The sequence below is a fragment of the Jatropha curcas genome, chromosome 7 (genome assembly GCF_041381405.1).
Source record: "Jatropha curcas cultivar XTBG-Jc1 chromosome 7, XTBG_Jcur_1.0, whole genome shotgun sequence".
Classification (NCBI taxonomy): Eukaryota; Viridiplantae; Streptophyta; class Magnoliopsida; order Malpighiales; family Euphorbiaceae; genus Jatropha; species Jatropha curcas.
The window spans coordinates 7023185-7167363 of record NC_143157.1 but is presented as its reverse complement, the minus strand read 5'-3'; the positions used below and the strand labels follow the sequence as shown (position 1 = coordinate 7167363).

The following is a 144179-nucleotide window of genomic DNA, read 5'->3' as shown; positions in this document are numbered from 1 at the left end:
TAGTCTCCCGTCAATCAACATGCTTCAACAAACTAACAACCTCCACATCTCAATGAGATTTAGACTCCCATCAACCAATGGGCTTCAACAAACTGACAGCCTCCAACATCTCAACGAGATTTAGTCTCTCATCAATCAACAGGCTTTAATGAACTGACAGTCTCAATAGCTTAGCAGCCTCAACATCTCAACAGGATTCAGTGTTCCATCAACCAATGGGCTTCAAGAAACTGATGGCCTCTAACATCTTAATGAGATTTAGTCTCCCGTCAATCAACATGCTTCAATAAACTAACAACCTCCACATCTCAACGAGATTTAGACTCCCATCAACCAATGGGCTTCAACAAACTGACGGCCTCCAACATCTTCACGGGATTTAGTCTCCCATCACATAAACAGCCAAAGGCTCTCATACCTTTGTTAATCAGCTTATAATCAGCAATAGCCGAAGGCTCTCATGCCCTTATCAATCAGCTTGCACCAATCAACAGCTTAAGGCCCTCACGCTCTTGTCAATCAACTTACACAATCAACAGTTGAAGGCTCTCATGCCCTTGTCAATCAGCTTACAACCATCAACAGCTATAGGTTCTCACGCCCTGGTCAATTAGCTCACCAATACCAATAATCAAAGACTCATATGCCCTTATCAATCATCTCACCAACACCAACAACTGAAGGCTATCATGCCCTTGTCAATCAGCTTACATCAATCAACAATTGAAGGCTCTCGTGCCCTTGTTAATTAGTTTGTGATCAACTCATCAACATCAATTAGCCACTAGGGCCCTCATCCATATCCTTCCAACATTCAATAAGGTATGCGCCTAGATTTCACCACACTGTCAGATTTTAAGTAACAATATTAAAAAATAATTAGTTCACTACCATCACTCATGCCATATCATCTTTGGCACTCTTGATGGGGGGCAGCTATGAACACTGATTTTTCACACTAGTCAAGCAAATAAAGGTGACCTTCACTCACTCTATTGGCCATAACTTTATTCAAAAAATTAATTTTAGCATATACTTTATACCAATGGAAACTGGACAGAAACATCTTTCTAATGATATATTATGAGCCAAATTTTGATTTAATTTGTACCCTGAAACATGAGCATAAAATCAACGCACACCAAAAGCACTTAAAAAAATGACCTTTCGCCATTCTTTTAATCTTATCTCGGGCTAAAGATTGAAATTTTGAGTTTATTTGTACCCTCAAACATGAGCATTAAATCAACGCACACCAAAAGCACTTAAAAAATGACCTTTCGCCATTCTTTTGATCTTATCACGAGCTAAAGATTGAAATTTTGAGTGATTCAATTTACATTAGAAACAGACATCTAATATTTCCAACAACATGTCACAAGTCAAAATCAGAGTTGAAATATGCCTCAAACTAGTCAAATCAATTATAAAGGGTCATATCGAACAGAAATCGTAGTGTAAGAGGAGCAGGCCAGGCTTGGCCAACGGCCAGCCGAACCTGGCCCCCCGGTGAGCTGACCCCAACCGTTGACCGGCCAACCCTGGCGACCGTTTACCCTTGCCAGTGCACCAATCTTGCAACATTTACTCCCCAATCTCACATTGCTAAAAATTGGACGCCCCCACTACCTCCTAAGCCTATAAATACCCCTCGAAAAATCTCTTTCAACACACAATAACTTGCGAAAATGACTTAGAGCAATATAAGCACCCTATTTAAAGGTCTTTGCTCCTACAAGTCTTTTAACCAAGTGTGGGTTTTCACTTAAGCGAAAAACCACAACATCTTAAGGGTTTTCATATCCATTTTTTTGGAGTCCATCAAGGAGTCCCCCAAGTTAAAGATTTTAGACGCATGCCACCTCCGAGACACCGTTAAAGCACACTACAAGAGATAGGTCCCACATTCCTTTTAATTTTAATGCTTTAATTTAATTATGTTAGATTTAATTTTCAATTAGGTTAGTTTAATTGAATGCCTAGTTTAGTTTAATTAAATACCTAGTTAGAATTAATTAAATTTAATGTTTCATTAGCATAGATTTAAATGCATATTTTATTTTAGTTTGGAATTAAATTAAATAAATTGCATGATCACTTAGAATTAATTAATTAGGCTAGAATTAATTAATCAAGTACATAGCTAATTTTAATCAATTGCATAAGATTAGTTAGATTAACTGAGCACCTAATTTATATAATTGCATGATCACTTAGAATTAGTCAATTAGCATAGAATTAATTAATTAGACTTAATTAAATTCTTAATTAGCTTAGAATTAATTAGATGCATGATTAGGGTTAAGTTAAAGCATGATTAGTCTAGGACTCAATTAACTACATGATTATCTTAGATTAATTAAATTGCATGTCCCCTTAGATTAGGATTAATTAATTACTTTCTTAACTTAGAAAATAAATAGTGGCATGATTAATTAGGTCTTTTTGAATTAAATTAAATTAAATGCATGTTTAGCTTAATTTAAATAAACGCTTTAATACTTAGAATGCTTAAATTAGTCTTTCAATCACATACTTTAGGTTAGAGACTTTCAATTATTTTCTTGAAATTAAACATAATTTCTTTACACTTAGCAAAATAAACTATGAACAACACTTGTGCCCTAACACTTTCTTGAGTGTGACTCTAAGCAAATTGCCTTCAATGTGAGACTCTAAGCTTTTGAATGACATGAATATAACTTAAATGAATGGATAGGATTGCTTGTTTCCTTTGCTTCGTTATGCGCACCGCTTTATCACTTTCTTCTTGAAACTTTTGGCAACAAAAGCCGAATGAACCATTTTCACACTAAATGAAGCGACTAAAGCCTTTTTTCAAAACATTTTACGACTAAAGCCACTTTTTCACATTCATGGTGACTAAAAGCCAAATGAATCCTTTTCAATCAAATTGGTGACTAAAAACACTTTTTCAAATCAAATTGGAGACTAAAGCCATATTTCCTCAAACTTGAAGACTAAAGCCACTTTTTAAAATCAACCTGCGGCTAAAGCCTCTTTTTCAAAATCTTTGGCGACAAAAGCCACTTTTTCGCATTCACGGCGACTTAAATTCACTTTTTTAAATTCATGGCGACTTAAGCCAAAAACTTCCACTATTTAATCACTTGGTGACTAAAGCCACATTTTCTTAAACTTGGCGACAGAAGCCACTTTTTCAATCAAATGCACTTTTCTAATCAAATGAAGACTAAAGCTAACTTTCAATCAAAACACACACACAAACACACTTTTCCTAATTAAAATCCTCATTTCATGATGGGAAGAACTGCTTGATTCTGATTCCTATTCAATGGGATAAGCAGGCAAACTCAACTACTAAAACTCGAGTTGCGAACCAAAAATCCACAAAATCTTTTTTTCCCCTTTCACTTTCCTGCTTCATTCGGATTTATTTATTTCTTTTGACTAAGAGACATGTGATTGTCCTAGAATCTCCGTAAGGGGCTAGAGGAAATATTCCTATCAATGCTTTGCTTTTGCGAATGTTCGCTTTATTTTTAAACTTGGAGAAATGTGTGTTCATCCTAGAATCTCCTTCAAAGGGCTAGAGAGGACATTCCGTTTTAATTAGCTTTGTTCATTTAAATGTTGCATTTTGATCTTTTATTACGAGATGTGTGGCCATTCTAGAATCCTCCAAATGAGGCTAGAAATGACACTCCCTTTTTATTCTTGCACTACTTTATTTATCAGTTTGTTTACTACTCACTTTAAATCATTTTCTCATTATTGCCATGTATATCCATCTTTAAATTATTTTCCACTCGACGAAGCATTAACATTTAGGTCAATTTATCAATTGTTTAAAAACTGAAAACCTAGTACCCAAATCCTCGGTTTCGATGATTAGTGCAACTTATCCATTTGGACCAATATCGGGAGTTAAACTTAGGATTTTCCATAGATTTTTTTCTCAAAATGAAAAATGTAACTCCTTTTCAAAGAAAGCAATCAAATTAAATAGGCTTTCACATCGTGAACCCAACTCAATATGAGTGTTCCGATTCCTTTTTAGCAGATTAGACTAGGCGCTTGGATCCAGGTCTCACAACCATTAATTAAATTTGAATATCCTAAAATAACCTTAATAATGACCAATTAGAAAATTATATTTTATTAGTTGATTGGATATAGTTTATAAACATTATTTTAAAATAAATACATATAAATAATTAAGAATTTCAAAATTTTAAGTGTTCTCTTTTGTAAATTTATTCTTTAATAAAATTATAGTATGACGAGAGATTTAAAATTTTTTATATTTTATTTTTCAAATATTTAATTTTATTTTGAGTATAATTTAAAATATTTTATTTAGAAGGGAAATAAAAAAGTATATTCTTCTTATTAATATTCTTTTTTCTTTATGTTTGTATGATTTGACTGGATATATTTTTTAAAAATAAATTTTTAAATAGAATATACGTAATATTTTATTTAGGAGAGAGATAAAAAAAGAAAAAATATATTCTTTAATTTTTATATTGTTGTAGGAAAAATTGAGGGTCTATTTGGAGAGAATAGAACGTTTCTTTTGTGTAATTTTTTATTAATTAATCAACTTATTTATTTATTTTAAATTTGCAACTTAGAACAATAGAAAAATAAAATATTTAAATGAACTCATTAACTAACTAATGTTAGATAATAGCATGATTTGCTTTTGTAATTTTTATTTATTCACTTGGCTTTAATATTTCTTTTTTTTGTTCATTAACATCAAGTTTCATTAAATTATGGCATCTTTGGTTGAAATATTAGTTGATTTTTGAAATACAAATTCGTAATTTATTTAATATAATTTATTTCTTGTTATATGTTGAGTTTTGAAAAGAGTTTTATTCTTAATAATTATTTTTTATTTTCTTTTTCATTATTAAATTAATTTGTAACCACTATCAGTTTAATTTTATAAAAGATTTATATATCTATCACAATAAATATGTGGACTCTTGATTATTATGCATCTTTAATTTTCTTGATATTTTTTTCTCTTATATCCTAAATTTATTTGACTTGAAAGAAAATAGTATTTATGAAATTGGAAAAAAAAAACTGTATATTTCTCTTTTGGGTCACTTTTTGGGCTTAAAAAATTTGTGTGTATATTCATATATTCCTTTCTCTAATGTACTAGGTTGAACTTTATTTCAAGACTACTTTATTATATAAAAATAGAATTAAGCACATAATAAATAGTATTACAAGTAGCTTGTACTACAAAGTTTAATACAAAGTAACAAATTGTATTTGTTTTAATCTAACCAAAAACTTATGATTTAATATTATATAGATAAAAAAAATTAAAAGAGTACAAAAAATGAGAACAAGCATAGTCAACGTGCAATGCACATCATAAAAAAGACTAATATAATTAAAAACAGTAATGACCTTAAATATTTTTGTAGTTTCTAAATTAATTACTTAAGTGAACAAAGCTTTTTAAACCAATTAAAGATAACTGTTATGATGAATGTTACTACTTATTTTTTATATATATGAAATTATGGTGAAATCTGAGTGTATTTATTTATATGAAATTTATTATTTATATTTTATTAAGAAAACAACAAATGTTATTATAGTGTATATAATAAATATAGTTGGTCGTGTTTATTATTTATTTTTATTAAATTATTATGTTAAGGGTATTTTATGAAATAATGACAAATGACTTTTTATTTGAGAATTTATTCCAAACATAATTTTATAGAATTCAATTGAATTATATATTTTAAACTATAGCATACGAAATATGAAAATTTTATTTATAAATAAATTCTATATTCATGATTCATTTATTTCAAACATAGTGTTAATCATAAATATAGATTTTTGTTTTTTAAATCTTATACCAAATATTGTTTTTTTTTTATATATTGGAAGTTATCAAACATTGTTGAAATAGAATTTTGTCAAACGGCTTCCTGCCAAAGTTTTTCCATATTTGCCTAATTATATAATCTAGTCAACGATTAGCTATTGAAGCTTGTCCTTAGACTTGTATCGTGCGACCCCTATCAGTAAGAGCGCGTCAATATCATGTGGCGAGGATCACACCTTACAGTCACGACAAGCATCTTTACTCTTCACCACCGTTGAGTCATTGACCCCTAGTAGTATAGTATAGGCTTATTTTCACAAATAGTATTGAACAATATAGCCTTTATTTTTTAATTATCCCTGTACTTTAATTCATCACTAAAAATACATAATTTTTTTTAATTGAAGTAAAACAAAATATCAATTTATATTAAATTTTCAGAACAAAGGCCAATTTAGTTCTTAAATTTGTTTAACAGAATGAAAAATATCAGATTTGCTATTTTGAGCCAATTTAGCTGTCACGACCTGTTTCTATGGGTCAGACCAGCACTAGGGCCCAGATAAGCTTAAGGCCTCCGAGACCCGTTGTAAGCCTAATCCATAAAATACATACTCATCAAAAGGATTTCTAGGAATAATAAGCCCATATTACTAGCCCAACTTCAATATCTCAAATCAGTTTATGATTCGGGCCTATGTATAATACACCTTATTTATAAAATGGGCTACTGATCCATACACGTATTAAAATAAATAATTAAAACTTTCACAAGTTACTATATCCATATTAATACATGATTAGAGGCATATAAGTTCTACAACTGCAGAGTTCAAAAATTGCTAGAAGTAGTAAAGTTCTTATATATAACAATTAATTAAAATCAGAAACTAGATATTTACTTTTGTAGTTAGCGGAGAAGGATGCAAAGGTTTAGGCAACTTAACCGGAATCCTATTTCCTGAAAAGTTAAACAAGAGAGGAATAAGTTTTGCAACTCAGTGAATAATAATAAATAATGCATACACAGGCATTCACGTGAAATGCAACCTAAAACACTAAAATGAACACGCAACTAATCAAGCATATAGCACAATATCAGCACCCACAAGTAATTACACCTTCAAGTAATCAAACAAGTGGAAGTTAGTCAGTGGTGTCATCGAAAGCCCCGATGAGCTGTGCTCCCACATGGACCGCCCTCTCAAACTTATGCACCAAGGATCCGATCCCTATACATGGCCACCAGTCTAATCCTCACTTGACCATCCCTCTCTTTTTTTTTATACTCTCTTTTCTTTTCCATACCAACAGGCGGTCACCCTGTGGTTTTCCATATAATATATCATCAGATGCACATGGGGGCACCGATCTCCCCATACATGACCGACGGTATCGAAGACTGCCCTCACAAACTCATGTTGACCCACTTCATCCCAATTCCACACAAACAAGGCACAACAATTTCACAGCACAAGTAATCAAACAATTCACCCAGTATAATGCACTAAATCAATAATTAATATGCAACATAAAAGAATATAATTACGATGTAAGTTAATGCATATAAACATAATCATATAGTTATAATAACACAGTAATATAATTAAATAAATGCTAAGTTATCTTTTAATTATTCCTTTATAAAGTAAATAATGAATGCATGCAAATGATTGTATTTACTATTTATTATTACTCACAGTGACAAAAGAAGGAGCAAGCCTTCATTTGGATTTTGACTAGCAAGAGCGGTAGATAAACTCGAACGATCTAGATAAAACACAACTATAAAGAAAAGACTTCATTAAATAGATGACTTTTCTTAAATAATATCTACTTAAATATTGGATTGCTTTAATTAATCTAAATTTTATCGATATTTCTGATATTATTAACCCTCAAATAGAACTTTCTATTTGCTCAAGTATTAACTATTTAATACACTTATCGATTTTCACTCATATAGCTCATCCATCGGGCAATCAATAATCCAATCATCACAAGAATTAATTTTACTTTCAACTCATGCCTTATAAATTAAAATAACCTTCGATCTAATCCTAATACATCCTCAAATATTTTTACTTCATCTCGATGTAATTTACTTCCTTTAGCTTATCAATTTAATTCATATAATATAATTCTAATTTCAAAATAATTGATACTCATCCAACAATTAGTTTCTTTCTATCTTAAACCACTTTCTGTCCTCAAGATGATTTGTATAACACTTAAGTATCTAATATGTGAAACACCATGTAATTTTATTTTCGAAACTTTGAATTTTTATTAAATCAAAAATAAAAAATTCTGACTCTATGGGCTGCAAGTATTGTGTAATCCCTGTCTGCGTTCAAATTCGCTAGTTCGGCTCACGCCCAAAGTATAGTATCGTAACCCTTAACCAAGAATTTTCTAAACTCCATAAAAATTATTTTAGGCATTAAATACTAAATAAATTAAAATAAATTAATCGGACCTGTAAAAGTAGTTAGGATTTTTTGAAAACCAAGCGAAAAAACTCGAAAACCAAACCAAACTCTAAACCATTGAATCAGACCAAATCGGTTCGAACCGAACCATGGCTTAGAGAATTCTGGAAAATCTTCTCTTTTTTTTCCTTCTTCTTCTTCTTTCCTTGTTCGCCAGTGAACCAGCACACGCAATCCCCCAGTCCCGTTTTCGGCCACAGTTCGACACAAAGGAATCGGCGATCGACTCCCCTAGTACTGCCGGTCTCTCTCGCTCGACAGTCCTCTTCAACTTCCGGTGATCCACACAGTTATTAGTGATTCCAGGCCACGAACCAGGTGCGATCGACCTCCTCTCCTCCCCTGCTTCCATTTCATGGCTTCAATCTCGAGTGAGGTCAAAGGTATAGGGGCAATTTACAACCAAACAAGGCACACTCAGCTCAAATTGGTTATATATTTGATGTCCTTGCACGATTTTGAGCATTTCAGTGTTTAGGTTGCTCAATTCTAGGCTGTTTGGATTTCTCCGGCCACCGTGCACGGCGGCGGTCTGGTGACCGGCTGACGAGGTTGCAAGAGGCAAAATAACCTCCTCTTCGGGCGGATTGTGGAATTGTAGTTCGATTCTCAAGCGGTACGCCCTAAGACCTATTCTCCTATTTTTAATATAAATTCCAAATTTAAAAGTTATAGGTGAATAAATTGAATTCTAACAAATAATTAATTAGATATAATTCATGCTAGGAATTAGTTAGGGGCATATAGTAAGAAGCAATTAATTTTGAATATTGCTAAATATATATTTCATGAATATTAGTTATAATTAGAAGATTTGATGTTGAAATGGGAATTCTTAGCTAATGCTTATGTTAGTTAACTTAGGAATTGTATTGAAATATTGTTAGGGGGAAATTAAAATCTAAGGCTTAGACGAGTAAGTATAATATAGAAACTATCAATGAGAGTTGCTGTATTTAACTTGGTGAATCAAGTTTTATTATAAATGTTTAGTTATTTGGTAATTAGGTATAGAACACTTAATAAAATCATTGCAACATGCTCAAAGGTTAATATGACTTATTGATTAGTTGGTTTGGAGTTATTAAGTGCATATGTGTGTGTGTGTGTGTGTGTGTGTGTTGGATGATATATGTAGCCTAAAGCGGATAGGTTGGTTGAATTGACTGCCCGATGGATGGGCTAAGTGAATGGAGTGAACGAATTTTTGATGAATAGGGTCATGGCGGACGAGATGAGTTGATGTGAATTACCCGATGGATGGGCTTTGAGGATTTATTAGTAAATTATGGTTTAATCAAATTTTAGGGAAGGTTTCGCCGAAATTTCGATAGAACCTAGGCTAGTCTTAATTAATAATTTAATTAATAGGTTTATGTAGATTAATTCTTTAAACTTGATATATTAAAAATAAAGTTATTTGTTTAATATTATTATTATTATTATTATTATTATTATTATTTATTTTTATCATTGTTGTTTATCGTTAATATTATTTAATTATTTATTTGCATATGAATATGGATGTCTAATTGTGCATTGCATTACGATATTTAATTTGATTAATATGTCTGCATTTAATTGCAATGCTTGATTAGTTGTGATGTGATAATGTTATGCTCTGTTTGTGTGGAGTTGGGATGAAGTGGGTCACCATGGGTTTATGGTAATTAGTTAGTTAAGTGGTTAAAACTCATTTTTAACAACAACTAATTATAACTTCTACTTATTTAGATTCGATAATCTAATTATCTAACTAATGAATTCCAGTTCATCCTTCACATTTCGATTTATGACAATTATTCCAAAATGACTTATGTTCTAGATTTTCAACATTAAGTGTATATAATTAGGTCGAATAGTGATTTTTAATTACCTACTCAACCTAATATAATCAAAATTTCTAACAATTGAATCCTAAGTTCGAATTCTCCTAAAAATTCCCCAATTCAATTCACAAGCTTCCAACCTAATATTTCAAAGTTCTTCGATTATATATCTATTCGAAATTAACTAAATTAACCAATAAATTTAAATTTGAAATTTATACCCAAAATGGGAAAAGAGGTCTTAGGGCATACCGGTCGAAAATCGGGCAATGATTCCACGAGCAGTGCGAGAAAAGGAGCATTCTGCCTCTAGGGGTCTCGCCGGCCGATCGCCGGAAAACTGTCGCCGCCATCGTACACGGTGGTCGGAATGTCGAACTTCACCGGAATCGGGCGATTTGACACCATCAGGCTTGAAACTCTTTAAAAACGCTAAAATACGGCGTCAATTCATGGAGTTATGGTCGAAAATAGCTCCGAAAGCCATTCTTCCTCCCCCGCACACGATTGCTCTCTTAACCTTGGTGAAATCGCAAAATTATGGAGGGGATTTACTCACAGTGCCGCGGAGAGTCGATTGGCACTTGTCTCTTCCACTAGGACCGCCGAAAATGCCGTGGGTCGCCGAAATCGAAGAAGAGAACTGTTGAGAGGGAGATAGCTTGGTGTCGCACCCCAGCAGCCCCGTTCGGCATGAATGATGGCTGATGTGATCAACGGCATGAAGGAATCTCGACTGCCACTTGCTTTCATCGTGTGGTGGCTGGAAAACGAGGAAGGGAGAGCGAGAGTGGCGCTCACACCCCCGCGAAGAAGAAGAGAAAAAAAAAAAGAAAAGAGAAGGCAGTTCTAGAGAATTCTGGGCCATTCCAGTTCGATTCGAATCGATTTTGCTCAATTCAAAGATTTGGCCCAGTTTTAGTTGGTTTTCGAGTTTTTCGCTTAGTTTGTGAAAAATTCAGGCTGGTTTACGGGTCCGATTTAGTAATAATAAAATATTTTTCCATTGATTTCATTGGTTAGGTTTTATGATTATATTTTTAAATGAAAAATTTTTGAAAAGGATTTTCCGGGTCGTTTCACTTATCTATTATGATCTTGATTCTTTCTCATTGGTTGAATTCCATTGTTGTAAATGCTGTCTTTCTTGTTAGTCTATTGGGTCTTTGCAACACTTCTTAATTATATGGTGCCTTACAGACAATCAGGGCAAGGATCAATGTTGAAAAACTCCGTGCTCATGCAACAAAAGATGAAGCTATAGAAATTCGTACACCAGTTACAGTGGATGATATTGTGAAGTAGGTATCAAAGTTCTCATTCTTGATAGTTACTTAGCCGAAAAGACTTTTTAAATTTATTATGCGTGGGAAATGGAAAATAGAAGTTTCAAAGAGCTTTATCTGAGAAAGCTTTTGCCATTGCTTGGTTAGAGTATACATATGTAGAATCTTGTTTATCCAATTTTCTTTCACACATTGGAAATTTGTGCAGGCCATACCTTTTGCATTCCATAGCTTCAAGTGGGGGTAGAAAATAGTAAGTTAGGGATGGCTTGTAGATGCTTAATACACTGGAAACATGGATTTTAAATAAACATCTTTGACTAGAAAAATACACATCATTAAGTTTTTCTTTGGGCTTTGATTATTGGGTGTGTGTTGAATCAGTTGGATTTAGTGGTAGAATCTGGTTGTTTTGGATGAATTTGATTGGAAAGTTGATGGTGTTGCACTCCAACCCCTAGTTTGTTAGTTCTTTGGTTACAGATAGCTTGAACCGATGATGGATATACACGACGATGTGCGCATCACCATCGGAACGAAATGTTATGTTGGAACGAGTAGCTAATTTTGGGGCCAATGTTCATTTGTCGTGGCTTCTATCTGGAGACTTTTTGGTTCCTATTGTTACCATATCATGCATAATTTGATGTATTGAATGTCTTGAAAGGCAAACCAATCAGAATGTTTTTCTTCTGCTCTTGTTTTGGTTTTTTCAAAAACCAAAGAATTTACGGCTTTTTTTCATGCATCTTTTTATGATTTGTTTCTTATTAATTGATGAGGTTCGCATCTTAGCACTAGCTCGCTGATAACGTGCATAGTTTGACTCCATTTTACAATAGAAAGCAGTTTTTGTTATAGTAAAACTTATAATGCAACCCATAATCAACAAGAAGAAAAAACTAATAAACAGAGGCTAGAAACAAGATATGAAGCTGATTTCTAATGGAGAAATTAAAAAATGGATTCTGAAGTGCTAATTAAAATGACTAATTTCCTACAGAAGTAAGATTATAATATCAAATTTAGAAAGAAGGAAGTAAGAATCAAAAGTTTAATGATTAAAGGAAAAAAAAATACTACCAGTTGAAATTGATGCCTGCAGCCTCCTCTCCTCGATGTTTTGATTGAGAATTTGCAAAAGAATGTGTTGTGGTGTGCCCACTTAAGTGGGATCCACAATATTATGAAAAAATGGTGTATCCACATGAATGGAAGTGGTGTGCCAACTCAAAGTGGTGTGTCCACTTGAGTGCAAGTGGTGTGCCAACTCAATTGGGACCCTAACTTCTCCTATAAATAGAGGAGAAGTTTGCTTCATCAACACACACAACAAGAAGTAGAGAACTCATACTTATAAAGAGTTCTTTAATTTTAGGAAGGGTTTTCTAAAACTAGGGGAGAGAAAAATAGTGAGAAAATTATTTTGGGGTGTTTGTGGAAACACTTTGAGTGCCATTATTTTTATATTACTCTCTTTGTAAGCCTACTATTTTAATAGTGGAGGAAAAATTTGGAATGATGAAGAGAAAATTACACAGAATCAGTTGGTGCAGTCCGTTTGAAAAACTGTTGCGGAATTATTTTAAAGGTGATGGTAATACTCATCACTATTCATTACTGTTGCTGGTCCATTATAAGTAAGCCCACTACTATTTGTGTATAGTACTATTCACTTATATGGTTACTGTTCATCGAATTTTTGAGAATAAGTTATGGAGGCTAGGAAAAGCAAAATGATCAGTCTAAATGGCGCAAATTACCATATACGGAGAAATAAAATGAGAGATCTCCTTATGGTAACCAAAATGCATCTGCCCGTGTTTAGTTCAAGTAAATCAGAAGACAAGACTGATGAAGAATGGGCTTTCGAGCATGAGCAAGTTTGCGGCTATATTTGATAGTTTGTTGATGACAATGTGTACAACCACATATGTAACAAGACTCATGCCAGGACATTATGGGACAAACTTGAAGAGCTATATGCCTCAAAATTCGGCAACAACCAATTGTTCTATTTAACAAAGCTGATGAATTTCAAATGCCAAGAAGGTACTTCTGTAGTAGATCACTTGAGTAAAATGCAGGCAACTATTCATCAGCTATCAATAGTGGGCATAAAATTTGATGATAAAATCCTCGGCCTTATGGTGCTTGCCTCCTTACCAAAGTCGTGTGAGACTTTAAAGATATCAATAACAAACTCTACAACACATAGTCGGGTTAGCTGGAAATTTGTTAAAAATGCTATTCTGAATGAAGAAATGAGACGTAAAGCATAGAATCCTTCTTCATTTCAGTCAGACATTCTTTTAGCAGACGCTAAAAGAAATAACCAGTCCAGAGGGAGGAGCCAATCTAGAAGTTCAAATAAAAGAGATAAGAGCAGGGGTAAATCAAATAGATTTGCCAATATTGTGTGCCATCATTGTGGGAAGAAGAAGCACATTAAAAGGTATTGCCGGAAGTTCAAAAGTGATAAGGAGAATATCAAAGGCGAAGCAAAGAAAGAAGAAAGCAGTGATGATGAAGGTAATGTTATTGCTGAGTTCCAACTGTTGATTGAAGACACTATCAATCTTGCAACCTAGGAAACCAATTGGGTAATTGATAGTGGGGCTACACTTCATGCAACATCCCGGAGAGAAAATTTTTCATCTTACACACTAGACAATCTGGGTGTGGTCAAGATAGCAGACGGCAAACTGTTGAAAGTCGTCGGTAAGGGAGATATTTTCTTGGAGATAGAAAATGGTTCGAGATTAATTCAAAAGATGTCGTGCATGTACCAGACATGCATTCTAATTTAATCTCGGCTGGCAGACTTGATGCTGAAAATTTCTGTAGCACTTTCATAAATGGTCAGTGGAAACTCACGAAAGGTTCCATGGTGGTAGCCAATGGAAGGAAAGACCCAAAGTTGTACTTGATGCATGCGAAGCTCTCCCAAGATACTTTAAATGTAGCGGAGGATGACAGTACGGTTGAATTGTGGCATAAACGACTAGGTTACATAAGTGAGAAAGGAATGAAAACTCTGGTCAGAAACAACATGCTATTTGGATTGGATAAAGTCCATTTAGAGAAGTGTTCTGATTGTATGGCAGGAAAACAAAATAGAGTAGCTTTCAAGATTTCTCAATCTTCTAGAATGAAGAATGTGTTAGATCTAGTTCATTCAGATCTGTGTGGACCACTACCGATGTCATATAGTGGAAATCGATACTTCGTAACATTTATTGATGACCATTCTAGGAGGGCCTGGGTATACACTCTGAAGGCTAACACTATAAAAAAAAACGCTAATTTGCGACCGATATTTGCGACCGACAAATATCGGTCGCACTTTTGCGACCAATTTGCTACACAAGAACAAACAGTCGCAAATTTTAGCACTAAAAATTCCCGCGATTTTGTTTCTCAGTTTGTGACTACTATGCGACCGATTTGCGACCGATTTTGTGACCGATTTGCGACTAAGGGTTATTCCGTCACAAAATTGCGCGATTCAAAATTAGGAATAAAATTTGCGACCGATGTGCGACAGATTTGAGACCGAATTATTGCGACCGACTAGTTTAGTCGCAAATCGGTTGCAAATTTACTGCGAAGTAAAACGACGTCGCAGGGTTAAAAATTGCGACCGATAGTAATGTAATTTGCGACCGACTGGTCGGTCGTAATTTTTAGGGCTTTAAACACCAGACGCCCTCCTTCTTCTTTCTTTCTTCTCCTCCTCCTCTCCTCTCCTCTGTTCGCAGGCCGCTGCAGCCCTCCTGACGCCGCTGCAGCCCGCCTGACGCCGCTGCAGCCCCTCCTGACGCCGCTCCAGCCCCTTCGGTCACTCCACCCGTCTTCTTGGACAAAAGTTTAAGGTATTTTGCGATTTGTGTTTCGAAATTTTTTTTTTTTCGTTTTTTTTTTTTTTTTTTTTTTTTTTTTTTTTTTTTTGCAATTTATGTGTATTTGGACATAATTTTTTGTATATTTGTTTGCTGGGTATATTTTCTTTTTTGTTATTAGGTCTATCTTTTTTGCATACAATTTATTTGATTATTTATATGAAAGGAAAATAGAATAAAAGTGAATTTAAAAGTATTAATCACATACATTATATAACTGAATCGAAAACTGAAATTATCTAAGCTTTAAAACCAAATTTTGGAGGTACGAGTTTTTTAAACTTAATTTATGATTTTTTTAAAAGTATTTTTGGCTACTGTGAATTTGTGATTAGTTATATAATTTTTAAATTTGGAGATTTTGGATTTTTTTGGCCGCTATTTATTGAATGGGTTGTGATTTTTTTTACTTTTATGGAGCTGTAATTAGTTGTAGAATTTTTAAATTTGGAGAATTAGGGTTTTGTTGCTGCTATTTATGAATGGGATAATGTGAAAAAGGAAAGAGAGGAGGAGAAAAGCAAAGCCAAAAAAAAAAAAAAAAGAAAAGAAAGAAAGAAGAGAGATTAACAAAAGGAAAAAGAAAGCAGAAAACAAATCTTATAGCATAATATTTACTTAATATTTGATTAGTATAATATTTGAAATTTATTGAATAAATGTTTAATAAATCTAATTTTATAAATTTGAATATTTAATAAATCAAAATAAAAACATGGTTAAAAATGGCTGAAAGCACGGTACCATCAGTTCAAACTAAGTAAACAAATATATATGAGGTATAGCAAACCATCAGCCTATACTGCCATTTCATTACAATAAAAATTTACTTGTTTTAAAATTAAGATGCATAATATGGAAATGATCCCTAGTTCAGTGGCAAGGGTGATGCTATGGGGTCAATTAGTATTATTTCTCTTAGTGGATTCTACTGGCCCTTTATGGGCTTGTAACTGTTGTAAGTGCATAGCTCAAAAAAAAAAAAAAATGCATAATATGGTATTAGGTGGTAGACTTGCTAGTTGCTAACAATGCACAGATCAGTTTCCCTTGGGTTGGCATATTCTTCACCGACCACTTAGCTCTATAAGTCGATGGTTTTTATATGATTCGAGTGGGTTCGTATACCTCAGAAATTGTACCAAAAAAATTAAGATGCATTTATGGTAAAATCAATTCACTAGATTGATTTGGTTGAATTTGGCTTTAACCAATTTAAATATAGTTTTAATTTTAATCAAAAAACATAAAAATTATTTAGTTTAGTTCACTTTCTATTGCATAAAATCGAAAAATTCAAAATTTTAATTAAATCATTTAGCCAAAAATTAAAAAAAATTTAATCAAACCGATTTAATTTGATCCAAGTAAATTTAATTTATAAAAAATTCAATTTATTCAGTTTGTATTAATTCTATTCGGTTTGAAACAAACGGATAAATGTTCCTCTAGATAAAGTTGTATTTGTCTATCAAGTTTTTTCCAAATGCGATATATATATATATATATATATATATATATATATATATATATATATATATATATATATATATATATATATATATATATGTATATATATATATATATATATGTATATATATATATATATACCTTTGAATTTTCTATAATTAAATTTTTAATACATGATTTAGGTATTACAAACATTAATTTATTTTTAACATGTATATTTCACAAATATATATATATTTTTTGAGAAAAAATCTACAAATATATTTAGTAACCATCCGAAGATCAACCTAAAAGAGAGGAGGAGAAAAGCAAAGCCAAAAAAAAAAAAAAAAAAAAAAAAAAAAAAAAAAAAAAAAAGAAAAGAAAGAAAGAAGAGAGATTAAGAAAAGGAAAAAGAAAGCAGAAAACAGGTACGAAGAATAAGAAAGAAAGGAGATGAACTCCTTTGACACGAAGAAGAGGATCGTGTCTTGGACAACTTACTAACAAAAATTAATTTTAGATAATTTTAAATATACTTGTAGAAACTTCGCAAAATTATTTTATAAAAAACTAATAAAAACCATTAATATCATTATTAGTGTTAATAAATTAACATATATATATATATATATGATAACTAAATATTATAACTACATAGTAATAAATAAAAAAATGATAATATTAAAAAATATGTAATTTTAATTTTCAAATAAGACATAAACATGATAGTTTGAATTTTTTTTAATAATAATTATGTTATGATACATGTAATTGAAATTACTCTTTTTTTATAATTATGAAATAATGCATTTTTTTATTATTGTTGTTATTATTGTTAAATTTTTTTTTTTTTTAAATGAATGATGCGTTTGGTTTGGTTGGAGGCTTAGTAGTGGCCATTTTGCTTTTGGAGAATGTTGGTCTTATATAGGAGTATTTATTGAAGTGTTTTTATATTTGAGATTTGATTGAGTTGTGCCGAAGTGCTACCGAATTTTTTTCAAAAAAATTCAATATGTGGAATCGTACGCTTACCTTTATTAGGGTAAAGGTAATAAATGAACTTAGTGAATAAATGGACATAGTGATTTTACATTTATACATAGGTACCTTATTATAGGAATAACCTTAGTTAGTTATAAGCGTAAACTGAACATTACATTAGTGGCATGTTTTAAGGATGGTTTAGACTAATGCAATTACATATAATTTACCCTTCATAAACACATTGTTAATTAGGTAAAAAAAATGCGAAATAATCGAGATTGGATGTATTGGAGGTTCGAGGTCAATGGGATATTAAGACAAGAGTTCCTGCAAGGATTGGAGGCGTTTATACAGTTTGCAGTTGGTAATCCCAGTTTTATGGATGGTAATAAGTTGAGGTGTCCATGTAATCACAAGAAGTGTCGAAATCGAGCCTTGTTAGACATCGATACAGTGAAACTTCATTTGTGCAAAAATGGGTTCGTGGAAAATTATTACGAATGGATACATCATGGTGAAGCTCGAGTTGCCAGTGGCTCAGGCCACTCCATTCCGGTAAGTTTAGAAGTTCAGCCTTATCAATTTCTGTATGGTAATCAATGCAATGATATGGTAATCGATGCGAGTAGAGTACAATGTGATTGGGATAATATGGAGGAATCACCAAACGTAGCAGCACAACAATTGTTTGACATGCTAAGTGCAGCTAACAGTGAACTATGGCCTGGATGCAAGAATCATTCAGTTCTGTCTGTTGTTGCATGATTACTACACGTGAAAGCGGAGCACCATTTTTCAGAAAAGTGTTACTATGATTTTGTGCAGTTAGCAAAAGAAATGTTGCCTGAAGGCCGTTCAATGGTTGATAATTTTTATCGGACAAAAAAATTAGTTCGGGGATTGGGACTACCGGTAGAAAAGATTGATTGTTGTCGTAATAATTGTATGATATTCTGGGGTGTTGACTCGGAATTCAGAGAATGCAAGTTTTGTAATCTTCCAAGATAACAACGGCACGGTCAAGGGACTGGTAGAGTACAAAGAGAGAAGGATTTCAAGAAGATGTATTATTTCCCTCTTGTTCCTCGCCTTCAAAGGTTATATGCATCTAAGGCGACAGCTGAACACATGACATGGCATACTTTGCATGAATATGAGGATGGTATAATGAGTCATCCGTCAAACTCTGAAGCGTGGAAACATTTTGATAACATTCATCCTGTGTTTGCTGCTAATATGAGAAACGTGAGATTGGGGCTTTGTACTGATGGGTTTCAGCCGTTTGGCCAATCAGGACAACAATATTCATCATGGCCTGTCATTGTGACACCATATAATCTACCACCGTCAATGTGTATGAAAGATGAATATATGTTTTTGTGTGTTATTGTTCCTGGGCCTACTAATCCAAAACATAAAATTGATGTGTTTCTGCAGCCTTTGATTGCTGAACTTAATTATTTATGGGAATATGGGGTTGAAACATTCGATATTTCGACCAATCAGAATTTCATAATTCGAGCTGCTTTGCTTTGGACCATCAGTGATTTTCCAGCATTTGGAATGTTATTTGGGTGGAGTACGGCTGGCAAATTGGCTTGTCCTCATTGCATGGAAAACACTAATGCATTTACACTAAAGAATGGAGGTAAACAATGTTGGTTTAATTGTCATTGCAAATTCTTACCAGAATCTCACCCTTGGAGGAGAAATCAACAATGCTTTAGAAAGAACACAACTATTGTTGAACCCCCTCCACCTGTGAAGTCTGGAGCAGAAATATTACAAGAAATTGAAGATCTGGGGCTTATGAAAGTTACAGAGTTAGGTGCAGATGAGGTAAATACAAGAACTGGCAGGAATAGCGGGTGGAAAAAGCGAAGCATCTTCTGGGATTTGTCATACTGGAGTTCACTTCTTATCCGTCATAACCTTGATGTCATGCACATAGAAAAAAATGTGTTTGAAAATCTGTTCAACACTGTCATGAACATTGAAGGCAAAACCAAGGATAATGCAAAAGCGAGAGCAGACATGAAGGAAATTTGTCGTCGACCAGAACTCGAGCAATCTGTACTTACTGGTAAGTTTCCGAAGGCATATTATTTGTTGGCTCAAGGGTCAATTTTATCTTGAGATTTTGATGATTATACAAAACAAATAAATTTAATATTCTTGTATGTGCTAATATTATTTTATGCAGAAATTATTGTTGAAAATTATTGAAGAAATGAAGTTCCTACATCCCAAGATTTTTATTTGAAGACCATGAAGATTAATGAAGATATTTTCTATTGGCTAGTATTATAACAAGTCTTAGGAAATTATTGTAGGATAGAGAGTAAATGATATTATAAGCACAAATCTATTTTATCTCTCTCAAAATTGTTTTGAAATGTTTTTGAATAAATTTATTAAGAGAATATAGCCAAAATCTTTACTCTTCACATTTTTCCATCTAAAATATTTTTGGAGTAAATATTCTTGGTAGCTATTAAATGAAATTCTGCAAAAAGTATTTTCTGATCTAAAAAGCAGTTTCTGATTTAATACAACTATCTGTTTTTGATACAGCTGGCTGTTTCTGATATAAATGTTACACTGTTTTCTAAACTGATTTAATACAGCTATCTGTTTCTGATATAAATGCTACACTGTTTTCTAAACTTAACCTTTCATCTTCAAACCTTGCATGTGTGAATATTAAATGTGGTCAAACAACCCTTTTAATTGCAACCCATGCATTGCCTCGTTAGTTTAAAAAAAAAACATCAGAAACTTTATTGCTCATTAAAAATCTCAACGTTAACTTCTAAGAGAAAATCATCTTTTCATATAAAAACTATTTTCTCTTTTAAAAAGAATGGGTTTTGCAAAAGAGTATGAGTTCATTGTTCATAGTTCAAATCTCTCAAAACTCTCTCTTTAATCCCCCTATTTCTTTTCGTCACTTTGCTTTAAGAAAAATTTTTAAGAGAAAAGAAAATTTATTAACAACATTTTCTAAAGAACAGTTCTAATCTTTAAATCTGTTTTCTAAATTCGTTTTATGTTCTTCCTGTGCTTATATTTACATTTCTCTCTGTCTATATAGATTCTGTAATCTGTTGTAGACAGGCTCTTTATTTGAAAAACCTTTGTGTAATAGCTTAGGTGAAAAGCTATGGTGTTATAGGTTATCAAGCGACCTTCTCCTTGTGTGAGATTCTAATGTCTTGATTTGAGTTTCTGTTCTCTGCAAAAACAGAAGGGGTTGAGGTTAACTAGAACCTTTGGAAAATCTAGTGGGATAAAGGTTAGATCTAGGTGTTGATCTATTTCCTTGTATTGTTGGTTTGTCTCTTACCCTTGAAAAGAGATAACATAGTGGAGGATCTCAAGATGCGTCTTGGGGAGTGGATGTAGGCGAGTTAGTGCCGAACCACTATAAATCTCTGTGTTTATCTTCTTTTACTTTCTGAAGTTCTGCTTGATTATATTCTATTTACGCAACTGTTAATCTGTTTAGAAATGCGATGTTGTTAATGAGTTTCTGATTCTAATCGTGAATAAGTTTTATCTCTGTGGAACATTAGAACTCTGGATTTCTGTATTGTGATTTTACCAAGTTCTAATCTGTCCTTCTATATTAAGTGTAATTCACAATATGAATTATAATCAGTTTTCTAATCTTGCTTAAATCTTTGTGAACCAGTTCTAAAATGCAATAACTGTTGTTTACAGAGTCTTTCTAAAATTGCTTAAGCTCTGTGAAGCTGTTCTAATCGCAATAGTTGTTCTTCACAGAGTCTTTCTAAAATAGCAATAAACTTTGTGAAGCTGTTCTAATCGCAATAACTGTTCTTCACAGAGTCTTTCTAAAATTGCTTAAGCTTTGTGAAGCTGTTCTAATCGCAATAGCTGTCCTTCACAGAGTTATTCTAAAATTGCTTGAGCTTTGTGAAGCAGTTCTAAATGCAATAATTGTTCTTCACAGAGTCTTTCTAATCGTGCAATAAGCTTTGTGAGGAAGTTCTAAACTTGATAACTAACTCTCACAAATGCTTTCTAATTCCGCTGCAATAGAATTCTGATTTTTGTTTTTGAAAGTTAAATTTTTAGAAAACCCAATTCACCCACCCTCTTGGGTTGTGCCATATATAAACGGGACCCACAATCTGGTATTAGAGCTTTTGGCTCTTGACTTACCAAAGCTTAACCGCTTGAGAGAAAAGATCCCATGGCAGCCCCACTTCCTCTTACATCTTTAGAAGGTCAATCTGTTTCTAGACCACCTCTGTTCAATGGCTCTAATTACTCTTATTGGAAAACCAGAATGGAAAACTTTATAAAATCAGTTGATATAAATTGCTGGAGGAATGTTATAACTGGTCCTCGTATTCCTATGAAAACTGTTGACAATGAAAGAGTTCCAAAAACAGAAGAAGAATATAATGATGCTGATTGGAATGACATATCTATAAATGCAAAAGCCATTAATATTCTTCATTGTGCATTAGATCCAACAGAATATAACAAAGTGTCTAGATGTAAGTCTGCAACGGAAGTATGGAAAAAACTTAGAGTTACTTATGAGGGTACTGACCGAGTGAAGGAATCCAGAATCAATATCCTTTGGAGAGAATATGAAATGTTTAGTATGAAAGAGGGAGAGACTATAGCTGAACTAAATTCCAGATTTACAAATATAGTTAACCCTTTGAGAACTCTTGGAAAGGAAATTTTAGAAGATGAGCTTGTTAAGAAAATCCTTAGAATTCTACCTAAAAAATGGGATTCTATAGGAATTGTAATGAACTATAAAGAAACTCCTGTAACGTATGATTATTTGATAGGAGCTCTTGTTTCAGAAGAGATGAAATGCTCTTTGACTGTAGAAGACAAGAAAAAGAAAGGATTGGCTTTGAAAGTAGTTTCTAGAGAAGAAAGTTCTTCTGATCTTGATAGTGATGATTTAGCACTTGTTGCTAAGAGATTTAAGAAGTTCTATAAAAAAGGTGGAAGGCCACAGAAAAAGTTTATCAAAAAGAACTTTTCACCTAAAAATAGCAACTTGCCTAAGAAAGAACCTTCTGAAGTGGTTTGTTATGAGTGCAACAAGCCCGGCCATATCAAGCCTAATTGTCCTAAGCTGAAAAAGAAATCAAAGAAAGAAAAGCTGAAGCAAGCATTTGTAGCTACTTGGAGTGACTCAGACGATTCTAATTCTGAAAATCAAAGTGACCAGGAGGAAACTGCGAATATTTGTCTAATGGCCACTATCGATTCTGACTCCAAGGAAATCAGAACTCCGACTTCAACACAGAAAGCTGAAAGTAGTGAAGCAAATGCAATATGCCAAAAACGTGATGAAAGCAATGTAAGTATCTCTGAACTTGAATCAGAAAGTGATCTTATAGATACTTATATAACCTTTGCACTGAATTTGAAAAGCTTGTTAGAAAGCATAAAGTTCTAAAGAAAGACTTCAGAAAATTGAAAACTGAATGTAATCATTTGAAAGATGCTTTTTATCAAGAAGTTACATGCAATGTTCTTATCGTTGAAATCAAAGATCTTAAAGATTGCAATGACAAATTTTCAGAAAATCTGAAACACTTTGAAGAAAAATGTAAAAATCTGAATTCTGAAAATGAATCTTTGAAAACTGAGATTAGAATTCTAAAGTCAATTTCAGAATCGTTTTCTAAAGAAAAGACAAGTTCTAACTGTGATAGCATTTCAAAACAGAATCGTGTTTCTAATATGAAAAATGCTATTTCTAATGTTGCGACTTTAGAACATCAGAAGCAATTTGAAAAATCTGTCAGTCTCAACAAAAAGAAAAATCATAGTAAGTTGAATACACCTGTTACCACTAACCCTCCAGGACCCAATACGAGTTGGGTACCTAAATCTGTTGATTTTTTCAGGTGTGCCTAAGGAGTGAGCTGAAAACAGAAATGTGGTACATGGACAGCGCTTGCTCTAGGCATATGACTGGTGATAGAAAGAAATTCACCAGATTAGAAAAGAAAAAGGGAGGTACAGTGAGCTTTGGAGATAAAGCTAAAGGTAAAATCGTTGGTATTGGTGTGGTAGGTTCTAATCCTGCAATAAAAGATGTATGCTTAGTAGAAGGATTACATTATAACTTGTTAAGTGTAAGTCAGATTTGTGATAAAAATAGAAGAGTGATCTTTGAACCCTCTTATTGTGAAGTTCAGAACATGCATGATAACAAAACTTTATTTGTTGGAAAAAGGTTTGGGAACATATACCTAGTTGATCTTTCTGTTATGCATAACCTAGACATTTGCTTAGTTTCTGTTGACAATTCTAGTTGGTTATGGCATAGAAGACTTGGACATGCAAGCATGCACCTTATTTCTAAACTGTCTAAGAAAGACTTGGTTCGTGGTTTGCCAAAGCTAAAGTTTGAAAAAGATCACATTTGTGATGCTTGTCAATTGGGTAAACAAATTAGAACATCTTTCAAATCTAAGGGCATGGTTTCTACTTCTAGACCTTTAGAATTGCTACACCTTGATTTATTTGGACCTGTTACTCCTTCTAGTCTTAGAGGTAAATCTTATGCATTTGTTATTATTGATGATTACTCTAGATTCACTTGGACACTCTTCCTTAGAAATAAGGATGAGTCATATGACATGTTTGTTCATCTTTGCAAGAGAATACAGAATGAGAAAGGTTACAACATCTCTGCGATTAGAAGTGACCATGGAAGAGAATTTGAAAATCAGAAATTCGATGCTTTTTGCAAAGAATCAGGAATCTTCCATAACTTCTCTGCACCCAGAACACCCCTAGCAGAATGGAGTTGTAGAACGCAAGAATAGAACACTCCAGGAAATGGCCAGAACAATGCTGAGTTATTCTAATTTACCAAAGTATTTCTGGGCAGAAGCAGTTAACACTGCCTGTTATATTCTAAACAGGGCATTGGTAAGATGTAAACTGAAAAAGACTCCATATGAGCTATACAAAGGTAGAAAACCAAATATTGGTTACTTTCACATCTTTGGGTGTAAATGTTTTATTCTAGATAATAAGAAAAATCATCTTGCTAAATTTGATGCTAAATCTTATGAAGGAATTTTTCTAGGATATTCTAGTAATAGTAAAGCATATAGGGTGTTTAATAAGAAAACTCTAGTTGTAGAAGAATCTATCCATGTTGTGTTTGATGAATCTGATTCTACTTCTAGAATATTAGAAAATGATGATGATGTTGTAGTTTTCAATCAAGAAAAGCAGAATGAACAATCAGAACAACTAGAACATCCAGAAAGTGAGTTGAATGCTGAAAATCAGGCTGAACCAGAAACTGAACATGAAGATCAGAACGCAACAGAAAGTCAAATGCCAGAAACAGAAAATGAGAATTCTGAATTACCAAAAGAGTGGCGATTCCACAAGTATCATCCTCAAGTGAATATCATTGACAACCCTTCAGAAAAGATGATAACTAGAGCTCAACTTAGAAGATATTTTGGTAATGTTGCTTTCGTTTCTCAATTAGAACCTAAAAATTTAGAAGATGCTCAAAATGATGAAAATTGGATTCTTGCCATGCAAGAAGAACTAAATCAGTTTGAAATAAACCAAGTTTGGAAACTTGTTTCTAGACCTAAAAATCATTCTGTTATTGGTACTAAATGGGTGTTTAGAAATAAGCTTGATGAACAAGGTAACGTTGTGAGAAACAAAGCAAGGTTAGTGGCTCAAGGTTACAACCAAGAAGAGGGCATCGATTTTGATGAGACTTTTGCTCCGGTTGCTAGACTTGAGGCCATTAGAATGCTTTGTGCATTTGCATGTTTTAAAAACTTCATGTTATATCAAATGGATGTGAAAAGTGCTTTTCTAAATGGTGTTCTAAATGAAGAAGTGTATATAGAACAACCACCCGGTTTTGAAGTTTATAATAAACCAAACCATGTTTATAAACTTACTAAAGCTCTTTATGGTTTAAAACAAGCTCCTAGAGCTTGGTATGAAAGATTAAGTAAGTTCTTATTAGAAAATGGTTTTTCTAGAGGTAAGGTTGATACTACACTATTTATTAAGAATAAAGCATCTGATATTCTAGGTGTGCAAATCTATGTTGATGACATAATCTTTGGTTCTACTAACGACCTTCTTTGTAAGGAATTTTCTAAGATTATGCAGGGTGAGTTTGAAATGAGTATGATGGGAGAATTAAACTTCTTCCTTGGGCTTCAAATCAAACAATGTGACAATGGAATCTTCATAAACCAAGGCAAGTACACTCGAGAATTGTTAAAAAGGTTCAAAATGGAGAATGCCAAGGTATGTAGTACACCAATGTGTCCATCCTCAAAATTAGAAAAAGATGAAAATGGAAAGGATGTGGATATTAAGATGTTTATAAGTATGATTGGTTTTTTACTATATCTAACTGCAAGCAGACCTGACATTCACTTTAGTGTTTGTTTATATGTTAGATTTAAATCATGTCCTAAAGAATCTCATTTAATTGCTGTAAAAAAAATTCTAATATATCTTTGTGGAACTTCTAATTTAGGTCTGTGGTATTCTAAAGATGATACATTTGATCTTGTTGGGTATAGTGATTCTGATTTTGCAGGAAGCAGAATAGATAGAAAAAGCACGTCTGAAACTTGCCAGTTTCTAGGTAGCGCCCTTGTATCGTGGTTTAGCAAGAAACAGACTTCTGTTGCTCTTTCTACTGCAGAAGCAGAATATATTGCTGCTGGAAGCTGTGTTGCACAAGTTCTGTGGATCAAACAACAATTGGCAGACTATGGTCTGAAATTAGAACTGTTCCAATCAAATGTGACAACATAAGTGCTATCAACTTATCTAAGAATCCTGTCCAGCACTCTAGAACCAAGCATATAGAACTCAGACATCACTTCATACGTGATCATGTTCAAAAAGGTGATATAGTGATCGAGTTCATTCCTACAGAAAAGCAATTGGCTGACATTTTTACTAAACCTTTAAATGAAAGTCAATTCTACTTGATTAGAAGAGAACTGGGTATGTTAGTTCTAAACTCTTAATTTTAGAACTCTGTGAGTATGTTCTAAAAATGCTTTCTATATTTGATATTGAAAAACCTGTTCTGTGTTATGTTCTAAAATTCTATCATGTGTGACTTAGAAAAACGTTTTTTGTGTTTAGAAGAGCTATGTAAGGTTCTGATGTGGATTTCTAATGTCACTGATTTCTAATATCTTCATCCACATCAGATTTTTTCTTAAAAAAAAAAAAAATTATTTTTTTTAATTATTTTATTTTTATTTATTCCATCTTATTTTGTTTTTTTTTTTTGTTGTTTTTGTGTGTTATTTTTTTTATTTAAATTCTTGCTTAATTTTTTTTTGGGAAATGGAATCAAGTTTAGAAAAAGAAAAAGAAGATTCTTCAGAAAAAGAAAAAGCTGAGAAAGACAAAACAGAAAAGAAAACATTAAGTTTAGAAGAAGAAGAAGCTGATAGTAAGAAGAAGAAAAGGGAAAATAGAGTTCATGGAAGAAAAACTCCACTGCATCCCTTTTCTAAACAATCTGGTATCTAAACAATCTGAGAATCCAACTGAAACTTCACCTGTTCAAAATCTCAGGACTTCAAAAAGACTCAGAACTGATTCTAAACCTATTTGATTTCATTCTAATCTACTCTCTGATTGTGTTTCTATTTTGTTTTGTGCACAATTTTCTGTTATTTGCTCTAATTTTAATTTGTGTCTGTCGTTTGCTTAAAATTTTTTTTACTTTGTTTATTTTTTTATTTCTATTTTGCTTTGATTTACTAACCCTTTTCTCTGATGACAAAAAGGGGGAGAACACAGTACACTTGATGCTTGAGTACTTGGAGGAGAACATAATATATTTATTTAAGTACTTAATCTCTTTGCTTGTCATGTTCTAATCTGTGATATTTTTATTATAATGTAGGAGAACACAGTACACTTGATGCTTGAGTACTTGGAGGAGCACATAGTATATTTATTTAAGTACTTAATCACTTTGCTTATAATGTTCTAATCTGTGATATCTTTGTTCTAATGTTTTGTTTCTATGTGAACAGAATATGCTTTACATGCTCTGATTGTTAGATCTTAAAACTTAGTTTCAATTCTATGTATGCTCTGATTAAAAGACTTAGAACTCAGTTTTAATTCTAATGTCAGTTTCTAAATCTGTATTCTGTTCTAATCTCCACAGATATTATATTGCACTTATTCAGGGGGAGTTTTATATAAGTTCTAATCCTGCTTCATGATAAATCTGTTATGTTTAGAACTTGTATTTTGTTGACATGCATAAATTTAGGGGGAGCACATAATTTTATGTTTGATAAATTTATTGGTTTTGTCATCATCAAAAAGGGGGAGATTGTTGGCTCAAGGGTCAATTTTATCTTGAGATTTTGATGATTATACAAAACAAATAAATTTAACATTCTTGTATGTGCTAATATTATTTTATGCAGAAATTATTGTTGAAAATTATTGAAGAAATGAAGTTCCTACATCCCAAGATTTTTATTTGAAGACCATGAAGATTAATGAAGACATTTTCTATTGGTTAGTATTATAATAAGTCTTAGGAAATTATTGTAGGATAGAGAGTAAATGATATTATAAGCACAAATCTATTTTATCTCTCTCAAAATTGTTTTGAAATGTTTTTGAATAAATTTATTAAGAGAATATAGCCAAAATCTTTACTCTTCACGTTTTTCCATCTAAAATATTTTTGGAGTAAATATTCTTGGTAGCTATTAAATGAAATTCTGCAAAAAGTATTTTCTGATCTAAAAAGCAGTTTCTGATTTAATACAGCTATCTGTTTCTGATACAGCTGGCTGTTTCTGATATAAATGTTACACTGTTTTCTAAACTGATTTAATACAGCTATCTGTTTCTGATATAAATGCTACACTATTTTCTAAACTGAACCTTTCATCTTCAAACCTTGCATGTGTGAATATTAAATGTGGTCAAACAGCCCTTTTAATTGCAACCCATGCATTGCCTCGTTAGTTTAAAAAAAAACATCAGAAACTTTATTGCTCAATAAAAATCTCAACGTTAACTTCTAAGAGAAAATCATCTTTTCATATAAAAACTCTTTCCTCTTTTAAAAAGAATGGGTTTTGCAAAAGAGTATGAGTTCATTGTTCATAGTTCAAATCTCTCAAAACTCTCTCTTTAATCCCCCTATTTCTTTTCGTCACTTTGCTTCAAGAAAAATTTTTAAGAGAAAAGAAAATTTATTAACAACATTTTCTAAAGAACAGTTCTAATCTTTAAATCTGTTTTCTAAATTCGTTTTCTGTTCTTCCTGTGCTTATATTTGCATTTCTCTCTGTCTATATAGATTCTGTAATCTGTTGTAGACAGGCTCTTTATTTGAAAAACCTTTATGTAATAGCTTAGGTGAAAAGCTATGGTGTTATAGGTTATCAAGCGACCTTCTCCTTGTGTGAGATTCTAATGTCTTGATTTGAGTTTCTGTTCTCTGCAAAAACAGAAGGGGTTGAGGTTAACTAGAACCTTTGGAAAATCTAGTGGGATAAAGGTTAGATCTAGGTGTTGATCTATTTCCTTGTATTGTTGGTTTGTCTCTTACCCTTGAAAAGAGATAACATAGTGGAGGATCTCAAGATGCGTCTTGGGGAGTGGATGTAGGCGAGTTAGTGCCGAACCACTATAAATCTCTGTGTTTATCTTCTTTTACTTTCTGAAGTTCTGCTTGATTATATTCTATTTACGCAACTGTTAATCTGTTTAGAAATGCGATGTTGTTAATGAGTTTCTGATTCTAATCGTGAATAAGTTTTATCTCTGTGGAACATTAGAACTCTGGATTTCTGTATTGTGATTTTACCAAGTTCTAATCTGTCCTTCTATATTCAGTGTAATTCACAATATGAATTATAATCAGTTTTCTAATCTTGCTTAAATCTTTGTGAACCAGTTCTAAAATGCAATAACTGTTGTTTACAGAGTCTTTCTAAAATTGCTTAAGCTCTGTGAAGCTGTTCTAATCGCAATAGCTGTTCTTCACAGAGTCTTTCTAAAATAGCAATAAACTTTGTGAAGCTGTTCTAATCGCAATAGCTGTTCTTCACAGAGTCTTTCTAAAATAGCAATAAACTTTGTGAAGCTGTTCTAATCGCAATAGTTGTTCTTCACAGAGTCTTTCTAAAATTGCTTAAGCTTTGTGAAGCTGTTCTAATCGCAATAGCTGTCCTTCACAGAGTTATTCTAAAATTGCTTGAGCTTTGTGAAGCAGTTCTAAATGCAATAATTGTTCTTCACAGAGTCTTTCTAATTGTGCAATAAGCTTTGTGAGGAAGTTCTAAACTTGATAACTAACTCTCACAAATGCTTTCTAATTCCGCTGCAATAGAATTCTGATTTTTGTTTTTGAAAGTTAAATTTTTATAAAACTCAATTCACCCCCCCTCTTGGGTTGTGCCATATATAAACGGGACCCACAATCGTTTAGATAAACCCTAAAGGCAATTATTGTGCGAATGGTTACGATCATTAAGGTTTCCAGATGGCTACTGTTCAAATATGGGTAGATGTGTGGACATGAGGAAGTACAGATTGTTTGGCATGAAAAGCCATGACTGCCATGTTTTCATGCAAAGATTGATCCCTGTGGCATTCCGGGAATTATTACAAGGAAAAATTTGGGAAGCAATGACAGAATTGAGTCTCTTTTTCAAGGAATTGACGATGACTGTTATCCGATGCAATGATATGGACCAATTAGCGCGAGAAATCCCAATAGTGATGTGCAAGTTGGAGCGAATTTTTCCACCCGGCTTCTTTGATTCTATGGAACATTTGCTGGTTCATTTGCCCTATGAATGTCATTTAGCAGGACCGGTACAATATCGATGGATGTATCCATTTGAGAGGTGAGTCACTAACATCTCATTGTAATGATTACATCATTTATTTGAACTTATACTTACATATTGGCATTGTACAATCACAGACACCTGCAGAAAATTAAAAAGAATGTGCGCAATAAGGCAAAGGTCGAGGGATCCATTTGCAATGCATATTTGGTGGAAGAAGCTTCCACATTTTGTCCACACTACTTTGACCAACATGTTTTCACCAAGCATCGGAGAGTGCCACGTAACGATGATGGAGGAGAGCGCGCACAATCTGAGTTTGAAGGAAATCTAAAAATTTTCACCTATCCTGGGCGTACGATTGGTAAATCAAAAAAAAGACGATTGACTGATGCAGAGATACAAGCGGCTCAAACCTATATTTTATTGAATTGCGAAGAGATCACACCATATGTACAGTAAGTATAAATACTGTAAATAGTCTAAACTTGACGTGGGCTGTTGTTAAATCATACTTATGCTAATTTGGTTCGTTGATAAATAGGAAATATATCAATCTTTTGCGGCTTCAAAATCCCAATTTGACTGATACTGCAGTTGATGCAAAGCTGGACACCGAATTTGCAGAATGGTTCAAATATTATGTAAGTTACTTTCAATGTACACAACATGGAATGTACATTTATTAAATCTCACTCATGTCATTACTATTTCCCATAGGCTCGAAGCTTGGGAATCGATATCCATAACAGATTTATTACGGATCTGGCAAAGGGGCCATTACCGGTTGCTAATGCCTACTCTGGCTACTTTGTAAACGGTTACAAGTTTCACACTGAGGGTTATGGGAGAAGCAGAAAGACAATGAATAGCGGTGTGTGCATAAAGGGATCAAACTATAATGACGTGTCAAACGATTTTTATGGGAAATTGGTTGAGGTTTTGGAGTTAGAATATCCAGGCCTACCAATGAAGTGCACGATCTTATTCAAATGTGAATGGTTTGATCTACGCCAAACATTGGCACGAAGGTTCATCCTAAGTATAATTTGGTAGATATTAAATCAAAGGAGAAGATATACAAAGTATGAACCTTTTGTGTTGGCAATGCAAGCGGCACAGGTGTACTATGTCCCATATCCATCGTTTAAACGAGATCGATGTGATTGGATGGCAGTGTGTAAAATCAAGGCTAGATCAGTTGTTCATGCACTTGAAACCAAACAATCTGCTTCACTCGCAGTATTGGAGCCATTTCAAGAAGTTAGGGTTGAAACGCAACCGATGTAAGTTGTTGAAGATTTAACAGATAGATTGGATGATGAAAGCCGATCTTATGTTGAAATAGGAGCATCAGATGATGAAGAGGAAGAAGATCAAATCATCATGGGCACCTCAGAAGACGAATATGAAGAAGAGGAAGCTAATGAAGAGGAGGAGGAAGCAGATGATATTGAAGACACTTAAAACTTAGAGCAGTTTGACTATTATAAATTGATAAATGTATATCTAATTAATATTATTAATGAAGAATTTCAATGCTATTAACTTTCTTTACTCATATTTACCACACGTTCTATAATTCATATAATTGTATAAATTCATTTTATCTAGGTTCTGATATCTGCAGTACAGATGGCTAGAGGCAGAGCGTTTGATTCTGACGCGTCCAGCAGTGGTTCACGTGGAGGTCGTGGCCCTGGACGCAGTGCTCGTGGACGAGGAGGGTCGATCCCTCATCCTTCTTCAGGTACGTCTAGGGCTTCGTCATCTGCTCAGCGACCAGTACTGCCGCCATCACATCCTTCTTCAGGTACGTCTGGGGCTTCCTCCTCTGCTCAGCGTCCAGTACTGCCGCCATCACAGCCTTCTGCTCCTTCCTCTTCTACCCCCGTTTCTGGACCAGTACAGACTCCACCAGCTGCACAATCACCTATTGTGCAAGGTAATCATAAATGTCATAACTGTCATTTTAATTATATATTAATTATCTAAAAATTTATAACATTTGTCACTTCTTTTGTAGCTTCATCAGATCCATGTATCACCCTCAGTTTGGTAGCGGGACAGTAAGTACTTATTCAATTTTTTCGCAGGCATATTATGTTCAGATTGTGATGCTTTCGTGTAATTATATTTCATTTCTGTTTTTTTTTTAGCATATATCCATCTTCTCGAGCAGCGAGGCAAATTTTGAGGATAATCAAGCTCTAGCTGCATAAAGAAGGATACACATGGGATGCCGTACCACAAGAGGCGAGAGACTTTTATTGGGAGGAGTTTCAGGTACTCTTTGGTTTAAGTTCTATCATCATTCAATGTTTACAATTCAAGATACATCCTTAGTGTTGAAACGTTATATTTCATTTTTTGCAGAAACATTTCATATGGGACGAGGCCATTACGGCTATGCTGAAAGTAGCCTGGGAGAAGATATGCGCCGATCGATATGCTGACTTCACCTATAGGATGAGAAGAAGCGGTAAGAAGCAGCAGTGCGTGTCTCAGGAGATATGGGAGAGCTGGCAAAAGGCTTGGGAGGATCCTGCATTCAAGAGAAAGCGGGAGATATTTGCACAAAACAGGCGCAATGAGACTGGTGGTGATGGAGCAAGACCTTCTCGACACACAGGCGGATCTATATCTGTTATAGAGACAGCTTGATTATTAGTAAGTGAACTAGTCCCTTTACATGAAACTGATGTTTAATGAAAGGACACTATATATATTAATATATCATGCATAAAAATTCATTACAGGCTGGAAAATTAGGTCGTGAGCCCACACCGATTGAGGTGTTTACATACACTCACACTAAGGACCACGATCTGAATACGTTTGTCGATAGACGTGCGGTGAGCATCAATGTAAGTAACAATGAATAATATTTACATTTACCCTCTACTCGTTGCGAAGATGTACAAAGTTCAATATAATAAAGCTTGCAATTGCATTGATTAATTAATTTTTTGTTTTCAGGAGAACTATACTACAGCTCGGGAGCGTATTGTTACTTCTCAGATCGATGAATCTGAAGCTGAGTCAAGAATTGACGAGGTAGCGCTTTATCTCGAGGCTATAGGGGGCGAGAAGAAGAGGAAGGTATACGGCATCGGGTCTCAGGCATCACAGTTTTACTGCGGCTCAGCAGCTCACGCTTCTACAGCCAGCGCAGCACCAGAGCCCGAGCACACTGACGAGCACTATACTGATGATATACGGGCTCAGCTTGCTGATCAGCAGAGACAGATTGCAGAGCTTAGAGCGCATGTGATGCGGCTGTCCGGTGAGCCCCGTGCTGGTACTTCTTCCTCTGATCCTGCGCCTGCTACAGACCGACATGTTTCGACGTCTCAGCAGCAGCCACTACCGGCTCCTGATCCCGATGTTGTAGACGATACCTTGGTCACCCCTCCTAGCGCTACATCACATCCAGTAGGTACTCCTCCCGGTGATCCGACATCCGGAGATCCGACATCGGATCCTGCAGATGAGCAGCAGCATAGATTTGATTTTGGACCTTTTTAGTTTTTCATTCTTTATTTTGATATTTTTAATTTGTTCAGTACAATAAAAATTACATTTTTATATTGTTCTTCAATTGCGTGTGTGATATATATGTATATATGTCAATTTTCACAGGTGCGGAAAAATTTTGGTTTCATAATAATATTAATTTTTTTTATTTTTTTTCATTTTTGCGACCGATTTGCGACCGATTTGATACCGAAAATTAAATTTTTAAATTGACATTTTGCGACCGATTTTAAAAAATTGCAACAATTTTTTCTGCGACTGAATTTCCAATTAAACCACGACCAAAAATTGCGACCGATTATATCGGTCGCTAATTTGCGGCCGATGAAATAATCGGTCGCAAAGCTTTTTTGCGACCAGGTATTTTGCGACCGATAACTGTCGATCGCTAAGTAAAATTAGCGACCGATTTGAGCCATTTTGCAACCGATTCGTCGGTCGCAAAATGGCATTTTTTTTGTAGTGTAAAGATTAAGTTTTAGATGTTTTTAGACAATTTCTAAACTTGGTTGAGAGACAGACAGGCAAAAAGCTGAAGTGCATCAAAATAGATAATTGTGGAGAATACACTAGGCCATTTGATGTTTTCTGCAAAGAGCATGGTATTCGACATCAAACAACACCTCCCAAGACACCGGAACTGAATGGTTTGGCTGAGAGGATGAATACAACTTTGATGGAGAGAATCAAATGTTTACTCTCACATGCAAAGTTGTCTAAAAGATTTTGGGGTGAAGCTCTTCTTATAGCAGTTCATCTTATAAATCGTTCATCTTGTGTTCCTCTATAGTATGATACTCCAAAAAGAGTATGGTCAGGAAAGGATGTTTCCTATGATCATTTGCAAGTGTTTGGCTGCAAAGCCTTTGTGCATATTCCTAAGGATGAGAGGTCTAAACTTGATGTCAAGACTCAACAATTTATATTCATTGGCTATGGCCAAGATCAATTTGGCTATAGATTTTTTGATCCAATCCAGAAAAAGATGATAAGAAGTAGAGATGCTGTATTTGTTGAAAATCAGACTATTGAAGATGTTGAAAAAACTAAGAAGCAAGTTGCCGATAGATTTGATGATGATTCAACAGATGCGCAAATAGTTCCTCCAGCAACAGAACAAAGACAAGTTGGAGATGAAGAAAATGTTCCACAAGAACAAATGCCAGAGTTAGAAAATCCATAAGTTCCTTATCAGAATGAACCGGAAGATGATTTTGATGGTGTTCATGTTCAGCCACCAGCACCAGAAGGATCTCAAACATTAAGAAGGTCTAGTAGAGTCAGACAACCATCTACTAGATATCCAGCAAATGAATATGTATTAATGACTGACGGGGGAGAATCTGAATGATTTAAAGAAGCAATGGAAAGTGAACACAAAAGGAACTGGATTGAAGCCATGCAAGATCAAATGAAGTCATTGCATGAGAATAAAACATTTGAGGTGGTGAAGTTGCCCAAAGGCAAGAAACCTTTGAAGAACAAGTGGGTGTTCAGGATCAAGCAGGAAGAACACAGCTCCCAACCACGATTCAAAGCTAGACTGGTTGTGAAAGAATTCAATCAAAGAAAGGGCATTGATTTTGACGAGATTTTTTCACCAGTTGTGAAAATGACATCCACTCGGACAGTGCTCGAAATGACTGCCAATTCTAATATGGAAATCGAGTAAATGGATGTGAAGTCTGCCTTCCTACATGGTGATTTGGAAGAAGAGATATACATGGAGCAACCAGAGGGTTTCATCGAAAAAGGAAAAGAGGACTATGTATGTAAGTTGAAGAAAAGCTTGTATGGTTTAAAACAGGCTCCAAGACAGTGGTATAAAAAGTTTGAATCTGCTATGGGGGAGCAAGGCTACAAAAAGACTACTTCAGATCATTGTGTTTTCATAAAGAAATTCTCTGATGATGACGACATTATTCTTTTGCTTTATGTGGATGATATGTTGATTGTTGGTTAGAATTCTGTCAGAATTAATAGCTTGAAAGAACAGCTAACTAAGTCTTTTGCTATGAAAGACTTGGGACTAGCAAAGTAGATTCTTAGCATGAAGATTACAAGGAATCGAAGAGCCAAGAAATTATGGTTGTCACAGGAGTAGTACATTGAGAAAGTACTTCAAAGTTTTAAAATGGAGAATTCTAAAGCGATTAGTTATCCTCTTACTATTCAATTTAAATTAAGTTCTCAATAGTGCCCTTCTACCGATGGAGAGAAGGAAGAAATGGAAAAGATTCCATATGCTTCAGCATTTGGAAGCTTGATGTATGCCATAGTTTGTACACGTCCAGATATTGGGCTGCAGTTTAGGTATCTTCGAGGTACAACCAAAATATGTTTATGTTTTGGAGATGTAAGCCAGTATTAGTCGGTTATACAGATGCAGATATGGCTAGGGATGTTGACTCAAGAAAGTCTACCTCAGGATATCTAATCACATTTGCAGGGAGCCCTGTCGTGGCAATCAAGATTACAGAAGTGTGTTGCTTTGTCAACAACTGAGGTAGAATTTATAGTACTAATAGAAGCATGCAAGGAGTTGCTGTGGATGAAGAAATTCTTGAATGAACTCGGAATTCATCAAGAACGATATCAGATATTTTACGACAGTCAAAGTGCAATTCACCTTGGAAAGAATTCTTCCTTCCATTCAAAATCAAAACACATTGATGTTAGATATCACTGGATGAGGGATGTGTTAAAGATGAAGCAATTACAGCTTGAGAAGATCCATACAGAAGAAAATGGATCAAACATGTTGACGAAGATTCTTTCAAAGGAGAAGTTCAAATACTGTCGGTTAGCTGCGCGGATGATAGTGGGTAATGTTTCCACTTAAGTGTGCAGGGGGAGAATTGTTGTGGTGTGCCCACTTAAGTGGGATCCACAACATTATGGTGGAAATCGATGAGCACAACATTATGGTGGATCCCAATTAAGTGAGCACACCATAACAATTCTCCCACTGCACACTTAAGTGGAAACATTAGCCACTATCATCCATGCAGCTAACCGACAGTATTCGAACTTTTCCCTTGAAAGAATCTTCGTCAACATGTTTGATCCATTTTCTTCTGTATGGATTTTCTCAAGCTGTAATTGCTTCATCTCTAACACATCCCTCATCCAGTGATATCTAACATCAATGTGTTTTGATTTTGAATGGAAGGAGGAATTCTTTCCAAGGTGAATTGCACTTTGACTGTCGCAAAATATCTGATATCGTTCTTTATGAATTCCGAGTTCATTCAAGAATTTCTTCATCCACAGCAACTCCTTGCATGCTTCTGTTAGTACTATAAATTCTACCTCAGTTGTTGACAGAGCAACACACTTCTGTAATCTTAATTGCCATGACACGGCTCCCCCTGCAAATGTAATTAGATATCCTGATGTAGACTTTCTTAAGTCAACATCCCCAGCCATATCTACATCCGTATAACCGACTAATATTGGCTTATCATCTCCAAAACATAAACATATTTTGGTTGTACCTCAAAGATACCTGAACTGCAGCCCATTATTTGGACGTGTACAAAATATGGCATACATCAAGCTTCCAACTACTGAAGCGTATGGAATCTTTTCCATTTCTTCCTTCTCTCCATCGGTAGAAGGGCACTATTGAGAATTTAATTTAAAGTGATTAGCAAGAGGATAACTAACCGCTTTAGAATTCTCCATTTTAAAACTTTGAACTACTTTCTCAATGCACTTCTCCTGTGACGACCATAATTTCTTGGCTCTTCAATTCCTTGTAATCTTCATGCTAAGAATCTGCTTTGCTAGTCCCAAGTCTTTCATAGCAAAAGACTTACTTAGCTGTTCTTTCAAGCTATTAATTCTGACAAACAATCAACATATCATCCACATAGAGCAAAAGGATAATGTAGTCATCATCAGAGAATTTCTTTGTGAAAACACAATGATCTGAAGTAGTCTTTTTGTAGCCTTTTTGTAGCCTTACTCCCCCATAACAGATTCAAACTTTTTATACCACTGTCTTGGAGCCTGTTTTAAACCATACAAGCTTTTCTTCAACTTACAAACATAGTCCTCTTTTCCTTTTTCGATGAAACCCTCTGGTTGCTCCATGTATATCTCTTCTTCCAAATCACCATGTAGGAAGGCAGTCTTCACATCCATTTACTCCATTTCTAGATTAGAACTAGCGGCCATTTGGAGCACTGTCAGAATGGATGTCATTTTCACAACTGGTGAAAAAATCTCGTCAAAATCAATGCCCTTTCTTTGATTGAATCCTTTCACAATCAGTCTAGCTTTGAATCGTGGTTGGGAGCTGTGTTCTTCCTGCTTGATCCTGAACACCCACTTGTTCTTCAAAGTTTTCTTGCCTTTGGGCAACTTCATCACCTCAAATGTTTTATTCTCATGCAATGACTTCATTTCATCTTACATGGCTTCAATCCAGTTCCTTTTGTGTTCACTTTCCATTACTTCTTCAAAGCATTCAGATTCTCCCCCGTCAGTCATCAATACATATTCATTTACTGGATATCTAGCAGATGGTTGTCTAACTCTACTAGACCTTGTTAATGTTCGAGATCCTTCTGGTGCTGGTGGCTAAACATGAACACCATCAAAATTATCTTTCGATTCATTCTGATAAGGAACTTCTGGATTTTTTAACTCTGGCATTTGTTCTTGTGGAACATTTTCTTCATCTCCAACTTGTCTTTGTTCTGTTGTTGGAGGAACTATTTGCACATCTGTTGAATCATCATCAAATCTATTGGCAGCTTGCTTCTGAGTTTTTCAACATCTTCAATAGTCTGATTTTCAACAAATACAACATCTCTACTTCTTATCATCTTTTTCTGGATTGGATCAAAAAATCTATAGCCAAATTGATCTTGGCCATAGCCAATGAATATATATTGTCGAGTCTTGACATCAAGTTTAGACCTATCATCCTTAGGAATATGCACGAAGGCTTTGCAGCCAAACACCCGCACATGATCATAGGAAACATCCTTTCCTGACCATACTCTTTCAGGAGTATCATACTGTAGAGGAACACAAGGTGAACGATTTATAAGATGAACTGCTCTAAGAAGAGCTTCACCCCAAAATCTTTTAGACAACTTTGCATGTGAAAGTAAACATCTGACTCTCCCCATCAAAGTTCTATTCATCCTCTCAGCCAAACCATTCAGTTGCGGTGTCTTAGGAGGTGTTGTTTGATGTGGAATACCATGCTCTTTGCAGAAAGCATCAAATGGCCTAGTGTATTCTCCACCATTATCTATTCTGATGCACTTCAGCTTTTTGCCTGTCTATCTCTCAACCAAGTTTAGAGATTATCTAAAAACATCTAAAACTTGATCTTTAGACTTTAGAGTGTATACCCAGGTCTTCCCAGAATGGTCATCGATAAATGTTACAAAGTATCGATTTCCTCCATATGACATCATTAGTGGTCCACACAGATCTGAATGCACTAGATCTAACACATTCTTCATTCTAGAAGACTGAGAAATCTTGAAAGCTACTCTATTTTGTTTTCCTGCCATGGAATCAGAACACTTCTCTAAATGGACTTTATCCAATCCAGATAGCATGTTGTTTCTGACCAGAGTTGTCATTCCTTTCTCACTCATATGGCCTAGTCGTTTATGCCACAATTCAACCATACTATCATCCTCCGCTACATTGAAAGTATCTTAGGAGAGCTTTGCATGCATCACGTACAACTTTGGGTCTTTCCTTCCATTGGCTACCACCATGGAACCTTTTGTGAGTTTTCACTGACCATTTCTGAAGGTGCTACAAAAATTTTCAGCATCAAGTCTGCCAACCAAGATTAAATTAGAATGCATGTCTGGTACATGCATGACATCTTTTGAATTAATCTAGAACCATTTTCTATCTCCCTTACCGACGACTTTCAATAGTTTGCCGTCTGCTATCTTGACCACACCCAAATTGTCTGGTGTGTAAGATGAAAAATTTTCTCTCCGGGATGTTGCATGAAGTGTAGCCCCACTATTAATTACCCAACTGGTTTCCTAGGTTGCAAGATTGATAGTGTCTTCAATCAACAGTTGGAACTCAGCAATAACATTAGCTTCATCATCACTGCTTTCTTCTTTATTTGCTTTGCCTTTGATCTTGTCCTTATCACTTTTGAACTTCCGGCAATACTTTTTAATGTGCCCCTTCTTCCCATAATGATGGCACACAATATTGGCAAATCTGTTTGATTTACCCCTACTCTTATCTCTTTTATTTGAACTTCTAGATTGGCTCCTCCCTCTTGACTGGTTATTTCTTTTAGCGTCTGCTAAAAGAATGTCTGACTGAAATGAAGAAGGATTATGTATCTCATTTCTTCATTCAGAATAGCATTTTTAATAAATTCTCAGCTAACCCCACTATGTAGTGTAGAGTTTGTTATTCATATCTTCAAAGTCTCCCATAACTCTGGTAAGGAGGCAAGCACCATAAGGCCGAGGATTTTATCATCAAATTTTATGCCCATTATTGATAGTTGATGAATAGTTGCCTGCATTTTACTCAAGTGATCTACTACAGAAGTACCTTCTTGGCATTTGAAATTCATTAGCTTTGTCAAATAGAACAATTGGTTGTTGCTGAATTTTGAGACATATAGCTCTTCAAGTTTGTCCCATAATGTCCTGCCATGAGTCTTGTTACATATGTGGTTGTACACATTGTCATCAACAAACTGTCGAATATAGCCGCAAACTTGCTCATGCTCGAAAGCCCATTCTTCATCAATCTTGTCTTCTGGTTTACTTGAACCTAACACAGGCAGATACATTTTGGTTACCATAAGGAGATCTCTCATTTTATTTCTCCATATATGGTAATTTGCGCCATTTAGACTACTCATCTTGCTTGTCCTTGCCTCCATAACTTATTCTCAAAAAATTCGATGAACAGTAACCATATAAGTGAATAGTACTATACATAAATAGTAGTGGGCTTACTTAAAACGGACCAGCAACAGTAATGAATAGTGATGAGTATTACCATCACCTTTAAAATAATTCCGCAACAGTTTTTCAAACGGACTGCACCAACGGATTCTGTGTAATTTTCTCTTCATCGTGGTTTATTTATTTTTGAAATATATCCATAGATCTGGTATTGCTATCTGACTAGCTGGGCCTACCGAAACCTTCGACTCTGATACCACTTGTTAGGCCCTCTCGATAAATTAAGAGAATAATTACAGCAGCAGAATAATCAAAATGACACACAAAAATTAACGTGGTTCACCCTCAACTGTTTAGGGCTACGTCCACAGGACAAACTCCAAATTTTTCCTCCACTATTAAAATAGTAGGCTTACAAAGAGAGTAATACAAAAACAGTGGCACTTAAAGTGTTTCCAAAAACACTCCAAAATAATTTTCTCACTATTTTTCTCTCCCCTAGTTTTAGAAAACCCTTCTTAAAATTCAAGAACTCTTTCTAAGTATGAGTTCTCTACTTCTTGTTGTGTGTGTTGATGAAGCAAACTTCTCCTCTATTTATAGGAGAAGTTAGGGTCCCAATTTAGTTGGCACACCACTTGCACTCAAGTGGATAAACCACTATGAGTTGGCACACCACTTCCATTCATGTGGATACACCACTTTTTCATAATATTGTGGATCCCACTAAAGTGGGCACACCACAACACATTCTTCTGCAAATTCTCAGTCAAAACATCGAGGAGAGGAGGTTGCAGGCATCAATTTCAACTGTTAGTATTTTTTTTTTCTTTAATCTTTAAACTTTTGATTCTTACTTCCTTCTTTTTAAATTTAATATTATAATCTTACTTCTGTAGAAAATTAGTCATTTTATTTAGCACCTGAGAATCCATTTTTTAATTTCTCCATTAGAAATCAGCTTCATATCTTGTTTCTAGCCTCTGTTTATTAGGCTTTTCTTCTTGTTGATTATGGGTTGCATTATACGTTTTACTATAACAAAAACTGCTTTCTATTTTAAAACGGAGTCAAACTACGCACGCTATCAGCGAGCGAGTGCTAAGATGCGAACCTTATCAATAAGAAACAAATCATAAAAAGATGCACGAAAAAAAGCCGTAAATTCTTTGGTTTTTGAAAAAACCAAAACAAGAGCAGAGGAAAAACATTCTGATTGGTTTGCCTTTCAAGACATTCAATACATCAAATTATGCATGATACGGTAACAATAGGAACCAAAAAGTCTCCAAATAGAAGCCACGACAAATGAACATTGGCCCCAAAATTAGCTAATCATTCCAACATAACATTCCGTTCCGATGGTGATGCATATACCGTCGTGTATATCCATCGTCGATTCAAGCTATCTATAACCAAAGAACTAACAAATTGGGGGTTGGAGTGCAACACCATCAACTTCCCAATCAAATTCATCCAAAACAACCAGATTCCACCACTAAATCCAACTGATTCAACACACACCCAGTAATCAAAGCCCAAAGAAAAACTTAATGATGTGTATTTTTCTGGTCAAAGATCTTTATTTAAAATCCATGTTTCCAGTGTATTAAGCATCTGCAAGCCATCCCTAACTTACTAGTTTCTACCCCCGTTTGAAGCTATGGAATGCAGAAGGTATGGCCTGCACAAATGTCCAATGTGTGAAAGAAAATTGGATAAACAAGATTCTACATATGTATACTCTAACCAAGCAAATGGCAACAGCTTTCTCACATAAAGCTCTTTGAAACTTCTATTTTCCATTTCCCACGCATAATAAATTTAAAGTCTTTTCAGCTAAGTAACTATCAAGAATGAGAACTTTGATACCTACTTCACAATATCATCCACTGTAACTGGTGTATGAATTTCTATAGCTTCATCTTTTGTTGCACGAGCACGGAATTTTTCAGCATTGATCCTTGCCCTGATTGTCTATAAGGCACCATATAATTAAGAAGTGTTGCAAAGACCCAATAGACTAACTAGAAAGAGAGCATTTACAATAATGGAATTCAATTAATGAGAAAGAATCAAGATCATAATAGATAAGTGAAACGACCCGGAAAATCCTTTACAAAAATTTTTCATTTAAAAATATAATCATAAAACCTAACCAATGAAATCAATGCAAAAATATTTTATTATTACTAAATCGAACACGTAAACCAGCCTGAATTTTTCAAAAACCAAGCGAAAAACTCGAAAACCAACTAAAATCGGGCCAAATCTTTGAATTGAGCCAAACCGATTCGAATCGAACCAGAATGGCCCAGAATTCTCTAGAACCGCCTTCTCTTTTCTTTTTTTTTTTTTTCTCTTCTTCTTCACGAGCGTGCAAGCGCCGCTCTCGCTCTCCCTTCCTTGTTTTCCAGCCACCACACGATGAAAGCAAGTGGCAGTCGAGATTCCTTCATGCCGTTGGTCACATTCCAGCCATCATTCATGCCGAATGGGGCTACTGGGACGCGACACCAAGCTATCTCCCTCTCGACAGTTCTCTTATTCGATTTTCGGCGACCCACGCCGTTTTCGGCGGTCCCAATAGAAGAGACAAGCGCCAATCGACTCTCCACGGCACTATGAGTAAATCCTCTCCATAATTTTGCGATTTCACCGAGGTTTAGAGGAGCAATCGTGCGCGGAGGAGGAAGAACGGCTGTCGGAGCTATTTCCGACCCACTAAGGCTATAACTCCATGAATTGACGTTGTATTTTAGCTCTTTAAAGAATTTCGAGCCTGATCTTTTAAGAATCGCCCGATTCCGGTGAAGTTCGACATTCCGACCACCATGCACGGCGGCGGCGGCGGTTGTTCGACGATCGGCCTGCGAGACCCCTAGAGGCAGAATGCTCCTTTTCTCGCGCTGCTCGTGGAATCATTGCCCGATTTTCGACCGGTATGCCCTAAGACCTATTTTCCCATTTTTGGGTATAAATTTCAAATTTAAATTTATTGGTTAATTTAGTTAATTTCGAATAGATATTTAATCGAAGAACTTTGAAATATTAGGTTGGAAGCTTGTGAATTTAATTGGGGAATTTTTAGGAGAATTCGAACTTAGAATTCAATTGTTAGAAATTTTGATTATATTAGGCTGAGTACGTAATTAAAAATCACTATTCGACCTAATTATATACACTTAATGTTGAAAATCTAGAACATAAGTCATTTTGGAATAATTGTCATAAATCGAAACGTGAAGGATGAACTAAAATTCATTAGTTAGATAATTAGATGGTCGAATCTAAATAAGTAGAAGTTATAATTAGTTGTTGTTAAAAATGAGTTTTAACCACTTAACTAAATAATTACCATAAAGTTATTAATTTTGTTAGCTTATTATTTAATAAGTCATGTTATATTAATGATTATGGTTATGGCAGATGGGATGAGTTGATGTGAATTTCTTGATGAATGGGCTTTGAAAATTTGTTATTAAATTATGATTTGATCAAATTCTAGGGGAGATTCCGCCAAAATTTCGATAGAACCTAAGTTAGTCTTAATCAATAATTAAATTAATTGGTTTATTAGATTAATTCTTTAACTTAATACATAATAAATAAAGTTTTCTAATTATTTTATTATTATTATTATTATTATTATTATTTAGTTATTTAATTATTTATTTATTTTCGATGGATCAATTATTATAATAATATGTTGTTGATTATTATTTCTTTATTTAATTATAATTAACTATGAATGTCTAATTGTGTATTTGCATCATGTTAATTAATTGTTTGTTATGCTTGCATTTACTTGCAATACTTGATTAATTGTGTTGTGATAATGCTATTCTTGTATGTGCAGTTAGGATGAAGTGGGTCACCATGGGTTTGTGAGGACTGTCTTCGATACCGTTGGCCATATATGGGGAGATCAGCGCCCCCGTGTGCATCTGATGATATGGATTTTATGGAAACCACAGGGTGGCCTCCTGTTGGTATGGAAAAGAAAAGAGAGAACGGAAAAACAATGAGAGGGCTGGTCAAGTGAGGATTAGACCGATCAACCATGTATGGGGGATCGGCTCCCTAGTGCACACGCATGAGAGGATGGGCCATGTGAGAGAACGGCTCATCGGGGGTTTCGATGACATCGCAGACCAATTTCCATGTGATGTGATTATGTGAAGTTGTGAATAATTGTGAGTGCTGATGTTATGCCATTCGTGTGACTATCTGTGTGAGCATATAACTAGTCAGATAACTAAAATGATATATTTACACATTTGTGTGAATGTGCGTGCCGTGCAATGATTATTATTTCCCATAAAACTCACATGACTTATTTAACTTTTCAGGAGTTAGGTTCCTCTTCATTTCGGTCTATGCTCTGTACCTTTTTATCGCAGAGCTAGAAAGAAATTTTCCTAGTTTCAGTAACTAAATTGCTATATAACCATATGGACGAGAATATATGTCACGCCCCGACTCTAATCACTAGAGGAATTGTCCCACCCCGACTCTAATCACTAGAGGAATTGTTCGCTTTGGATCAAGCCAAATCCACCATACAAAATTGACAAGACCCGCACGGTTTTGTCCCGTAGGTGAAATGGAAAACTTCCCAAGAGGTCACCCATTCTAGGATTTCCGTTAAGCGAACACGCTTAACCTTGGAGTTCTTCCAACTCTCAAGCCGTTCCACCAAAAGGCGCCTCTAATGATTAGTTTCCCCCTTTTCGATATATGATTCGATTCATTCATATGTCCTGCATTCCACTACCCTAGCTAGCCTGCCATCCTAGAAGCTAGCCAGGAGCTTCGCTCTACCCGCCCTCTTAGGATCGCTTTGCCGGGTCGGGATGTCACAGGCCCACCAGCTTCATATGTCCTGCATTCCACTACCCTAGCTAGCCTGCCATCCTAGAAGCTAGCCAGGAGCTTCGCTCTACCCGCCCTCTTAGGATCGCTTTGCCGGGTCGGGATGTCACAGGCCCACCAGCTTCCGCATGGTTCGTCCTCGAACCATACATCTACTAGAGGGGGTCCGGCTCTGATACCACAAAATGTAACACCCACCGGTCAATTCCGGAGAACCAGACGGCGGATACCACAATCGGTGCCGGAGCACCGTCTTATGTCACTTATTAAAGCTAGATCACAAATTAGAAGTAGTTAGATTTTCATAAGTAGGCAAGTAATTAACATTTTTTTAAAAAAAATAATGATATTTAAGGAAATTCCTACGAAAATTTCGCAAGAATTTCCCCTAAAAATTAACTTGCCACACAAAGAAAATATACACGCTGCCACTTTTCTCCAAACCCCAAAACTCCAATTCAACACAACATGTTACAAGCACTTCTAAATATCCATCAATATACTTAGGTTCCATCACAATATTCTAAACACATTCTTTTCAAGGAATATATAATCATCATACACCAAAAATATAATAAGATGTTATTTCCTCCAATAATAATAACTCTTAATAAATTCTAAACTTATTATATACAACCTCCATCACACAATATTTTATATATATGCCAAAAATCATCATTCACAAAATATCCTACCCAAAATGGTATATCTACTCTGATGCTACTCCTCTAGTCTTGAAAAATATCCTCCACTCCTAACCTGCGTGTGATAAAAATCAACGCGTCGAGTGGAAGACTCAGTGGTACTAAATAAGCAACAATTAAAATAACAAGAATAGTCAAGGCAAGTCTCGCAAGTGCTTTAAATTGCTCAATTATATAAATACCGAAATTACATTAATTTAATTAAAACACTGTGAAAGCAATAAGAAGATTATAAATACAAATATGTCTTCATTCTTTTATAGCAAAAATAAAATTTCATTCTTAATTAAGGCTCGTACTAATACAGAATGAACATAAGCAGATTTGATCGTAGCCTATGTTAGCGCCACCCCCATCACACAATCGTGGCCTATGAAAGCGCCACCCCCATCACACAAATAAGCGCGTCCGCCTATTTATAAGGGCTGATAACCCTAGCATATGATCATAGCTTCACATAACAAAATCAATCTCATCATACCACATTTCAATCATGCATAGTAGAACCCAAATCAAAATCATTCTTTCACAAAGGACTTTATTACTTATTCAAAATTCTTAATCAAAACACTTCATTACTTAATAGCCATCATTTTAAAATTTCTCAACTTACAACTTACAAAAATTACCACATTCTTCAAAGGAAATATTTCAAATATATATATATACTTAATATAGTATAAAAGTACATAAATCAAGAAATTTTTGGCATTTTCATAAAAATGATTTCCAAGAACATATCTAACATTAAAATTCATCAATTTAACCAAAACATGCGAAGTTCCCAAAATACATATTCAAAAACCTAAAAATTAAAAACAACTTAAACAAGTGAAAAGGAAAAGAGAATATTATTTCACTAACCTTATTAACAAGCTTGAATAAGCTTGGAAAGCCTTACTCCTTGGCTTTCTCTTTACCTTTTGAGGATGATTTTCCAACCTCTTCAAAGTATAAGAAATCAACGTTAAAATCAAAAATTAACAAAAGAAATAAATGGAGCACGATTTAATGCATCAATAACATGTCTAAACCATGAATTCTACTTATTAATTCACAAAACTCAAAAACCACAACTTGCTTCAATGGTAACTTCAATTCTCTTTGCTTTTAATCACCAATATCAATTTGTACTACTTAATTCTTAAGAGTTAAGTACTATTCCATGGTTTAATTAGGTAGCTTGGGGTAATTTGGAGGTAAGAAAATGAAAAAAAAAATGAAGGAAGAGGAAGAAGATGAAAATGGCGTTGGAGAAGGAGAAGAGAAGAAAGAGAAAGTGTTACTTAGGTGGTGATAACTTTAAGGTGACAAAAGTCAAATTTTACTTCCTAATTTAATGCCAAATGTGTGGCTAAGATCAAGTCCTAAGTAATCTCATCCAATGGCTCTAAATATTCTTCAAATAATTCTCTTCTACTTATTATTTAACTCCACCAATTAATTAAATTAACTCCACTATAAGAATTCCTCATTTATTTCTTAATATACCACACTAGGAATAATATTCATTTAATACATAAACTCTCCAATAATATTCATGAAATATTTTCTACCCGCTTAAATCATGCAAACATGCTCCAAAAATAGTAAATAAAAGATTAAATATGCATAGTAATTTTTTCGGACTAAAATAATACCAAGTCCCGGACCGATGGTACTATTCACAGACCGATAAATCACTATTACCGACACTAAAAGAAAATCAGACTGTTACAATTCTCCCCCCTTAAAAGCAGTTCGTCCTCGAATTTTACCTGGTGTAAATAACTGAGGATGCTGCTGGCGCATGTCATCTTCTCCCTCCCATGTAGCTTCCTCGGTCTTGTGAGTTCTCTAAAGAACCTTTACTAGAGGAATTCTCTTGTTCCTTAATTCTTTAATCTCTCTAGCAAGTATCCTCACCGGTTCCTCCTCATAAGTCAAATCTGGCTCTATGGTAACAGACTCAACTGATATCACATGCGATGCGTCAGATCAATATCTCCTCAACATAGATACGTGGAAGACAATATGTATTCTATCCAGGTCTCGTGGTAAAGCTAGTCTATAGGCCATCGGACCCACACGCTCAATGATCTCATATGGACCAATGAATTTAGGACTAAGCTTACCCTTTCTTCCAAATCTTAATACCTTCTTCCACGGAGATACCTTAAGGAAAACCTTATCACCCACTGCATACTCTATATCCCTCCTCTTCAAGTCTGCATAGGACTTCTGACGATCTGAAGCTGCTTTCAATCTATCTTTGATAATTCTGACCTTATCCTCTGTGTCTCGAATCAAATCTAGACCTATAATCTTGCCCTCACTCAACTCTGACCAACATAGTGGAGTCCTACATCTCCTGCCATATAGTGCTTCGAAGGGAGCCATCTGAATGCTCGACTGATAACTGTTATTGTCCAAAATGAATATTATTTCCATGAGATTTCGACGGTGTGTGACTTTCCAGATGTATTGGAGCATATTTAATCTCATGGACAATTCCTCTGTTATTCCTCTGGTGACAGTTGGCATATTTAATATTTTATTTACTATTTTTGGAGCAAGTTTGCATGATTTAGGCAGGTAGAAAATATTTCATTAATATTATTGGAGAGTTTATGTATTAAATGAATATTATTTCTAGTGTGGTATATTAAAAAATAAATGAGAAATTATTTTAGTGGAGTTAATTATATTAATTGGTGGAGTTAAATAATAAGTAGAAGAGAATTATTTGAGGAATCTTTAGAGCCATTGGATGAGATTACTTAGGCCTTGATCTTAGCCACACATTTGGCATTAAATTAGGAAGTAAAAGTTGACTTTTGTCACCTTAAAGTTATCACCACCTAAGTAACACTTTCTCTTTCTTCTCTTCTCCTTCTCCAACGCCATTTTCATCTTCTTCCTCTTCCTTCATTTTCTTACCTCCAACTTACCACCAAGCTACTTAATTAAACCATAGAATAGTACTTAATTCTTAAGAATTAAGTAGTAGAAGTTGAGATTGGTAATTAAAAGCAAAGAGAATTGAAGTTACCATTGAAGCAAGTAAGTTGTGGTTTTTGAGTTTTGTGAATGAATAAGTAGAATTCATGGTTTAGACACGTTATTGATGCATTAAATCATGCTCCATCTATTTCTTTTGTCAATTTTTGATTTTAATGTTGATTTCTCATACTTTGAAGAGGTTGGAGAACCATCCTCAAAAGGTAAAGAGATCAAACAAGCTAACGTGGTGTGGGGCTGGGATGTCAAGTGCATCCTATACTCATCCAGTAACCCCTTCCGAAACCACTTACACCTATCTGCCTCAGTAGGGACCAACTTAGAAGCATACCTACGCAACCACAGAAAATCCCGCTCATACTCGGAGACAATCATCCGTCCCTGCCTAAGCTCAAGGAACTCTGCTATCCTCTGATCCGTGTATAGCTCCCCCACATACTTCTCCCGAAACTCAGAGAGAAAGAAATCCCAAGTAACATCCTTGGCTCTCGCTGTCTTAACCATAGACTCCCACCATAGGTAAGCCTCTTCCTTCAGCAAGGAAACAACACAGATCAATCTATCTGGAGGAATACACTGCATCTGGTCCAAGATCCTCTCTGTAGCTCGGAGCCAGAATTCTGCTGCAGAAGGATCATCATCCCTCCGACCCATAAAATCCTCAACACGATACTTCCTCAATCTCTCTACCGGGGAATGGACTGGAACAGGGGCTGATGCGACTGGAGCCTGGGCATACCTACGCAACCGCAGAAAATCCCGCTCATACTCGGAGACAGTCATCCGTCCCTGCCTAAGCTCAAGGAACTCTGCCATCCTCTGATCCGTGTATAGCTCCCCCACATACTTCTCCCGAAACTCAGAGAGAGAAATCCCAAGTAACATCCTCGGCTCTTGCTGTCTTAACCATAGACTCCCACCATAGGTAAGCCTCTTCCTTCAGCAAGGAAACAACACAGATCAATCTATCTGGAGGAATACACTGCATCTGGTCCAAGATCCTCTCTGTAGCTCGGAGCCAGAATTCTGCTGCAGAAGGATCATCATCCCTCCGACCCATAAAATCCTCAACACGATACTTCCTCAGTCTCTCTACCGGGGAATGGACTGGAACAGGGGCTGATGCGACTGGAGCCTGGGCATACCTACGCAACCGCAGAAAATCCCGCTCATACTCGGAGACAGTCATCCGTCCCTGCCTAAGCTCAAGGAACTCTGTCATCCTCTGATCCGTGTATAGCTCCCCCACATACTTCTCCCGAAACTCAGAGAGAGAAATCCCAAGTAACATCCTCGGCTCTTGCTGTCTTAACCATAGACTCCCACCATAGGTAAGCCTCTTCCTTCAGCAAGGAAACAACACAGATCAATCTATCTGGAGGAATACACTGCATCTGGTCCAAGATCCTCTCTGTAGCTCGGAGCCAGAATTCTGCTGCAGAAGGATCATCATCCCTCCGACCCATAAAATCCTCAACACGATACTTCCTCAGTCTCTCTACCGAGGAATGGACTGGAACAGGGGCTGATGCGACTGGAGCCTGGGGCACAGCTCCCGCAGCCTGCCTCAATGCAGCTACCAACTGCTGTACCAAATCACACTGATTAGGCCCCGCAGTAGCCTGCCCTACAACCGAGGCGCGCTCTGCATCGAAACCCAGAATGCCACCAGCGACACCACCGGCTGGCATACCACCCTCTAACATAGCACCCTTTAGAGGGGCATAACTGTCCACCTCCTCATCCGGCAGGTGCTGAGACATCGCTAAATACCTACAAAGACCAGCAGATTCGCATCAGAGAGAACTTCCTAAAACAGACTAATATGGCATGTATTTAACTTAAATCACTTATATCATTACTCCAAATCGGATAAACTCTCATACCAAATCATATATCCTAGAATCGTATAAACCTATGCTCTGATACCACAAAAAGTAACAGAAGAATTAATATTCGAGCACGCTTAACCTTGGAGTTCTTCCAACTCTCCAGCCATTCCACCAAAAGGCACCTCTAATGATTAGAGTCGGGGCGTGACAGTTGGTATCAAAGCCGGACCCCCCTCCAATAGATGTATGGTTCGAGGACGAACCATGCAGAAGCTGGTGGGCCTGTGACATCCCGACCCGGCAAAGCAATCTTAAGAGGGCAGGTAGAACGAAGCTCCTGGCTAGCTTCTAGGATGGCAGGCTAGCTAAGGTAGTGGAATGCAGGACACATAAATGAATCGAATCATATATTGAAAAGGGGAAAACTAATCATTAGAGGCGCCTTTTGGTGGAGTGGCTGGAGAGTTATAAAAACTTCAAGGTTAAGCGTGTTCGCTTAACGGAAATCTCAGGATAGGTGACCTCTTAGGAAGTTTCCCATTTCACCTGCGGGACAAAACCGTGCGGGTCTTACCATCTTGTATGGGCGATTTGGCTTGATCCAAAGCGGACAATTCCTCTAGTGATTAGAGTCGGGTGTGACAATTGGTATCAGAGCATAGGTTTAGATGATTCTAGGATATATGATTTGGTATGAGAATTTATCCGATTTGGAGTAATGATATAAGTGATTTAAGTTAAATACAAGCTATATTAGTCTGTTTTGGGAAGTTCTCTCTGATGCGAATCTGTTGGTCTTTGTAGGTATTTAGTGATGTCTCAGCACCTGCCGAATGAGGTGGACAATTATGCCCCTCCAGAGGGTGCTATGTTAGAGGGTGGTATGTCAGCCGGTGGTGTCGCTGGTGGCATTCTGGGTTCCGATGCAGAGCGCGCCTCGACTGTTGGGCAAGCTACTGCGGGTCCTACGGGGCCTAATCAATGTGATTTGGTACAGCAGTTGGTAACTGCATTGAGACAGGCTGCGGGAGCTGTTCCCCAGGCTCCAGTCGCATCAGCCCCTATTCCAGTCCATTCCCCGGTAGAGACTAAGGAAGTATCGTGTTAAGGATTTTATGGGTCGGAGGGATGATGATCCTTCTATAGCAGAATTCTGGCTCCGAACTACAGAGAGGATCTTAGACCAGATGCAGTGTACTCCTCCAGATAGATTGATCTGTGTTGTTTCCTTGCTGAAGGAAGAGGCTTACCTATGGTGGGAGTCTATGGTTAAGACAGCGAGAGCCGAGGATGTTACTTGGGATTTCTTTCTCTCTGAGTTTCGGGAGAAGTATGTGGGGGAGCTATACACGGATCAGAGGATAGCAGAGTTCCTTGAACTTAGGCAGGGATGGATGACTGTCTCCGAGTATGAGCGGGAGTTTCTGCGGTTGAGTAGGTATGCTTCTAAGTTGGTCCCCACTGAGGCAAATAGGTGTAAGCGGTTCCGGAAGGGGTTACTGGATGAGTATAGGATGCATTTGACATCCCAGCCCCACACCACATTAGCTTGTTTGGTGAAGGCTGCTTCAGAGCTTGAGATTATTCGGAATGAGAGACAGGCCAGAGGTCAGAGGACCCAGCAGAGCAGTCAGTATAAGAGATTGCAGAGTGCTACGTCTGGACAGACTTCAGGGGTCCAGTCTAGTAGCAAGAGATTTAGAGGCGGACCGCAGATGGGGGTCAGACCGGGCCAGACAGTTGGTCGGGGTATATTTACGAGATCAGCTCCTCCGGCTACATCTATTGCTAGTGGTGGAGGTGCTGCATGGCCAGGTCTACCAACTTGCATTCAGTGTGGCACGAGACATGTTGGGGTGTGTTGGGGAGCTACGAGAGCTTGCTTTCGATGTGGATCCACTGAGCATATGATCATGGATTGTCCTATGACAATGACTAGTCCAACTCACCAGGTTGGGAGGCCAGCTCCCTATGTTCAGAGAGGCAGAGGTAGAGGCCGTAGTGAGGGATATGGTACTAGGAGTCAGAGACCAATTTCTGAGACTGTGGAGAGACCAGAGGCGAGAGCACATGCGAGGGCTTATGCCATCAGGACCAAGGAGCAGCGGGATGCGCCGAATGTCATTGCAGGTACCTTCTCCATCTTTGACACTTTTGTACTTGCTTTGATTGATCCGGGCTCCACGCATTCATACAAATGCATAAATGTGGGTAGACTGGGTAGTATGCATGCTGATACATTAGAGGCTCCTTTTGGTGGAATGGCTGGAGAGTTGGAAGAACTCCAGAGTTAAGCGTGCTCGCTTAACGGAAATCCTAAGATGGGTGACCTCTTGGGAAGTTTCCCGATGGGTGACCTCTTGGGAAGTTTCCCATTTCACCTGCGGGACAAAACCGTGCGGGTCTTGCCAATCTTGTATGGGGAATTTGACTTGATCCAAAGCGGACAATTCCTCTGGTGATTAGAGTCGGGGCGTGACAGTTAAATCCCTAATCACCAGAGGAATTGTACGCTTTGGATCAAGCCAAATCCCCCATACAAGATTGGCAAGACCCACACGGTTTTGTCCCGTAGGTGAAATGAGAAACTTCCCAGGAAGTCACCCATCCTAGAATTTCCGTTAAGCGAGCACGCTTAACCCTAGAGTTCTTCCAACTCTCCAGCCATTCCACCAAAAAGCGCCTTTAATGATTAGTTTTCCCCTTTTCAATATATGATTCGATTCATTCATGTGTCCCGCATTCCACTACCCTAGCTAGCCTGTCATCCTAGAAACTAGCCAAGAGCTTCGCTCTACCCGCCCTCTTAAGATCACTTTGCCGCGTCGGAATGTCACAATATAATTGCTTTTATCTAATAGTGAACTCCGCAGTTGCAACATTTATATACCTTTAGTCGTATATTAATATAAATGAAATAATTCTGTGAGCCCATATTATAAATATAGTGTATTATAAGCTGAGCCGATTTGTAAATATTTAAGATGTTATAATTTGGAGCCAAATTATAATATAAATATGAGTTTTATTTTCGCATGGCAATATGGGCTTAATACTTAGAATTTACATTGATATAATTGAATTTGTTTTTAGTTAGATTTACTACAGGCCTCAGGGGCCTAAAGCTTACTTGAGCCCTACTGCCGGTCTAGCCCATGGTTTCGAATCGTAAGAATAAGGCTACAAACTAGTTCGGAATTAGTCAGGCGTCTTGCTGCTGTCTCATATTCTTTCATTTTATCTTCTACGGTCTCTATAATGACTTTAATTTCTTGTTCTTCCTCGGGTTGATAAATCTAATGCAATAACCAAGTGAAGAGCACATATGAAAAAGGTTGCCATCAAGTATTGAAAGAATTGGTATTTTTTTTTGAAATGAAACTAAACTGCATCGAAGATAAATGGTGGATCAAAAAGTTCTGTATCAGCAAAAGTGAAACATTTGTATTTATTTCAGTTTAAACAAAATCAAGAATTGAGAAACCTGGCGCTGCTCTCTTATGAGATAAGCAAATTTGTCAATATTAGGGACAACAAGCAAATTGGGCATGAGGTGGTCCCGAAAATACCCAGGAGCGACTTTTACTGTCTCACCAGCTTTTCCAAGCTTCTCTATGTTATGCAAGTGTTTGAAATGAATATCAGTGGTTGATTCTACTATTGCACAAATTTTTTGAACAGCGATAAGATTATAGCTGTGTGATTTTTAACAGAGAGGATGTATGCAAAAGTATGTTACTACTTATCTGATAAAAAGCATATGTTTCAAGTTGTCAGCAAAAGTTTTCTTACTACAAATACCATAAATAGTATATCTAGGCAAGATCCTTCCATCAAATGGAGCATTATACTTTCACTATCAATATTACACCTAATAAATAATAAAATTATAGCCCGCAAAAGCAGTAAAAAGGAAAAATTTATGGAATCTCTCCTCTTGTTTGCTTGTTCTCTAAAAAGAAATGCAGGGTAGATATAGTGATGAGAAAGCCGTGAAACATTTAAATTTCAAAGCTCAAGAAATTTAGAATTACAGTCTACATTTTATCTAGGATTTAGATTGTGTGCGTGCGCGCATGTGTGTTCATGTGGTCTATATATATCCATTCATTTCAGATTTATATTTACATCCATTTCAATGAATAAGTTCTAGTCAACGACTTATAAGTCTAAGGGGCAATTTTGTAATTTCAGTTTTTTCCTGCAATTGTGTCCGTATTTGTTTATGAATACTGTTGAGAAACAGGTTCTGTAAAATGAACCTTCGAAGTGCTGTATATTTCATTGATTATGTTGGAGTTAACTCAAGATATGAAGCACAGAAACAAATTGCAGCCATATCTTAACCATGCTTAGCTTATGCCTATAACTAAGCTATTACCTGACCCCACTAGCTTACTTGCTGTAACAGCAAGCTTTACAGCAGAAAACAAAATACAATTTCCCTGCAAAGTGCAAGCTAATTAGAAAGTATCTCGACAAAAATCTCACCACTCCAACAAATACTTATATTTATATTAAATCATTATTTTTTAAAGAAATTCAGAACTGCTACATCGATATTCAAAGCCTGATTCTCGATTTCCGAAAACCTTAGCCCTAGGCTTTTAATTCTAAGACTCAAGTTTTCCAAGCTATCATGCATCATGCAACTAATGAGGGAAACTTAACTTAACTTATGAATCAATTAAATACATTTCCTTCATTCTTCCTTCTTCACAAACAAACCGACAAAGCCTAGACAACTTGAGGACGCCACAACTACAAGAACTACTGCCATTTTGGTATACTCACAAAATAAATAAAAAGAATGATTCACAAAGTCTATTGAGCTAAACTTACAGTTGTAAGAATAACAACCAACTTTCTATATTGAACCCCTTGGCAAAAATAGAGAAGTGGATGTATGGCACTATCAGACCTCTTAAGGTTGGCATCTTTCATAATTTGCCGCAAGGCATTTCTGCCATGTTGAACATAAGCCATTATTGCAATCCAGCCTGTTTCAATTCAAAGCAATTTCCATAACCACACACACACACACACACACACACACACACACATACACATACACATACACATACATACATACACATACACACATACATACATACACAAACCCTAGATACTATATAGCAATATAATTTCATACCTTCTCAAAATTGAATTGAAGGGAGTTTCGCTTCACTTTGTGTTTTTTCTGAGGGGAAAAAGAGAGAGTGAGAGGGAGATATTTTAAAAGTGAAATTAGGCAAAATGGGGTACCTATATATAATCAGAAACTTACAGAATCAGAGAAAATCATAGCAATTTTGAACATATTTTTACAGCCCGCAATGTATGGATACAATTACCAATCACAATTTAATCAAAATCATGAGGAAAAGAATAATTCCTATCACAATCTCATGAATGCTAAAATCCAATACAATATACTCAAAGCTATTACACCTGGGATCTCTTTGGACTAAATGTACCTTTTTCTTCTTCAAATTGACATGAATTTAACTATAAATGCAAGGATGAATTGATTCCATAGAATATAAAGATAAACTAAAAAGAGGACAATTTTACCAGTGAGATGGCAGTACAGGAAGCGGCTTTCTTCCCAGCAGCAGCCGCACAGGTCTGGTTTGTTTTAATGGCTGCATGATGAGAAGGTAACAGAAGAGGGGCTTAGGGTTACAATTCGTTGGAAGTTTTAATGCCTTGAAGTTGTATTTGGCATGGGCGAAGGCAAGTAAGAAGAAAGCGGCGACAAAAGAGGGGCTTAGGGTAATAGAAGAGAAGGTAATAGAAGAGGGGCTTAGGGTCTGGATTGTTTTAATGGCTGCAGGATGAGAAGGTAACAGAAGAGGGGCTTAGGTTTACAATTCGTTGGAAGTTTTAATGCCTTGAACTTGTATTTGGCACGGGCAAATTCCAGTAAGAAGAAAGCGGCGACAGATAGACGAGAATGTGCTACGAATAATTAAGGACAAAGTGCTATTTAGTCCTAGGGAGGACAGCACGGTGGGTACCTGCTAGAAATGAATTATCCGACCTGTTTGTTAATTTGAATATCCGAATCAGTTCCGAATCCGTTAAAACATAAATCAACAATATTCGACTCAGTTCTAAATCCATTTAAAATTATCCACATGCTATTTGAACCCATTTAATCACAAATTCATTCAATCCATAAAACCAAAACCAGCTTAAAACCTGAATCTGAATCCGTTAATGGAACAAAAAATATATAAAAAATAATTAAAATTCAACCTAAATAAATAATACGCACAATCAAACCAATATCTCAATTAAATAATTTGACAATCAAAAATATATAAAAATTCAATAACAATAATAACAATAACAAACTACAAATCAATTAAAACATAATAAACTATAATAAATCATCATAGAATAAGAAGGTGTCGACATATTGGTATCATTTTTGCTACTATCTTTGCAATCTATACTCACAAACGTTGACATTATATTTAGATACAATATATTCAAAATACATAACATTATTAAATAGAAATATATTTAAAATTATATATAACATCATTAAATAAAAAAGGAAAACCAACAACAATGTATATCAAAAAGAAATAATTTCATTCTCTTAGTCTAAAGTAACTCAGTTTAGACGAAATAACAAATAAACAATGAAATTATTATACATGAAAAGTATGACCAGAAGAAAAGGCAAATAAATTATTTTACAGCACATTTTTTCCTAATCTAAAAACTAACAAATAAAAAAAATAAAAAGCAAAAGTATACACTAGCAAATTAAGCTAGCTACAGCCGACTTTAGAGACAATAACAAAGAAAAAAAAGCAATCATCAAGATTACATGCTCCTTAGATTTAATTAAGACTAGTTAAATACAGAGAATAAACAGGTGAAAACTTAAAAGCTAGAACAAGATGGTTTCTTTGACCATCTCAGCTTCTCTACAGAATATTAATCTTTCTGAACAAATCAAACTTTGAATTAACAAACCGAACATGTCAGATTTCAATCATATAGCCATGAATTGGCTTATATTAACCATCCTTTTGCCTTTTCATATATAAATTTTTCAAGAAATTAATTGGCCTCAACATGCCCAAAATCCACAAATAAAAAAGTAAAACAATAAACATATATTTGCCGGCTAACCCACAAATTAATTCAACAATATATTCAATAACTCCTCCTCTTTGTCTATGTATATGTATCTATATACAAAAAAAAGGACGAAGGAGAACGAGAAATAAATGGAAAACAAAGAAAAAAAAAATCAAGAATGGAAATGAAGGAACCTGACACTGGTACTACGGTTGCAGAGGACTGCTGCGGAGGCGACAACCACGCACGAAGCAACGGTAAGGTAGAACAATAAGACTGTGAATGGGTAGAAGAACCGTAGAAGGAGAGAACCAGCGGCGCATAGAACAAGAGGTTGAGTTGAGAGTTGAGAGGAGTTTGTTTTCTTTGTGCAGCCTTAAGCTAAAACGACATAGCTGAAATGAATCGATTCGTTTCGATTTTCATGTCAAACTCGAATATTGTTCACCCATAATCTAAGTGTCCCGGTCCATCAATCCCTTATTGGGAAAACACACCGTTTTAAAGCAGGGCGATATTAAGTCTAATCGTTCATTTTTCTACTTCTATTGCGGAAACAGAGACCATTTTAAAACACCGTTTTAAAACTTGCATTTTCTATCCTTTCACAGTTTCGGATCGCATCCAGGTTACGGTCTTGTCTCTAAATCTAATTCTTTATCTCAAACATTTAATTGTATTCTTGTTCTAAGCATGGTTTCAATTTATTGATTGGGCTTATGTTGCAGATAGAGCTAAATGGATCCAGATTCAGTGAAATCAACCTTGTCTAATTTAGCATTTGGCAGTGTGATTGCAGCAGCTGCTTGCAATTATCAGAAGGTTTGATTTCTGAAATTGAGTCATTACAGCAGGAGATTTTCTGGTTAAAGAACTTGTTAAACGTGAGGAAGTGAATTTCATGTTTTGGGTTGAATCCTTTCTGGTTAAACCCTAGAAAAATCCCAAGCCATGTCACTTGGTGCAATAAATCTCTAAATTGACTTATAGTTTCAGTATTTCAACTTAGAAACTTATAAATATTTTCAACCTAAATTCAAAAATAAAATAATATAAAAACAGTTCCCACCCAATTAATTTATGATAACTTAACCTAAACCCCTAAAATACAAAAATGCACGATTTTGATCCTTAGAAACTTATAAATATTTTCACCTTAAATTTAAAATCAGATAAGATTTATAATAAAATAATATAAAAAAAACCCTCCCAGTCAGCTTGTGATAACTTAACCTAAGCCCCTAAAAATACAAAAACGCATAGTTTTGATCTTCACCAAAACCCCTGATTTCTCTCTCCCCTCTTCATCGTTCCCCTTCTTTCTTCTCTTTGTGTGGGAAATGATTTGCGTTTCCTTTCTTGTATGATCTAGTTAATATTTGTTTATTCTGAAGTTTGTTTTTTCTTTTCAATTTTTATCTTCTCATGTGTTGTTTCTTTTTCTATTCTTCTTCATTTTGCTTTGACAGTGTTGTAATGGATTCAGCTGCGTGGTTCAGCTGCTAATATTTAAAGAATTCTCTTCTTTTCCCTCCTTCTTCTCTAACTTTCACTCCTCTGTTTAATTGATAAATTTGCTTGGTATTGTTCCAATTTAATCCAAAGGTGCTTTTATATTAAGTTTCTTTAGGTTCTGTCTTATGTTTCTTCATTAGGGTTGGAGTTTTCCCACTTGGTCTTTCAAGCATTTTTCAAGTTTTGCTTTCTATGGTCTCTCATGGCTTGTGAGCTTTTTATCTTTGTCTAGTAGTGTCATTAATTCTTCCAATTACTTACCTTGGTCGATTCCACCTGGTTTGGGTGACATTTCTAGACTGCAATCTTTGAACTTCTTTGATAATAATTTTGCTTCTTCAATTCTTGTGGAACTGGGTAATCTTTCTAAATTGGTTGAGCTTAATCTTAACAAAAACTCTCTCTCTCTCTCTCTCTCTCTCTATATATATATATATATATATATTGTTTTGGAATTGAAAGAAAATTAGAAGGAATTTTTTGAGACTTTTTAATAGAAGAGATATAAAACAAAAATTTAAAAGAAAATGATAAAAGAGAGATGAATTGAATAGATTTCTATGTTTAATATCATTTATCAAGTAAAATGGTCTACTTTAATTTTCTGATAAAATAATCCAGCCAAATAAACTTGATTGCAACTTTTTTAGCAGTTCAAGACACTCAATTGCAAATTTTTTTCCTTCAAACGCCAAAATAGAAAAAAACTAAAGAGTTTGGACACTGATACGACCCTAGCGAATTAACAAGTACTCTTGCAAATCAACAAGGAACATCTAGCGGAAAGCATGCAATCTCGGAAGTACCCGACAATCCCTTTAACCTCCAAGTACTCTTGAAGAGAGAAAGCAAGGAATTTAGAACAAGAATCAGAAACTTACCTTCAAGTACTCTTGAAAACAACTCTAAAATTCTTGGTGCAAATCTTGTAGAACTCACAAGCTTAACTACTAAGGATATTTTGGTTCTATGAAGAACACAATCTGTTCTTGAAAGAACAAGAAGAAAACGTTTTATTTTGATTTCAATTCAATGGTGGCTGCTACGCAACTCTTACAACATTATAAGTAACCTAAGCTAACCCTAATTTAGCTATTAACTTAAGTTAGCCCAAGCTTATCCCTAATGTGGCCCAAATGGGCTTAATTAAATACAAGTCCAAGCTAACTACTTAAAACAATCCTGACTTAAACATCAACTAACTTAGGCTGGCCCTATTCTAGAAAATAAGCCCAACCAACCTTACACTTAATTAATTAAGTCCACTAAAAGAATTTAAACAAAATAGGGCAAATGGGCCGAAGGCCCTACACAACCCATACTTAAGCTCATAATAAGATAACAACCTCCTAAATTTGCCTAAGTATAGAATCATGTAAAATGCATCAAATGGCAGCCTCATTGCACGCCTCAAGCATCATAACAAGCTTTGGTGCTTCTTCAAGTTCAATCTCACATCTTGCATAATTATGATCTTGAAGCTCCAATGTGATTTGTTCTTGAGCAAATGCATTCAAGGCTGTTCGTAGCTTGGTTGCACGAGCTCTTGTGATTGGCCCCACGGGTAGAGCTAGAGGATCCTTCACCTTGCTTCCTTGATCCGTATCATTCCCTCCCTCCTCAAAAAGATTTGTCCTCAAATCTGAATCATAATCAAATGGAGAAAGGTTAGAAACATTAAAGGTAGCAGACACGCCATACTCACCTGGTAGATAAATCTTGTAGGCATTGTCATTGATCCTCTCCAACACTTGAAAAGGCCCATCACCTCGGGCAGCAAGCTTTCCTTTCCTTTGGTTTGGGAATCTTTCCTTCCTCATGTGCACCCAAACCCAATCGCCAGGTTGAAATACCACACGCCTCCTTCCCTTGTTGGCACGGTCAGCATAGCTTTTGTTCTTCATGTCTATATGAGCCCTAGCTTTAGCATGTATCTCCCGGATCAATTCAGCCTTCTTTTCACCATCTAAGTTAGCAATTTCACTTAAAGGCAAAGGAAATAAATCAAGTACAGTTAAAGGATTAAAACCATACACAAGCTCAAATGGACTATAACCACTAGAAGAATGTATAGACCTATTATAAGCAAATTCAATGAAAGGCAAACAATCCTCCCAAGTTTTCAGATTCTTACCAACCACCGCTCTAAGTAAAGTACCTAGAGTTCTGTTAACTACCTCAGTCTGTCCATCCGTTTGGGGATGACAAGTAGTAGAGTACAGCAACTTTGTACCAAGCTTACCCCATAAAACACGCCAAAAGTGAGAAAGGAATTTGGCATCACGGTCTGAGACTATGGTGAGTGGCACCCCATGCAATCTCACAACCTCCCTGAAAAACAACTCAGCAATATGGACAGCATCATCACTCTTATGGCATGCAATGAAATGTGCCATCTTACTAAACCTGTCCACAACAATAAAAATACTATCCCTACCACGCTTTGTTCTGGGCAATCCAAGTACAAAATCCATAGAAACATCAGTCCAAGGCAAAGTAGGTACAGGTAAAGGCATATAAAGGCCATGAGGCATAGATTTAAACTTAGCTTGCTTACATGCTATGCACACACCACACAGTTTCTCTACATCCCTACGCATATGTGGCCAAAAGAAATGTTCAGCAAGTATATCATATGTTTTAAGAACACTAAAATGCCCCATAAGTCCTCCACAATGCGATTCTAATACAAGCAATTCACGCATAGAATATTTGGGTATACAAAGTTTATTTCCCTTAAATAAAAACCCCTCATGCCTAAAGAACTTATTAAATGCCCCATGTTCACATGCACTCCAAATAAGACCGAAGTCATCATCATCAACATACAAGGATTTTATATGCTCAAATCCTAACAACTTAGCATTAAGAGTAGTAATTAAAGCATACCTCCTAGAAAGTGCATCAGCCACAATATTTTCTTTCCCTTGCTTGTATTTAATCACAAAAGGAAACTGTTCAATGAATTCAACCCACTTACCATGTCTCTTGTTCAACTTACCTTGTCCCTTGAGGTGCTTTAAAGACTCATGGTCAGTGTGTATGACAAATTCTTTGGGTAGAAGGTAATGTTGCCATACCTCCAATGCTCTCACTAGAGCATATAGCTCCTTGTCATAGGTTGAATAATTGAGTTGCGCTCCATTGAGTTTCTCACTGAAATAGGCAATAGGCTTTCTCTCCTGCATCAACACTGCACCAATACCTACACCAGAAGCGTCACACTCAATCTCAAATGTTTTATCAAAGTCAGGTAAAACTAAAATAGGAGCAGAACAAAGAATGGATTTTAAAGTATCAAATGCCCTTTGTTGCGCTTCCCCCCATTTGAACCCAACTTCCTTCTTTACCACCTCTGTGAGTGGGGCTGCTATAGTAGAGAAGTCCTTCACAAACCTCCGGTAGAAGCTTGCCAAGCCATGGAAACTCCTCACCTCAGATATAGATTTAGGAGTTGGCCATTCTCGAATTGCTTTAACCTTCTTCTTATCGACTTCAATCCCCTGTGCACTCACAACAAAACCAAGAAAAACAAGCCTATCTATGCAAAAAGTGCATTTCTGTAGTTTAGCATATAACTTTTCAGCTCTCAAAGTTATCAATACTAACCTAACATGCTCAATATGCTCATCAATAGATTGGCTATAAATCAGTATATCATCAAAATAAACCACAACAAATTTGCCTAGAAAAGCACGTAAGATATGGTTCATTAATCTCATGAAAGTACTAGGTGCATTTGTTAGTCCAAATGGCATAACCATCCACTCATATAAACCATATTTAGTCTTAAAGGCAGTTTTCCATTCATCACCTAACTTCATTCTAATTTGATGATATCCACTCATTAAATCAATTTTCGAAAAGTATTTACTACCATGCAGTTCATCTAACATATCATCTAGCCTAGGAATTAGATGGCGATACTTAACTGTGATTTTGTTGACAGCTCGGCAATCAACACATATCCTCCAAGAACCGTCCTTCTTAGGCACAAGTAATACAGGCACTGCACATGGGCTCATACTCTCCCTCACAAATCCCTTAGACAACAGGTCATCAACTTGGCGTTGCAACTCCTTAGTCTCCATGGGGTTGCTCCTATACGCTGGCCTATTAGGAATTGTGGCTCCGGGCACGAAGTCAATCTGATGCTCAATGCCTCTTAGGGGTGGTAGTCCACTAGGCATTTCATCAGGAAACACATCAGAAAACTCCTGCAACAAAGAAACAAAACTAGGAGGCAAAGAAGAAGTGTCAATGTCAGTCAAATTAAGCAAAGTTTCCTTAAACCGAATCATTAAGATTGGTCTACCCTCACCAACACTGCTACGGATCTCTCTCTCTCTTACATACATGTTTTGTTTCTTTCTTCCCTCTCTTGGTGTTTCACTCACCAATGGGCCATTCAATTGTTTCTTTTCGCTCTTGGCCTCTTTATCCCTTTTTTCTTGATCTTTATTTTCTCCCTCCCCCTGAATACAATTCTGCCCCTCACTTTCTAATATCCTCTTTTGGTCCAAATAGACCTCTTATGGCGTTAAAGGAGCTAGAACCACATTTTTACCCAAATAGGCTAGGGAGAACCGGTTGGTGTACCCGTCATGCTGGACTAGCCTGTCAAATTGCCATGGGCGGCCTAGAAGAATATGCCCAGCTAGCATAGGTACTACATCACAAGTGACCTCATCCTTGTACCTTCCAATGGAAAATGGCACCTTCACCTGCTTGTTTACTCTTACAGAACCCATATCATTTAGCCATTGAAGCTTATATGGCCTTGGGTGCTGCACACATGTCAAACCCAATTTCTGCACCATGCTCAAACTAGCTACATTAGTGCAACTTCCACTATCAATAATCAAAAGACATACCTTGTCAAGTACCAAGCACCTAGTATGGAAAATATTCTCTCTTTGTACTAAGCTCTCCTCTTGAACTTGCATGTTGAGAACTCGCCTAGTAACTAGTAATTGTCCCATCTCAGGTTGTAAAACTTCATCATCAACCTCATCATCATCATGGCAGTCTTCAAGTGGTGGCGTTGGGTTTTCTTCATCCTCAGATTCAGAATAGGTGTATCCATCCCTAATCACTATTACTCTCTTATTAGGGCATTGAGAAGATATATGGCCCTTCCCAAGACACTTGAAACATTTGATGTCTCTACTAGGAGTATTGGAACTTGAACCCTTTGAATAAGTTGGCACATTAGGCGTGAATGCCTTAGGCACTGAATTTGTCCCCTTTTGTGTAGAGCTTTGAAACTCCTTTTTCTCTTCCCTTTTAGGCCATCTAGCACCCCAAGAATTGCTGTTGTTGTTGGCAGCCCTATATGATGTGGTGCTCTTCCCTTTTCTCTGCTTCTCTAACTTCATAGCCATATTCAGCATCTCCTCCATGGAATCATACTTGTACATCTCTAATGCATCAGCTATGTCTTTATTAAGGCCACCTAGGAATCTAGCCATGGTCACCTCTTCATTTTCCTCAATGTGTGCTCTAGCCATGCACATCTCCATATCCTTATGATAGTCTTCTACTGATTTGGCTCCTTGGACGAGTCTATGAAGCTTCTGATGCAACTCCCTGAAATAATGCTCAGGAAGAAAACGTTTTCTCATTACCTCCTTCATGTCTTCCCAATTGTGGATAGGTCGTCTTCCCACTTTTCTTCGACTCTGATTAAGTTGATCCCACCAAAATAGAGCATAGTCTTGGAACTCTAAGGCTGCAATTTTCACCTTTTTTTCTTCAGTATACCTGTTGCATTCAAAGATCATCTCGACCTTCCTCTCCCATTCCAAGTATTCGTCTGCATTGTTTCGGCCTTTGAAAGGTGGCACCTTGAGTTTGATGTTACCCAAGTTACCATCTAATGGTGTGTCAACCTCTTCGTCATCCTCTCCATAGTAAGTTTCATTTCTGTAAACACGGCCTCTACCAATCCCTCTTCCTCTATTATTTCTACCTCCTCTTGCCCACATAGGCTCTCTATACCATTCATCTCTTTGTACTAAGCTCTCCTCTTGAACTTGCATGTTGAGAACTCGCCTAGTAACTAGTAATTGTCCCATCTCAGGTTGTAAAACTTCATCATCAACCTCATCATCATCATGGCAGTCTTCAAGTGGTGGCGTTGGGTTTTCTTCATCCTCAGATTCAGAATAGGTGTATCCATCCCTAATCACTATTACTCTCTTATTAGGGCATTGAGAAGATATATGGCCCTTCCCAAGACACTTGAAACATTTGATGTCTCTACTAGGAGTATTGGAACTTGAACCCTTTGAATAAGTTGGCACATTAGGCGTGAATGCCTTAGGCACTGAATTTGTCCCCTTTTGTGTAGAGCTTTGAAACTCCTTTTTCTCTTCCCTTTTAGGCCATCTAGCACCCCAAGAATTGCTGTTGTTGTTGGCAGCCCTATATGATGTGGTGCTCTTCCCTTTTCTCTGCTTCTCTAACTTCATAGCCATATTCAGCATCTCCTCCATGGAATCATACTTGTACATCTCTAATGCATCAGCTATGTCTTTATTAAGGCCACCTAGGAATCTAGCCATGGTCACCTCTTCATTTTCCTCAATGTGTGCTCTAGCCATGCACATCTCCATATCCTTATGATAGTCTTCTACTGATTTGGCTCCTTGGACGAGTCTATGAAGCTTCTGATGCAACTCCCTGAAATAATGCTCAGGAAGAAAACGTTTTCTCATTACCTCCTTCATGTCTTCCCAATTGTGGATAGGTCGTCTTCCCACTTTTCTTCGACTCTGATTAAGTTGATCCCACCAAAATAGAGCATAGTCTTGGAACTCTAAGGCTGCAATTTTCACCTTTTTTTCTTCAGTATACCTGTTGCATTCAAAGATCATCTCGACCTTCCTCTCCCATTCCAAGTATTCGTCTGCATTGTTTCGGCCTTTGAAAGGTGGCACCTTGAGTTTGATGTTACCCAAGTTACCATCTAATGGTGTGTCAACCTCTTCGTCATCCTCTCCATAGTAAGTTTCATTTCTGTAAACACGGCCTCTACCAATCCCTCTTCCTCTATTATTTCTACCTCCTCTTGCCCACATAGGCTCTCTATACCATTCATCATCCTCTTCTTCATACTCTTCATGCCAAGGTTGTCTAGAGTGCTCTTTGGAAGTGCTTGCACCCCTCCTTGTGGCATTAGGGTCATGTCTTTCTGTCTTTTACTCTTGAATCTCCAGTCTGTCATTAAAGCTCTCCATAAGCCTAGTGATTCGTCCCATTTCTCCAGAGAAAGCATCTAGAAAGGCTTGTAGTTTTGGATCTTCAACTTTGAGAGGGCTATTATCCTTGTCTCTAGATGAATTAGACATCCTGAAATAAGATTGCAAAAACTAAGGAAATAGTTAGTTTATCACTCCCTCACGTGTTTCTCTCCTTATTTGGCTTTTTTTTTTTTTCAATATGTGGGTTTCACTCCAGCCTTTTACCACTCTTTCCACTTGAATAATTGCACTTCAGAATCCCAAAGTTGCTACAAAAGTCAAGAGAAAGTTAGGAAAAACAAAGAATATAATTAAGTAATGCACAAACTCTATCAAGAAATCACAATGTTTGAATGGCAATACAAGAATAAGAAAGGTGTATTGCTAGAAATCAATAAACTAAAGCGTAGGAACAAGCAAATAACACTTTAGCAATGTTAAATGAAGCAAAGATAGCACACAAAAAAGAAATTGAAACTAGAATTTAAAAGACGATTTAGGGATATAGTGTATGAATTTAGTTCGCTACAAAGCAAACCAAATATGGACCTAATTAATTTTACCCAATCAAAGCAAGCAAACAAAGAAAACCCAAAAAAAAAAATTTTTTTTTTTAAAGGTACTGTAGCAAGTTTGCTTCTGAGTTCCTGTAGCAAGTTACTGTAGCACAACGTTTTTGATTTATATCCTCACTTAACCTACAAATGTGACCCAATTTAGGTAGGGTAAGGGCTTAACAAGGTATAAGTGGATGGTTTGTGTCTCCCAATTCAATTTAGGTAGGTAATGACTTAGTCCAACAATGACTTTTGTGTCTCCCAATTCAATTTTAAGTAGGTAATGACTTTGTCCAACAATGATTTTTGTGTCTCCCAATTCAATTTTAGGTAGGTAATGTCTTTAACAAACAATTCAGATCCAGATTTTTTTTTTTTTTATCAAGAAATAAGCAAACAACAAGAATGTTCAAAGATAGATCTTGAATTAGTCAAAAGGGTAACTAGAAAATGATGCAAACAATAAGAAGATACAAAGAGAAAACTAGATTCAAGAAGATTTAAAGAGAAATTATCTAAATCCAACAAGATCTAAAGAGAAATTGTCTAGATCCAACAAGATCTAAACAGATAATGTCTAGATCCAACAAGACCTAAAGAGATAATGTGTAGATCTCAGAATGAAAAGAAAACACGAAGATAAACAACAATGAATCCAACAACAAGAAAACTCAAATTCCTAACTAAGATAACAGAACTTACCCCAAAACTTTGATTTGGCTCTGATACCAGATGATACGACCCTAGCCAATTAACAAGTACTCTTGCAAATCAACAAGGAACATCTAGCGGAAAGCATGCAATCTCGGAAGTACCCGACAATCCCTTTAACCTCCAAGTACTCTTGAAGAGAGAAAGCAAGGAATTTAGAACAAGAATCAGAAACTTACCTTCAAGTACTCTTGAAAACAACTCTGAAATTCTTGGTGCAATTAATCTTGTAGAACTCACAAGCTTAACTACTAAGGATATTTTGGTTCTATGAAGAACACAATCTGTTCTTGAAAGAACAAGAAGAAAACATTTTATTTTGATTTCAATTCAATGGTGGCTGCTATGCAACTCTTACAACATTATAAGTAACCTAAGCTAACCCTAATTTAGCTATTAACTTAAGTTAGCCCAAGCTTATCCCTAATGTGGCCCAAATGGGCTTAATTAAATACAAGTCCAAGCTAACTACTTAAAACAATCCTGACTTAAACATCAACTAACTTAGGCTGGCCCTACTCTAGAAAATAAGCCCAACCAACCTTACACTTAATTAATTAAGTCCACTAAAAGAATTTAAACAAAATAGGGCAAATGGGCCGAAGGCCCTACACAACCCATACTTAAGCTCATAATAAGATAACAACCTCCTAAATTTGCCTAAGTATAGAATCATGTAAAATGCATCAAATGGCAGCCTCATTGCACGCCTCAAGCATCATAACAAGCTTTGGTGCTTCTTCAAGTTCAATCTCACATCTTGCATAATTATGATCTTGAAGCTCCAATGTGATTTGTTCTTGAGCAAATGCATTCAAGGCTGTTCGTAGCTTGGTTGCACGAGCTCTTGTGATTGGCCCCACGGGTAGAGCTAGAGGATCCTTCACCTTGCTTCCTTGATCCGTATCAGACACCATAAATTTTTTCCCTTTATAGAAGTTCTGTTGTCCTTTTGTTTTGTCATTGTATCTTGGATGTTTTGAATTTGTTATTTTTATGATTCTTTCATTTTCTACTGTAATTTAAGGTGGATTGTGATCTTATACTTGTGGTTTCGATACAGATATTAATTCTTTGCTGGCATGTTCAGTTGCAAAATGAGAGTATGGCCACTGATTTCCTCTAAATGTGGGCTGTTAGCCTGGGAAGGAAACAGTCAGGGTCAGAAAAGACATGATAATGATGGACTCAGAGTTCTATTGGCAGTTCTTGTGAACAAAACCATCATACTTTGTAGGTGACAAACTCTGGGCTTGCATGTTCCATTTAAGCACGCCAAGTATAAAGAAGAAAAGTGGAATTTGTGTGGCAACGCCTGGCTTTTGCTTCCTTTTCTGATGCTCTTGCATTTCAATTATTATATATGGGGAGACAAGCCCTCCCCTTATTTTCACATCTTTATCGCTCTATCTTCTACCTCAATTCAGCCACAATATCTCCACAAAACTGGCAGGCCTGTGAATATGTCCATAAAAGAGGTATTTTCACCAAAACTTGCCTCACCAATCGACCACTTTCTCTGTCTGCAGATCATCACTCTTTAACTGATGAGAATGTCATTATTAATTCAATATCTGAACCCAATGTCATCTCCTTTTCTACCCTTATATATTCCTTTGCAAAGCTTAATCATTTTGGTTAGGCAATCCTTGCCTTCTCACAAATGCTCTCATATGGTATTATGCATGATAGACATGTCTTGCCTACTATTATCAAGGCATGTGCTGGGTTATCTTTGCTGAAGACTGGGAAGCAGGTTCATTGTATTGCATCTACATTTGGGTTTGATTCTGATTCGCGTGTATTATCCTCTTTGATACATGTGTATATTAAATGCAACAGGATAAAGGATGCTCACAAGGTGTTCAATAGGCTGCCTCACCCAGACATTGTTGCTTACAGTGCTTTACTTGCAGGTTATGCAAGAAAGGGTTGCGTAAAAGACACTAAGGAGTTGTTTTCTCAAAGGGAAGATGCGGGTGTTGAACTTAATTTGATCTCTTGGAATGGAATGATTGTGGGGTTTACTCATAGGAAAAACTATTCTGAGGCGATTATTATGTTTCAAAAGATGCATTTGGAAGGATTTAGATCCGATGGGACTAGTTTTTCTATTGTGCTCTCTGCAGTAGGTGGCTTGAAAATCTTGGATATGGGCTTTCAGATTCATGGACTTGTCATTAAGCAAGGTTTAGAACAGGACAAGTGTGTGGTCACTGCACTTATTGATATGTATCGAAAGTGTGCATGTACACTGGAGATGTCAGAAGTGTTTGATGAGATGTATCAGGTGGATATAGGTGCTTGTAATGCTTTAGTTACAGCTCTCTCACGAAATGGTCTCATAGACAATGCATTGAAGTTATTTAAAAAATAATAGTTTGAAGGGTTCGAATTGAATGTTGTCTCATGGACATCAATTATTGCCGGCTATTCCAAGAATGGGAAGGATATTGAAGCTTTGGAGATTTTCAGGGAAATGCAGGATGTTGGTGTAAGGCCAAATTCTGTGACGATACCATGCTTACTGCCAGGTTGTGGAAATATTGCAGCATTGATGCATGGAAAGGTAGCCCATTGTTTTTCTCTTAAAAGTGGAATTTCAAGTAATGTTTATGTGGGCAGTGCACTGATTGACATGTATGCAAAGTGCGGACGCATACATGTTTCCAGGCTCTGTTTTGATATGATGCCTACCAGAAACTTAGTTTCTTGGAATGCGTTAATAGCTGGATATGCTATGCATGGAAAGACTAAGGAAGCTATTGACATATTTAAATTGATGCAAAAGAGTGGGCAAACTCCTGATTTTGTTAGCTTCATTTGTGTATTATCTGCATGCAGCCAAGGTGGTCTAACAGATGAGGGTTGGTATTATTTCAAAAGCATGGTATTAAAGCTAGATTGGAGCATTATGCTTGCATGGTGAATCTTCTCGGTCGGGCTAGAAGGCTGCAAGAGGCATATACCTTGATCAAGCAGATGCCTTTTGATCCTGATGCTTGTGTTTGGGGTGCTTTGCTTAGTTCATGCAGAGTTTACAAAAATGTTGTTTTAGTTGAGATTGGTACAAAGGAACTCGTTGCATTAGAACCAAAAAAATCCTGGAAACTACATTCTTCTATCAAATATTTATGCTTCTAAGGGAATGTGGGTTTAAGTAAATATGGTAAGGGATATGATGAAGAGCAGGGTTTGAGGAAAAACCCTGGCTGCAGTTAGATTGAGGTCAAAAGCAAAGTACATATGCTCATTGCCGGTGATAATTCTCATCCTCAAATGACCCAAATTATAGAAAAGTTGGCTAAACTGAGGATGGAAATCAAAAAATCAGGTTGCTTTCTTGATACTGACTTTGTATTGCAAGATGTGGAGGAACAAGACAAGGAACAGATCTTATATGGCCACAGCGAGAACTTGGCAGTTGCGCTGGGGCATCTGACACTAGTCCTGGCTCTCCTCTACAGGTGATTAAGAACCTCAGAATCTGTGGTGACTGTCACACTGCTATAAAATTCATATCCAGCTTTGAACACAGAGAGATTTTTGTTAGGGACACTAATCGCTTTCATCATTTTAAAGAGGGATTTTGTTCCTGTGGACATTATTGGTGAATCATGTAAATGGTTTCCTCGGTTTGCCATTATTATTCATAAGAATAGTGAAGATCCTTCATCTAGTGCGCAACAGGAGATCCAATGATTATTGGGGGACGATGCTTTGTAAGGAACATGAAGGCGAGGGACCTAAACATTGTTATAGAGGAAGTATAGTGTTTTTAGTTGATTTTGATCGACATTTTTGTGCTCTTATATCTTATGTGTGTATGTGGTGAATTCACTGTGTAATTGTGCATATGTATATGGTGCGAGTTTGTGTAGGTGTGTAAAGAAAAACAAGGTTCTCGTAGCTACTTATCAGCGAATTATTATTTTTAACCACTGCTCAAGCAATTGTGAATTTGCTTAATTATTTCAAAAATTATATCTTTGATGCGTATAAATGATTATTACATTCTCTCTTTATGCGTTTGTCCTCTTGGTCCAAAGGAGAAGAAAATTCTGTGCGTTTAGATGACTAAATATGTCCATTTGCCTTTTCCTAAGAGTTCAGAACTTGAAGATAATATGTTCAACCTGTTCTCTTTTCAACTTGAAGTTAAGGAATTTTCATAGTCACAAAGCCTTTTGGAGAATGAGGCATAGCTCCTAATTTAACATTTGTTTCAGAGTTATTCTTGGTTATTTGTGAAGTTGGGGCTTCACAAATGCTCCAATGATAGTGATTGATGCATTGGTCTTTTCCCATTTGTTAATGAATATCATTGAGGTTGATTCTTTAACCTTTATGCTCTAAACTCTGAATGATATTCTCTTTCTCCAAAGCATTTCATGTGTGTGTGCGTGCGTGTGCGCGCGTGCGTGTATTGAAATTCTTTTGTTTGTCTTGTGGTCTTGCTGTAATTTTTTAGTGGGCCTGTTCCGTAAGAACATCGGATTACCTAGGGTGAGTCGCCTCTTGGTTTGATCTTTCCTCATCTTATGGCAGAGATGGGGCATGCCATTTCACAGTCATTAATTCTCGAGTGTTTTAACAGTCTTGTTTCCGTTGTTGATAACTTGAACTGTTGTCATGGAAGCTTTATCTCCATTTGCTTATATTTCTAGTGTTCATGTAGCAGAATGCTTTTTAAAAATTAGTCAGTCTGCTACTGGTGTATCTGTTGACTCAGCAATACTGCTAAGATCCATTACTATCTATCTTGCATTTCTGCTCCTGATCCTGGAAAGCAGCTAAGAAATTATGAAATTCTGATTGATCAGAGTATCAGATCAATGCTATTAAGAACAGGCAACACTATTGATGCTTCAAATGACTTGAAGTTGATGCTGGCCCTTCCCCAGGTGCTGTTGATCCTTTCATCAACAAAAAGATAAAGATGGGCAAAAGTGGGATTATCCGCCTTTATTGTTGTAAAATTTTACAAGTTTTATGAGAGAAAAATACAAGTTGGCATCTGATCTTTCCCAACTGCCAATAGCTACTGATGTAATTAAATTGAAATATAAAAATAGTTAATCTAAATTATATTCTATGAATAATTTATATTCTCAAATTTATTTGGTCTTCCATAACCAATTTATTTAGCTCTAGTTTCAATTGCATCAACAATCTGTCTTTTAATTTATTTAGATAATTTTATGAAGCATGTTTTTATCAATCTCATGCAAAAGTTTTGCTATTATGGTTGGCAAATCAAACACAATAATGTATACGTAAACTATAGAAAAAAAAAAAGAAAAATGTTTCAGCTCAAAACACTGCATCTAGGGGCTGTGCATTAATCGGTTAAATCGTAACGTCAAATTACAGTGCATCAAACCATCAATTTTATATCATTGATAGTAAAAGGATAATTTGGTTAGAACCAGTGTCAGCGTCTGAAGGTTTCCCTATCACGATCCGATTGTATCTTTGGAAAAAAAAAATCAATTGCTCCTTGTTAAAAATATATAATCCTTGATAAAGTTACTCGTTTTAAATAAAAATTATAATATTTTTAAATTCGAATATTTTTAAGTGAACAATTTGCTTGGTTTGCATTCTTTTGGGCGTATGAGCTAAAGAAAACCTAGCTTTTATATAGCCATGGCAGATTTTACAGTAGCTTTATATGCAAGCCCACCTAACACCCGATAAATTCTATTGTTATTCAACTCATCTAAAATTCAATTCATAATTCCTAATAATAATAATAATAATAATTTTGACAAAATTCTCTAAATTCAGCTGCAGAATCCAAAGCTAGGAGTTTATCCTACACAATTAATTCAACCTATACTGCAATCCTTTCAACAAAAATCAAAACTTGTGAATTCCAACTAAAAGATTCAAAATATAGCTTATGAGTAGCACAAAAAGGCTGAAATTTGAAATTTTTTTTTGTTAAAAATGACCGGCAGTAGCAATAAGGCACCAACACTATCGCTGTCGCCGCTGACCTGGCCGGAAACAAGTGGAAAGGTGGTTGGAGGCACGTTGGAGGCGAGGAGAGAGTCCGCATTAGTAATTAGTGAGAATTCTATCATCTAATTTGTGTGTGACTCTACTTTTTCTAGTAGGATTGCACTTATATATACATAAGAGTTTTTATCAATAATAACGAATACTCTTCTATTCACTCTCTATTTTCTCTATTCTCCCTGTATTTCTCTTTCTAATTTTATATTATTTTATAAGAGAGTATCATAATATAATAACGGAATATCGCCTAGTTTGAAAGATAAACGGGGCAAATAGAACATTTGCGAATTTCACAACCCGGTTTAAGAACTAGCATTAAAAAAAAAAAAAAAAAAAAAAAAAAAACAAAAGGAGAATTAAAAGAAAAAAAAACGACTGGGTTTAAGACCTAAGCTTTTCTCCAGCAGCGCGGAATTCCTCCTGCTGTTGCTCGACGTGGGTGTACCATGAATTCACTGTGTAGAGCAATTGCACAATCGAGAAGGACTGGCAGTTACCCTCTACGATTCCTGCTGCAATCATCTTTCTCATTTTCTTCTTCTTATTCTTCTACTACTACTATTACTAGAGCTACTCCATCCGAGATATCCATACCGAAATCACCTTCACTGCCGTCATCCTCCGATTGGCCAAAACCCAGGGAGATCCCATTTCAGGCCAAAGTTGCCAATTCCATTAGTTTGATTGGATATGTAACTGAGCCCGTTGAATTCCTTACTTCTCCTGATGGGAACCATTGGGCTACCACTGTCTTCTCCCAGCAGAGCTCTCCTTCTCGTACTCCTCTCTGGTAATTTCTTTTATTTTCTCTTTTATAGTAGACAATTTGTTGGTGACTCCATTATTTGCAGTACACCCTGGTTACTAGTTAGAGTTAATGCGTATATCTTAGGTGCTTGTAGGGCTGTTCTTCTTTACAGAGACAGGGGAAGTTCTTCCTGTTTAATCCCTCTTTGGGAGACTAAGGAATAAGAGACGTTTCAAAAGATTGGAAATGCCTTTGTCTAACCTCGACTTCCAAGTCCTTTTTTGGTTTTGCATATTTGGTCGACAGTCAATATAACCATAGCTTAAAGTAAAAGGGAAATGATTATAAATTTATTTGAATTCTTAAATTGAATTGATGGCAGAACTTTGTAATATGACTCTTTGTTAAGTGAAGTTGGATATTCTCATTGACATTGAAAAGCAGTTTGAATTTCTTTCTATTGGTTTTAATGAGCTTACTTGTCTTACCCTTTTTGTTTCAAAGTATAACCCCTACAATAGATTGTTTCATTGGTTTAAAAACTGTTTGATTATTGAATTTCTAGTCTCGTTTGAAAATTTGTCTTTTACTACCATTACAAGCGAAATTTTATAGTTTTCAAGTTTTTGCTATTTAAGTGTAAAATAGCTTGGACTTGTGTATCTCTTTATTTATTTATTTATTTTTTGTTTTAGTATTTTAGGACATTGTTATTTATTATCAACTGGTGGTATAATGGGAGTTTTAATTGGATTCTCATGGTTGATTTTGTTTTTTGATATTATTCTTATTATTCACTTCATTTTATTGGGTGCTGCAGTTAGTTAACTTTTCATTTCTTAATATATCAGGATTCCAATAATATTTGAAGGTGATTTGGCTCATGTGGCTGCTTCCCACATTAAAAAAAATGATCATATCTACATAGCTGGACAACTAAGTACAACTCCTCCTATTGATGTAATTCAGGGTCAAACTCCACTCCTGGTAAGGTTATTAGTTATAGGCATGAGGATATATTTTATGAGGCATATTTACATGTGTAGTTGCATATATAGACACAAAAAACACACTCTACCAGAGTTGAGGATATATATGTAGATTTTCTTTCTTTAATCCATAGTATATATCAAGCCTGTATTTATGCAAATATCTATGCCTATTTCTAACTACATCAAATCTTCCTAATTAAATGCTTAGATATACAGGTAACACAAAAAGTAAAAATAACGGCATACACAAGTCAAATATTACAGGATTCAATCCAACACTACCCTCAAGTTGGTCCATTGATGTTGGACATGTCCAACTTGCAAACTAAGTTTGGAAGTGTTTGCTATTAAGCCCTTTAGTAAACACATCAGCAAGTTGATTATTTGAGGTCATATGTGTGAATTTCAAGAGACTTTGGATAATATTCTCCTTTATAAAGTGTTGATCAATCTCTATATGCTTGGTTTGATCATGTTAAATTGGATTTGGTGCATTACTAATAATTGCCTTGTTGTCACAAAACAAGGGTAAACCTTCCCTTCTTAACACTCACACTTATTCCATCATCTTCCTCATCCACAACGAACACCTTGAGCAATGGCTCTATATTTTGCTTTTGCACTTGAACAAGTCACTGCATTCTATTTTTTACCCCTTCAAGTAATTAGATTGCCACCAATAAAAGTGGAATAACCAGATGTTGATCTCCTATCATTGAGAGATCTAGCCTTATCAACATATATAAAGGCTTCTTGAGGTGATCATGCTTGGAGAAGAATAATCCTTTTCCAAGTGTAGAGTTAAAACATTTTAAGATGCGAAAATAGGTTCTAGAACTGTGATGATCATGCATAATTGACTAACTAGACTCTCATTATAAGCAACATTTGGTCTAGTATGTGAAGACAAATCAATCTTCTCACCAATATGTGATATCATCCAAGTCAACTAAGTCACTTTCACTTGCTTGCAATTTGTGATTAGCCTCAATAGGAGAATCTTTGGTTTACAATCCAACATAACAATCTCTTATAGGAAATCAAGGATATACTTCCTTTGAGAGATGAAAATCCCTTTACATCTAGCAATTTCTATACCAAGAAAGTATATAAGCCCCTAAAATCTCAAACTCACGAGCCGATAATTTCTTTAGTTGAGAGTGTTGGACATTTTAGTCCATTGTAGGCTTGATCTCCAATATTGGCCTTGTAGGTTGGCGGGCTTCTTGTTAAATGACCTTACTTTGGACTAATCCAACTTTTATGGCCTTCAATTTTCCATCTCTTTCCAATGTGGAACTTTTTGTCCCTTATCTTCTCCAACACTCCCCTCAAGTGCAACTGAGTTGGGCTTTCTTTTTGAGGTCCAATTGTCACTCGGTCTTTATATGGATTGATCCAGACCTAGCTCATTGGGCCCAATATTCAATTTGCCTCAAGCTTTCTTCGTATGGGTCTAGCTCTCTTTGGCTCCTTGGTCCTTCATTTTGTCTATGGTCCTCATCTTCCAAGTGCAACCTCTTTATGTAAGTGGGTTGTCATCTTGCGCTTTTTATTTTTCCTCCTTTTTTTTAAATGGGCCTCGAAGGACTCTCTAGGACCTTCATGGCCTGTTAGGGCACTGGCAGGCTTTGGTACCATATTGACTAAGAGTGAGCAAATGAACGAACCGAACCAAGGCAAAAAAAAATGTAAAATCGAACTCTTCTTATCAAAACCGAACCAAACTGAAATTGACAGCTGAATCGAATTGACTTGAACTGAACCAGTTGGTTTTGATCGGTTTTTACCATTTGGTCCAAACCGACAAAATCTAATACCCTTTGAGCAAGCTTTGCACACCTCTAATATTGACAGTGAAGAGAGGAAGAGAAAATTGATTTTCTGTAATTTCCTATCTTTAATCCATACATCAACCTTCCATTGATAAACATATTTGTGCCTAGTTCTAATTACATCAAGTCTTCCTAATTAAATGTTTAGATACACAAGAAACACACAAGTCAAAACGTTATAACAACATATAATCCAACAAAATACTGTAGATACTACAACTTCATAAGATTACATTCCTCGAAAAGGCGCTTGCCCGCAAGCACAAAGGATGGATGGCATATAATCTTCAACTTATAATAATGTGAAACAAATAAAATCCTTATCACTCTTTATTATTGCTGCAAATAAGGAGCTGTTTGGTGATTCCTTGAATCATGCAATTCAATGGTTCTACTGTGCTTTAATACTTAATTATTCCTGGACGAAATGACTCCTCTAGTACTTCCTCTATGTCATTCTCAAATTGCTTCTTCCCAATTCCTTCCAAGCGAAAGGAAGCTAGTCTCACTTTTCCTCCTCTGAAGTCTATTCATTGCAAAAGAAATGTTCACATCTGCTAAGCCATCCCAAAGGATCCTCATGGTCATTGAAACAAGGAAAATTCAACTTTGAATTTTGAAATGATGGCACTACCCTCAAATGATTATGAACCTACTAGACCTTGTCCTTACGCTGCTCAACTATGATTGCTCCCTTCTACTGTTGATGTTTGTTTTGAATTAGAAAAAACACTAATTAGGTTTTTGTCGGACTTTATTGGCAGCTTATTCCTCTAGGAATAAGGTCAGAATTCTATCAAGTTGCTTTTGATTATAGTCACCCATAACTTTTTGCTATAATACAAAAATGTTACGGCCCCCAAGTTTGGATCTAGTTGTGGATATATTTGATTGATTTAAATATAGAATTACAGCTCATTAAGAGAGAAACCTATAATATGTTAGGGCTTGTTGAGAGAGAACTCAGTCTCTAAATTTTATGATATTCAGCTTACATCTTTGATTAATCCACAGTCTTTTAAACAAGTAAACGCAAAGCTAAAGACTGTTAACTACTCCATTGGCCACTACAATAACAACCCAAACTGCCCATTACAATAAAGAACTTGCTTAACCACCACCCACCAATAAAGAAACTGCTTCCCACCTTGTTAGCTACACATGAGAAAAAAAGAAGTGTATTTCTAAATAAAACTACTCGAAGAACAACAGCAAATAGAGCAGCTCTGTAACATGAACACATTGAAATTGTAGGAGAAAAATGAAGGCTAGATATAAGATGGCACCTCGATGTAGCATATGTTCCTTCCCATGATTGTAACCAGAGTCCTAATAATGATCCAAGCTTTGCTTTTCAATGTGTCTATGATGATTCTGAATGACGTTTAAATTTTGAATAGGATAATGGTGGTTTCTACATGTTGGAACTTGATGTAATAGGAGAATGCATGTGAAGCTGCATAATTTTCAGTTAGATTTTGGCAAGTGGTGGCCAAAGATTGAGTTGTTGATGGTTGGGAAAAACCCCTTTTACTTAAAAACCTATAGAATGTTGCTGCAAGTTGGGTTTCTCAACTGCCATATGAGGCTAATATGATGTATATGGCCTAGAAATCAGTAAATTGCTGCTATAGATGTGATTTTATGGAGCTTCTCTCTATTATTGTTCAAATCAGCCTGATACCTGCACTAAAATATGGTGTTATGCAAGAAAACCCTTTTTTATAAACATGAAGAGTTCATATAAGTGCCTCAGCAATTGAGGGGAAAGGAAATTTTTGTGCCATTTTGGTGTCATACAGTATTATTGACTTATATCTAAAAGACTAAAAACTATTATGAGACCCCCTGAATTTATCATGTTTTGCCTATTGAGCACTTGACCTTTAATTGCTCCACATTAAGTCCTTGAACTTTTCTTTTTCACATTAGTGACTTTGTTGAGGCAAAAGTAAGGCTTATGACAGATTCATTGATCATAGTTAACAAATTACTTAGATTTTTTCTGCTTCTCGATAAATTGCACTATTTAATAGATAAAACTTGAAAAGCTAGAGGGCATAAAGATAACATTTTTTTCTTTCTTGTAACCCATTTTGAAAAAAAATGAAAATTGTTTAGGTGCCTTTAAATCTTCTTTAATGAATTTTTCACGACTTCTACTTTTGCAATCAACAAAGTCATCAATTTTGGTTTTCAATGTGAAAACCAAAAGTGAAAAGTTTGAGAGCTTACGGAGCAATCAAAGTTTAGGGAATAATAGATGAATGCAATATTTTTAGGGCTCCCAAGATGGGTGTTTCCTATATCATTAAAGTTTCTTTGAATAGTATTCCAATAACATAAAAGTACAAAATCAAATGCTTTATCAATTATATTTTTTTAATTGGCATTGAAAAGAAACACAATATTTCTTTGTGTTTTATTTATTTTTTATTTGTAGAACTTTTCTTGAAAAGGAAGAAAGTTTGTTAACATGGTACAAATATAATCCCGTAAGGCCATCCAAATAGTCACCTTATGGATAATGCTCAAGCCTAACTGCATCTTAGGTCCAAATGACAATGAACACCACATTGAACTAAAATGATTCAACAAGATCTGTCTTTTTAATGTCCGAGTGCTGAAGCACGTGATATTTTTTTTTTGATCTCTTCTGTAATTTAACAAACCTGAGTGCTAAGTTTGTGGTGCCATTAGTGTTGTGTTATACAGTAATGAGATCCTTTTCTGTGTGATACACGTGTTACAGAGCTTGGTAATAAAAATGTGTGTAGATTGATGGGTAGATATGCATACTAGAGACTTTCTAATTATGTTCAATTGATATTCAAGGTGTTGTCATGCTAGATTATGGTACGTGATATCAACTTTGTCCAAGTATCTTCCGAAATTACAAAAAGCCATGGGTGTTGGCAACAAGAAGGTTTTTCACCCAAGCAAAATGCAGAGCAACAAAAAGAAAAGACCTTAAAGGATTATGGTAAGTACTTGTTTTATATCTTTTCTTGCTCATGTTAATATGTTTTTATCACCTTACTTGTGCTATTAGGCTGTTCATATTTTATGTTTTCTCAATTGCATTGCACATTTTATATTATAGGTTATGCTGCATGTCTTGTGTAATTTTATTCTTGGTTCTGATAATTGAATTATATGACTAATGTTTTAGATAGTGTGAAGAAATATGGTGATTTTGGATTTGATTCCTGGAAAGACCTTCTTGATAATCCAAAGCAATGGTGGGATTACCGCAATAGTAAACTTAGTGGATTGGTGATGATTCCTTTTTCTGATTGTATCTTACTGATAATTTAGCCCTTAAATTAGAGGATCTGTTATTGAATAAACTCTTCTAATTTAAACAGACAAATCCAAAGCATCCTGACTTCAAACGCAAGGATGGTTCTATGTCTCTCTGGCTTAATAGGGCACCGGCGTGGATTTTGTCAGAACTTGAAAAGATGGAGTTTGATGTACAAGTTCCTAGGTCAAAACAAGTGAAGAAGCATAAAGGTACAAACAATGTCCTAACATGTGTATATTACCTTAAGCTGAAAAATAATATCTGCATAGCATAATAGACAAACAATGATAGACAAAAATAAAGAACAGAAAGACATGCCACAAAGATGTCAAGTGGTTTAGCAATGTGTCTCTGTGCAAAGAGTTGCTTGCTTCGTTTTTTCTTCTTACTATGGAGGGAAAACAAAAAAGAAAAGAAAAAGATACAGCGACAAGACACAATGTTTAAGGTTTCTCCCATATACCCATTATCTATAGATACTAGAGAGAACTAAAAATGTATCAACTATTATCTGTTATGGAAACTTTTCCTAATGCCGAAACTTGTGTTGTACAATCTCCATCTGACTTGGTGTGGGCTTGAGCCTAGTTTTGCCTTGCCTAGTTGGTGTAAAGCTGTACATGAATTATAATTATTAGGTCGTGAGGTTTTCCATACCTAAATTTTACAGCTAAAAGCATTTCGTTATTTTCTGTTATCTAGATTTCTTAACAAGTGAAATAGCATAATTAAATGGTAGAGAAAAATTTGGTGTTTTGATCATAATAAACGCCAAATTGCTAAATTAACTACAAAAATGTTCTTTTTTTTTTATTAAAAAAGTAATTTATATTTACCCTGAATAACATCTAAATTAAGAAAGACCCAACTAATACTTGTCAAGTCAATGTAACCCCTGGGAAATTATGTTTGAGGTTGCTGAATCAATGAATTAGCGAATTGCAAATTATTTATTTTAAGCTATAGATAAAATTAGCAGGTAATGCATTAAAATTGGCATGGTGCTCTACAATTGCTACATCACTACAAATAGTCAAACATGGTTCAGCTACCCCACAAACATCCTGATGACAGCAGTAATAGACAGGTACTGAGTCTATTACTAGTTACTGTTTGGACAGAGAGTTCTTGAGAAATTAAGGTAAATGAACGTAAAGTTGAGTTTTTTTAGTTGTTTGGGAGGAGGGATATCTTAAAAGAAAGTTTTTGAAGGTTATTTGGGGGTTTTCCCTTTCCAACCCACTGATTTGAGGTGTTGGAAAGAATTTCCCATATTGTCTTTGTTAATTTTTTAGAAACTCCAAATTGCCCCACTCATCTCTTTTCTAATTTTGTTCTTTTTTCTTCTTGTTTCTCACCTGTAGCCTTCTTAAAAAACATCTTTAAATATCTGAAGTGTTCATAAATTAATATCTTATAAAAAATAAATCTAATCAATTTAAATATTTTTTTTGAAAAATCAATTTAAATATTTTACATAATAATTTTCATGAAAAGATACTTTTGTAATTTATATTTAACCTTACCTTCTAATACCTTCAAACCAAACAACACTAGCTTATTAAAACTTAATTTTGAGTAATAAATAATGCTAGTCTCTAGAGAGTAAGTAATACCCTCCTTTCCATTGTTTTCTTATCTGTTATCCCTATTCTTCTCTCTCCAACAAAATCTGATTTTGTGCCATTCTTATACAGTTGAACTTTCTCAGTTGCTCTTGCCTTTTTAAGATCTCATCTCCTTTTTTTCTTCCCCATTTTTCTAGAAAGATAGCCATATTTCAAATTGAAAACTGAAATGGATCTCCAACTTTGGCAGTCCAAAATAAGTACCATTGCATTCTGGATTGCTGAAGTACTGGAAATTGGGATGTACATCCTTGTCTTTGGTATTGGGAGAGGGGGAATAGAATTAGGTATATATGATCTAGAGCTTCAAGTGTATGATGCCTTCTGTTGAATACATGCCATGATATCAACAAGTTGCCTGCACTTCTAATTCGCATATGAAATTTAGTAAGACAGGCTACTTGTTTGATACACACAAGGGAATTAGTAAGACAGGCTACTTGTTTGATACACACAAGGGAATGGATAAGAATGGGAATAAGTATTCCTATTTCTATGTTTGGTATGCAGCATAGGATAAAAATTCTAATTCAATTCCTTTATTTCATTACAGTAATGAGGGCATGAGTGGAATGGGGAATCACCAAAAGACCAAAATGAGAAGGGCATTTTTTTTACTAATTTTGTCAAAAAAAAAAAAAGAAGGAATATTTTGGTTTTTTAGACAAAAAAAGCTTATTTCTTGTCTATTCTAACCCCCCCTCCAGGGAATAATGATTCATTATTTCTTCCCTTATTCCTATTATCCCTCCTTACTTACATGAGTGAACAATGAAATGGAAAATTAAGATTCTATTCCCCGCTCCATTCCATGTAGTGAATATATGGCTTTAGTTTTTTTTTTTTTTTTCAAAGGTCAGTGTCTGTATAAGGAAAAATGTTGATACACCCTTCAACTTTATGGTCAAGGTTTCTTAAGGTGTTTGCAAATATATACATATATAATCTCTCTCTCTAGAAGTTTTGTATTTTACAAAATAACAATGTTATGCACATTTTAAAGAGGAATACTCTATATAAAAATGTATGGCATGCTTCTTGTGAATTTAATGTGGAAAAGTATTTTCTTGCTCTATTTTCATTAATAGGGACATATATATATACACATACAAGATACTATAAACCTATTAGGAATCTAACTCCTAACAGAATTCTATTTACAACTAATCCTTAACACTCCCCCTCAAGTTGGAGTATAGATGTTAATTATGCCCAACTTGTTACAAAGATAATCCACCCGAGGTCCATTTAGAGCTTTTGTAAAGATATATTCTAACTGTTCACTTGTTTTAACATGCCCTGTAGAGATAACATCCTGTTGTATCTTTTTTCGAATGAAATGACTATCAATCTCGATATGTTTTGTTCGTTCATGGAATACTGGATTTGATGCAATGTGAAGAGCAGCTTGATTATCACACCATAACTTTGCAGGCAAGGATGACTTGAAGCTAATTTCCTCTAACAACTGACAAATCCAAATTAATTCACAAGCAGATTGTGCCATAGCTCGATATTCTAATTCAGCACTCGATCGTGAGACCACATTTTGTTTCTTGCTCCTCCACGATATCGAGTTTGCACCTACAAAGACACAATATCCTAAAGTTGATCTTCTATCAACCTTTGAACCTGCCCAATCTGCATCTGAAAAACACTCAATGTCCAAATGCCCATGATTGCTGTAAAGCAGGCCACGACCTGGATTACCTTTCAAGTAGCACAAAATCTGTCCTAAAGCTTCCCAATGGATAACAGTAGGAGACGACATAAACTGGCTTAAGACGCTCACAGAGTAAGCAATATCTGGACGTGTTACTGTAAGATAATTCAATTTACCCACTAACCTTCCATACATCTCAGGATCATCAAATAGCTCACCATCAATGAAAGCTGCAAATTAGGAGTCATTGGAGCACTGCATGGCTTGGCACCCAACTTTCTAGTTTCCTTCAGTAAGTCAAGGACATACTTCCTTTGAGATAAAAAGATGCCTCCCTTACACCTAGATACTTCAATACCCAAAAAATACTTCAACAATCCTAGGTTTTTTGTTTGGAACTAAATTTGGAGAAATGACTTGAGTGATTTAATGCCGGCTGAATCACTCCCTGTAATAACAATGTCATCAACATAAACCACAAGTAGAATCAAACTAATCTTAGTACTTCTGAAAAATACAGAATGATCAGAAGCAAACTAATCTTAGATACTTCAATACCCAAAAAATACTTCAACAATCCTAGGTTTTTTGTTTGGAACTAAATTTGGAGAAATGACTTGAGTGATTTAATGCCGGCTGAATCACTCCCTGTAATAACAATGTCATCAACATAAACCACAAGTAGAATCAAACTAATCTTAGTACTTCTGAAAAATACAGAATGATCAGAAGCACTCTTCTGCATGCCAAATTGATGTACCACATTGCAAAATCTACCAAACCAAGCTCGAGGACTTTGTTTTAGGCCATAAAGAGATTTTCGAAGTTTACATACTGTACCTGACTCCCCCTGAGCAACAAAGCCTGGTGGTTGCTCCGTGTAAACTTCCTCCTGAAGATCCCCATGAAGAAAGGCATTCTTAATGTCCAACTGATGTAAAGGCCAGTTAAAAGTAGCTACTAAAGAAATAAATAAACGAACAGAAGATAATTTGGCGACAGGAGAAAAAGTATCAGAATAATCAAGACCATAAATCTGAGAATAACCCTTTGCAACTAATCGAGCCTTGAGACGAGCAACAGACCCATCAGGATTCACTTTAACGGTGAAAACCCACTTACAACCAATAGCTTTCTTACCTGCCGGGAGAGGCACAAGATCCCAAGTACCATTAGTATCTAAGGCAGCCATCTCCTCTTTCATTGCTGCACACCAACCAGGATGGGACAAAGCTTGGATAACAGTTTTAGGTATAGAGACATAATCTAGGTTACTTACAAAACGAGATGAAGAAGAAAGGTGATCATAACTGACAAAAGAGGAAATAGGATAGGTACACTTGTGTTTACCTTTTTGAAGAGCAATGGGAAGGTCAAAATCTGATCGGGGAGTGGATGGCACAGGCTCAGGTTGAGTGGAGTGAGCCAGATCTTCTGTTGAAGCGGCAGGTGAAGGAAGTGAGTTAAGAGTTTCTGGTCTCCTGGAATAAACCTATTCAAAACGAGGGTGAGGAGATGCTGGTGCAGGAGCGGGAATAAGAGCAGATGCTGTAGCAGGAGCAGGTGCAAGTTTAGGAATAGGAGCAGGAGCAGGAGAGTTATGAAATTGCTGGATAGCATAAACTAAAAACTTATCATCCTCCCCCTCACTCTTATATATAGAAGAAGGAAAAGAAAGGAGTATTCTCAAAAAATGTGACATCTGCAAAAATAATATAACGGTCAAGATCGGGAGAGAAACAACGATAACCTTTTTGACGCCGAGAATACCCAAGAAAAACACAACGAAGGGACTTTGGATCTAATTTGGAAACTTGTGGACGAACATCACGAATAAAACAAGTACAACCAAAAATACGAGGTTCAATGGGGAAAAGAAGCTTAGAAGGAAACAAAACATTATAAGGAATTGCACCATTAAGCACAGAAGAAGGCATGCGATTAATCAAAAAACATGCAGTAGAGACAGCATCGGCCCAAAAATGTTTGGGGACCTTCATTTGGAATGAAAGTGCCCTAGCAACCTCAAGAAGATGTCGATTTTTCCTTTCTGCAACCCCATTTTGGGAAGGAGTATCAACACAAGATGTTTGATGGAGAATACCATTCTGTGACATATAAGATTGGAATGAACTAGATATATATTCTTTAGCATTATCACTGTGCAATGTGCAAATAGAGGTATTAAATTGAGTTTTAATCTCAGCACAAAACGAACAGAAAATAGAGAATATCTCAGAGCGAGTTTTCATTAAAAATAACCAAGTAACACGAGAATAGTTATCCACGAACGTTACAAAATACCGAAAGCCAGTTTTAGAAATAACAGGATATAGACCCCAAACATCAGAATGAACTAACTCAAAAAGGGATCAAACCTGTTTATTGACGCGAGGAACTAAAGGTAAACGATGATTTTTGGCAAATTGACAAGATTCACATTCTAAAATTGACAGACTGAAACTGCGGACACAACTTCTTTAAAGTAGACAATGAAGGATGACCCAAACGACAATGAACCTTAAGAGGAGATAGAGCACCAGCACAAGTCAAAGATAACGAAACATGTTCATCCAGAAGATAAAGGCCACCAAAATCATGTCCTCTACCAATAATCCGCTTCGTCAAAAGATCTTGAAACACACAATATGTGGGATAAAATTTAACACAACAATTCAGTATACGAGTAATTTTGCTAACCGACAGTAGATTAAACAAAAAATGAGGCAAGCAAAAAAAAGAATATAATGGAAGAGATGGAATGGGATTGGCAGTGCCAATACATTTGACGGAAGATGTGGACCCATCAGCTAGAGTAACATGACGATTAAATTGTTAAGGTTCTTTTAATGAGGATAAGAGACTAGGGTTACCTGTCATGTGATCTGTGCAACTAGAATCAATGAGCCACTTTGATGAGGTAGACATAAGACATGAAGGAGTACCTGAATTGGCAGCAGCAGCAATCACGAAATCAGTAGAATTAGAAGAATGGTATCTAGAGAGCTTAGCATACTCCGTAGCAGAAATTGTTAGTGTTATCAGAAGAAGTAACTGCAGAATTTTGAGTGGCCATATTTACCCTTGGTGGCTTATTGATCAATTTCTTGCAATACCGTTTAGTGTGACCGGGTTCATGGCAATAATGGCAGATAAGAATACTTGCCTCCCGAGTAATTGGTCCATTACTACGGTTATTTCCTCCTCTTTCTCTGTTTCCTGGCTGCCTAGCTACCTGATTGTGACTCACAAGGGCACTGTTATCAGAAGGGGAAGGAGTATGAGAACCCTCAGTACGTAGCAATCTAGCAAAAGTCTCTTGAAGAGAGGTAACATCACTGCCTGAAAGAATCTGTGATTTGACATTTTCAAAAATCGGAGCAAGACTTGCAAGAAAACTCATTACAGCCATTTGTTCTCGCTGGGTCTGTTGACCCTTAACATCGGGACTAAAAGGCAATAAAACATTAAGTTTCTCGTAAATCTTCTTAAATTCCATGAAATAAGCTGTAAGGGGCTTATCTTGCTGGTTGGCTCTATAAAATCCTTTGCAGACCTCATACATACGAGACAGATTAACTTTTCCCGAATACAAGAATTCAAGATATTCCATTAATTCTTTAAAAAATTCACAATAATTGATTAATCCAACCACTTCACTGTCAATAGAATTGCGAATCAGTAGAAATAACTTAGCATCTTCCCTGAGCCAATGTTGTCTAGTGTCACCAGTTGGTGGATAATCAATTAGATGATCATCTTTTTCAACACTCCGCAAATAAATTCTAATTGTTTCACTCCAATCTAAATAATTCGTTTCTTTCAATTTATGTTCTGTGATTTTATTCATTGCTGGGATCAATTCAGTAATAATAGTTTTAGAATCTGTAGGTTCAGGATCCATTACTAATAAAAACTAAAGACCCTACCAGCAACGCAGAAAGAGATACCCAAAGAAAAAAAACATAGTCTTTCAACGCAAACAGGAGCAAAAAGTAACCTGAAATGCCAAATTGAAAAAACTGAGAACGCCCCTACCAAAACTTCGCGGGATCAGAAAAACAACCACTTGAGTAGACTGCTGACTTGGAAACAAAGCCAAAGGACTATTTTCGATTGTCGAAAACAGCCGGCACGTGGTACTGTAGCAGAAAACAGAATCGGCAATCCGGTGGCCGGATTTGGAGGGAACGCCGGTCGGCAGCTGCAGAAGCTTCTAAGGTGGGCAGCGAGACAAAACAATGACCCTAGAATGGTCACCAAAACTGACAGCCGCCGGAATTTCAACGGAAACGGAAAAAAAAAAGTTTAACGAGCCAAAGGCTCTGATACCATGTGTATTTAATGTGGAAAAGTATTTTCTTGCTCTATTTTCATCAGTAGGGATGCATATATATATACACATACAAGATAAATCTATTAGGAATCTAATTCCTAACAGAGTTCTATTTACAATTAATTCTTAACACTTCTTTCTACAAACATCATCGTCAGATTTGTCACTAGCATTACAACCATTTGTTGGAGAAATTATTAGGTAGATTATATCTACCACATCATCCATAGACTAGCCCAATCAAATAATACCACATCACATATTCTCTTAAAAATATATCAGGACATTAATTAATTACATTTTCTATTATTCTTCTCTTTCTATTTCATTAATCTTCTATTTTCTTTCTATTTGGTAGTATTTATGGTGCTTTTAAAATACATAAATCATATCTTATTTATTAAAATAGTAAATTTTTGAATATTTTACAAAATCATAGAAGTTATGACCTCTTGATTGTTAGGGTTAAGCAAAGGAGAACATGAAATGTGGGGTAGACTAGCAAATTATTCCATGATTTGTTGTTGTCTTTTAATAATTTATTTATATGTTATTTCATTTTTAGTTTAATTTTATTATATTTTATGAATGAATAAATTTTCAGTCTTCAATAAAGAGGAAGGTATTTTTGGAATTATTCATTCACCACTGAGAGTTTATTAATAAGTTGAAATATTTTTTTATCATAGAAGATGGGAAATTAATTGGAATAAGAATATACTGAATATTTGAATCTTGGATTTTTTTTTTCTTTATACTCTACTCAGATATCGTTGTTTACAATTTTTTCCTGAACACACTGCAAGTGTAATGTATCCAAAACCCCTTCCTTTGTGTCTATTGACATAAAAGTAACTTGATATAGGATAAAAGTTACTAAAAGAGAAAAAAGAAAGTTGATAATGGTATGTATTAATTTTTTTTTTTTAAAGGCTAAACAATGGATAATTACAGAGGTTCTTCGCAAACCAGATCTGGTAGTTTTCACCAGTGAAAATAGGAGGTGGAGATTGAAAAAACTATTGGAAGCCATTCTCAAAACTCTCAGGTGTTTAGGTCGCTTTTGCAAGGTCTTTTACTTCCCGTGAATCCTGTCATAGCTAGCTGTTATCAGAAAACAGAAGTACAAATTTCCCTCCAAAAACTTAATTAATAAAATTCCCACTTCTCAACATGATTGTGCCTACTAATGAGCACTGAACTCATTTTCAGCGTAGTTATGAATGAAATCAACTCGTGCAAGTGCGAGCTACATTGGTGTGCATGATTAACTCTTTTGTAATTTGATATTTATATAAGCCTAATATTGGACATACATTTGATGTTTGATATGTGCAGGTGGTTGAAAGGAATAAATTATTAAACGGATGATTGGCATCCTTATTCCACATCTTTTTGCCCTAGAATTTCTAATTAGCGATATGGTTTTATGTACTGTTTGCTTTAGATAGATATTTTAGACTTCTCAAATTATCTATACTGGCTTGTTTTAGGGGATGAATCTTGGAAGAACTTGGTAGAAAACACCAATAAATGGTGGGACAACAGATTAAATAAGGTAAGCCTTGATTTAATCATTGATATGGTTTATTTTTTGTTTGCTATTAACTTTCTCGCTTCTCCATTTGCAACATTCAGAGAAATGTGAAAGCTCCTGACTTTAAGCACAAAGAAACTGGCGAAGCACTCTGGCTGAATGATGCACCAACTTGGGTGCTCCCAGAGTTGCCACCAATAAAGAGTGAACAAAATGTTGCTGCTGGCAGGAGAGATACACTGCTATCTTGACCGGTGGACGAAGGGCCTTATGAATTTGTAATGAAGTTGGTTAGGCATATCGATGCTTAGTTTACTGCAGTATCTTCATATTTGCTATTCTTCAAGAAGAATATTGAAGTCATTATGATGATATTGCAGAGGAAAATCTTCCCTCAAATTGATTACATTAAAATTTCCGTGGCAGTAGATATTCACTCATATGTTCTTAATTTTGAAGTTCCTCAATGTGTTAGTCATTATATTCACCCGCAAATTGGAATTGGCTTAAGCCTTGTTGGTATGCTATATTGTGGGTAAGGGTGGCCACGGTTCCGGTTCTAGTTTGGAACCGGAACCAAACCCAGCAGTTCCGATTCTGGTTTCGGTTCCGGTACGGTGACAAAACCGACGGTTCCGATCGGTTTTCCGGCGAATCGCATAATTTTAAATTTTAAATTTTGAAGACCGGTTTTCAAAATTTAATAAATTTGTGAAAGTTATTTGTAAAAAAAATACACCTAAAAAATTAAAAAATTCTTGAATTAAATTTATTTTTTTAAAGACTTGAACATAATTATTTTTAAAAAAAAAATTCTTCAACTGAATTTATTTTTTGTTTAAAAAAGTTTGAATATAATTTTAAAAAAAAAAAGGCTTGAACTTAATTTTTTTTTAAAAAAAAATATTAAGTTGTCTACGCATCCTCTTAGGGTTTAGAAGAATCAAAGCTCACGTAGTTCTTACTTACTTTATACCAATTTCACCCTTCTTACCTTAATCGCTATTTGCACCATCGGTTGATGTTCTCCCCAACGTATAAATCATATAAATTTTCATTTTCTTTTAGATTTTTTTGTGCTCTTAGTTCGCCCTTGCTCCAATCATCCACGCATGATTGTGCTTCTAATGAATCGGGTGTCATACGAGATCGTGTTTGATCAAGTATGTTTCCTCTTTCACTAAAAACTTGTTCAACCGCAACAGTGGAGACCGGAGTTGCTAAAACTTGTTTTGCAATTAAAGAAAGTATTGGAAAAGTATTGACGTGACGACTCCACCAATCTAAAATTGGAAAATCAGTATCTGCATAATCATCACCAAACTCAAAAGAAGTGGTTAGATAATTATCAAATTCAGAAAAAGAACTGGATTCCCTTGTTCTTTTTTGTCTTTGTAGTAAAACTTGTTGAGCAACACCAATACCACTTACCCTTTGTGTTGGAAATTGTTGAATATTAGATTGAGAAGAATTAGAAGTAGATAAACTAGAAAATTGAACAAATTCATTATATAATTGCATAATATTTTGTTTAACTTCATGCAATACTACATTTATATTAACATTATCTTCTACATCAAGATTTAATACTTCATAATAAATAGTCAAATAATCACATAAAACATCAATTTTACATCTAGGATCAAATACAATAGCAACAAGATAAAGGGGTGGTATATTTTTAAAATAAGATAACTATTTTTTTTTTTATTGAAAAAATACAATCTTTTAATATACAATCATTTTCAAATTCTTGGAGTGCACTAATAATATTAATACACATAGGTAAAAATAAATGAGATGTGGGATAATAAACCCCACTAAATTTTATAGGTAGCATCATTAAAAATTTTTAAAATATCTAAAATTTTTGCACAACTATCCCAATTTTGTGGATATAAATTAATATCTTCAATATTATTAGTAACAAAAAAGCATAATAATTCTTTATAAGAAAAAGACTCGTTTAGTAATTCATATGTTGAATTCCAACGAGTTGGGACATCCTTTGGAAAACGTTTTGGTCTTTTATTATTTTTTTTACAAAATTTAGCCCAACTTTTCATCACTTGGGGATGTCCCCATAAATATGAAATAGCTTTTTTAATTGGAGAAATAAAAGATTCAAGAATTTTTAAACTATCTTGTACACATAAATTTAAAACATGGCATGCACATCTTATATGAAAAAATTTTCCACCAATATTTGGTTCACAAATATTTTTAAGTTCAATAATTGATTTAGTATTAGCAGAAGCATTATCAAATGAAATTGAAAAAATTTTTTTTGTCAACTTATATTCATCTAAAATTGAAACAACTATTCTATAAATATTATTTGTAGTATGTTTATCATCAAAAACACGAAAAAGCAATAATTATTTTTTGAATTTTCCAATCATCATCAATCCAATGACATTTAATGCCATATAAAAATGCATTTGCCAATGATCACTCCAAATATCACAACAAATTGAAACACGAATTTTCATTTGTTCTAACTCTTTTTTTCCTTTATTATATAAAAAAATAATAGTTTGTTTTACAGTATTTCTTGGCACTCTTTTAGCAAAAGGATTTAAAGCTTTTTGACAATAATTATTAAAACCTACTTTTTCACCAAAACTAAAAGCTAAATGTTCCATAGAAATCATTTTTGCTAATTCTTCTTTTTGTATTTTTCAGAATATTGAAATAAAGAAAGGTTACAAGATGCGTACCCGGAAATTTGTATTTGAGACCGATCAACTCCTATTTTTGTTGGATGTTTTGTCTCCAAATGCTTCCAAAATGATCCATAGCCGCCCGCTTGTTTAAATTTATAAGATTTTGCACAATAATTGCAAATTACATCGTACATTTTCTCACTTTTGAATTTTTTCGTGAAATGAATGGCGAATATGTCGGAATTTTGTCTTGCTCTTCCAACAATTTGTGCTCGTTGCTCTTACTCTGTTCTTCCTCTTCTTGTAATTGCTCATTAAATTCAGATTTTTGAGTTGGAATTTCCAAATTTTCATTTGGATGTCCCTCAAAATTAAATTGGTTGGGGGTGAAATCATAGATGTCGTTTGTAGGAATAGATGAATATTGTGTTTCTCCAATCTTTTCCTTGCCCTTACCCGAATTTGAGTTTCCTCTACTTGCCATTATATGATAATAAGATATAATTTGAAAAATTGAATAAAAAAAATTAGAGAGAATAATAACTTAATAAGAGAGATTGTAGAGTAGAGAAAAATAATATAGAGTAGAGTGTAGTATATTGTAGAGAGAGTAAGTAGAGAGTGTAGAGATTTTTTTGTAATGAATTTGCAAATGAAATGAGGTATTTATAATAAATCCAAAAAATTATTTTTTCAAAAATACCCTTGAAACTAGCCGTTATGTAGCCGTTTATGGCTGTTGGGAGGGGTAATTAAGAGATTTCACAACAAATTTTTTTTAAAAAAAAAAAAAACACAACTGACAGTTTATAACGTCAAGAACCGCCGGTTCGAACTGGCAGTTCTAATCGGATGGGGAACCGGCGGTTCCAATCCAGTTCCAATCCGGTTCTCACCGGTTCCAGTTACTGTTCGGGACCGATTCGAACCGACGGTTCCGGTTTCCGAAACCGTAATATGGCCACCCTTAATTGTGGGTGTTTTTGAGCCTCCATTGGGGAAACAAGAGATGTTAAATGTATGGATTATAGGTCATTAAAATTATTTTGAGCTGAGTTTCACATGCACTAGGGTGAAACAGGTTCTGTTATATTTGTTTTAACATGCTAACTAGGGTGAAATATTATTTAGTTCTAGTGTTATATTCTTTTTATTTTTAAAAATTAATTTAATGGCTTTTGTGTTTTGTGGGAACTTATTAACTTCCTTTCATTATAATTTTTGTATTTTTTTTTCATCAATAACAAGCAAAAAAATAAAAAAAGGGTCTTATAGATATACTGTTGTAGTTAAATATTACTATTTGCCTGGTATTTCTTTCTATCTCTTTTATATCTTTTTTCAACCTACTTTGAAAAATTACTAAATTAATAGAAGAATTATCTAAAATCTATACTATATATAAATGTGCAAATAGATGGAATAATGGGATTTTTGATATCACCCTTAATGAGATTTAGAATATTTTAAAATAACATTAGTCATAACCAATTAGTTGATTGGATATATTTATAAAAATTAATTTTTAAATAAATACATATAGATATTTAAGCATTTCAAAATTTTAAGTCTTTTCTTTTCTAAATTTATTTGTTAATAAATATATATGATAATGAGATATTTGAAAATTTTTATATTTCATTTATTAAATATTTGATTTTATTTTGATTATGATTTAAATTATTTTATTTAGGTGAGAGAGAAAAAAAAAGAAAAAAATATATGCTGTATATAAATAATTATATTAAAAAAAAATTTCAGTTGTGCAACGTGAAAAAAATTTAAAATGTTATATATAATTTAATATGTTACCTTAAAAGTGTAACAGTAATATTATATAATATTAAAAATCTTTATCGGAAAATTTTATATGCTACTATTTTCATCTTTTTTACTATTTATGTACTATTTATGCTATTTTATTTATAATATTTTATTTGCTTAACTAATAAATAACTGTTAAAATTTATAAAAAATTTGGCTATTAAATTTAAGTCCTTTAACCACGTTGAAAAACAGGTCTTAATTTTATGTTATTAAAGGTTAATTTTTTGTTTGAATAATTTTAACAAAATAAAAGGATAAAATAATAATTCTCTCCTATTTTATTTTATATATTTTTTTTTAAAAAAAGAACGAGAATATAATACATATCAATTATTAGGGGCAACATCAAAAATTTCAAATCAAGATTTTCTATTCTAAAAACTTCCAATTCAATCCAAATTCTATTGGATAAACTAAAAAATTATATTATAAACTAAATAAGGTATGTATTAAATGTGGTAAAAGAACATAATATTTTTAAAATTTTAATAATATTGATTGAAAAAATAAAGATAATCTGATTTTGATTGGTTATATTATACTATTTAGGGAAAATTATTATTTAGTCCCTCAGATTTTACATAATTATCCAACTAATCCCAAGGTTTGCACTAATATATAACTAGTCCCTCAGGTTTAACTCCGTCTAATTAAAAGGTCTTTCCGTCCGAAAAGTGGATTTTTTTCTGTTAATTTAAGACTAAAAGACTAAAACACCCCTCCCTTCACTTCTTTGAACTCTCCAATACCTCGGCTTTCTTCTTTACAACTGATTAATTGCACCAGTCATTCTTCAATTTGGAATTAACACACCTTATCATTTCTAAATATTAATTTTGTATTTCTAAAGATATTTTTTTGGTATTGTGTTATGTTTAGGTATGTCCTAAGTTTTGCTACGTTTGGAGTACTGAATTAGGTATGTCCTACGTATGCCCTATAAAATTGCAATATTTATTGGGCTGTGGAGAGGATTAGGGAGGTTCATGAGCATGCAATCGCTAATGTGCCGCCAGCTGAGGAGAAGAGATATTGGCAGAGATACATATACTTGTGGATCAATTTTGCTCTCTATGAAGAACTGGATGCAGGAGACATTGAGAGAACACGGGATGTTTATAGGGAGTGCCTGAACCTAATTCCTCATAAGAAGTTTTCATTTGCAAAGATTTGGCTTCTAGCTGCCCAATTTGAAATTCGGCAGTTGAATCTTGCAGGTGCTCGACAAATTTTAGGCAATGCCATTGGCAAAGCTCCCAAAGATAAGATCTTTAAGAAATATATCGAAATAGAGCTGCAACTTGGTAATATTGACCGTTGCCGAAAGCTTTATGAGAAATATTTAGAGTGCACACCAGAAAATTGTTATGCTTGGAGCAAATACGCAGAACTGGAGAGATCTCTGGCTGAAACTGACCGAGCACGAGCAATTTTTGAACTTGCTATAGCACAGCCAGCCTTGGGCATGCCAGAGTTGTTGTGGAAGGCATATATTGATTTTGAGATCTCCGAAGGTGAATATGACAGAACTAGACAACTTTATGAGAGACTATTGGACTGGACAAAGCATTTGAAGGTCTGGGTTAGCTATGCTAAATTTGAAGCATCCGCCATGGATGAGGTTGTTGATGGTGCAGATTCTTTGGAAGAACGCCGAAGAGTATTATTCGGGCTGGGTTAACTGGAGAGATCTTTGGCTGAAACTGACCGAGCACGAGCAATGGTTGTTTGACAGAGGCAGAAGAACGCCGAAGAGTATTATTCGGATGAGACAATCTGAAGAGGGTTAGTAATGGATCAGAAAATCTGAAATATATTAGCGAGGGAAGGGTGTTTTAGTTTTTTAGTTTTCAATTAACGGAAAAAAACTCACTTTTCGGACGGAAGGACCTTTTAATTAGATGAAGTTAAACCTGAAGGACTAGTTATATATTAGTGGAAACCTTGGGATTAGTTGGATAATTATGTAAAACCTGAGGGACTAAATAATAATTTTCCCAACTATTTAAGGTACGTGTTAAATATGATAAGAATATAATATGTTTTATTTTTACTTTTATTAAATATTTAATTTGATTGGTTATAATTATTTTTAAAACAATGAATTTAATTATTATTATTTATTGAAAAATATACATGTAACATTTATTGTTTGAATAAAATAGAAAATAAAATTCAATAAAAATATATATATCTATATCTATAGGTAGTTTATCTATCCATGAAATTTGGAATATAACATAATCTTAGTCTTAGCTAATTAAAAAATTATATTTTATTAGTTGATCAGATATAATTTATAAAATTATCTTTTAAATAAATACATATAGATAATGAAGAATTTCAAAATTTTAAATTTCGCCTTTTTAAATTTATTTTTAACAAATATGTATATATTATAATAAGAGATTTGAAAATTTTTATATTTTATTTTTTAAATATTTGATTTCATTTTGATTATAATTTAAAATGATTTTATTTAGAAGGGAGATAAAAAAAGAAAAAATTATACTCTTTTTTTTTATATTTATATGATACGATTGGATATATTTTTTAAAAAATAGTAATACATAATATTTTATTTAGGAGAGAGATAAAAAAGAAAAAATATATATATTCTTTTATTTATGTATGGTTGCCGAGAAAATTGAGGGTTTATTTGAAGAAGATATAACGTTCATTTTATGTAATGTTTTTTTATTACTTAATTAAGTTATTCATTTATTTTAAATTTGCAACTTAGAACAATAGATAAGTAAAACATTTGGACAAATTTATTAACTTACCAATATCGGATCCTAGCATGATTTACTTTGTAATTTTCATTTATTAACTTGACTTTTTTTTTAACCATCAACATCAAATTTTATTAAATTATAATATTTTAAGAGTTTGATTTTGAAATTCAAATTGATAATTTTTTAATATAATTTATTTCTTGTTATATGTTGAGTTCTTAAAAGAGTTTTATTATTGATAATAATTTTTTATGTTTTATTTTTTTTTATGTTATTGAATTAATTTGTAATCACTATTACTTTAATTTAGTAAGAGATTTATATCTTCCTTGCAATAAATAGATGGCCTCCTAATTAAGCATTTTTAATTTTAATGATTTTTTTTTTCTTTTCTATCCTAAATCTGTTTGATTTGAAAATTTAGTAAGAGATTTATATTTTCCTTGCAATAAATAGATGACCTCTTGATTAAGGATTTTTAATTTTCTTGATTTTTTTCTTTCATTTCCTAAATTTATTTGACTTGAAAAAAAATAGCGTTTATGAAATTGAAAAAAACTAGAACTATATATTTTTGGTTTGAGTCACTTTTTAGATTTCAAGAATTTACGTGTATATTTATATATTCCTTTTTCTAATACACTTGGTAAATAATACTATTATTATAGTAAAAATGATTACCATTATCAATTCAGATCTTCTTCTCATTTCTTTTATTTTACCTACAAGTAAAATATAATTTATTATTATTTTTCATTATAACTATATATAGATATTGATTAGGAATTGAATGCAAGGGATTGGTGATTGAATGATGACTTGATTTTCATTTTGCGCACTTATCATGATTTTAAGAATCTGCATTTGTAAATTAGGCACCGCAGGATTAGAATAGAGATTGGATTAAACTTTATTTTGAGACCACTTCATTAAATAAAAATAGAATGAAGTACACAAGAAAAAGCATTGCAAGTAGCTTATATGACAAAGTCTAATATAAATCAACCAATTATATTAGTTTTAATCTAAAAAAATGTATACTTTTAATATGAAAATTAGAAGAGTATAAAAATGAAAATATAACGAGCATTGATAACGTGCAATGCACATTATAAAAAATATTAGTATAATAAAATGTGTGAAGAGGGGGAAATAATGAGATTTTTGATAGCGCCTTAATAAAATTTAAATATCCTAAAATAACCTTAGTAACGACCAATTATAAAATTATATTTTATTAGTTGATTGGATATAATTTATAAAAATTATTTTTTTAAAATAAATACATAGATAATTAGGAATTTCAAAATTTTAAGTTTTATCTTTTAAAATTTATTTTTTAATAAATATATATAATAATGAGATATTTGAAAATTTTCATATTTTATTTTTAAATATTTAATTTTATTTTGATTATAATTTAAAATATGTTATTTAGGAGAGAAATAAAAAAAAGTATATTCTTTTTTTTCCTTTATGTTTGTATGATGTGATTGTATATATTTTTAAAAATATAAATTTTCAAGTAGAATATAAATAATATTTTATTTAAGACAAATAGAAAAGAAAAAAAAAATATATTTTGTATTGTTGTAGTAAAAATTGAGAGTTTATTTGGAGAGAATAGAATATTTCTTTTATGTATTTTTTCATTAATTAATATATATTATTAAACATTTCAAAATTTTAATTTTTATCTTTTTAAAGTTATTTTTTAATAAAATATATATGATAATGAGACATTTGAAAATTTTTATATTTGATTATAATTTAAAATATTTTATCTAGGGGAAAGATAAAAAAGAAAAGATTTTTTTTTTAATTTTCTTTTCTCTTTATGTTTGTATGATTTGATTGGATATTTTTTTGAAAAATAAATTTTCAAATAGAATATACATTATATTTTATTTAGAAGAGAGATAAAAAAGAAAAAAGTATATTCTTTTTTCTTTTTTTGTATGGTTATAAGGAAAATTAACAGTTTGTTTGAAGAGGATAAAACGTTTCTCTTATGTAAGTTTTTTATTAATTAATTAATTTTAAAATTATAATTTATAATAATAGAGAAATAAAATACTTGAAAAAATTTATTAAGTGACCAATATTGGATCCTAGTATGATTTGCTTTGTAATTTCCATTTATTGACTTCGCTTTAGTTTTCTTTTTTTCTTTTTTTTTTTTTTTGTCCATCAACATCAAATTTTATTAAGTTATGACTTTTCCGGTTGAAGAAAAGGTTGATTTTGGAAATTCAAATTGATAATTTTTTTAATATAATTTGTGCTTTGTTATATTGAATTCTGAAAAGAGTTTTATTTTTAATAAAAGTTTTTGATCTTTTATTTTCTTTTTCATTACTGAATTAATTTGTAACTGCAATCACTTTAATTTAGTAAGAGATTTATATCTCCATAGCAATAAATAATTGGCCTCTTCATGATTAAATATTTTTAATTTTCTTGATATTTTTTCTTTTATATTTTAAATCTGTTTGACTTGAAAGAAAATAGTGTTTATGAAACTAGAAAAAACTTAAACTATATATTTATGTTTTGGATCACTTTTTGGGGTTTTAAGAATCTGTGAGTATATGTGTATATTCTTTTTCCTAATGCATTAGGTAAGTAATACTGCTTCTATAACCAAAATGATTACCATTATCAATTCAGATCATTTTATCATTTCTTTTCTTTTACCTAGTAATAAAAAAATAATATATTATTATTTTTCATTATAGTTGTATACAGATATTGATTTGGGATTGATGGTAGGGATTGAGATTAAGTGATAGGTTGATTTTCTTTTTAGGCAACTATTAGAGTTTTAAGAATCTGCATTTATAAATTAGAAATTGAAGAATTAGGTCTAGAGATTGAGTTATTTTATTTTGAGATCATTTCTGTTACGAACCATTACCTTTGGCCAGACCGGCACTAGGACCTGGGTAGGCTTAAAACCACCAAACCCCACAGTAAGCCAAAAAAAAAAGGCAAACAAACGAACTTCATGTTCAATAAAGATGGCCTCAGGCCCAATTTCATCAACCTTTAAATATCATAAGTTAATTTCAATAATAGTACTCTGGGCCCGTATCAATATATTACATAATAGAAAATGTAATAAGTAATACATCAATAATTTCTAAATTTTATTACACATGACTATCATAATTGCGGAACAATCTAAAAATTTAAAATTTCACTTCAATACACTGAACAAAATTAATCAAGGTTTCATTTTCAACATTTTCTCTAGATGTCGGGTGGCAAAGAATCACGAGATACTGGAAGACTTGTAACCTGAAAAAACATTAAGGCAGGGATGAGCGCATAAACTCAGTGGATAGGTTAGTTAACCCTCTCACCCTATACAATCACACAAATGCACAAATAAATCAATCTAGTCATCCGACTAGTTATATGATCATGTAGTCGATTACACAAATGACAAAACAACAGCAACCACAAATAATAACACCTTCACATAATCACATCACATGGAAATAGGTCAGTGGCGCCACTAAAATCCCCGACGAGCCGTCCTCAGACATGGCCCGTCTCTCATTATGTATGCACCAGGGGGCCGATCCTCCATATATGGCCGACCGTCTCAACCTCACTTGACCAAAGCCCTCTCAATTTTTCTATACTCTCTTTTTTTTTCCATACCAACAGGAGGTCACCCTGTGGTTTCCATATCATATTTCATTAGATATACATGGGGACGCCGATCTCTCTATATATGGCCGATGGTATCATAGGCCACCATAACAAACCCAACGATGACCCACTTCATTCCAATTCCACACAAGCAAAGCATACGTGAAGCACATCACATCTAATCAAACCATTTCCAATAGCAATAAATAATGAAACATAAAATAATAATTTAATAAATAATGCATGTCAACATTTAGCCTTGTATGCATGGATGCAAATGCAAGTGGCTAATGCGAATTATCTAACACTACTTACAGTTTTATAGTTTAACTGGAAGTTATACTCCTCTCTCGCTATCCTGTTACCAGACATTTGATTCCTCGGAACCCGCAATAATATCTAAAGAAAGAACCAGGATGAGTTTACTATTCATGAGTTTTATCTGTCCTTTCTAAATCTAATTTTTAATAAAATTGTATCAAATTCTTCCTAATCGTTTAATCCGAATATTCTAGATTAAGATAAATTCCTTATTTCGGTTTCCTACACCTAAGTTATCTATTCTAATCTCTATGTATGTTAGATGTGCTAGCCTAAGTTCTACGTTTTAATTCGACTATTTTAGTTTTCCAAAATGTTTGATTAGTTTCGTTGTCTTTATAATTCTTCTAATTTATATTTTGTTCGAGTCTAGTATCTTATTCCATATCATCCATCCAACTCCCTTGCCAGAAATCCGACTGCATCTCCTCTAAACCGGATTAGTCCTATTCAATTTTCACATTTAAACAATAAAATGCATATATTTGTATCAACAACCAACATATCCTAGCCATCGAGCAAGAAATCAATAGTCAATTCCCATCCTCCATCACTTACAACTCTACTTACTAAACACAGTTATAATGACTACACGTAAATACATTTCTCATCATCTCTCAATTTAAATCCACAGGCATTACCATTACTTCTATACGTAACTCACCTATCCCAATTCATATGTGCCATAATTTGCTAATCTAAGTTCATTATAAGTCTTTTAATAAGCAATTCCCATAAATTCTAATTACGAAAAATAAGGTTAGTTAATTTCACCGTTTAGGTTTGTGCTATCGAAAATCCGGCAGCGTGTCTCTTAAAAATAGAGTTATTTACCTACTTAAACAATAGCAACATTTTCAATATTTCTATTCATCCAATTGACACAGCCCATCCTTCGGATAAATCAACTATAAAATTCTCATCTGCCGATTCATTAACATTATACTTCTAGCACAATATCAAAATTCAATTTGGTTTCACCATAGCTCAACTATAGAATTGTAATTTAATCCATAATCTTAACATTAAATTAACCAAAGTCAAATAAACATGTTAGGTAAGCATTCACAGTCAATGATTATATAATTTCTCCTACTTAATAAGTTTCTCAACTTATTCAGTAATAGAATCTAATATAACAAGTACTTCACTTCTGTAGTAATAAGGAATTATACTCATTTAAATCCCAATTCATCTTTTATGAGTCAATTTATATTAATTAAATCAACTAAAATAAAGTTTAGCTAGACTAACTTGAATTAACTAGTTCTAATTGAATTTTTATAAGCAAATACAGTACAGGGACTTAGGGCTTGGTGGTTAAAAATCAGATTGAAGATTTGCAATCACCACGAAAAGGGGAAAATTATATCTCTTGGGTCCTTGCTGGCGCGTCGCAAGCCGGTCACTAGACTGCCGCTACCGATCGCCGTGCACGGTGGCCGAAAATTCAGTTTTGTCGGAGAAGGCCACCAAATGGCTTGGATTTTCTCCTAGAGTCCATATCCAGCTTTAATTTGCAAAGAGGAGGAGCCCTTAAGTCGAAAATCACATCGACAGCCTCCTCCTTGTCGTCAATCATCGCGGATTCGCAGGACGGAGCTGGTTGCTGAAATTTGTGGAGGGAAAATGCTTGCGAGGTGATGTGGAGTTGATCGGAGGTCTCTCTGAAGGCTATCTTTGCCGGTAATGGCAAGAATCGCTGAAAGACAAGCCGTTACGATATCAAATACCATTACTCGCAATTCCCCTCGATCCAGGCCTTTATCACGCTAAACTGTAGCCACATGAGTGATTGTCTCGTCGAGCTCTTAATCTTAGAGTCCTTGCTCACCGGAAATAATGGCTGTTTAGCCAGAAAACGGGAAGGAAAGGAGGGTAAGGGGGCTGTCGGCGATGGAGAGGAGAGATGGAATTTGTTTTGTTAGCTTTCTCTCTCCACCTTGATTTGCTTTATCTGATTTGGTTCATTTCCAAAGGTTTGGTTCAATTATTAAAAGCTTCTAGATTTACTGGTTTTATTTATTACTTTATTTTATTTAGTTATTTTTTAATTGGTTTAATTAGATTCTAGAATATTTCCTCAATTTACTAAATAATAATAATAATAATAATAATAATAATAATTGATTTTATGATAATTAATTTAAATAGTAGACACACACATACAAACACATATATTTATGATAGGTTAATAGTTAGAGCTCCATATTTATTCTCGAAAATTTTTGAAGGTTCTCGACTAGAAAATTCCAGTAATATGTTTTAGGCTTAAGTCCAACTCTGTAAACTTGAGCTCAGATTAGAATTATACGGTATTTGCAGCCCATACAGTTGAAATCCAGATTTTTTATTTAATTAAAATTCAAAAGTTTTGAAAATAAAATTACGGAATGTTTCAATTTCATTATATAAAAATAGAATTAAGTACATAAGTAGTATTACAAGTAGCTTGTACACCAAAGTCTAATAAAAATTAATTAATTAAATTTATTTTAATCTAAATAAAAATTTATATGCTTTAATATTACATAGATAAACAATTAAAAGAATATAAAAAAATAGCATATGATGAGTATAGTCGACGTACAATGTACATTATAAAAATTATTAGTATAAATAAAAGTGAAAATGAGATGAAAAATATTGAGATCGACAAAAATACTCTTACTAAATTTAAATTTTAAATATTGATAAGAATAAGAGCTTGCATGTAGTTGATAATTCTTAGACATTGTCTATACACATGACGTTAATATTGGTAAACTAGAGTTTTAGTTAAATATTTATTCATTAGAAGGTTCAATATGCCGAAATAACACAATTAGCTACACAACTGGGGTAATCTTTTTTTTGATTCACTAAATTGGTGAAACTCTTGTGGTTGAGATGATTCGAACTTAAGACCTCATACTTCCCACACTAGTGAGAAGACTAACTAGATAATACCTGATTGAATTTTTAATTAAACTAATCGTTATTCCGCACTTCGCGCACAAGTATTTATATATTTTCTAAATAATTATGTTATTATAAAATTGTTTTACTTGTGAATAAAAATAATTGGAAATATTGATTACTTAAAATTTTGATTAATAATAATATTTAATTTTTATTTATGTGAGTGTTCAAAAATCAAATTATTTGAGTTTTAAAAATTTTAAATGTTTGAAGCTCAAAATATGTTTTATACACTCTCATTTCTTATTTGTTCTATTTGGATAGATTGTAAATTCGAATTAGAAATATATTGTGAATTTGAATTTGAGTTTCAGATGTAAATAAACTTTAATATGTCAAATATTGAGATATAATGGACATATTACTTAATTATTATTTTTAATCGAAATTAAAAAAAAAGAATACTGAAAAAATTGATAGTATTTGTCTTTAGTTTGCTAAATAACAAATTCAAAATACAATGATAATTTGTATCGTCAAATATAATTGAAAATAGAAAAATGGATACGGGTGTTAATTAAATTGATAAATTTATTTACTAATTATAATTATCAATAGATTTACCAGCAATTAGAAAACAGAAGTATCATATACTACTTAAGCACATGTTAATCTCGTATACTAAAAATAAACAAAAATAAATAAATTAAGTGTTGAAAGGAGTTTGAACAAAAGCGAATTATTTTTCCCACTAAAAAGATAGCTAAAAAGACGGAGAAATTTAGAAGGATTGAATTATTTTATTTACGCAATAAATGAAAGAAAGCATCGGCATTCCGAACTCATGGGACTGCTTGCTCTAGGAGCTATTACGCGAGGATTGATTGATTCACTGCGGGGCCAGTTACACACTTGTACAACTTTTTTTTTTTTTGCTAATGAAAAGTGGATGGAGAGGATGAAAAATCCAGAAATTTATATTGTACATAAAATACATTGTACAACTCCTTTTATAGTTAAGTAAACAAGATATTTCGTAATAAAGATTTATGTATAGAAAGACTGTCTATATAGAGTAGTGTATAATTATGGATAAAAAAATTCAAAAAAATTCAAAATTATAAATATCCATATCTATTAATTATAAAATATATTGTGATTATATATATATATATATATATATATATATATATATATATATATATATATATATATGGGATGAATGGTTAATATTACTAAATGTTAATTAATTTTTAAATTAAAAAATAAAGCGTCTGCTCAAAATATAAAAAAATAAAAAATAAAAGATAAATAAAAGTAGCATCAATTATTGTGAATAAGATAACAACCGTTAGAAGTGTAGTGTTATATGTAACCTGTAATTTGTGATTCAATTTAAAATTCAACTAATTGGGCTATATTTTAGATAGGGTGTGTAATTTAAATAACTCAAACCGTATTTTATGATAAATAATTAGATATAAATAAAGTTCAGTAATTTAAATAATTTAATATAATAATTATAGTCAAATATTAATCAAAATATTTAAATTGTCTGATCATACACAAAAAAAAAAACTTTAAAATTTCTAAAAAAATGAAAAATAGAATAGTGAACAAAAAAAGAGCTTTAAACTTTCTCTTTGTTTTAGCTTTTATATAAGTGCTAGTCGTTATTCTGCGCTTTGCGCAGGTGTTTATATAATTTTTAAATAAATATTATTATTGAAATATGCTTTTTTTTAAAAAAAATTATTTGTGGATAAAAATAATTAAAAATATTTTAAATAAAGTTTTATAATAATAATATTTAATATTTATTTATTTGAGCATTCAAAAATTAAAATTTTAATGTATGTTTTTTAAACTTTTATCTCTTATTTATTCTATTTGGATATATTTTGAATTTAAATTTGAAATAGATTATAAAATTGACTTTGAATTTCAGATATAAAATTATAAAAAATAAACATTATTATGTCAAATGCCAAATCATCAAACTTCATTATAAAATTTCTCTGTCACAAGATTTTGATTCCAAGATTTGATCTTTATATGGCTTCTTGAAAGAATAATAATTTTAAGAAAAGTTAAATAATTATTAAGAAAGTAGAATATGCATATGCAATTTTTTATGGATACTATATAGAAAAAAAATTAAAAAGCATATGATCTTTGTGTATGAGGTCCTTTTCATTGTGAAAAGGCTTCCCAAATTTATAGAGCGAAAGTGGAAACTAAATAGCATTGTGTTAATATAGTGAAGTGTTTTACAGGAGGTAGAATACTGTGTTAATCAACTAATAATAACTATAATTTATCTAATAATAGCTAGGTTTTATCTGGAGCATATTAATTTAAACAATACAAATACATTATCGTAGATAATTCTATAAGTAACGTTCTATAATTTCAATTATTTAATATGGTTAATATAATATTAAAATAATATTTTTTATATTTTTAATAAATATTTAAGTTCTAATGCCAATACAAATAAATAAAGTAAAATCCAAAAATTGGTTAACGAAAAAATATTTATATAGATATATAAATAGATAAATATATTGTGTATCGATTTCAAAATTCAGCTAAATTTTAGGTAGTTTATAATTTAAGCAATTCAAATAATATGTTTTTAGGAAAGGTAGTTATTTATAGATAAGGTTCAATAATTTAAATCATTTAATATAAATAATTATTAATTAAAATTTTTAAGTTGTCCAATTATAATACAGAAAAATACAATAAAATTTTAAAAATTCTTAAAAAAAAAAAAAGAAAAATAGAAAGTTGAACAGGAAGAGTGTTGAATCTTCTCTTTGTTTCAACTTTCATATATATATATATATATATATATATATATATATATATATTTTGTTGAGAAGGTAAAATAACAAATATTATAACTGAAGAGCTGCTTTATTGGTTGAGACAAATGATCAACTATCCATATTTGTTCTTGCAAACTAGAGCAGAAGCTAACTTAGCTAAGTGATGGGCCACCATAATGCCCTTTCTAAAAACATGATAAACTTTAAAGGAAATAAAAAGAATCAGCAAGAAGAGAAAGATTTAACAAACCAGTGCCAAACTCATTTGCAGGATAGTTCTTGGACAGCAACACATTAGCCACAACCGGACAATCCAACTGTAAGACAACAACTGCAAAACACAACTCTTTGGCACGAGACCAAGGCAAAAATTGCTGCTTCACACTCTGCTTCTGACGGGTCAAGAGGAAGCCTCAGCTGCTAACACATCTCCAAACTCATTACGGACCACAAAACCCGGCCCTATACCATTTGTAGGAGAGAAGATGGCTGCGTCAGCATTAACTTTAACCTAACCCGGTGCTGCCCGGGACTAAGGAGCTCTAGTTCGACTTTCAGCAGGAGAAGACCGGATAGAACTATTGACAGCTTTGAAATCTGACCAAGTAGACAGAGCTAAACCGATCACTTTGAGCTCATGCAATCTAATATTCTAAAAAGCCAACAAATTCCGAGACCTCTATAAAGCCTAGAGAATCAACTCAATCTGCTCACGTTGCATCTGTTGAACCTGGTACATCATCCAGTCAAAGAGAAAAATAAACTGGGAATTGATAACCAACCTCAAAGGAGAAATATACCAAATCTGCTTGGCTATTGGACATGTAAAATAAAGAGAAGAATTTTGAGAATTTGTATTCACAATTTGATATATACAAACATTAGCAGAAAGCTATATATATAGCCTGTACAGAAAGCTAATATAGAAAGAAAACAAATGACATTAATTTAGGCTGTAATTTACAATCAGATTAGGTAACTAGAATATTTCTATCCTACAATTGCTCCTTGATAGCTCATGTTGATACAAATTTGTTGAGGTAAGGAATAGAATAGAATTTGGAGCTGAAGATAATCATTAACCGCCCCCCTCAAGCTGTTTCGTAGGAGACCAAAGACGCAGCTTGTTGCAATGAGCTTCAAATAATGGATAACCCAAACGTTTTGTCATCACATCAGCAACTTGATCAGTGCTTTTTAGAAAATGAATTTGAATTAAACCACGTTTCACTTTATCTCTGATGAAGTGGTAATCGATTTCAACATGTTTTGTGCGAGCATGGAACACCGGATTAGAGCTGAGATAAATAGCACTTACATTGTCACTCCAAAGTTGTGCCGGTGATTTTAAGGGAACCCAAGTTCTTGTAGCAGTGTCGTTAGCCACATGACTTCAGCCGTTGTTTTTGCTAGAGCTTTGTACTCACTTTCAGTACTTGATCTTGCTACAGTAGGTTGTTTTTTTGAGGACCAAGATACTAAGTTTGTTCCCAAATAAATGAGATAACCACCTGTAGAACGATGATCATTTGGGCACCCGGTCCAATCACTATCAGAGTAGCAATGTAAAACAAAGGAAGAGTCATGTTGGAGTAACAAACCATGACTAGATGTCTGCCGTAAATAACGTAAAAGAAGTTTACAAGCTTGCCAATGCTCTGTTGTTGCACAATGCATGAATTGAGCAAGTTTGTTAACACTGAAAGCGATGTTCGGATGAGTTAAGGTAACATATTGCAATGCTCCAACAATTTGTCTATACTCATTACCCGAAGAGAGAAGTGTGCCCATGGTTTTACTCAAACTTGGAGTTTGAGCCATTGGTGTACGGCACCCCTTGCATGCTTGCATTTTTGTAGCTTGTAAAATGTCCTCAATATATATTTTGTTGAGAAAGCAGTAATCCTTTGGCATGGCGTTGGATTTCAATCCCCAAAAAATAATGTGTATCGCCAAGATCACGAACAGGAAATTCTTGTTGCAATTTATCCACAAACCATTGAATTAGTTGTGATTGATTTCCTGTAACAAGTATATCATCGACATGAACAAGAACAAATAATTTCTTAGTACCATTAGAATAAATAAAGAGGGAATGATCTGAATGAGAACGCTGAAATTTGAGAGTCTCAAGAAATGCTGTGAGTGTGAACCCCTTCCCCAAATGTCATAGGCATGTGATGCATATGATGAATGAGAAGAAATACACGTGATGTGTGTGAGTCGCCACCTTGTTTAATTATTTAAGGGTAAACTAGGAAAAAACCCTAAGTGACTCCATTTTTAATTAACCTAGTTACTAGATTAATTATCCCAATGATTAAGGCACAATCTACGAACCCGAGATGGATCCCGAGACTATGTCATGCCGATAAACTAACCGATGAATGAATGCTTTGCAAGGTAAATGATGGATTAATGAAATGTTCGAGTGATTTTGACTTGCCACCCGGGGTGAAATCCTGAACGTGCCTACGTACTTCCGTTTGAATGGAAGATCAAAGTCAACGTAGTTCGATAGGCCTCTTTTAGAGGGCTTTGAATGATATGCTTAATGCATGGGTGTGTGTATGCTTAGTGCATGATTTTGTGTATGCTTTGTGCATTTTTGTGTGTATGCTTTATGCATGATTTTGTGTATGCTTTGTGCATTTTGTGTGTATGCTTTATGCGTGATTGTGTGTATGCTTCGTGCATGAGTGTGTATGCTTTATGCATGATTGTGTGTATGCTTCGTGCATGAGTGTGTATGCTTTGTGCATGAGTTTAGGCGTTTTGCCAAAAATTGATTGATTTTTAGGCATGTTGCCAAAAATGTTGATTTTAATGGCTTTTAGCCAAAATGATTTGATTTAGGCAATTGTTGCCAAAAATGTTGATTTTAGGCGATTTTCGCCAAAATGGTTGATTTTAAGGCCTTTGGCCAAAATGAGTTGATTTAGGCAATTAATTTACCAAAATGTTCGATTTAAGCGATTTGTCGCTAAAATGGTTGATTTTAGGCCTTTGGCCGAAAATTGGTTCATTTTAAGGCATTTTGCCAAAAATGTCGATTTTACGGCTTTGAGCCGAAAATGGTTGATTTTAAAGGCATTTTGCCAAAAATGTCGATTTTAAGCGATTTGTCGCTAAAATGATTGATTTTAGGCCTTTGGCCAAAAGGTGTTGTTTTAGGCAATTAGTTTGCCAAAATGTGCGATTTAGGCGATTGTCGCCAAAATGGTTGATTTTGAGGCCTCTGGCCAAAATGGTTCAATTCTACGACTTTTAGTCGAAAAAGATTGATTTTAAGGCGTTTCGCCAAAATGGTTCGGTTTTACGACTTTTAGCCGAAAAAGGTTGATTTGTAGGCATTTTGCCAAAAAATGTTGATTTAGGCTTTTATTCACAATTATTGATTAATTGGACTTAAGCCGGATTTGTTCGAAATAAGGCAGTTGAACCGTAGTTATTAATTAACTAGGCTCTTTTAGCCAATATTGTCGGATTTAAACTTTAATACCACGATTATTGATTAACCGGGCATTTAAGCTTAATCAAATTAATTTAAGACGGTTTATTTGTCTAAATGATGATGTGAATGCGTTTATGCAATTATAGAATTATTAAGAGTAGAAAAGAAGTATGCATGAAGTGCTAAAATTAAATAGGCAGAGTTTCGTTTACGTACCTGATTTAATCGTCGACCACTTCTTAACTCCAGGTTAAGCTCCTCGTTTAGGTATATTAATTAATTTTTAATTTTATTTAATTTTAGTGGTCAAATATCACAATAAAAATGCAATAAAAATTAAATTAAAATGCAAAAAGCGGTAAAGAAAACGCAAGGAGCGTGAGAGGGAGAAGGATTCGTCCGTCAAAACAGACAAGGCGCCAAAATTGGACTGAAAATGGCCTATTTATAGGCCATTTTCGGGTCCAGGGCGGCAGGTGCCGCCTGGCTCGGCGGCAGGTGCCGCCTGGGAGGGCGGCAGGTGCCGCCCAGTCGGTGGGGCGGCAGGTGCCGCCCATGCTGGGCGGCAAGTGCCGCCTGGGAGGGCGGCAGGTGCCGCCCAGTCGGTGGGGCGGCAGGTGCCGCCCATGCTGGGCGGCAGGAGCCGCCGTGTCCGGCGGCGGGCGCCGCCGTAGCTGGTGGTGGCCACCATGTCTCGCTCCGGGAGCTTTTTTGGGAGTTTCCGACCTCCAAAAATCATTCCGGGACCGGTTCTGCGATCCTCGTGAAATTCCGGACGTTTTAAGTACCATATTGACATATTTCCAGTAAATGTCCAAAATGGCCTCCGGTCCGGCCGGACTGTTTGCACAGTTGCTGCAGCAAAGTCAAACTAATTGGCATGGCACTGTAGCAGCGTGTTTTCCTCCATTTAAAGAGTTTCACATGCCACCAACAACATGAGAAGCCTCAAAATTTGAGTATTCACAGTTGCCCCCCACTGGCTATCATAAAAATGATTTATGAGAGCCAGTGGTTGTCTGATGGAGCAAATTTTGAAGGCGAAAACTCGGACCTTGGGCCAAATTGGGATTGTGGGGCCTTGGTCTGAGTTGTGAATTTTCGGACCCTAGGCCGAGTTTTGAATTTCGGGCCTCTGTGGCCTGAATGTGAATTTTCGGGCCTCTGGGGCCTGAATTGTGATTTTTCGGGCCTCTGGGGCCTGATTGTGATTTTTCGGGCCACTTTGGCCTGAATGTGATTTTTCGGGCCACTTTGGCCTGAATGTGATTCTTCGGGCCACTTTGGCCTGAATGTGATTTTTCGGGCCTCTGGGACCTAAATGTGATTTTTCGGGCCTCTGGGGCCTGAATGTGATTTTTCGGGCCTCTGTGGCCTGATTGTGAATTTTCGGGCCTCTGTGGCCTGAATTGTGATTTTTCGGGCCTCTGGGGCCTGATTGTGATTTTTCGGGCCACTTTGGCCTGATTGTGATTTTTCGGGCCACTTTGGCCTGAATGTGATTTTTCGGGCCACTTTGGCTTGAATGTGATTTTTCGGGCCACTTTGGCCTGAATGTGATTTTTCGGGCCTCTGGGGCCTGAATTGTGATTTTTCGGGCCTCTGGGGCCTGAATGTGATTTTTCGGGCCTCTGGGGCCTGAATGTGATTTTTCGGGCCTCTGTGGCCTGAATTGTGATTTTTCGGGCCTCTGTGGCCTGAATGTGATTTTTCGGGCTTCTGGGGCCTGAATTGTGATTTTTCGGGCCTCTAGGGCCTGATTGTGATTTTTCGGGCCACTTTGGCCTGAATGTGATTTTTCGGGCCACTTTGGCCTGAATGTGATTTTTCGGGCCTCTGGGGCCTGAATTGTGATTTTTCGGGCCTCTGGGGCCTAAATTGTGATTTTTCGGGCCTCTGCGGCCTGAATGTGATTTTTCGGGCCCCTGGGGCCTGAATGTGATTTTTCGGGCCACTGCGGCCTGAATGTGATTTTTCGGGCCTCTTGGGCCTGAATGTGAATTTTGTGGGGGCCGTTACTGCCATTATTCGGCGGCTGCTGCCGCCGTTAATTGGTGGCAATTTGGCGACTGCTGCCGCCATCATTTCGGCGGCTGCTGCCGCCCTTATTCGGTGCATTTTCTCTATAAAAAACGGCTCTTCATTTTGGTTTTGCACTCACTCTTTTTCTCTTTTCTCTCTTCTCCTTTTGTTCTTGTTGCTTTTAAAGAATGAATCCTTCTTTCAATCACAGCATGCACAGCTGGACTAGGAGTCTTTCCAAAGTTGAAAAGATCAATTTGGGGAGGTATGGTCTCTCTCCTATCGTTACTCTCAGGGGGGTAGTAATCGACTGGAATTTTTTACGGGCCTGCATCCGGCTTTGGGATCCAGAGGCCCATGTTTTCCGGTTCGGAGCTATGATGGAGGAGATGTGCCCTCTTTTTGAGGAGTTCTGTGCTATTATCGGGTGTGATCCCAATGCCCCTCTAGTCAGGCATGAGGTCAAAGTCGGATATGTTCGGTCATTTGAAAGTTTATTTCAATTCAGCCGGCCACAAGCTAGGGCGATGATTGTTGACGACCAGAAGGCAATTCTGCTGCCCCTGATTGATGAATTTTCAGAGGTTCTTTCAGATGACCCAGACCGGATGAGGCTGAGGATGCGGGCTTTTGTATTTTGCTTATTATCTGGTTTCTTGTTTAACAAGGACCCAGGCTTCGGGGATCTGCGATTTTGCCCTATGATTCGACAGATGGAGGACATGAGTTGCATTGGCGGCATTGTGCTGGCAGAAACCATCAGGAGCCTTGACAGAGCTGCTCTAGGCTTCGAGGACTGGACAGTTTCCCCGATTATACTCCAGGTATTTTCCTTTCATCTTTTTTTTTTTTTTTTTTTTTTTTTTTTTTTTTTTTTTTGGTTCATCCCTTTGTAATAGAAAGGATCCATTACCCAGGTTTGGTTGAAGGACCACCTTCAAGTGGTTGCTGCTCCTACCCGTTTGCCTTACAACCCTTCTCAGTATCGTATGCGGAGGGTTCTGATCACATACCCGTCTGCTGATGCATGGACTTCATGGCTAATGGAATTGGGTCCAAACGAGGTGTTGTGGTTCGTACCTTGGTATGATATCAACCGGTTTATTCAGGTTAGCTTCCGCCATACTCAGGTTTACCTGTTGGGCCTTACACATTGCACCTGGTATTGTGCTTCGCCCGTTCTGAGACAGATGGGGATAGATCAGACTGTTCCGACCATGGATGATTCCCTAGCTGATTCAGCCATCACTCCGGGAGTTACTCGAGCCGTCCTTAGGGCCTGGGTTAGGGACCATCATATGGTTAGACCTTCACCTAATCCTGCTGGTATTCAGACCTCTCCTGAGTACCGGTCTTGGTTTATGACCATTGTCTGGCCAGTTGAGAAGCTGAGGAGGAACGCATTGCTGAGTGCACTCGAGGGTTGGACTCAGGCTGACGCTGGTGATGGGATTAGGACTGATGAGGAGATCATGTTGGCTCCTCGGACAGGCGGGGCTGGAGGGAGTTCAGCAACTGGGGATGACTCGGAGGACGTTGCCCCACGGAGGCGACGGGGTACCTAGACTCTAATAGGCTTTTGGACTTTTGGTGTTTTGGCTTTGTTTGAACTCTTTTGTCTTTTATTTGGGACTTTGGGTGTGGATTTTGGTGTTTTGGCATTGGATTTTTGGATGTATGTTCCTTTGGATTTGGACTTTGGACTGTTTGACTTTATTACTTTCAATTGGGCATGTCATTTGACTTTTAAGCTTTCCAAGCATTTTCCAACTTTATTTATTCAAGCTCTGATTTTTGCCTAAGCCGCCCTCTCGGGTTTTCAACTTAGTGAGCTACCCATTTTTGCCTAAGCCGCCCTTTCCGGGTTTTCGACTTAGCGGGCCCCGACTTTTGCCTAAGCCGCCCTTTCGGGTTTTCGACTTAGCGGGTTTTTTTTTTTTATTTATTTATTTTTTATATAGTATTTGTTTTACTTCGTTTTTTTTTTTTTTTTTTTTTTTTTTTTTTTTTGATTTGGCAAAGAAGAATGAAATTATAAAGTGATTTTTTTTTATTAATGCTTAGACCGCGCCCAAAGAGGGCTGCCTACATATCTCCGATACATAATTTTTTTTTTTTTCGAAGAGAATCAGGTCTAATGTAGTTCGTTTTACATTATGCAATGCTTATACAAAATATCTCTTTAACTGATCTAAATTACATGGATTTGCAAATTCTAAACCATCCAAATCAGTCAAGATGACGGCTCCGCCGGACAATACTTTCTTCAACACATAGGGGCCAGCCCAATGAGGACGAAACTTCCCTCGTGGATCTTGAATTGGCTGTCTAATTTCCTTCAGAACCAAACAACCTTCTTCGAGTTTTCGGTCTTTGACCTTCTTGTTAAAATGCCGTGCCATTCTTCTCTGGTAGACTTGAGTTTGGTGGATTGCTTGCAACCGCTTTTCATCCATACCCAAAAGTTGCAAATGATAATTCTTCGCCCAATCTGCTTCGCTGATCTGGCTCTCCTGGATAATCCTTGCCGACTGAACTTCCAGCTCAATAGGCAATACTGCTTCCATACCGTATACCAACGAATACGGAGTTGCTCCGGTGGGCGTTCTAATCGAAGTCCTATATCCCCATAAGTCATTTGATAGCTGTTCATGCCAAGCTTTATGCTTTTTAACTGTCTTCTGCAAAATGACTTTTATAGCCTTATTTGCAGCTTCTACAGCCCCATTCGTTTGTGGACGATAGGGCGAGGATTTATGGTGCCGAATTTTCGTTTCTTTCAACAAATTAGAAAATTCGCTCTGAAAGTGAGACCCGTTATCCGTAATGATCTCGAATGGTGTTCCGTACCGACAAAGGATGTTAGTACGAACAAATTGTGCTGCCTTCTTGGCATTTAAAGCCGAATAAGAGGCTGCTTCGATCCATTTAGTGAAATAATCTACAGCAACCAGGATGAATTGATGACCGTTAGAAGCCTTCGGGTGGATTTTTCCGATCACATCTATGCCCCAAGTTGCGAAAGGCCATGGTGAGGTGATAGGATTCAAATTGACTGGAGGCTGCTTTTGCAGCTTAGCGAAAATTTGACATTCGTGGCACTTCTGCGCGTGCCTCACGCAATCTGCATTCATGATTGACCAGTAATAACCCAGGTTCACAATTTTTCGAGCCAAGGCTATCCCGTGCATGTGTGGACCAGATTCCCCATTATGTAAGGAATCCATGATGGTTTGAGCTTCTCCCTCATCAACGCACCTTAGGTGCAGGCCATTCCAACTTCTTTTGTACAGAATTCCCCCAGTAAGGAAATATCCGGATGCTAGTTGTCTCAATGTCCGTTGATCAGTTTTGGTAGATCCCTCCGGGTAGGCTTCATTCTGAAGATAATTCTGTATATCCCAATACCAGGGCTTGTCATCGACCAAATTCATGATATGTGCTGGCTGTTTCTGTAGCCGCACTGTCAAGGGTCGAATGACTCGATCCTCTTCTACATTGACCATGGAGGCTAGAGTGGCTAGAGCATCTGCAAACTGATTTTTGGCTCGTGGCAAGTAATGGAAGGATAAACCATCAAATTGCTGAGCCAATTCATCCAAGCGTTGTAGGTAAGGAACCAAACGCTCTTCTTTAATTTTCCATTTCCTTAAAGCCTGGGAGATTATTAAGTTGGAATCTCCGAAAACCTTGAGGATTTTTATCTCTTTTTCTAGGGCTGCTTCTAACCCCTTTATGCAAGCTTCATACTCGGCTTCATTGTTGGTGCAGTCGAAATCTAATTTGACAGCGATTGGAATGTATTCTCCACAAGGAGTTTTGAATACGACTCCAACCCCATTTCCATGGTAGTTCGAAGCTCCATCAAAGTACATTTCCCAGACTTCACTTTCCAAGTTCACCAAGTCTTCGTCAGGAAATTCTACCTCCGGCATTTGGTCTTCGACTGGTAATTCTGCTAGTTGATCAGCCAAGGCTCCGCCTTTCACCGCCTTTCGTTGTACAAATTTTAAATCATAAGCTGCGAGCATCGACACCCACTTAGCCATTTTACAGTCAAGAACCGGCCTCTCCATAAGGAATTTCAAGGGGTTCGATTCAGAAAAGACGTAGGTGGTGTAAGACGAGAGGTAGTGCTGCAGTTTTGTACAGGCCCTTACCAGAGCAAAACACAACTTCTCTATCTTATTGTATTTTAGCTCAGATTCTAGCATCCTCTTGCTAAGGTAATACACGACATTTTCTACCCTTGTATCTTCTGCTTGTTGAGCTAGCATTGCACCCATCGCTTCTTCTGTCACTGATAGGTACAACAGCAAAGGCTTTCCTAGCCTTGGTGGCTGTAAGACTGGTGGGGATAACAGATATTGCTTGACTTGGTCGAAAGCTTTCTGACAATCCTCATTCCATTTTACGGCTACTCCTTTCCTGAGCAATTTGAAGATCGGACCACAAGTATTAGCCAATTGATTGATGAACCGGCTGATGTACTGCAGCCTTCCTAGGAAACCCCGAACTTCCTTTTCCGTCCTCGGTGCTGGTATTTCCATAACGGCTTTGGCTTTTGAAGGATCAATTTCTATGCCATTCCGACTGACCATATGCCCCAGAAATACTCCGGATGTAGCTCCAAACAGACATTTTGCCGGGTTGAGTTTTAAATTGTACTTTCGAAGTCTAAGGAAGAACTTCTCAAGCGCTGTTGTATGTTCTTCAGCTGTTTTTGATTTAACAACCGTATCGTCCACGTACACTTCTACTTCTTCGTGAATCATGTCATGGAAGATGGTCGTTGCCATTCTTTGATAGATTGCCCCGGCATTTTTGAGCCCAAAAGGCATGACCCTGTAGCAGTAGGTTCCCCACTCCGTGATGAATGCCGTTTTCTCTTTGTCTGGCACATGCATCATTATTTGGTTGTACCCGACAGCAAGATCGGTCAAGGAGACCATCTCGTGTCCCGCCATTCGGTCTACCAACAAGTCGATATGCGGCAGGGGGAAGTCGTCCTTCGGACATGCTCTATTCAAATCCCGATAGTCCACACACATTCTGACTTTGCCATCTTTCTTCGGCACTGGCACAACATTTGCTAACCATGTCGGGTAGGCAATGGGTTCTATGAATCTGTTCTCCAGTTGCTTGGCTACCTCCTCCTTGATTTTCAAGGACCATTCGGTCTTCAGCCTTCTTAGCTTCTGCTTCACTGGCTTAGCCTCGGGATATACTGGAATCTTGTGCACCACTATTGCTGGGTCAATTCCCGTGATGTCACTTGCCTTCCACATGAAACAATCGGCAAACTTCCTCAAGCATTCACTGACCTGTCCCTTGTTCACACAGTCAAATGCAATGTATGTATGTTCATTTTCTTCTTTGCCAATTATTATTTTTTTTTTCATTTTTTATTTCATTTATATGATTATTTTTGCTTGGAAATGCTTGGAAAGATAGACACGCGGGGTAGTCAATAATTTGCAAGCCTTTATTGATCATGACAGAATTGTCTTCAAAGATTACATCAAATTTGAAATCTGGATTTTCAAAATCCGACACAGATGACTCAAGACTGGAACTGGACTCTGACTCGGTTTCAGACTCGGGGTCAGACTCAGACTCAATACAAGACTTGATTACAGATTTTGACTCTAGGTTTGACTCGGGAGGGGGTTTATCAGCAGCGCGCTCCTCCTCGGCGTACCAATTGGTGAGAGGGCCTTCGTTCGGCTTGATCAGGCTCAGCAGATCTTGGTCCCCATCATTTCCTGTGATAACTGCAATTTCGTCAAGGAGACTAGGTTGCATGAAGTCTTCCACTTCGAGTTCGGTTGTTACCTCTTCGGATAAGTCATTCAAGTCCAGGACACAGGTGTCATTCATTTCTAGGAATAGCTCGAAAGGATCGATCAATTCCTGGTCAGAAATAATAGCATTTACCTGTGATTTGGTAAGGGATTAGTGCTAATGTTTGACTCACTTCTTGGGATGATTGAACCATCGTCTACCAGGTCTTGGATGCGGTTCTTAAGCGTCCAGCACGCTTCAGTCTCGTGCCCATGACCTTGATGATATTCACAGTATTCATTGGTTCGGTAGTTTCTTGGTAAAGGGTAGGGTGGCGGCCTTGCTTCCAAGGGCTTGATGTAGTTGGCCTTGACAGCCTCTCGGAAAACCAAAAGGATTGGCATCCCGAGATCAGTATATGTCCTTCTTGACCGATTGCCATTTCTCATATTGCCCACACGTAAAGGATTCGTGGGGGTGATGCTTGCCATTTCATGGACTTTGCCAGCTTGGCTAGGCTTCTCGTATTTTGAGGAACCCGAGTCTTCTTTCAGTTGCCCCATTTGAATTAAATCCTCTACCTTTGTAGCAGCGGCAATGAGCGACTGGAAGGTTGGTAAGTATTGGGTTTGTAACTGTTGTTGGTAGACAGACTGCAGGTTCTTTATGATTATGTCTACCTGTTCTTGTTCAGAAGGCCGGTTGATCATTTGAGCGACCTTGGTCCTTTTCCTTGTAAGGAACGAGGGAAAAGGTTCATTGTTTTTCCGTTTGGTGGTGTCCAGTTTTTTTTTCTCATTTTCTGAGCTTCTGGCTCAGAAGCAGGCATGTCATCCAGGTTAAGGGTAGGATTTGTCGGTTCTGCGGCAGGTCCTTGATTGGAAGCAGCAGGTCCATTTCCCTCACCGGAAGCCCCACTTCCATTACCATTACCCAATTCAGCTATCAGGGCAATCCTTTGGGCAGCCAATGCCTCATTCATTCTGGCCTCCATTCTGGCCTCCATTCTGGCCTCGAGTTGTTCTATAAGGTTTTTGATGTCAGAAAGTGATGCCATTGGTGCAGTTGAGATTGGTGAGGTCGGTGATAGCACAGTAGGTGTGGTTGGCACTAATGTTGGCACTTGAACAGGGGGTACCTGTAAGTATGAGGGTAACTGGATTAAGGGTATAGTAGTATCAGGGTAGTTGATATGAGAGAGAATGACTCTTTGTCCAACTGTGCATGACTGACAAACAGAAGGATATTTTTGTGTCCCTCCACTCTCTTCTCTCTTTTTTTTTTTTTTTTTTTTTTTTTAATGCTTATGGTATGTCATGAATGTGCACAACAACACGTCATAATTTATTTTAATGAGATGATTCGTACCATTGGGTGCATATAGTCCTAAAGGATAGGTTCTATAGGCTATGACACAAATAGAGAATCGGCTTATTAAGGGACCCTTGAACCTTGAGTATGGATATACCTAACCACATGTGAAACAAGGAGTTTCGCGTGGGTCCAACGGTACGCATACCCATGTGCCACCTCCAAAAGGATTAGAGATGGTTTGCGGTAACAGGGAGGACGCTTTGGCTGTCCATCGGCATAATCAAAGAGACCTGCCGATCAGCGCTACTTGCTATCCAGACTCAGAAGTTTGAACAGAAGAGAAGAAATTCATTTGAAGTTCATTTTTTATGCAATGGAGAAAAAGATTCTCAATCGTGCAAATAAATCAACAAGTTTTAATGTCTTAATTAAAATTTTCAATTAAGTTCAAATTTCCTCATCAAGTATTCTTAAAGAAAGAACACTTGATTCGTGCTAGGATACCCTGCAAAACAAAGCATTGTAAAATAATACCCTAAAGAAGGGCGGGTTAGTTTACACAACAATCGTAGTCCGCTTTATGCAAAATGATTACATAATTCCCCAGCAGAGTCGCTAAACTGTGAACCCCTTCCCCAAATGTCATAGGCATGTGATGCATATGATGAATGAGAAGAAATACACGTGATGTGTGTGAGTCGCCACCTTGTTTAATTATTTAAGGGTAAACTAGGAAAAAACCCTAAGTGACTCCATTTTTAATTAACCTAGTTACTAGATTAATTATCCCAATGATTAAGGCACAATCTACGAACCCGAGATGGATCCCGAGACTATGTCATGCCGATAAACTAACCGATGAATGAATGCTTTGCAAGGTAAATGATGGATTAATGAAATGTTCGAGTGATTTTGACTTGCCACCCGGGGTGAAATCCCGAACGTGCCTACGTACTTCCGTTTGAATGGAAGATCAAAGTCAACGTAGTTCGATAGGCCTCTTTTAGAGGGCTTTGAATGATATGCTTAATGCATGGGTGTGTGTATGCTTAGTGCATGATTTTGTGTATGCTTTGTGCATTTTTGTGTGTATGCTTTATGCATGATTTTGTGTATGCTTTGTGCATTTTGTGTGTATGCTTTATGCATGATTGTGTGTATGCTTCGTGCATGAGTGTGTATGCTTTATGCATGATTGTGTGTATGCTTCGTGCATGAGTGTGTATGCTTTGTGCATGAGTTTAGGCGTTTTGCCAAAAATTGATTGATTTTTAGGCATGTTGCCAAAAATGTTGATTTTAATGGCTTTTAGCCAAAATGATTTGATTTAGGCAATTGTTGCCAAAAATGTTGATTTTAGGCGATTTTCGCCAAAATGGTTGATTTTAAGGCCTTTGGCCAAAATGAGTTGATTTAGGCAATTAATTTACCAAAATGTTCGATTTAAGCGATTTGTCGCTAAAATGGTTGATTTTAGGCCTTTGGCCGAAAATTAGTTCATTTTAAGGCATTTTGCCAAAAATGTCGATTTTACGGCTTTGAGCCGAAAATGGTTGATTTTAAAGGCATTTTGCCAAAAATGTCGATTTTAAGCGATTTGTCGCTAAAATGATTGATTTTAGGCCTTTGGCCAAAAGGTGTTGTTTTAGGCAATTAGTTTGCCAAAATGTGCGATTTAGGCGATTGTCGCCAAAATGGTTGATTTTGAGGCCTCTGGCCAAAATGGTTCAATTCTACGACTTTTAGTCGAAAAAGATTGATTTTAAGGCGTTTCGCCAAAATGGTTCGGTTTTACGACTTTTAGCCGAAAAAGGTTGATTTGTAGGCATTTTGCCAAAAAATGTTGATTTAGGCTTTTAGTCACAATTATTGATTAATTGGACTTAAGCCGGATTTGTTCGAAATAAGGCAGTTGAACCGTAGTTATTAATTAACTAGGCTCTTTTAGCCAATATTGTCGGATTTAAACTTTAATACCACGATTATTGATTAACCGGGCATTTAAGCTTAATCAAATTAATTTAAGACGGTTTATTTGTCTAAATGATGATGTGAATGCGTTTATGCAATTATAGAATTATTAAGAGTAGAAAAGAAGTATGCATGAAGTGCTAAAATTAAATAGGCAGAGTTTCGTTTACGTACCTGATTTAATCGTCGACCACTTCTTAACTCCAGGTTAAGCTCCTTGTTTAGGTATATTAATTAATTTTTAATTTTATTTAATTTTAGTGGTCAAATATCACAATAAAAATGCAATAAAAATTAAATTAAAATGCAAAAAGCGGTAAAGAAAATGCAAGGAGCGTGAGAGGGAAAAGGATTCGTCCGTCAAAACAGACAAGGCGCCAAAATTGGACTGAAAATGGCCTATTTATAGGCCATTTTCGGGTCCAGGGCGGCAGGTGCCGCCTGGCTCGGCGGCAGCTGCCGCCCAAGAGGCTGGGCGGCAGGTGCCGCCCAGTCGGTGGGGCGGCAGGTGCCGCCCAGTCGGTGGGGCGGCAGGTGCCGCCCATGCTGGGCGGCAGGAGCCGCCGTGTCCGGCGGCCGGCGCCGCCGTAGCTGGTGGTGGCCACCATGTCTCGCTCCGGGAGCTTTTTTGGGAGTTTTCGACCTCCAAAAATCATTCCGGGACCGGTTCTGCGGTCCTCGTGAAATTCCGGACGTTTCAAGTACCATATTGACATATTTCCAGTGAATGTCCAAAATGGCCTCCGGTCCGGCCGGACTGTTTGCACAGTTGCTGCAGCAAAGTCAAACTAATTGGCATGGCACTGTAGCAGCGTGTTTTCCTCCATTTAAAGAGTTTCACATGCTACCAACAACATGAGAAGCCTCAAAATTTGAGTATTCACAGTGAGCCGTTCAAACCAAGCTCGAGGAGCTTGTTTGAGACCATATAATGACTTTTGAAGCTTGCAAACATAATCCGGATTTTGCTTGTCAATAAATCCAATTGTTTGTTCCATAAATAGCTCCTTATCCAAAAATCCATGAAGAAAAGCATTAGATATATCAAGTTGACGTGTTTCCCAATTTTGTGATGCTGCAATAGATAATACAGTTCGTACAGTTATAAATTTAACCACTGGTGAGAAAGTTTCTGAATAATCGATACCGAACTATTAAGTAAATCCCTTGGCCACTAATCGTGCTTTGAAACGCTCAACTGAACCATCAGACTTACGCTTGATGCGATAAATCCATTTATTTTCAATGATGTTGGCATTAGAAGGCCGTGGCACTAATACCCATGTTTGATTTTTTTGTAAGGCAGTGACTTCTTCCTGCATAGCATCTTTCCAAACCTGATATTTATTAGCATGAGTAAAACAAGTGGGTTCCTAACTGAGCATGGAAGTGGCTATGTAGGAAAATTTTTTTTGGTTTAGGATTGGGCCGAAGGACCATATGATGGGTGCGGATGGGTTTGGATTGATCTATGGATTCTGGTGTAGATACAAGAAGTTGTAAACCAGGAGAATTAGATTTTGGAGATTCAGCGAGAGAAGATAAAGACGACATAGAAATAGGTGTAAGAGATTTCGGTGAGGTAGAAGTATTTAAATTAAGTGGAGAAGATAAAGAAACAGAGTTTGAGTTTTGAAGGTTACCTAATTCTGATGAAAGAGCCAAGTCTGGAGAAGTTTGACATGTTACAGTTAACCAATTTTGTTCAGCCTTGTTTTCATTAGAATGAGTAGCACAGCTAGCATAGGGAAAAACATTAGAGTGAAATTGGACATGCTTTGCTAAATAAATTCGACCTGTACTAGCATCTAAACATCTATATGCAGAATGATAAGGACTTTGACCCAAATATATGCATTCATGAGTGTGATAAGAAAATTTGTGAGAATTATATGGTCTTAACAGTGGAAAAACGGAGCAGCCAAATGGTTGGAAGGCCAAATAGTTTGGATCTTTTGCATATAATAAAGAATATGGAGAATTTTTGTTAAGAACATCAGAGGGTAAAACATTGATTAACATTGCACTTTGTTCTAAAGCATAATTCCAATATTTCAAAGGTAGACTAGCATGAGCAAGCAATGTTAAACTCGTATCAACAAGATGTCGAATTTTTCGTTCTGCCGTACCATTTTGTTCATGAGTGTACGGGCAGGCAATTCAATGTTGAATACCATGATTTTTAAAATACTGATGAAGACGTTGATACTCTCCACCCCAATCTGAATGAAAAGCAAGATTTTTCTTTTTAAATTGTCGAAAAATTAACTGTTCAAACTGCTTAAAAATATCAAACACTTCACTTTTTGCTTTCATAAAATAAATCCATGTAAATGTAGTGAAATCATCAACAAAAATAACAAAAGAACGATGACCTAAGCTAGACCGAAAGCAGGACCCCAAACATCTGAAAAACAATTTCAAAAGGACAGACACTTTTGTGTTCCTTGGAAGTAAGAGGAACACGACTCAATTTTCCAAGACGACAGCTAGCACATGGACTAAGAACATAACTAGAGCTTGAAATTTTATTTTGCTTTGCTAAAGAAAAAATTTTCTGCACGTTTGGGTGTCCCAACTGACTATGCCACTCATCCAGAGAATGTGCAACATTTGCAAGATACACAAAAGGCTTAGAGAACTGAGGTTGACGAAACTTGTAAACTCCATCTTCACTTGAACCTTTCATCAAAATTTTCTTGCTGGTTTGGTCCTTTATAAGAAAATAATGTGGCCAAAATTCAAAAAACATAGAATTGTCAGTTGCACATTTTTGAATAGAAAAGAGGTTTTTCTTAATCTCAGGAACACATAAAATTTTATTCATGCTAAATCGAATATCAGGAAAAGAAAGAACACTGTTACCAGTATGGGAAATTGTTAAACCTTGTCCATTACCAACAAAGAGCTGATCCAAGCCTGTGTATTCATTGATTTGAGTCAAATGATTTGGATCAGGAACAATATGATAGTTGGCTGCTGTGTCAAGGAACCATGTCACTTGTGCAGGAGAAGCTGAAGATTGAACAACTGCAACATTAGCTGTTGGAGTGGTATTGCTGGCATTAACATTTCCAGAATTATAATTTCCAGTATTTTGGTTCCGCTGATATTGGCAATGACAAGTAAGAGCAGTGTGATTACGATAACCACAAATTTGACAAGCAAAAGGATTTTGCTGATTTCGATTTCTGTTATTGCTCTGATTATAATTAGCTCGATAAGCTGGATGAGATTGATGCTGAGAATGAGGAGTTGGGAGAAAAGGTGTTTGGGTTCTGAGAGTAAGATTGGCAACAGGCTCATGACAATTATTTAAAAGAAGTTCATGGGCAACAAGGTGACCATAAAGTTCATAGAATGACATAAGTTCAGGTCTCAAATTATGAGAAGTAATTATAGAGTGATATTCATACCCAATATTTCTATATATTATGGCATTAAATTCAGTAGTGGATATTGGACGTCCTGCTGCCTGAAGTTCATCAGCAAAGGACTTCGAAACTTGTAAACTCCATCTTCACTTGAACCTTTCATCAAAATTTTCTTGCTGGTTTGGTCCTTTATAAGAAAATAATGTGGCCAAAATTCAAAAAACATAGAATTGTCAGTTGCACATTTTTGAATAGAAAAGAGGTTTTTCTTAATCTCAGGAACACATAAAATTTTATTCATGCTAAATCGAATATCAGGAAAAGAAAGAACACTGTTACCAGTATGGGAAATTGTTAAACCTTGTCCATTACCAACAAAGAGCTGATCCAAGCCTGTGTATTCATTGATTTGAGTCAAATGATTTGGATCAGGAACAATATGATAGTTGGCTGCTGTGTCAAGGAACCATGTCACTTGTGCAGGAGAAGCTGAAGATTGAACAACTGCAACATTAGCTGTTGGAGTGGTATTGCTGGCATTAACATTTCCAGAATTATAATTTCCAGTATTTTGGTTCCGCTGATATTGGCAATGACAAGTAAGAGCAGTGTGATTACGATAACCACAAATTTGACAAGCAAAAGGATTTTGCTGATTTCGATTTCTGTTATTGCTCTGATTATAATTAGCTCGATAAGCTGGATGAGATTGATGCTGAGAATGAGGAGTTGGGAGAAAAGGTGTTTGGGTTCTGAGAGTAAGATTGGCAACAGGCTCATGACAATTATTTAAAAGAAGTTCATGGGCAACAAGGTGACCATAAAGTTCATAGAATGACATAAGTTCAGGTCTCAAATTATGAGAAGTAATTATAGAGTGATATTCATACCCAATATTTCTATATATTATGGCATTAAATTCAGTAGTGGATATTGGACGTCCTGCTGCCTGAAGTTCATCAGCAAAGGACTTCGAAACTTGTAAACTCCATCTTCACTTGAACCTTTCATCAAAATTTTCTTGCTGGTTTGGTCCTTTATAAGAAAATAATGTGGCCAAAATTCAAAAAACATAGAATTGTCAGTTGCACATTTTTGAATAGAAAAGAGGTTTTTCTTAATCTCAGGAACACATAAAATTTTATTCATGCTAAATCGAATATCAGGAAAAGAAAGAACACTGTTACCAGTATGGGAAATTGTTAAACCTTGTCCATTACCAACAAAGAGCTGATCCAAGCCTGTGTATTCATTGATTTGAGTCAAATGATTTGGATCAGGAACAATATGATAGTTGGCTGCTGTGTCAAGGAACCATGTCACTTGTGCAGGAGAAGCTGAAGATTGAACAACTGCAACATTAGCTGTTGGAGTGGTATTGCTGGCATTAACATTTCCAGAATTATAATTTCCAGTATTTTGGTTCCGCTGATATTGGCAATGACAAGTAAGAGCAGTGTGATTACGATAACCACAAATTTGACAAGCAAAAGGATTTTGCTGATTTCGATTTCTGTTATTGCTCTGATTATAATTAGCTCGATAAGCTGGATGAGATTGATGCTGAGAATGAGGAGTTGGGAGAAAAGGTGTTTGGGTTCTGAGAGTAAGATTGGCAACAGGCTCATGACAATTATTTAAAAGAAGTTCATGGGCAACAAGGTGACCATAAAGTTCATAGAATGACATAAGTTCAGGTCTCAAATTATGAGAAGTAATTATAGAGTGATATTCATACCCAATATTTCTATATATTATGGCATTAAATTCAGTAGTGGATATTGGACGTCCTGCTGCCTGAAGTTCATCAGCAAAGGACTTCGCCTCTTGAAGATAAGCAGAGACAGAAAGATCAGCTTTTTTAGCTCTTAAAGAGAAATATGGAGCTGAAGGTGACGATTTTATGAAACTGATCCAAAGGCATTAGCTAGGGCCTGCCATATAGCATAAGAAGATTTAAGTCCAATAACTAATGGATAAACTTCTTCGGAAAGAGAGGCAAGAAGCCATGAGAGAAGAAGTTGATCTTTGTCAAATCATTTTTCATATGTAGGATTGGGTATAGGAGTGGCATTTGTAGAAGAAGTAGGTATTGTTTGTGACATCCTACTAAATCGAGTCGTTTCATTTAGCAAGTCGAGTCGAGTCGGAACGAACCAGAACCCGGTTCAAGCCATAAAAATTAAATAAATCAAAGACTTGGACTTAATTGAATGAAACATAAAGATGTAGACTCAATTGCAATAAAAGTATAAGGATTAGGACTTACTTGCACTAAAATAGAAAGTTTAGGTATGAAATTGTAACCTATTGAAAATTTAGGTACTATTTGGTAATTTTTAACATACAATCATTGATATATTGGCGCTTTCCCGAGACTTCCATTTCATTTTCCCTTTTTCATCTTCATCTTCATCTCCTTCATCTACCTTACTATGCCACCTTCCTTTCTCCATCAATTTTAATGGTATTCAAGCATTAAATTCAACCTCTATTTTATCCAAGAGAGGTGAGCTCAAAGGTAGAAGAAAAAGGAAGCTCAGAAGAAGATTTCAAGCTTTTTAAGTGAAGGTCTGATATCTCTTTTAGTTTAACAAATTGTCTTGCATGAGAACTTGTGTAGTGTGTTGATAATGAGAAGATATGTTGCTGAATGTTGAGTAAGAGGTCTGAAAACGGTGAGAAAACATGGGATGAAATGAATAAATGAAGTAGATATTGATTTCATGCTGAAACAGGTTTGTTGGATAACTAACCAGTAACTTCACCCTGATTTTTAACCTGTTTACCGATGGAATTAGAAAGTGGTATAGAAGAGTTATTTATTCCTTTATGTTTTAGCTGTCTATGAGCTTTGGAATCACCTAAATTGGACTTATAAATTGAAAGATATGCCCAAAATAGTACAAATTGTGCAGGCTGGAAATCAAAATCTGGGCGGACTAGAAGGTGCTACTTTAGCTCAATATTTGATTACTTTACCAACATATTTCATGTTGGCTCAAGGGTCAAATTCTAATCTCGGAATTTTGATGATTAAAACAAAACAAATAAATTTAAATTATATTTGTGTTAATATTAATTTTATGCAGAATTCTTATGGAAAGAAAACGAACAAGGCAAGTCCTACAAAATCCGTAGTGTGTGAAGGTATCCGAAGACCCTAGTGATTAGTTATTTAGGATACATTGTAGGATAGAGAGAAAATTCATCTATAAGCACATAAACTAATTTTTCTCTCTTCAAAAATATTTTTCAGAAATTAAATTCTTCAAAAATAAATTCTTTGGTCAAAAGTTTGTTTTCGAAAATATTCTTTAATGTCAAAATGATTCAATTACCTAAAATTAAAGAGATTATGTCTCTAACGATTTTGGTAATAAATCATACACTTTCTTTTTCGGAAATTCCCTTTAAAGATTTAAAGAATTTTAATTTATTCTCTTACCTAAAACGAAGGAAGATTGTATCTTTTCGTTTTTAGTAAGTAGTATCTTTTCGAAAAATACTTTTCCAAATAAAATGCTTTCGGAAAATCTTTTTGGAAAGGAAGATCATCTTCTATTCTCTTACCAAAATGATAAAATAAATTTTTGATAACTAAGATTTTCATATCTTCTAAATAAGGAAAGCAAATATTCTGATTTCAAAATGAAATATCCACTTTCCAAAAGCAAGAGTCACAAAGCTCTCTATAAAAAGGAGCTTTCATGCTTTGAACTAAGCGGAAGAAAGAGTTTTCGTTTTAAGAGTATTCACCTATTGATCACATTCTTTATCTCTCAAAACTTACTCTTTACCCCTATTTTTCTTTTCATCTTTACACTTCACGTTTTTATCTTTAAAGAGAAAAGAATTTTGTTAACTACTTTTGAAAAACAGTTCTGTGTTCTAAACGATTTTCTAATTTAAAAAACTATTTTTCCTGTGCTTATATTTGCATTTCTTTCTGTCTATTTAGATTCTGTAATCTATAGTAGACAGGTTTTTATTTGATAAACATTTGTGTAATAGCTTAGGTGAAAAGCTATTGTGAAAGAGGTTATTAAGCAACCTTCTCCGTAAGAGAGATTCTAATGTCTTGAATTGAGTTTCTGTACTCTGCCAAAAACAGAAAGGGTTGAGGTTAACTAGAACCTTTGGAAAATCTAGTGGGATAAAGGGTAGATCTAGGTGTTGATCTATTGCCTTGTACTGTTGGTTTGTCTCTTACCCTTGAAAAGAGATAACATAGTTGAGGATCTCAAGATGAGTCTTGGGGAGAAGATGTAGGCGAGTTAGAGCTGAACCACTATTGAAATAACCCGAATTTTTATTTTCAAAGATTTTTTCATTTAAATTTAATAAACTGACAGTGTGAAAAATGTATTTAAATATTTAAACGTGAATTAATAATTTGTACGGTGATAAACCGAATCGAAAACCAATTAAAAATCGAAAAAAAAATCAAACAAAAACCAAGATTTGGGCTGAATTGAACCGAAATCGAACCGAATCAGCCCAAACCACTTCTAGAAGCCTCCCCCCTCTATATCCAGCGCAAACTTCACCCTCCCCTCACCATTTTTTGTGCCACCTCCAGTCCACCACCGCGCCACCTCCTCTCCTCTCTTCTTCTTCTTCTTCTTTCTTTCTTTCCTTTTTCTTTCTTTCTTTCCCTTTCTTCTTCCCTGCAACTGTGTCTGCGTCACTGCCAGCAGCTCCAGCAACGTCAGTCGATCACCACCGCGCGCCAGTTGCAGTCTCACCGCCTCCATCACGCTCCAGCACATCCCGCATCTCCTCCGCGCGCCACAGTCAGCCCTGTGCCAGGCCTGTCGTGCCTACAATAGCAGCACCAGCTTCAAGCCTCGCTGCCAGCCGTTCCTCTGCCAGATTGTGTACCATCGCCATTGTCTCCGCCTCTCTCCACCAATGTCAGTTGGATCTGGCCACTGGCAGTTACTGCCCTGTGATCCGGCACGCGTAAGAACTCTTGATCTAGCAAAATTTGACAAAAATTATATTTGGGGTAAGAATTAATATTATTATTGTAGTTAATTAATTTAGTTCATTTAATGTTATTTATTTTGCGTAGTTAATTAATTTTATGTAGTGAAATTAATTTAAGTAGTATTAATTTATTGATTAATAAAAATATTTACTTAGTAATTTTAGTTATTTAGTTAGTTAAAAATTAATTCAAAATAGTTATTGATTAATTAATATGAAGTAATTATTGATTAATAAAAACAATAGTTAGTTAAAATTAAATTGAGTATGAAATAATTTATTGAGGAATTTTGATAATAATATTATGAATGGAATGAAATGAGCAAGTAAGAATTGAAAGTAATGTTGATATTGTTATTCGGATGGAGGATGAAAACATTAAATGGATTGACTGCCCGATGGATGGGCTGTGTGGTTTGGTGTTATTAGATAAATTGTTGATATTTTATCAGGTAGATAGTCCAATTTTTAGGGGAGATGCTGCCGAAATTTCGATAGAAAATAAAATAAATTTCGGTAGGAAATAAAATAGATTTCGAAAGAAAATAAATAAAATAGAGTTAGGTAGAAAAATAAAAATTTATTACAGAAAAGAAATTAAATATCGAGATTAACTTACGTAAAAAAATTTAGAATATAAAATAAAACTCTTAGAGTGGTAACGAAATATTTTATCTGATATAGTTACTTTTGTTTTGTGTCATTCTTAAATTCCTTAGATTGCTCGGGTCCATCTAGTGCTCCTCCCGGACAGAATCAAAGCTAGAGATTCGTTTTCCATCACTGTGAGTAATAATAAATAATGCATGTCAACACTGCATTTGCATAACATTACATTTTTATATATTTACATATTGTATTTTATCATACATATTATGTTATGATCACTATAATTATACTTATATATAATTGTGCATTTGGATGAAATTGGTGTATTACATTGAATGATTTGTTTGATTACTTGTGATGTGTATATACTGTGCTCTGTTTGTGTGGAATTGGGATGAAGTGGGTCACCATGGGTTTGTGAGGACGGTCGATAAATATGGATCCTGATGAAATTATGAAATTGGACCGTCGGCCGGGTAAATGGGAAATCGGCGTCCCCGTGTGCACCTGATGAACTGATGTTGATGATATGGAAAAAAAAAAAAGAGGGAATATAAAATAAAATATTGAGAGGACTGGTCAAGTGAGGATTAGACCGGTCGGCCAGATATGGGGGATTGGCTCCCCGAGTGCACATGTTTGAGAGGATGGGCTGTTTGAGAGGACAGCTCGTCGGGGGTTTAGGTGACGCCACTGATTAATCCATGTGATGTGATTATTTGAAGGTGATATTGTTTGTGGGTGCTGATATGATGGCATATGAGTGACTGTTGTGTGTTCATTCAGTATACTAGGGTGCATTTTGCTTGCCTGTATGTGATGTGTATTATTTATTATTATTCACTGAGTTGCAAAACTCACCCCACTCCCCAACAAATCTTTAAGGTACTAGGAAGTAGCCGGTTCGACTGAAGCTCTGCAATCTTCTCCGCAGAGTTACAAATGTAAAATTTATATTTTTGTTATTTAAATTAGGTTGCATAAATTACTCTACTATCAGATTATTGTTGAATTCCGTAGTTATAGGGTTGTGTATTTAAATTGGGCCTTACTGTTTGCATTACGCTATAAATTAATTATTGTGTAAGTAACCGCAGGTGAACTAGTAAGCCCAGATTGCGAATATGATTTATCGTGAATAGGCCCTGGTTAAATTTTATGTATTCTTGAGATTGGGCCAGATGGTTGAATGTTTCTACAAACTTATATCTTAAATCATATGGGCTTACTGTTCTTAAGAAATTGGGGGAGCTATATAGATAGATTGCATAATTTAGGCTTGCTACGGGCCTCGGAGACCTTAAGTTTACCTGGGCCCTAGTGCCGGTCCGGCCCACGGAAACGGGTCGTGACAAAGGTGGTATCAGAGCGTTGAATGTAGAATAACATACATCAAAATGCATGAGTGCGTGTATATGTGTGCCTGCAGAATTGAGAATTAGTTGCTAGTTTTATTTAATAAGAGAACTATATGATTCGGATTCGAGGACATTAGAATCTATTTAATTAGAGTATTGAATGAGTATATGAATTTGATGAAATTTACATGATGTTGGTTAGTGGAATTTCTTATATTTATTGAGATAAATATTTTTCTGGATGGAATGGATATACATGATTTTTATAAGGTTTGAATATTGAAGGATTTGGTGTGATTTGGTATAACAATTGGTGGCGAGTATTTTTCATAAAGAATAATATTAGTGGAATTATTATATGGTAGAGTGTATTGTTGTATTCATCAACTATTTTTTAGGTGTGTGAATATAAGGAATAATATAAATTATTGTGGTTATAAGAAAAGTAAATTGTGATTCTTAGCAAAAGATAAATTACTCTAATCTTTATGTATTTAGTGGTGGTTATTGTGTAGATTGTGACATCTTATGGTTTAATATCGTATAAATAAGAATTAAATCTAATGGTATCTAGTCTTTTGATGTTTAAAATAGTTGTTGCACACTCGATGGTATGTAAATGACAAACAATGATTTTTGTTTAACGAGAGATTCTATGATCCGAGGAACGACTCTATAAGGAAATTAAGGTACTTATGTTATGTAAATAGTGGGCTATGATGATTAAGTGTATTGATGAATGACATCGGACATGGAGAGATAATTGTCCAATTATTGAATTGATGTTATACTAATGAATTAGATAAGTAAGAATGGATTTAGTCTTATTATTGTATGGATAGTAAGAAGAATCAAATTACAGAAACGTGATGAGTATAAATTAGTATGATTTAAATGAGGATAGTTAGTATTTAGAGTTTTGATAAATTTGGAGTCACTGTTATTAAAATTGATAAAAATAGGAATAATGATGTATTAGGGGATTTAAGATAAGGATTTCTATATTTTGGGATTTCATGTGTTAAAAAAAAAAAAAATCGTGGTTCGTGTTGATCTCACGAAGCTTATATGAGAATAAATTCTAAAATAAAATGATCAAGAGTTTAAAGGTGACCATTGTTAAGATACAAAGTATTAGTTAATAGTTAATAAAATTATTTACAAGTCATGGAAGACCTATGAAACGAGTGAGTACTATCAAGGAGTAGTTAGTATAATCTAAGAATTGATATATTATGTAAATTAAGATCCTAATATATTTAGAAGGTTTAATAGGCCAGACTGAGCTCATAATCTAGTATAGTAAAATGAAAGTAGAAGGTAGTGGATGGTCTTAAACCATAGCTGGAAAAAGAATTAATTAGCGTATGAAATGTTGATTAAATATTTGTGATTCCTTTGGGTTGATAGCGATAGAAAAGAAATAAATAAATAAATAATAAAAAAACAATAAAATAGATATATAATAATAATAATAATAATAATAATAATAATAATAATAATAATAATAATAATAGATGTATGTAATAATAATAAGAAGAATAATAACAGTAATAATGGTAATAGTAGTAATAATAATACTACTAATTTAAAGGGTATAATAATAATTTACGAGTTACATTGACCGAATTTATATGAAGCTTATAGATATACTATGTGCAAGTGCCAAGTGTTGTGGATAAAAGTAACTGAGAATAAGAGTTGATAAAGAATTATGGGATTCAGCTGGAAATGATGATAAATGTGAATAAATGTAATTTCTTGATGTAAAGTAGTTAGAATAAGAAATTCCTATTAATTAGTGCAACTTTTGCAAGTTACTTGTTTTATTGGTAAAGAAGGAAAGTTATATTAATGTCCTTAGTAGAACATGAAGGTAATTAGAGTATTTTCATTCATTAGTAAGTTAGCTAGGTTTTAATTTACTATTTATTTGGGATATTGAAAATTTGTGTAAGAGTAAACAAGTAGATTTGGAATAATTTTAGCAAATTTAGTGAGAAGAATACACGCAAGTATTTAAAGATTGAAAATATAGAGTATAAGATTAGCGGATGTGTTAACAAGACGATCTAAGAGTAGATCTTAACTATACTTGACGGCTAACTTAAGTGTGTTAATCTGGTGAGTTATTAATTTAAAATTTGCTCATGGAATTATTGAGATATCAATTAGGATGAGAGTCATCAATATATGATTTGGAGTCAATGTAAAGCTATTCTGAATTTCTTAGCAATTGGTGGATATTATGATTGAATGAATAAAATTGTGTTATAAATGGCAGTTTGCGATATAACTTGTGGTTTAAAGGAATACTTAATTAGTTAGGTTAATTCGAGGACTGGTACATTGTAACTCTGATGTTGAAGGACTCAATGAGGTATTAACCTTGTTTGGAGTAAAGAATATAGAGAGAACATAATTAAGGTTGAGGATATTCCTAGATCGTATTAAATATAAATTTTACAAATTCTGGAGGTGATAGACATTATGATAGACTTGGAGAAAAGAAATAACTCGATGATATTATTAACTGAATATTCATAGGCATTCATGGGATTGAGAATAAACATAAAATAAAGGACATAATTTAATCAGGAATTGGATTATAGGTTTAACATTCTTAATCTCTTACTTAGCTAGAGCAAAAGACACTACTTGTTTAGGATTCTTGATTTCTAGGTACGTAAACTTAGGTCTATAAGATTGATTAAAGATAGAAGAAATAGGTAAATTGGACATAAACTACGGTTTGGAGAATTTTACATCTTGATTAAGCTTGTAAAAAAGAAAAAATGTAGGTTGAATTTCTTTATGGAGTTGAGTATAATAGAATGGCGTTTGCAAATTTTACAGCTAACCTGGCTAGTTGAATAAATTCTTGTCATAATTAGTTAAGAAATGGTATGGTATAACAAATTGGAAAGAGGAATAGAGAAGTTAATAACAAAAATAGGGACTTGATGGTGAATTTAAATTCTCTCTACATAATTGATGTACTACTTGTTTTTATGGGATTCTCATTAGTAGGATTTGCGAAGAGATTAAGTATCTTTTGTTGGAAAATGGTTAAGTTGATAAATATGTGATGAGATTGGGATAGAAGTCAGGATCTCCTATCAGTTGATGGCACTTAGCTAGAGAAATGTCATGATTCTATTTGAAATAAGCTTGTAGTAGTGGCAAGAATTTGTTCTCTTTAATTGGAAATGATTCAAATAGCACTTAGTGGCAGAATTTGATAATAATCGAAAACCTTCTTGAATTGGCAGCAATCATCTTATTTAATTATGAACAACTTCAATGATTATGAGGGCAAATATATGAAATTGGAATTGATGAAAAATGGAGGAGTCAGCATGTAGGTTTTGAATTTTAAAATAAGAAGTCCAAATTGGGATAGTAGTAAATTTGATTGCATATGTGGATTCTTATATCAGGAAGATTAAATACTTGGTTTATGTATGAGTTTCTTATGGAGTGCTGATCTTTGCCTATGATAGCTAGTGAGAGAATAAATGACGATACATTAATGTAAGGACACATGATATAGAGCTAATGAGATTAATAACCCTTACTTGAGCAGAGGTTATAAGCGATTAAAATTCTTATGTGTAAAGGTGAATATTAGTGTCGAATCTGTACTTTAGGTTATGAATATTTGACTTGACTTGACGACTTGTAGATATAGTACAACTCAAGTTTAAATTAACTATGGTAATAAGGTAGGTAACTTTGGGGCTAGATTCATCTCATAATCATCCTACCTTCCCTATAAATTAAATTTTCTTCCCATTGGTTTGTCTTCGTAAATTTAAAAAAAAAAAATAGTTCCACTGGTCGGATTAACGAACTCAAAAATATTTATCTCATCTTCTTGATTCATCCTTCTAGCTGCTCAGAAGAACGAGTATTCTACTGAATGTGAATGTAATAACTTTTATCAGTTGCAGCACTATGTGAGAAGCACAACCACCATTGTTTCCTAGTTACTTGTTACTTTTAAAATTCGAGGACGAATTTTTATAAGGGGGCAAGACTGAAATAACCCGAATTTTTATTTTCAAAGATTTTTTCATTTAAATTTAATAAACTGACAGCGTGTAAAATGTATTTAAATATTTAAACGTGAATTAATAATTTGTACGGTGATAAACCGAACCGAAAACCAATTAAAAATAGAAAAAAAAAATCAAACAAAACCCAAGATTTGGGCTAAATTGAACCGAAATCGAACCGAATCAGCCCAAACCACTTCTAGAAGCCTCTCCCCTCTATATCCAACGCAAACCTCACCCTCCCCTCACCATTTTCTGCGCCACCTCCAGTCCACCACCGCGCCACCTCCTCTCCTCTCTTCTTCTTCTTCTTTCTTTCTTTCCTTTTTCTTTCTTTCTTTCCCTTTCTTCTTCCCTGCAACCGTGTCTGCGTCACTTCCAGCAGCTCCAGCAACATCAGTCGATCACCACCGCGCGCCAGTTGCAGTCGCACCGCCTCCATCGCACACCAGCACATCCCGCATCTCCTCCACGCACCACAGTCAGCCCTGTGCCAGGCCTGTCGTGCCTATAATAGCAGCACCAGCTTCAAGCCTCGCTACCAGCCGCTCCTTTGCCAGATTGTGTGCCACCGCCACTGTCTCCGCCTCTCTCCGCCACTGTCAGTTGGATCTGGCCACTGGCAGTTACTGCCCTTTGATCCGGCACGCGTAAGAACTCCTGATCTAGCAAAATTCGACAAAAATTATATTTGGGGTAAAAAAATTAATTTTAATAATTTTAGTTACTTGAATTAATCTTATTATTGTAGTTAATTAATTTAGTTCATTTAATTTTAGTTATTTTGCGTAGTTAATTAATTTTATGTAGTGAAATTAATTTAAGTAGTATTAATTTATTGATTAATAAAAATATTTAGTTAGTAATTTTAGTTATTTAGTTAGTTAAAAATTAATTCAAAATAGTTATTGATTAATTAATATGAAGTAATTATTGATTAATAAAAACAATAGTTAGTTAAAATTAAATTCAGTATGAAATAATTTATTGAGGAATTTTGATAATAATATTATGAATGGAATGAAATGAGCAAGTAAGAATTGAAAGTAATGTTGATATTGTTATTCGGATGGAGGATGAAAACATTAAATGGATTGACTGCCCGATGGATGGGCTGTGTGGTTTGGTGTTATTAGATAAATTGTTGATATTTTATCAGGTAGATAGTCCAATTTTTAGGGAAGATGCTGCCGAAATTTCGATAGAAAATAAAATAAATTTCTGTAGGAAATAAAATAGATTTCGAAAGAAAATAAATAAAATAGAGTTAGGTAGAAAAATAAAAATTTATTACAGAAAAGAAATTAAATATTGAGATTAACTTACGAAAAAAAATTTAGAATATAAAATAAAACTCTTAGAGTGGTAACGAAATATTTTATCTGATATAGTTACTTTTGTTTTGTGTCATTCTTAAATTCCTTAGATCGCTCGGGTCCATCTAGTGCTCATCCCGGACAGAATCAAAGCTAGAGATTCGTTCTCCATCACTGTGAGTAATAATAAATAATGCATGTCAACACTGCATTTGCATAACATTACATTTTTATATATTTACATATTGTATTTTATCATACATATTATGTTATGATCATTATAATTATACTTATATATAATTGTGCTTTTGGATGAAATTGGTGTATTACATTGAATGATTTGTTTGATTACTTGTGATGTGTATATATTGTGCTCTGTTTGTGTGGAATTGGGATGAAGTGGGTCACCATGGGTTTGTGAGGACGGTCGATAAATATGGATCCTGATGAAATTATGAAATTGGACCGTCGGCCGAGTAAATGGGAGGTCGGCGCCCCCGTGTGCACCTAATGAACTGATGTTGATGATATGGAAAAAAAAAAAAAAAAGAGGGAACATAAAATAAAATATTGAGAGGACTGGTCAAGTGAGGATTAGACCGGTCGGCCAGATATGGAGGATTGGCTCCTCGGGTGCACATGTGTGAGAGGATGGGTTGTTTGAGAGGACAGCTCGTCGGGGGTTTAGGTGACGCCACTGACTAATTTCCACGTGATGTGATTATTTGAAGGTGATATTGGTTGTGGGTGCTGATATGATGGCATATGAGTGACTGTTGTGTGTTCATTCAGTATACTAGGGTGCATTTTGCTTGCCTGTATGTGGTGTGTATTATTTATTATTATTCACTGAGTTGTAAAACTCATCCCCCTCCCCAACAAATCTCTTAGGTACTAGGAAGTAGCCGGTTCGACTGAAGCTCTGCAATCTTCTCCGCAGAGTTACAAATGTAAAATTTATATTTTTGTTATTTAAATTGGGTTGTATAAATTACTCTACTATCAGATTATTGTTGAACTCCGCAGTTATAGGGTTGTGTATTTAAATTGGGCCTTACTGTTTGCATTACGCTATAAATTAATTATTGTGTAAGTAACCGCAGGTGAACTAGTAAGCCCAGATTGCGAATATGATTTATCGTGAATAGGCCCTGGTTAAATTTTATGTATTCTTGAGATTGGGCCAGATGGTTGAATGTTTCTACAAACTTATATCTTAAATCATATGGGCTTACTATTCTTAAGAAATTGGGGGAGCTATATAGATAGATTGCATAATTTAGGCTTGCTACGGGCCTCGGGGGCCTTAAGCTTACCTGGGCCCTAGTGCCGGTCCGGCCCACGGAAACGGGTCGTGACAACTATAAATCACTGTGTTGATCTTTTTATTTTCTGAAGTTTTGCTTGATAGTACTTTACTTACACTTCTGTTTATATTTTAGAAATGCTAAAGTTGTTAATGATTTTTTATGTTTTAAAACTGTAATAAGTCTTATCTTCTCTGAACATTAGAACTCTAGAATTCTGATAAGTGAATATACCAAGTTCTAAACAGTTCTTCTATTTACAGTATATTTCACTACTTGAGTTTCTAATCAGTTTTCTAAACCTGATCAAAGCTTTGCGAGGCAGTTCTAATTTCAATAACTGTCTCTCACATAGTCTTATATGATTTTCTAAACTTTATGAGGAAGTTCTAAACACAATAGCTTTCCATTATAAAGAAGTTCTAATATTGAATAAGACATTGTGAAGCAGTTGTAATTAATAGCTGCACTTTGCATAGTCTGTCTATAGAACATTGTGAGGAAGTTCTAATTCATATTTTATTCTCACAAGTTTTCTATTTTTCCGCTGCACTTAGAATTCTATATTTTGTTTTTAAAATCTAAAATATTTTTAGAAAACCCAATTCACCCCCCTCTTGGGTTGTGCCATACATATACGGGACCCACAATCTGGTATCAGAGCATTGGCTCTTGACTTACCAAAGCTTAACCGCTTAAGAGATAAGATCCCATGGCAACCTCACTTCCTCTTACTTTATTAGAAGGTCAATCTGTTTCTAGACCTCCTTTGTTCAATGGTTCTAATTACTCTTATTGGAAAACTAGAATGGAAAATTTCATGAAATCAGTTGATATAAACTGCTGGAGGAATGTTATCACTGGTCCTCATATTCCCATGAAAATTGTAGGAGATGAGATTGTTAGAAAAACAGAAGAGGAATATACAGATGCTGATTGGAATGATATTTTTATAAATGCAAAAGCTATCAATATTCTTCATTGTGCTTTAGATGCAACAGAATACAACAAAGTGTCTGGATGTAAATCTGCGATAGAAGTATGGGAAAAACTTAAAGTTATCTATAAGGGTACAGATAGAGTAAAGGAATCCAGAATAAATATCCTTTGGAGAGAATATGAAATGTTTAGTATGAAGGAAGGAGAAACTATTGCAGAATTAAATTCTAGATTTACTAATATAGTTAATCCTTTGAGAACTCTCGGTAAGGAAATTTCAGAAGATGAGCTTGTCAAGAAAATCCTTAGAATTCTACCTAAAAAATGGGATTCTATAGGAACTGTCATGAATTACAAAGAGACTCCTGTCACTTATGATTATCTTATAGGAGCTCTTGTTTCAGAAGAAATGAAATCTTCTTTGACTACAGAAGATAAGAAAAAGAAAGGACTGGCTTTGAGAGTAGATTCTGTAAAGAAAGTTCTTTTGATCTTGATAGTGATGATTTAGCACTAGTTGCTAAAAGATTTAAAAAGTTCTATAGAAAGAGTGGAAGGCCACAGAAAAGGTTCAACAAAAAGAACTTTCCACCCAAAAATAGTAACTTACCTAAGAAAGAACCTTTTGAAGTGGTTTGTTATGAATGCAACAAACCTAGACATATCAAGCCTAATTGTCCTAAATTGAAAAAGAAGTCAACGAAAGAGAAACTGAAGCAGGCCTTTGTAGCTGCTTGGAGTGATTCAGATGATTCTAATTCTGGAAGCCACAGTGATCAAGAAGAAATTGCTAATATCTGTCTAATGGCTACTATCGATTCTGACTCCAAAGAAATCAATACTCTGACTTCAACACAGAAAGCTGAAATCAATGAAACAAATACATCGGTCTAGAAGCATGAAGAAAGCACTGTAAGTATTTCTGAACCTGAATCAGAAAATGATCTTCTAGATACTTACAATAATCTTTCCAATGAGTTTGAAAAGCTTTTTAGAAAGCATAAAGTTCTAAAGAAAGATTTCAGAAAATTAAAGTCTGAAAGTAATCATCTAAAAGATGCTTTTTATCAAGAAGTTACATGCAAAGATCTTATCATAGAAATTGTAATAATCAATTTTCTGAAAATCTGACATATCTTAAAGAAAAATGTAAAAATCTGAATTCTGAAAATGAATATTTGAAAACTGAGATTAGAATTCTAAAATCAATTTCAGAATCATTTTCTAAAGAGAAGACAAGTTCTAGCTATGATAACATTTCTAAACTGAATCGTGTTTCTAATAAGAAAAATGCTGTTTCTAATGTTGTGACTTTAGAATATCAAAGTTTGAACAGAAAGAAAAATCATAGTAAGCTAAATGCACCTGTTACCACTAACCCTCCAGGACCTAATATGAGTTGGGCACCTAAATCTGCTTGATCTTTTCAGGTGTGCCTAAAGAGTGAGCTGAGAACAGAAATGTGGTACATGGATAGTGCTTGCTCTAGGCATATGACTGGTGACAAAAAGAAGTTCACCAGATTAGAAAAGAAAAAGGGAGGTACAGTAAGCTTTGGAGACAAAGCAAAAGGTAAAATTATTGGTATTGGTGTGGAAGGTTCTAATCCTTCAATAGAAGATGTATGCTTAGTAGAAGGATTACATTATAACTTGTTAAGTGTTAGTCAGATTTGTGATAAAAATAGAAGAGCGATCTTTGAACCTTGTCATTGTGAAGTTCAGAACATGCATGATAACAAAACCCTATTCGTTGGAAAAAGGTTTGGAAATATATACCTAGTAGATCTCTCTGATATGCATAACCAGGATATATATTTAGTTTCTGTTGATAATTCTAGTTGGTTATGGCATAGAAGACTTGGACATGCAAGCATGCACCTTATTTCTAAACTGTCTAAGAAAGATTTGGTTAGAGGTTTGCCAAAGTTGAAATTTGAAAAAGATCACATTTGTGATGCTTGTCAAATGGGCAAACAAACCAGAACATCTTTTAAATCCAGGGGCATGGTTTCTACTTCTAGACCTTTAGAATTGCTACACCTTGATCTATGCGGTCTAATTACTCCTTCTAGTCTTGGAGGAGAATTCTATGCATTTGTTATTGTAGATGATTACTCTAGATTCACCTGGACACTCTTCCTTAGAAATAAGGATGAGTCATATGACATGTTTGTTCATCTTTGCACGAGAATACAAAATGAGAAAGGATACAACATCACGACAATTAGAAGTGATCATGGAGGAGAATTTGAAAATCAGAAATTCGATGCTTTCTGCAACGAGTCTGTGAACCCCTTCCCCCAAAACACAGGCATGTAAATGCATATGACTAAGGGAAGAAATGCACGTGAATGTGTGAGTCGCTACCTTGTTTAATTTTTTAGGATAAACTAGGAAAAAACCCTAAGTTGACTCCGATTTTAATTAACCTAATTACTAGATTAATTATCCCAATGTTTAAGGCATGGTCTACGGACCCGAGGTGGATCCCGAGACTATGTCATGCTGATGAACTAACCTATGAATGAATGCTTTGCAAGGAAGATGATGTAATTGGACCAATGAAAAATGTTTATGTGATTTCGACTTGCCGCTCGGGGTTAAATCCCAAACGTGCCTACGTACTTCCATTTGAATGGAAGATCAAAGTCAACGTAGTTCGATAAGCCTTTTTAAAAGGGCTTTGAATGGGTATGCTTTATGCATGAGTGTGTGTATGCTTTGTGCATTTTGTTTAGGCATTTTGCCAAAGAATTGATTGATTTTTAGACATTTGTTGCCAAAAGTTGATTTAAGGCTTTTTGCCAAAAAAGATTGATTTAGGCAATTTATTGCCAAAAATGTTGATTGGGCGATTGTCGCCAAAAGGAAGTGTTTGATTGGGCTTATTGTTGCCAAAATGATTGATTTTAAGGCTTTAAAGCCAAAAGATTGATTAATTTTAAGGCATTTTGCCAAAGCTTTGATTTAAGCGATTTGTCGGTAAAAGTGGTTAATCTCACTTATAGGCAATTTGTTTGCCGAAAGTGATCAACTGAATTGCGATGTAGGCAATTGATTGCCAAGAAAAACGTGTTTAAAAAAGGCTATTTAGCCACAATTATTGATTAATTGGACTTAAGCCGAATTTGTTTGAAATAAAGGCCATTTCACCATAGTTATTGATTAACTAGGCTTTTTAGCCAATATTGTCGGATCTAGGCTTTAATACCACGATTATTAATTAACCGGGCATTTAAGCTAAATCATGTTCAATTGAGACAGTTTATTTGCCTAATGAATGGAGTGAATGCATTTATGTATGAATTCAGAATTGGAGTAGAAGAGAAATTATGCAGATTATGCTGAAATTAAATAGACAGGGTTTCGTTATTACCTGAGTCAGTCGTCGGCCACTTCTTAGCTGTAACGTCCCATTTTTCTATGTCTGAAATAGTAGGTTGTGACATCCTACTGAATCGAGTCGTTGCTTAGAGTCGAGTCGGGCTGATCCAAAACCCGGTTCGAGCCATTAGAGTCCAGAGTGGGGTAGAATGGGATGTAACTGAAATAATGAAAAGAAGTGGACTTACTTGAAGGAAGCAAAAAGATCAAAGTATAAGGATTAGGACTTACTTGCACTAAAAGATAAAGCTTAGGTATTAAGTTGTAACCTATTGACACTTGAGGTACCATTTGGTAATTTTCACACAAAATCATGATATTTTTGGAGTCTACCCGAGACTTCCATTTCACTTTCCCATTTTTCATCTTTGTCTTCTTCATCTCCTTCATCATCTTCATCTCCTTCATCTACTTCCTTTACCTTACTTCACCTTCCTTTCTCCATCAATTTTCATGGGATTCAAGCATTACATTCAACTTCTATTCTATCCAAGTAAACCTTCTTGAATTTCATACTTGAATCATTTGGTGATATTTTTAGAGTATTCATAAGAGTTCTTATGTATAGGAGAGGTGAGCTCAAAGGTAGAAGGAAGCTAAAAAGA

At 35.1% G+C, this 144179-nt stretch overlaps 3 protein-coding genes and 1 pseudogene across 3 annotated transcripts; 3 read left to right on the top strand and 1 right to left on the bottom strand.

Annotated features, from left to right (window-relative positions):
- Nucleotides 1-54114: 54114 nt before the first annotated feature.
- On the bottom strand, nucleotides 54115-59156 carry LOC105634620 (uncharacterized). Its single transcript, XM_089724122.1, has 5 exons — nucleotides 58841-59156; nucleotides 57120-57588; nucleotides 56384-56745; nucleotides 55030-55157; nucleotides 54115-54841 (listed from the first exon to the last, which is right to left on the bottom strand). The coding sequence occupies exons 3-5, from the start codon at nucleotides 56529-56531 to the stop codon at nucleotides 54683-54685; spliced, it is 435 nt and encodes a 144-aa protein (XP_089580248.1). The 5' UTR covers nucleotides 56532-56745; nucleotides 57120-57588; nucleotides 58841-59156; the 3' UTR covers nucleotides 54115-54682.
- Nucleotides 59157-70036: 10880 nt separating this feature from the next.
- LOC119370922 (pentatricopeptide repeat-containing protein At1g20230 pseudogene) lies at nucleotides 70037-72359 on the top strand (annotated as a pseudogene).
- A 2675-nt stretch (nucleotides 72360-75034) lies between these two features.
- LOC105643752 (protein OSB2, chloroplastic) lies at nucleotides 75035-91194 on the top strand. Its single transcript, XM_012228950.3, has 7 exons — nucleotides 75035-75487; nucleotides 76297-76432; nucleotides 81123-81255; nucleotides 81445-81548; nucleotides 81641-81788; nucleotides 90700-90764; nucleotides 90845-91194. The coding sequence occupies exons 1-7, from the start codon at nucleotides 75144-75146 to the stop codon at nucleotides 90992-90994; spliced, it is 1080 nt and encodes a 359-aa protein (XP_012084340.1). The 5' UTR covers nucleotides 75035-75143; the 3' UTR covers nucleotides 90995-91194.
- Nucleotides 91195-96107: 4913 nt separating this feature from the next.
- Nucleotides 96108-97209, top strand: LOC105643758 (uncharacterized). Its single transcript, XM_089724384.1, has 2 exons — nucleotides 96108-96115; nucleotides 96209-97209. The coding sequence occupies exons 1-2, from the start codon at nucleotides 96108-96110 to the stop codon at nucleotides 96915-96917; spliced, it is 717 nt and encodes a 238-aa protein (XP_089580510.1). The 3' UTR covers nucleotides 96918-97209.
- The last annotated feature ends 46970 nt before the right edge of the window (nucleotides 97210-144179 follow it).

What these genes read in the sequence shown, in the direction of transcription:
- LOC105634620 (XM_089724122.1), bottom strand. Translation starts at nt 56,531, where the DNA reads ATGGCTTATGTTCAACATGGCAGAAATGCCTTGCGGCAAATTATGAAA. An exon ending in TGTTATTCTTACAACTGTAA is followed by an intron (nt 55,158 to 56,383) that starts GTTTAGCTCAAT and finishes TGCATAACATAG; the next exon opens with AGAAGCTTGGAAAAGCTGGT. An exon ending in TCATAAGAGAGCAGCGCCAG is followed by an intron (nt 54,842 to 55,029) that starts GTTTCTCAATTC and finishes TTATTGCATTAG; the next exon opens with ATTTATCAACCCGAGGAAGA.
- LOC105643752 (XM_012228950.3), top strand. Translation starts at nt 75,144, where the DNA reads ATGAATTCACTGTGTAGAGCAATTGCACAATCGAGAAGGACTGGCAGT. An exon ending in CCTTCTCGTACTCCTCTCTG is followed by an intron (nt 75,488 to 76,296) that starts GTAATTTCTTTT and finishes TTAATATATCAG; the next exon opens with GATTCCAATAATATTTGAAG. An exon ending in AGGGTCAAACTCCACTCCTG is followed by an intron (nt 76,433 to 81,122) that starts GTAAGGTTATTA and finishes TTGTCATGCTAG; the next exon opens with ATTATGGTACGTGATATCAA.